Source organism: Scyliorhinus torazame, chromosome 18 (genome assembly GCF_047496885.1).
Source record: "Scyliorhinus torazame isolate Kashiwa2021f chromosome 18, sScyTor2.1, whole genome shotgun sequence".
NCBI classification, from domain to species: domain Eukaryota; kingdom Metazoa; phylum Chordata; class Chondrichthyes; order Carcharhiniformes; family Scyliorhinidae; genus Scyliorhinus; species Scyliorhinus torazame.
Window position 1 is genome coordinate 60367853 of NC_092724.1, and position 144179 is coordinate 60512031.

The 144179-nt window shown below is 51.2% G+C and overlaps 1 protein-coding gene across 2 annotated transcripts; it reads right to left on the reverse strand.

Moving 5' to 3' along the window:
* Positions 1-26266: 26266 nt before the first annotated feature.
* On the reverse strand, positions 26267-84515 carry LOC140395241 (procathepsin L-like). Of its 2 annotated transcripts, none has more exons than XM_072482792.1 (8): positions 84478-84515; positions 73322-73463; positions 70373-70495; positions 66199-66402; positions 55531-55755; positions 38973-39132; positions 28093-28198; positions 26267-26641 (listed from the first exon to the last, which is right to left on the reverse strand). In XM_072482792.1, the coding sequence occupies exons 1-8, from the start codon at positions 84498-84500 to the stop codon at positions 26542-26544; spliced, it is 1083 nt and encodes a 360-aa protein (XP_072338893.1). In that variant the 5' UTR covers positions 84501-84515; the 3' UTR covers positions 26267-26541. The 2 variants fall into 2 exon arrangements, with proteins under 2 accessions (XP_072338893.1, XP_072338892.1); XM_072482791.1 differs by lacking the exon at positions 84478-84515 and adding an exon at positions 76114-76220.
* Positions 84516-144179: the final 59664 nt, after the last annotated feature.

The following is a 144179-nucleotide window of genomic DNA, read 5'->3' on the forward strand; positions in this document are numbered from 1 at the left end:
ACCCCGCATACGTCCACAGCGACAGGGGGTCCTCTTTCATGAGTGCCGAGCTGCGCCAGTTCCTGCTCAGCAAGGGCATAGCTTCAAGCAGGACGACCAGCTACAACCCCCGGGGAACGGGCAAGTAGAAAGGGAGAACGGCACGGTCTGGAAGGCCGTCCTACTGGCCCTACGGTCCAGGGATCTCCCAGTTTCACGGTGGCAGGAGGTCCTCCCGGACGCTCTCCATTCCATCCGGTCGTTATTATGTACAAGCACTAATCAAACGCCTCACGAGCGTCTCCTTGTCTTCCCTAGGAGGTCCTCCTCTGGAACGTCGCTGTCGACCTGGCTGGCGGCCCCAGGACCCATCCTGCTCCGAAAGCACGTGCGGGCACATAAGGCGGACCCGTTGGTCGAAAGGGTTCACCTCCTCCACGCAAACCCCCAGTACGCCTACGTGGAGTACCCCGACGGCCGACAGGACACGGTCTCCCTGCGGGATCTGGCGCCCGCCGGCACCACGCACACCCCCCCGACACCATCAACCCAACTGCCCCCCTTCCTGCCACCGCCGCACCCCGCGACCGCCCCCTTCCCAGGAGGATCAGTCCCCCTCCCCTTTGCACCGACAGCTGAAACCGTGCGGCTCCCGGAGGCAACAACGCTGGTACAAGCACCACCACCACCGCCGGGGCCGAGGCGATCGACACGGACGACCAGACCGCCCGACCGACTCATGGCGTCGATGTAAAACAAAGATGGACTGTCCAATGAACATTTTGTTTTTCCTATACCCTCTGTAAATAGTTGTAACAGGACGATACTGTCCAATACTGTACTACCATGTAACTGTTCTATCCTCCCAGGACCAGCCCTGTAATCCCTTACCACCATACGAAGCATCACCCCGCCGGGTTCATTTTTGACAAGGGGTGAATGTGGTAGTATGTATTGGGGGTCATGTGGGACTGGAAGCCCTAATGTCATTGGCTGACAGATCCCGGGTCCAGGTTGGCCGTTGACCTCATGCTCCGCCCTGAAGGCGAAGTATAAGAAGCCGGTGCCTTCCCCCGCAGGCCAGTTTACTATCGGGCTGCTGGGGAACAGACACGCTTAATAAAGCCTCATCGACTTCACTCTATTCATCTCACGGAGTCTTTGTGCGCTACAGGTATCAAATCGCGCCCGCCGTGATTCCAGCGTTGGAACCTATTTTCCGCCCAATCGTGTTTCCCGATGTCAGCCATCGGAGAATCCCACCCCTCACCTTCCAATAGATCACTCATTGCTGCAACGGTGTCTTTTTCACAACCTTCTTCAGGAAAGAGCCGCCCGAGATCCAGATGCCCTCTTGGGAATAGTCATTGTCTACTTCAGTTCATCTACCACTTTATCTTAAATGTGTGGTTGAAACCAGCTTTGGATTAAGAAATAGATCCGTTGTCCAATCTGCACTTTCTGCCACTGTTTTGTGTAGCCGTTTCCCATAACCGGATAGAAATACAGATTGAAAATCCGCACAACAATTGCAGCAAAATATATTGAGCACTTATTGAGTTATCTGCACAATTATTGACTGTTTCTTGGTAATACAGCATTCCTACGCTGAAAATTGATCAAAATTGTCTTGTTCATCCAATTACACAATTGGTTATTGCCGGTCGTGATTGACTCTGAAGGTTAACCAGTCCTGGAACTTCAGTAACTGAGCAGAGTTGGAGATGATCTGGTTCAATTTACCAAATTAACTATTTTATTCACATTTTCAGCAGAGGATTTTCTGAGACACTGGGGAATAGAAAATAGGAGAAAGAGGAGGCTCTTTGAGCCTGCTCCTATATTCATTATGATCATGGCTGATCATCCAACTCAGTAACCTGTTCCCGTGTTCTCCCCCCATACCCTTGGATCCCTTTAGCCCCGGAAACTATTTCCAGGATTCTCCGAGCCTGCGCCGGGTCGGAGAAGCGCCATTGACGCTGAAAATTCCCGCCACGTCGCTCCGATGCCGGGACGCGATTCTCTGGCGACTGGAGATTCGGCGCCAGTCATGCGCACGCGGTCGACCCGCCGCCGGTCGGGGGCCATTGAAAGAGGCCACCGTGCTGGCCCCCTGTGGGCCGGCCACTGAATCGCTGGGCCAAGAGTCCCGTTGATGCCGCCGTGAAACACTTAGCCGGGGTTTTGGAGAATCCCAGCCTATATCTAATTCGCACATCCAGGGGAGAGGTTTTGGGGAATCTGGAGTTTCCCAAGGTGGGGGAGGAGCTGCAGGAGGGGATGGAGGCCCCGCTTTGGTTGGAGGAGTTCCAGGGTATATTGAAGCAGATGCAATCAGGGAAGGCACCGGGCCCGGGTGGGTTCTTGGTGGAGTTCTATGAAACATTCATTGATTAGTTGGGTCTATTGTTGCGGGCATGTTTAGGGACTCCTTGCAGCGGTGAGCTCTTCCGGGGACATTGGGGCAGACGTCCATCTCGCTGATTTTGAAAAAAGACAAAGACCCCAAGGAGTGGTATTTGGGCTGAGCCTGGGATTTGTGCCCTGGTTATGACTGCTGTATGTGGCCTGTTTGTAGTGTTTGTACTAATATTATGACCTCTGAGACCATTCGGTTAGATCGGGGCACGAAGCAAGGATAGCCACTATCTCCTTTGCTGTTTGGAATGGCATCTGAGCCATTGGCCATGGCGTTGAGTGCCTCAAAGGAATGGAATGGGAGGGGGGTTTGGAGCACAGGGTATCATTATATGATAACGATTTGATGTTATATGTAAGGGATCCAAAGACACCTATTGGGAACATCTTGGCAATTTGGAGCTTTCTCTGGGTATAAGCAGAGTAAAGGGAAAAGTAACTATTTTGTATTGGGGCAGGTGTAGAGGGAACTAAAGTGAGGGGGTTGCCGTTTCGATTGGCAGGATGGGGACGGCTACAGAAGCTGAATTATGTGATCTTGGCGGGGTGGGTCAAGGCAGGCCTGTAGAGGTGGGACAATCTCCCGCTATCGCTGGCAGGCCGAGTTCAGTCGGTTGCAATGAATATATTGCCTAGATTCCTATTCCTATTCCAGTGCCTCCTGGTATTTCTGCCCAAATCATGTTTTAAAGAGGTGGACCGGCTTACTGCTAGATTTATCTGGGTGGGCAAGGTCCCGAGGATTGAAAGGGGAGTGCTTCAGAGAGAGAGACAGGTGGGGAGGGGGCCTCATGCTGCCAAATTTGTTATATTACCATTGGCCGGCTAACGCGGAGAAGGTGCTGGGGTGGTGCGGGGTCCCAATGGCCCACTGGGTACGGAAGGAATCCAAATCAGTTTAGGAGCCGAGCTTGGGAGCTTTGGTAACGGCATCACTTCTGGCGTCGCTGACGAAATATTCACCAAATCCAGGGGTGGCAGCCACGCTAAAAAATTTGGAGGCAGCTCTGCCAACATTTCAAATTGGGGCAGCCTTGCAGCTGGCTCCCAACTGTGCCAATCACATAATGGAACTGGCAAGGCTGAATGCGACCACCACATGAAGATAATGCATGTGTGTGCATGCTTCCCCACGAGTGTGCATGGCAACTACATCCTGGGGCAGTGGGAGGTCGACAGCGTCTTTGAGGTGCAGCCCAGGATGACCAGTTGGCTCTTGGGGGATAGGGGGCAGCCACTTTGATCCTGGGTCATGACTCCAGTGTGGAGGTCGAAGACCAATGCAGAGACCCAATATAACGAGGTTCATGTGGCCACCCGGGCTGTTATTGAGTGTTGCATCGGACTGCTGAAAATGCGGTTCCGATGCCTCAACCGTTCTGGTGCACACCGCAGTACACCCCCCAGAGAGTCGCCAGATTTGTTATGGTCTGCTGTGCCCTCTACAACCTGACACAGAATCGGGGCAATGTGCTGGAGGCGGAGGAGGAGGAACATGCTGCTCGCCAGAGGAGGAGGACAAGGAGCATCTGGACCAGGAGGGGTAGGAAGACAAGCCCGGGGAAGACCCGTGGGAGCAGCCAGAGAATGTAGGATAGGGGGCGGTGAGGATCCAACATGCCTGGAGGGCTAGGGGAGGCCTTCATCCTCACCGGTTTCTCATAGGATGGGGCTCCGTCCATCATCTCACCCTCCCCTCCCCACCCACCGTCCCGCCCCACCCACTTCCCCCTCCCCAGCCTTCCAGTCCACCTCTCAAAGAACAAAGAACAAAGAAAAGTACAGCACAGGAACAGGCCCTTCGGCCCTCCAAGCCTGTGCCGACCATGCTGCCCGTCTAAACTAAAATCTTCTACACTTCCGGGGTCTGTATCCCTCTATTCCCATCCTATTCATGTGTTTGTCAAGATGCCCCTTAAATGTCACTATCGTCCCTGCTTCCACCACCTCCTCCGGCAGCGAATTCCAGGTACCCACTACCCTCTGTGTAAAAAACTTGCCTTGTACATCTCCTCTAAACCTTGACCCTCGCACCTTAAACCCCTAGTAATTGACCCCTCTACCCTGGGAAAAAGTCTCTGACTATCCACCCTATCTATGCCCCTCATAATTTTGTAGGCCTCTGTCAGGTCGCCCCTCAACCTTCGTCGTTCCAGTGAGAACAAACAAAGTTTATTCAACCTCTCCTCATAGCTAATGCCCTCCATACCAGGCAACATTCTAGTAAATCTCTTCTGCAGCCTCTCTAAAGCCTCCACATCCTTCTGGTAATATGGCGACCAGAATTGAACACTATACTCCAAGTGTGGCCTAACTAAGGTTCTATACAGCTGCAACATGACTTGCCAATTTTTATGCTCATTGCCCCGGCCAATGAAGGCAAGCATGCCATATGCCTTCTTGACTGCCTTCTCCACCTGTGTTGCCCCTTTCAGTGACCTGTGGACCTGTACACCTAGATCTCTCTGACTGTCAATATTCTTGAGGGTTCTACCATTCACTGTATATTTCCTACGTGTATTAGACCTTCCAAAATGCATTACCTCACATTTGTCCGGATTAAACTCCATCTGCCATCTCTCCGCCCAAGCCTCCAAACGATCTAAATCCTGCTGTATCCTCTGACAGTCCTCATGATTATCCGCAATTCCACCAACCTTTGTGTCATCCGCAAACTTACTAATCAGACCAGTTACATTTTCCTCCAAATCATTGCTATATACTACGAACAGCAAAGGTCCCAGCACTGATCCCTGCGGAACACCACTAGTCACAGCCCTCCAATCAGAAAAGCACCCTTCCATTGCTACTCTCGGCCTTCTGTGACCAAGCCAGTTCTGTATCCATCTTGCCAGCTCACCTCTGATCCCGTGTGACTTCACCTTTTGTACCAGTCTGCCATGAGGGACCTTGTCAAAGGCCTTACTGAAGTCCGTACAGACAACATCCACTGCCCTACCTGCATCAATCATCTTTGTGACCTCCTCGAAAAACTCTTTCAAGTTAGTGAGACACAACCTCCCCTTCACAAAACCGTGCTGCCTCTCGCTAATACGTCCATTTGCTTCCAAATGGGAGTAGATCCTATCTCGAAGAATTCTCTCCAGTAATTTTCCCACCACTGACGTAAGGCTCACCGGCCTGTAGCTCCCTGGACTATCCTTGCTAACCTTCTTAAACAGAGGAGCAACATTGGCTATTCTCCAGTCCCCCGGGACATTACCTAAAGACAGTAAGGATCCAAAGATTTCTTTCAAGGCCTCAGCAATTTCCACTCTTGCCTCCTTCAATATTCTGGGGTAGATCCCATCAGGCCCTGGGGACTTATATACCTTAATATTTTTCAAGACACTCAGCACCTCGTCTTTTTGGATCTCAATGTGACCCAGGCTATCTACACACCCTTCTCCAGACTCAACATCCACTAATTCTTTCTCTTTGGTGAATACCTCGCCCATTTCCTCTGGCTCCACACATAGATTCCCTCCCCTGTCCTTCAGTGGACCAACACTTTCCCTGGCTACCCTCTTGCTTTTTATGTACATGTAAAAAGCCTTGGGATTTTCCTTAACCCTATTTGCCAATGACTTTTCATGACCCCTTTTAGCCCTCCTGACTCCTTGCTTAAGTTTTTTCCTACTTTCCTTATATTCCACACAGGCTTTGTCTGTTCCCAGCCTTTTAGCCCTGACAAATGCCTCCTTTTTCTTTTTGACGAGGCCTACAATATCTCTCGTTATCCAAGGTTCCCGAAATTTGCCGTATTTATCCTTCTTCCTCACAGGAACATACCGGTCCTGAATTCCTTTCAACTGACATTTGAAAGTCTCCCATATGTCAGATGTTGATTTACTCTCAAACATCCGCCCCCAATTTAGGTTCTTCAATTCCTGCCTAATATTGTTACAGTTAGCCTTCCCCCAATTTAGCACATTTACCCTTGGACCACTCTTATCCTTGTCCACCAGCACTTTAAAACTTACTGAATTGTGGTCACTGTTCCCGAAATGCTCTCCGACTGAAACTTCTACCACTTGGCCGGGATCATTCTCCAATACCAGGTCCAGTACAGCTCCTTCCCTAGTTGGACTATCTACATATTGTTTCAAGAAGCCCTCCTGGATGCTCCTTACAAACTCTGCCCCGTCCAAGCCCCTAGCACTAAGTGAGTCCCAATCAATATTGGGGAAGTTAAAGTCTCCCATCACAACAACCCTGTTGCTTTTACTCCTTTCCAAAATCTGTCTACCTATCTGCTCCTCTATCTCCCGCTGGCTGTTGGGAGGCCTGTAGTAAACCCCCAACATTGTGACTGCACCCTTCTTATTCCTGATCTTTACCCATATAGCCTCGCTGCCCTCTGAGATGTCCTCCCGCAGTACGGCTGTGATATTCTCCCTAACCATTAGCGCAACTCCTCCACCCCTTTTACATCCCCCGCTGTCCCGCCTGAAATATCTAAATTCTGGAACGTTTAGCTGCCAATCCTGTCCTTCCCTCAACCAGGTCTCTGTAATGGCAACAACATCATAGTACTAAGTACTAATCCAAGCTCTCAGTTCATCTGCCTTACCCGTTATACTTGCATTAAAACATATGCACTTCAGGCCACCAGTCCCGCTGTTTTCAGCAACATCTCCCTGCCGGCTCTTCCTCAGAGCCATACTGGCCCTATTCCCTCGTTCTCCCTCAATTTTTTCACCTTCTGACCTATTGTTCCGGTACCCACCCCCCTGCCATACTAGTTTAAACCCTCCCGTGTGACACTAGCAAACCTCGCGGCCAGAATATTTATGCCTCTCCAGTTTAGATGCAGCCCGTCCTTCTTATACGGGTCACACCTGCCCCGGAAGAGCTCCCAGTGGTCCAGATAACTGAAACCCTCCCTCCTACACCAGCTGTTTAGCGACGTGTTTAGCTGCTCTATCTTCCTATTTCTAGCCTCACTGGCATGTGGCACAGGGTGTAATCCCGAGATTACAACCCTAGAGGTCCTGTCTTTTAACTTTCTGCCTAGCTCCCTGAACTCCTGCTGCAGGATCTCATCCCCCTTCCTGTCTATGTCGTTAGTACCAATATGTACCACGACCCCTGGTTTGCCCTCCCCCTTCAGGATGTCCGCTACCCGTCTGAGACATCCTGGACCCTGGCACCAGGGAGGCAACATACTATCCTGGAGTCTCTTTCACGTCCACAGAAGCACCTATCTGTGCCGCTGAATATAGAGTCCCCTGTGACTATTGCTCTCCTGCGCTTTGACCCTCCCTGCTGAACATCTGAGCCAGCCGTGGTGCCACTGCTCTGGCTGCTGCTGTTTTCCCCTGATAGGCTATTCCCCCCAACAGTATCCAAAGTGGTATACCTGTTTGAGAGTGGAACAAACACAGGGGATTCCTGCACTGGCTGCCTCTCCCTTCTGGTGGTCACCCATCTCTCTGCCTGCACCTTGGGTGTGACCACATCTCTATAACTCCTATCTATGACGCTTTCTGCCACCTGCATGCTCCTAAGTGCATCCAATTGCTGCTCCAAGCGAACCACGCGGTCTGTGAGGAGCTACCATTGGTTACACTTGCTGCAGATGTAGAACGCTGGAAGCGTCACAGATCTGCCACATCTCACAGTTGGAGCACTGCACCCCCCTGAGTGACATTTAAACACTAGTTAATTAATTTAAAATAAACACTTGAATTATTGTTAGATTGAGTTACAATTAACTATCTGACCCTGACGCTAAATTTTTACTGTAAAACTAAATGCTAAATCCCGATCTCTGCCCTCAGGTTTAGTTACTCCACTATCCAGTTCATCAATTGCAATATTATCCCACCTCTCACTGCCCCCCCCCCGAAAAAACATTTCCCCCCCCACCCCACCCAACTTCCGATCGCCTTGTTCAACCCTCCCAATGTCTGTACTACATCATTCGAGGGTGATGGGCCTGTGTTGGGACTGTCAGTTGGTCAATATTCAAGGCAGCAGGGTGACGATAACCTGCTGTGAGCTGAGCTCTGGTGCTCCTCAATCTGTGCCATTGTCTGACTCCAATGATGCCAGCACAGTCATACCAATCACCTACATGTGGTATGCCATGGCGGGGGGGTGGGGGGGGGGAGCAGATCAAGGGCCCTAGTGCCTGGGGGTGGGGGGGGGGGGGGACAGGGAGAGGGCAAAGGATGCAGGCTGGCCCACAGTGCAGAATTACGTGACAGAAGCTTCACACGTCTCGGATGTAACGTATTTTAATGGTGTACAATAGTGACCCTCACTATCTCCAGTGAGCGATGGTCCCCCCCCCCCCCCCCCCCCAAACCTCACAGTGATTCTCCATCCTCTTAGCCTTCTGTGCTTAGCCAAAATATCTAGGTATGTCCCCAGGATGCACATCAGAGGGGAGGCAGCCTGCTGCTTACCGCTGCCTCCTGTGGCCTTTTATGCCCCTGGCAACCGTCCTCTGGAGGGTCTGGGAACTGATGGACCAGGCCGACGTGCCGGTGGCACATGTCTCGCCATGCCACGCTGTCCCGTCCACTGACCCCAAGACACGCTGTTGGCACGAGTGGGGGGGACAGGGGACACACACTCAGGAGAGCTGGTGACCACCGGGTTGACTTCCAGTGCTCCGTCCTCCCGGTCAATGTCCGTAGGGTCCTGGGAGTCACCTTGGGATCATAAAATAATAGAACCATAGAATTTACAGTGCAGAAGGAGACCATTCAGCCAGTCAAGTCTTCACTGGTCCTTGGAAAGAGCACCCTACCTTAGCCTACAACTCCACCCATATCCCCATATCCCCATACCTCCGTAACCCCAATTAACCTTTTTTTTGGACACAAAGGGCAATTAGAATGGTCAATCCACCTAACCTGCAAATCTTTGGACTGTGGGAAGAAACTGGAGCACCTGGACAAAACGCACGCAGACACGGAGAGAACGTGCAGTCTCGGCACATACAGTGACCCAAGCGGGAATCGAACATGGGACCCTGGCTCTGTGAAGCAACAATGCTAACCACTATGCTACCGTGCCACCCGTTTGGATGGAAGGGCAGCTGGATTGAACTTCAGAGGCCCTTGCGTCATCTGGCTCTGCCAGGTCTGACGACTCCCCGTTGCCTGCACCATGGTGTTGATGCCCTCACTGATACCCTTCTGTGCCTGGGCCATGTTCTGCAGTGCCTCGCCAATCTGCATCTACACCTGGGACATGGTCCTCAAAAACTGGGACATGCCCTGGAGCATCTCAGCAAGGCCCACCTGTGTCTGGGACACGTCCCCCAGTGACAGGGACATGCTGTTGAGGCCCTCAAGCATGGCCGATACTGTCTGAGCAATGGCCTTGGACACCACAACTCATGGAACTGACATTGTGCTCCAGGCTCGCCATTGCGGTCGCCACTCTAACAGTGTTGGCCTCGGTGCCAAGCATTGCCTGCACCTTATATTGCACAAATAGCTTTTGGGACTTGTCCAATGAGCTATGGACCCACTTGTGTGTTGCTGACATCCCCCTCTGAATCTCATGCCATACCCCATCAGCATTGGGTAAACCTGGTCCAGAGGCTCAGCATCTGACTGGGCCCCAGACGTTCCTGCCTTGACTTGATGTGCATCAGCAACTGTGTGGTGCTCAGAAGATTGTGCCGTAGAAGCCTGTCGAATAACTTTATCCAGTAAGGTGTGTGTCTCAGCACTGGTGGATAGTGGGGTTGACAGCTGTGACGTATCAATGGTGGTCTCCTCGGAGCTCCCCTCACGAGAGGCAGGGGGAAGGACCACCCTGAATTGGCTGGCATCACCAAATGGAGATCTGCTGGATAATGGCCATGTTGTCAGTGGGAGGGATAGGTCGGTCTGTATGGCATTAACAACTCACGTGTGACAGGTGATATGGGGGTCAGTGGATCCTCACCTTTGCGCCATCCGCCAACCTCTACGTTGATGACCGATCTGTCCTTGGCCACCCTCGCGACCACCAGGGCCCATTCCTTACAGGGGTGAGGACTCTGATATCCGGCGCCCTGCCGCCTGTCTGGGCCCTTTCCCAGCTGCTGTGGGCCAACTTCTCCTGTGGGGACACGGAGAGGGCATTGTGGGCCACACACTTTGTGCATCGCTGGGGGTGGAGGGGGTGGAAATGGGGTTGGAGGCAGGCATGGGCAACACTGCTGGACTTGGGTGGGCTGGACACAGTATGGTACTGGGTGGGGCGGTGCCGGGGCATGGTTGTTGGGGGCGGGGAGGGCATGCAGAACAAGTGCCGGAGGCCGGTGCCAACTCTCCTGTGTGGCCCAGTGGAGGTGGTTGATCTTCTTATGGCATTGGGTGCCAGTCCTCCTGGTGACGCTCCCTGAGCTGACAGCCGCTGACACTTCCTCCCAGGTGACACTGGCTTCCCTGTGGCTGACCCTACAAGGCCCTCAGGGGAACTGGGCATCTGGTCTCGACCACGGCCAACAGGCTTGCCAGATCAGCATCCCTGAATCATGAGGCTGGTCTGCTCGGTGGCATGGCAGTGTGGGTTTAGCTTTGCGGGATCGGATTCAGGGAGCTGCCGGGCGTGGTCCCAGTGAATCAGCTGGCAAGTCAATCATTTGCGACGTGAAGACCATGGGGCCCCTTTAACGTTTAAATAGACATATCACCACAGAAAAGTCAAAAAATAAATTATGAGGTCATAAGATCCGAGAGAGTGTTCAAGACTGGTGCCCCAGCCTACATAGAGAAGTTTGGAGATGGTTCCAGTTTTGTCCCTGGAGTCATATTAGAGAAAACAGGGCCGTATCCTATCAGGTTATGGTCCAAGGCAAAGCTCTGAGGAAGCACCTGGACCACTCAGAAGTAGGGAACCTGCCCCCGTTGAGGCGTCGCTTCCATCTCCAGTAGTGGCCATTACTGGTGCAGGGTTACCGCACAAAGAGGACCCGATGTCTATCTCCCCGGATTGTGAAGACAGGTATTCCCCCAACAGCCAATGCCAAAGAAAAACCCACTTTGGTGACCCCAAGGCGCTCCCTGGAGACACGTACCGCACCTCCTGATCCGGCTCCACCTACTGCAGACTCAAGATGAGTGTGAAGGAATTGAAGAGGCCTCCTCGACATGGAAGCACCTGGAGGGGGGAGGGATGTTATGATGACAATGAAGGTCCCTGGGGAATGGTCGACAGGTCTCCCCGTGGGGTCTGTGGAATACGAGTTCCTCTATCGAGCAGGCGGAGGCTTGGCCAATAGGAACCATTCAGCAGGAGTTTAAAAACTGCAGCCTACACCCGGACTGGCATTACTGATGGTCCTCGGGCTGGTATTCAAGCACTGAACACTGCGGCAGCAGTTCTTTTCATTGGTCGAATAAACAACATGAAGATTGACAGATTTGGTTGAGGTGGTATCAGTTTTGGAACATGTGGTAGAATGTTTGGATAAGATGGATTACATCGGTGTTTATTGGGGCGGCAGGATAGTTTAGTGAGGTGGGTTGTGTAAGCATTGGATGGGGCAGTAATATTTGGAAGTAATTTGCACACTCAATCACCCCACCCTCTGCAGTCACACAATCTCCTGTGCGAGGCTTCAGAATGATTACGGAGATGTTGGTATGTTCAAACAATTGTTTATTTTCTACAAGTGAAGAACGTAAAGCTCTCCATGACCGGGGGTTCACACTGCTGAAACCGTGAACATTCTCTCTCTCCTCTCCCCATCATGCATTCTCTTACATCATCATTATTCACACAGTCCCACGTATGAACTCCGATAAACCCGAATACTACATCTCCCTCCAAGTCTTCTTCCAGTTATACTTTTACATTCATATTTTTACATTCATATTTACGCATACTGCGTCTCCAGCCAAATCTCTCACCCCACAGCTTCAATCTGTCACGACACAGAAGGAAAATACAGTTCAGACCAGCATTCTCATTATCCCGTTTTAACTGTTTTACTGTTTTTCCTTCCGGGGAGTGTGGTAAACCACTGTTGCACCTATATTAGGTGATGGATGGTAGGACCAGTACTACAGGTACGGCGGTAGTCCCTGCCTGCTGGCTCCGCCCAGTAGGCGGAGTATAAATATGCGTGTCCTCCATGCAGCAGCCATTTTGCCAGCTGCTGTGGGAGGCCACACATCCTAGAGCAATAAAGCCTCAGTTGTATTCAACTCTCATCTTTGTGCAATTGATCGTGCATCAGGGAGGCTTCACGACTCTCCACGATCGTATTCCTGTCAGATTTGGAAGATCAGCCGTCGGATTCTCCGTTCCTGAGAGTGTTGATGCCGGGCAGGATTCGTGGGATTCTACGACAGCAAACCCGGCGTCTCATTAGGCTGATTCAGCGACCGCTGAGGGGTTAGCACCGGCGCCACGTGGAACACTATCAATTTGAATGAGAAACGGTGCGGGAGTCGCCGGGTCCATGATTGACACTCATGATTGAGGAGGCTGACAAGCTGCAGCTGCATGTACACACTTCACTCCACACACACACCATCCCAGCCAACAAGATGGCAGCAAGATAACTGGCACCTAGATTCACAGATGCGAACTGGAGACCCTGTTGAACACCGCGGGGAGAGGCAGGCGACCCTGTACCCCGGGGTGGGAAGGAGGCTGCCAGCCATTGCCATTCGCCAGGCTAGGATGCAGGTGAGGTGGCATAGATGGTCAGCGCCATGCGCAACGTCCAGACCAGCCTGCAGCGCCAGGCAAAACTGCACATCCTCCACAGGGTGGCCAGGGTGAGTAGGCAGCATTGTGCCCCTGGCACCAACCTCTGTCCCGCACACTTGTTACCTACCACCCTCCCCCCTCCCCCCCCCCCCCCACCCTGCACCACATGCCAGCACCCATACCGGCCACCATGGCTGGGTGCACCGGCCACTGAAGCCACCAGCTCCCCACCTCAGGGCGTCATGCGTCGGACTGTCTAACACTGTGCATTTTCTAATTTCCCTCCCCTCACGGAGAAGGCCACTCATTACTGCCGGGAATGGGAAAAGACTTGAGGGGGACCGCCGGGCCTGTGGCAGCAAGATAACTGGCACCTAGATTCACACCTCACCACAGCAGAGCAGAGGACCGTGGACGTAGTCGGCGGGCCCAAAGAAAGGGCAATCACCGGGGTGAAGGCTGGCATTGGGTGAGGCAGTGAGACCCCACTGAGTTGCAGTTCCCAATGGCAGTGTGTCACCCTGCCCCCAACCCCCACCCCCACACCAGCCTCACCCCCACCACCACAACACTCTCACATCCACACCACCCTCACACCCACCACCACAACACCCTCACATCCATACAACCCCTACACCACCCTCACACCCACACCACCCTCACACCAACACCACCCCCGTGCTCCTGCTCCACCACCACCACCAGCCCTACACACCCCTCCCCCCTCCCCAACACACTCCACCATTCCCCCCCCCTCCCCCACTGTCCCGCGATGCAAACAACGCCTTGTCTTGTGCCTTGCAAGAGCTGCTGCTGTTGGAGCGAGCCCTTCAGGTGTCCCCCGGCTCCAGCCACAGCCAGAGCCAGAACCCCAGGTGTCAACCAGGGACGAAAACGACACTGACAAGCAGGAGCCCTCATCCTGAATCCCAGGACACCCCAGAACCCGAGTCCGGGAATGACACAGAATTCCCGTCATAGCTGTCTCCAATACCCTCCAGCATCCCAGAGACACTCACCTCAGTTGGACATGCTGCAGTACAGCAGGTGGAGGTCGGAACTCCCGAGGGGGTGGATGGCCGGAGGGCGAGCCGACCCCAGGGACTAGCTGCCACCCAGACAGAGTTCGGGCTTCTGGAATGGACAGTTCCATCTGAGATGCAGTCGCAGAGCCAAGGGCTACATGAGGGCTTGTCGGCGAGCATCCAGCACCTGCAGGCGCAGTTGGAGGAGTTCAGCTGTGTGTTACAGAAGGAGGTGGTGCCGACCATGCAATTATTTTACTCTTTCTAAGGGTTGTTGACCAATTCGGTGATGATGCTGGGCTCACCCACTCAAAGCCTACGATCACTGGATCAGGATTTTATTCACAGACCACCACGCACTGTGATGCTGAATAACCTTGAAAGATGATTTTCTGATTCTACAGCCATCACTGTTTCTACAGAGAAGCTTTGGAGCTCTTTAACCGCGTCTTACAGAGTTCTGCAGCTTTGGTGCCACATTCAACATTTACATGTCCGATGTTTAATCTTCTTTAAAGTTTTCAGGGGTCCGTCCCCATTGCCACCATGTCGTATTCTGGTTGGTCTAGCTTCAGAATGATTACTGAGATGTTGACTCAATGTTACACTACTGACGCCATGAACATTCTCCCCCTCCTCTCCTAGTCATGTGTTCTCTTACATCATCAGTTTGGAAGATGTTATTTACACAGCCCCACACATTAACCCTTCCAAACCCTAATACTCAACATGCAGGCGATCTGCAGGAGGCAACAGTAGCTGATCTCACTATCTGTGCTATCCATCTACCTACGATAGCTGGAGATCTCTCCACTCACAGGATCTCCACTAAATCCATTTTGACGTTTTCAGTGAATCCACACTCAACGTCCAGACTGGCAACTTATGTCAGAGGTCACAGTGAAGTACTTCCTGGCACCTTATCTAACTTTATGGGGGAAATATAAACAGACACCACCAGCGGGTTTGAAGATAGTGGGGATCATAAAAATGTAGTCTGTGTCGGTTCATCATCTACCCACCAATCCCCGACCTATCTCCCATGTTATGGGGAATGGTGGAAGAGTCAGGCAGCCCACTCACCTTTGCACCTATTGAGGCCCAAATTGGCCACCTATGTGGCTCATCCCATTCTCCCCACTGTTTTACACAACGTGATCCTTAGGTGAGCAATTAGCCTGGATGCTGTAGTTGAAGGGGAAGATGCTGGGTAAGAGCTGTGGGGGAGATGGCGTAACTATTAAACATCCTCTGCCCCCCCCCCCCCCCCCCCCACCCCTGCCAGGCCCAGTCAGTACCCCAGATTTACTGCCAGCCTTGACTCCATTAGTACCCCTTCTTCAGTTTCTGGCTGTTATGTTAGCAATGACCTCTGTTTGAACTTGACTGTTATAACCCTGCATGGGAGTCATCCAGCTGGGGATAATTGTTCCCTAATGGTGACTGGACTGTGCGTTAACCAGCACTGGGTATAAGAGGTCAGTTACTATTTCTAGGGCTGCTGATTCATTCTACGCCATTGAGACAATGGGCTGCATGTACTGGTAATGTCAATCAATATAATAAACACTGTCAGCAATCCCTTTGAGAGTCTTTGTATTGCAAATATCCTGGTTTCCTGAATGAAGACTATTAAACTCACTATTATGCTAATGTCATCTTTAATTAACAGAATCATCCCTCCACCTTTTTCTAACTTCCTGTCCTTCCTAAAGGTCACATACATAGAACATAGAACAGTACAGCACAGAACTGGCCCTTCGGCCCTCGATGTTGTGCCGAGCATTGTCCGAAACCAAGATCAAGCTATCCCACTCCCTGTCATTCTGGTGTGCTCCATGTGCCTATCCAATAACTGCTTGAAAGTTCCTAAAGTGTCCGACTCCACTATCACAGCAGGCAGTCCATTCCACACCCTAACCACTCTCTGAGTAAAGAACCTACCTCGGACATCCCTCCTATATCTCCCACCCTGAACCTTATGCCCCCTTGTAACAGCTACATCCACCCGAGGAAATAGTCTCTGAACGTCCACTCTATCTATCCCCCTCATCATCTTATAAACCTCTATTAAGTCGCCTCTCATCCTCCTCCGCTCCAAAGAGAAAATCCCTAGCTCCCTCAACATTTCCTCAACCTGTCAATATTTAAGTCCCAATCTCTGTCATTGTGTTGCCGTGTCTCTGTAATGGCTGTTAGATCAGGAATCATCATATGGTAGTCAATACTTTAATCCTTACAAGTTTAGCTCCTTTGAATATTTACATCATGCTTTGATGATCTTTATTATTAGTGTCACAAGTAGGCTTACATGAACACTGCAATGAACTCACTGTAAAAACCCCCCAGTTGCCACACTCCAGTGCTTGTTCGGGTACACAGAGGGAGAATTCAGATTGGCAAATTCACCTAACAAGCACATCTTTCGGGACTTTTGGGAGGAAACCGGAGCACCCGGAGGAAACCCACGCAGACATGGGGAGAACATGCAGACTCCGCACAGACAATGACCCAAGCCTGGAATCGAACCCGGGTCCCCGACGCTGTGAAGCAACAGTGCTAACCTGTGCTACCGTGCCGCCCTTATTTGAATTTTCCGGGATTCATCTGGAGGGAATAGGGGCTAGATTTCAGGCACCAGCAGTCTGCCAAAAGGGTGCTGGCTTCCTTCAGGGAACTGACATACAATCTTTCATCATGGTAGACTGGTGCCCACCGCAAGGACAGAGAGGTGGAATGAGGGAAAAGTGGCAAGGGACATCATGTAGAGAAGGGAGACAGGATGGAGGCAAGAGCAGGTCAGGGATTTTATCATCTTAAATAGTCACTGTGCAGCTACAGCACAACTGAGGAACTCTATGGTAACATAGGGACAGGAATAACCTATTCAACTCTTCAAGTACTTTGTTATTCTTTCAAGGATTTGAGACTCACTGATGAGGACTGGCTTTGTTACTCATCCCTATTTGCCTTTGAGAACCAGTTGAATGCGATACTTTTCACAGAACAAAAGCACTCGTTGTGTGCAACATGAAGTCTGCTGCAAGAAGGAAACCAGTTTAATTTAATTTGGCTGTTATACACAGTTTGGTTGATATACATAGATATACACAGTTGGTTGGAGGTCAATCATACCAGCTCCAGGACATCACTGCAGGGGTTCCTCAGGGTAGTGTCCTAGGTCCAACCACCTCCAGCTGCTTCATCAATGACTTCCCTTCCATCATTAGGTCAGAAGTGGGGTTGTTTGCGGATGACTGCATAATGTTCAGCACCATTCACGACTCCTCAGTAAATGAACCGTCCATGTCCAAATGCACCAAGATCTGGACAACATCCAGGCTTGGGCTGACAAGTGGCAGGTTACATTCACGCCACATAAGTACCAGGCAATGACCATCTCCTACAAGAGAGGATCTAACCATCTCCTCTTGACATTCAATGGCATTACCATCAGTGAATCTCCCACAATCAACATCCTGGGGATTACCATTAATCAGAAATTGAACTGGACTAGCCATATAAATACTATGGCTACCAGGGCAGGTCAAAGGCTAGGAATCCGACAGCGAGTAACTCATATCGTGACGTCCCCCCGTCAAAGCCTGTCCACCATCTACAAGCCACAAGTGTCTGGGTGAGTGCAGCTCCAACAACACTGTCTGAAAACCCCCGTCTGGCTGAACCCAATCACTGTCTGTCGCTGGGCAGAATGTGGTCTTTGGCCAATCCATTGGCCACCAGCCAACCAATCGAACCGTATCCTTCTGATCTCTCAGGTGCCAGAAAGTCTGAGTTCTTCTGTTAAAAATCTAAATCTCTATAGCACAGTGTACTATTTTCAACTTTTGAGTTCCACACTTCCTCTGCTCAATTCAAAGGTACATGACCACTAAACATCCATGGATCAAAATTGATAAGGACAAAGTAAAATAAATGGGAAATAAGGGAATCAAAAGGAAGGCCCTTACACAAGGGGCGGGATTCTCCCCTACCCAGCGGGGCAGGGGGTTGTAGAATACCGCCCCAGGTATGTCAAAAGTCAACTTTGGCAATGACAGAAATTTACTGCAAAAGCGCCCATTTCTTAAGCCACAAATAAATCTGTCACACAATGCACTCTCTTGAAATTCCCCAACATTGTGATGAATGACAGCTTTTTCAAAGCCACAATAGGTTCCCCAATGTTCTATGTACAGCTAATTCCTTGATCCAAACAATAGCTTTCTGCAATCTCTAAGGGTTTGAGACTTCAGTGTTACATCGAACATAGAACATAGAACGATACAGCGCAGTACAGGCCCTTCGGCCCACGATGTTGCACCGAAACGAAAGCCATCTAACCTACACTATGCCATTATCATCCATATGTTTATCCAATAAACTTTTAAATGCCCTCAATGTTGGCGAGTTCACTACTGTAGCAGGTAGGGCATTCCACGGCCTCACTACTCTTTGCGTAAAGAACCTACCTCTGACCTCTGTCCTATATCTATTACCCCTCAGTTTAAAGCTATGTCCCCTCGTGCCAGCCATTTCCATCCGCGGGAGAAGACTTTCACTGTCCACCCTATCTAACCCCCTGATCATTTTGTATGCCTCTATTAAGTCTCCTCTTAACCTTCTTCTCTCCAACGAAAACAACCTCAAGTCCATCAGCCTTTCCTCATAAGATTTTCCCTCCATCCAGGCAACATCCTGGTAAATCTCCTCTGTACCCGCTCCAAAGCCTCCACGTCCTTCCGATAATGCGGTGACCAGAACTGTACGCAATACTCCAAATGCGGCCGCACCAGAGTTTTGTACAGCTGCAACATGACCTCCCGACTCTGGAACTCAATCCCTCTACCCATAAAGGCCAACACTCCATAGGCCTTCTTCACAACCCTATCAACCTGGGTGGCAACTTTCAGGGATCTATGTACATGGACACCTAGATCCCTCTGCTCATCCACACTTCCAAGAACTTTACCATTAGCCAAATATTCCGCATTCCTGTTATTCCTTCCAAAGTGAATCACCTCACACTTCTCTACATTAAACTCCATTTGCCACCTCTCAGCCCAGCTCTGCAGCTTATCTATATCCCTCTGTAACCTGCTACATCTTTCCACACTGTCGACAACACCACCGACTTTAGTGTCGTCTGCAAATTTACTCACCCACCCCTCTGCGCCTTCCTCTAGGTCATTGATAAACATGACAAACAGCAACAGCCCCAGAACAGATCCTTGTGGTACGCCACTTATAACTGAACTCCATTCTGAACATTTCCCATCAACCACCACCCTCTGTCTTCTTTCAGCTAGCCAATTTCTGATCCACATCTCTAAATCTCCCTCAATCCCCAGCCTCCGTATTTTCTGCAATAGCCTACCGTGGGGAACCTTATCAAACGCTTTACTGAAATCCATATACACCACATCAACTGCTCTACCCTCGTCTACCTGTTCAGTCACCTTCTCAAAGAACTCGATAAGGTTTGTGAGGCATGACCTCCCCTTCACAAAGCCATGCTGACTATCCCTGATCATATTATTCCTATCTAGATGATCATAAATCTTGTCTCTTATAATCAAAATGTCCTCCATTGGCGTGTCCTCTTGCTTTGCTGGGCTGAGCAATTTGTTTGAACATCTCATTCGCATGCAGACCAGCTTCAGTCAAAAATGTCAGCCTTTCCCTCTCCCACACTATCTGGTTTGACAGCTGGATTCTCAGAATCTTTGAGCACTGTGAATGAAATATATCTTCTATATCCACCGTCCCTCTGTTTGTATGTACCGACAGACCTGCGATCACGGTACCCGTCCAGTCACTTGATCAGTTCTGTAGCTGCAGCCACTTATTGTCAGTCAATCCACCTCTCTGACCTGGATTTTAAACCATTTTCTCAACGAACAGTAACTCACAAGTCCCTCAGTTTAGCTGGAAGCTCTTTCAATCTAAAATGTTTCTCGTTACCAGAACTGTTCAGCTTTCCTGACGGTCCATTGAAGCCTACTTGTGACAATAAGCGATTATTATTATTAAAATCACATCTGCACACCATAGCAGTCTGTTAGAGGAAACCAGTGGATTCTGGAATTTTCCATAAATGAATATGTGCAAATGGCCACGAGATGGCGATATTACGCTTATCTTTACCCCTCTGACTTCTCCAATTTGCAGCTACTGTTTTCTAAGCTATTCCTCCAACACTTTTACTCTCTCATTTAATTTATTAGGTCGAAATTACGGCACAAATTCAGACAATCTCCTTGCTGACTGAACTTTTATTTTTCCCATCTGCCCCTTCATTCCATACTGCTCCATTATTTTTACTGTTGGACATTGCCACTATTCCCTCTTTTCCTGCTGTCATAATAGCTTCTTTCCAAAGGCTATTGTCCACGTGTGGTCAGCTGAATTGGAGGCTTGGGTCTCCCATCCCAGTGGGTACATCACAGATGACCTATCTCTGGTTGCTCCCGCAAAGCAACCAACCAATCAAGATCCTTGTACCTCTGTGTATCATTTTTCAACATTCTATCCATAGCACAGTCTTCTCCCGGCTGTACTTACCACATTAAGAGATTCCGAAGGAGATCAAACCAATAGGTTGTGCAGCAATCCATGATCACAGTCATGGCTGCTCCAGTGTTAACCAGCACCGTCTTCTCCATGGGGATGAGAACATACAGTCATGTCTGTCCCCTGCCAGTTACATGTTGCTGAGTGTGATTATTCACCAACTTCACCTGAAAGAGAGAAAGCCGTGTGTCTGTGAGTATGCTGCCATGTGTTTGGGTGATGTACCTGTCATAGTTGAATAGTAGCAGTCTGTGAATGCTGAGAGAGGTGGTGATAAGAGTTGCAGCTCTGCTACGTGTGTGAGGGTGAGGAGGCATGGTGGCACAGTGGTTAGCACTGTTGTCTCACAGCACAAGGGACCAGGGTTCAACTCCGGCCTTGGGTGACTGTGTGGTGTTTGCACTTTCTCCCCGTGTCTCTATGGGTTTCCTCCGGGCTGTCCGGTTTCCTCCCACAGTCCTAAGACGTGCAGGTTTGGTGGATTGGCCATTTTAAAGGGCAGCACGGTAGCATTGTGGATAGCACAATTGCTTCACAGCTCCAGGGTCCCAGGTTCGAATCCGGCTTGAGTCACTGTCTGTGCGGAGTCTGCACGTCCTCCCCGTGTGTGCGTGGGTTTCCTCCGGGTGCTCCGGTTTCCTCCCACAGTCCAAAGATGTGCAGGTTAGGTGGATTGGCCATGATAAATTGCCCTTAGTGTCCAAAATCGCCCTTAGTGTTGGGTGGGGTTACTGGGTTATAGGGATAGGGTGGAGGTGTTGACCTTGGGTGGGATGCTCTTTCCAAGAGCCGGTGCAGACACTATGGGCCAAATGGCCTCCTTCTGCACTGTAAATTCTATGATAAAATAGACCCTTTTGTCCAAAAATGTATAGGTTAGGTGAGATTATGAGGCCAGGGCGAGGGAGTGGGCCTAGGTAGGGTGCTCTTTCAGAGGGTCGGTGCCGTATATATGGTCAAATGGCCTCCTTCTGCACTTCGGGGATTGCATGGATTCTAGTCATTAAAATTCTTTCTGCGTTTTATCAAAACTGCTCGCATTGAGAGTGAGCAATCAGCATCTTCAGTATTTGTCTGAGGACATTTGCCCCTGTCACGGACAAAGGAGGGAGGCAAAACTGAACTCCTTTATTTTTCTCCCCATCTGTCCACAAGCAGATGTGTTTAATTTTTGGAATAGGCTGTGCTGTCTTTTCCACGTCCTCTGTTTGTGATATCATTTTTGAAGGAACTCACAACAAACTCTCATTAGGGTTACATCAGAAGCATAGTTTATTCATACATTCAAACCCTGGCCCAGGTTACAACTGCATACACACAAACAAGCATGCAATAAGAAGAAAGGAATAAAGAGAGTTTTTACAAATATGAATGAATTCCTTAAAAGAAAAAGACCCACCATAGACATGGGCGGTATTCTCCGACCCTGCGCCGGCTCACACGCAGGCCCGCCGATTCTCCGGCGCCGATTCTCGTGCGCCCGTGGGATCGCCGCCGCGCCAGTCGGGGGCCGTTGAAAGCGCCTCCCACCCCCGGTGATTCTCTGGGCCTCAACATTCCGAGTGCCCGCCGAGTTCGGCCGAGTCCAGCTGGCGTAGGTTACATATGGTCCTACACGGCGGGACCTCGGAGTTCTGGCTGCGGGGGCCGTCCTGGTGGGGGGACGGGGGGGGATCCTACACCGGGAGGGGGGGTCCTACCGATCGGCAGGTGGGCTAGTTCTGTGGGCGGCCTATTTTCCTCCGCGCCGGGCCCCTATAGGGCTCCGCCATATTGCCCGGGGGCCGGCGCAGAGACGGGAACCCACACGCAGGCGCAAACTCGTGCCAGTCGTGGCGCGCCAGGTTTCGGGCGCCGGAGCAGCGGGGACCACTCCGGCGCCATAGTAGCCCCCTAGGAAGGGGTGAATACCTCACACTTGGGGCCTGTTGACACTGGAGTGGCTCGCACCGCTTTTCACGGCGGCGTCAGAACTTGGCCGTGAGATTGGAGAATCCCGGCCATGGATAGCAGTTCACATGATTTCCGAAGCCCAGAAAGTCAGAGTCCAGAGAGGTTTCCTTCAGGGAGGAGTTACAGTTCAGGGTGATCCGATAGCTGAAGCAGGATTTGCAGAATTCCTTTAAAGTTGATGGTGGCACGGCAAGATGATGTGTGGGTCTGTTTGGCAGGTAATGGTAGGAATCACACACACACAAGACAAGCAAACACAGAGTCCGTTTCGCTGACTGGGCAGCACCAATTGTACCTGTAATGAAGCCAGACGCCACAGTTCACTTGTGCGGCGACTATAAACTTACAGTGAATACGGCTTCCCGACTCGACCGATATCCAATGCCTCGCATAGAGGATCTCGATGCAAAGCTTGCAGGTGGACTCTCATTCACAAAATTAGATATGAGTCATGCCTACCTACAGTTGGAGCTGGACCCTACCTCCCGACCATATGTAACGATTAATACACACCGGGGCCTGTATGAATATATACGTTTGTTCTTTGGAGTATCCTCTGCCTGCGCTATTTTTCAACGCGTTATGGAGGGCATTTTGAGAGGTTTACCGCGTGTCGCTGTCTACTCAGATGACGTTTCGATCACAGGGACGCGGAGCAGGAACATTTGGAAAATCTGGAGGCTGTCCTTAGACGCTTTTCGGAGGCTGGAGTCCGTTTACGTCGCACAAAGTGCGTCTTTCAGGGGAAGGAATTAGTCTATCTGGGTTATTGTGTTGACCGGGAAGGTTTGCACCCCGTCGCATAGAAGGTGCGCGCGATTCAACATGCCCCCGCCCCGACTGACACTTCGCATCTTCGTTCTTTTCTTGGCCTCGTAAACTATTACGGGAAGTTCCTCCCCAATCTGGCAACTACGCTGGCCCCATTGCATCTTCTGCTAAAGAAAAATCACACCTGGGTTTGGGGTCAGCCGCAAGAAACCGCTTTCCGGCGGGTAAAACAACAATTGTCGTCATCTGGGTTACTAACCCACTATGATCCTGGAAAGCCTTTGCTCGTCACATGTGATGCATCTTCGTATGGTATTGGGGCCGTCCTGTCCCACAAGATGGAGAACAGGGCCGAGTGGCCGATAGCTTTCGCCTCCCGCACATTGACTGCAGCGGAAAAAAAAGTACGCGCAGATCGAGAAGGAGGGCCTGGCAGTGGTCTTTGCGGTGAAACGTTTCCACCAGTACGTGTACGGCCGCCACTTCACTATCGTGATTGATCATAAGCCCCTGCTGGGACTTTTCAGAGAGGATAAGCCAATACCGCCCATTGCTTCCGCACGGATCCAGCGCTGGGCTATGTTGCTCGCTGCATACGAGTATTCTCTGGAGCACAAACCAGGTACGCAGATAGCGAATGCCGACGCACTGAGCCGATTGCCTTTATCGACCGGCCCCATGTTGACCCTCACGACCGGTGAGGTGGTTGCAACCCTAAATTTTATGGACATCTTGCCTGTCACGGCATCACTGATCCGTGAGTGGACCCAGACGGAGCCAGTCCTGTCAAAGGTTCGGCACATAGTCCTGTATGGTGGGCAGCATAGAGAGCTCCCAGGCGAGTTGCGGGCATTTTCCTCCAAGCTGTCAGAATTCAGCGTGGAAGACGGCATCCTCTTGTGGGCGACGCGTGTGATTGTCCCGGAAAAAGGACAGGAGCTAATACTAACAGACTTGCACAATGGGCATCCAGGCGTGACCAAAGTGAAAATGTTGGCCCAGAGTTATGTTTGGTGGCCAGGCCTCGACGCCGACATTGAGAAGGTGGCCCAATGCTGCTCCATTTGTCAGGAGCATCAGAAGCTTCCGCCGGCTGTGCCCCTACATCACTGGGAATGATGATCACTTGGGTGCGCTTGCATGCGGATTTCGCCAGCCCTTTTCAAGGATCCATGTTCCTTTTATTAATCGACGCCCAGTCTAAATGGCTAGAAGTGCATAAGATGCTAGGCACAACGTCCTGCGCAACAATTGAGAAGATGCATTTGTCTTTTAGTACACATGGCCTCCCTGAGGTGCTGGTCACGGATAACGGCACTCCATTCACCAGTGAGGAGTTTGCGAGGTTCATGAAGATGAACGGCATACGCCATATCCGCACTGCCCCTTACCACGCGGCTTCAAATGGGTTGGCGGAGCGCACAGTGCAGACATTCAAACGAGGCCTAAAAAAGCAGTCTTCCGGGTCAATGGACACGAGACTGGCTCGCTTTTTGTTTTCGTATAGAACCACCCCCCACTGGGGTAGCTCCCGCGGAACTCCTAATGGGCCGGAGACTTCGCACCCGCTTTAGTATGGTTTTCCCGGACATTGGCGCAAAATTACGCCGCATACAAGAATGGCAGGGACAGGGTTTTTCTCGGCATCGGCCAGTTCGGCAGTTTGCACCCGGTGACCCAGTGTTCGTTCAAAATTTTGCTGGGGGTGCCCAGTGGGTCCCTGGCGTAATCTTCCGCCAAACGGGCCCTATATCTTACCAGGTGCAAACCCAGGGTCATCTGCAGCACAAACATGTAGACCACGTTCGGTCCAAAGGCTATTCCTTCCAAAGATTCCCTGCCCCCGGAGATCATTTCTACAGCCACAGAGACCAGAGACAAGAGAAGGTAGTCCTCACAATCTTCCTCTGGTGCCTCACTCAAAGCCTGCGCAGGTCGTTACAGAACCGCGCGGAGATAGAGACGCTGCCATGACGGAGGCAGCAGACTCTGACTCCGAGATGGAGACACAGGTCGCATCAGAGGGGGAATCCTCGGGCCCACGGGCCGTGGATGTACAACCGTTACGCCGTTCATCATGGAAGCGCCGGTCTCCGTCTCGTTACACGCCACCCGATCCAGCGCCTCATGCAAATGGTGTCCGGTCTGCGGCAAAACGAGTCCGACGCCCTCCTTTGCCAGGGTCTTCGGTGGATTCCTTGGACTTCTGGGTGGGGGAAGGGATGTTATAACCTACCTGCTTACCATTGGCTGGGGACTAATGACAATCCCACAATCCTGTGTGAGTATGAGCTTCCCCAATGAGGGGGGGGCGGAGAAATCATTAGCAGACTCCCAGTATAAATAAAGCTGGCCAGTTTGGAACTAGCAGGAAGGAATAAGCAGCAAGTGAGGTTGCTGCTGTTGTGTATATATATATATATGTTATTGTAAATAAATGTTATTTCTTGTATCCTTGAAACTCGTGCTGGATTCTTCATGGCCCTCACAAAACACAGGTTCCCCTTTATCTAAAACACAGGTTACTCCTTCAGATAACTCCTTTTTGCAAATAATTTCCTTTTTGCAAAACCATGCTGATTCTTCCTGATTACCTTGAGTTTCTCGAAGTACCCAACTATATCATCTTTAATGATGGACTTGAATGCCATCCCCATGACAGACGTCAAGCTAAGAGGCCTGTAGTTTACTGTTTTCTGCTCACTTTCTTCTTCAATAGAGGAGTTATCAGTCAGATGGAAATGTTCCAGGATCGAGGGAAGTTTGGAAAATTAACACCAATGCATTTACTACCTCACGAGCCACCTCATGTAAAACCCTAGACACTTTTTCATCAATCTAAATTGTTCATTTGGAATAAAAAGATTCTCAAAGTGATTGCAATGTTTATTATTTTGCTCGACATCACCAGTACATGCAGCCCATTGTCTCTACACAAGTTGGATGATATGGTTACATACATTAAATACACAATGGGTTTGGTCTTTAAGTGAAGCTATAAAAATATGTAGAAGCTGTTATTATTCCACTTTTTAAACTTGCAGCAGGAAGTTAAAGCAATGGCGTAGAATGAATAAGCAGCAGCAGAAATGTCTCCGTCATTCTTTCAGGGGGAGTTCCATGAAGCTCTGGATTAACATGTGGCTCCTCACACGGTTGGAACGATTGCATGTCTTGTAATTCCACAGTTAGTCCGCACACCCTTCGCCATTTTGATGTAACCTCCATTCCCCCAGCGTGTTCCCCAACTGGAAAATAAGAAAGAAAGTATATTAACATCACGGTTCTATTGAAGTGACAGATTTGGAAAACTGAGGCACTTCACACTGGAAATACATCAAATTTGATGGCTGGTTGTGCAGTCCTTAAACCGATACCAAAGCATCCACTCTCCCCCAACCTCACAGTTGTCCAGTGCCATCAGCAATAGACCCCCAGTACCCCTGTCAGCACTCAAAAAATGTATTTCCATTGAAGTTGTTACCCAACTCTACCATTAACCCTTCGCATCTACATAAACATATTGGGGGAGATTTCCCCCACCCAGCGGTGAGTATTCCACCAATGGAAGCAGCCTGCCATTGGTCAGCGGTGAGATCTTCCTGTCCTTTAATTGTCAATGGGGTTTCCCGCCACTGGTGATTCCGAGAGCGAGGGGTCACCGACGGCGGGGTTGCAAGATCTGCCAGTGGGAAGGGCCGGGTAATCTCACCCATCATTTAGCGTTGCTGACATAGACACATGGACTGCAACACGGAAATGGGAAATTCAATCCAACTGCTCTGTGCTGTTATTCCTTGTCCACATGAGCCTCCTCCTATCCCTCTTCATCAAGCCCTATCAACATATCCTTCCGTTCCTTTCACCCTCATGTTCTTATCTTCCCCGTCAATGTATCTGTGTTATTCAGCTCAAACTCCTCGTGGTAACATTTCCCAAATTCAACCACTCTGGATAAAGAGATTTCTCCTGAATTTCTGATTGGATTTATTCATACAATCATAGAATCATGACAGTGCAGGAGGCCATTCGGCATATCGAGGCTGCACCAACCATCTGAAAGAGCACCCCATCTAGGTCCAAGCCCCACCCACCCCCATCCCATCATGCAGTAGCCACACCTAATCTTTTGGACACTAAGGGGCAATTTAACTTGGCCAATCCACCTAACCTGCCCATCTTTGGACTGTGGGAGGAAACCGGAGCACCCGGAGGAAACCCATGCAGAGATGAGGAGAAAGTGCAAACTCCACACAGTCACCCAAGGCCCGAATTGAACCCAGGTCCCTAACACTATGAGGCAGCAGTGCTAACCACTGTGCAACCATGCCACCCATATTGTGACTATCTTATATTGATCGCCCCTAGTTTCAAACGCCCCCACAAGTGGAAACATTTTCTCCATTCCGACAGCATCAAATCTTTTCATAATCTTAAAGACCTCGATCAGGTCACCTCTCAACCTTCCCTTTTCTGAAGAGATGAGCTCCGGCCTGTTCAGCTTTTTCTGAGAAATTTCTCCTCAGTTCCAGTTTCATCCTTGTGAATTTTTTCTGCACCTCCCCTTTGGATAGTAATCAGCAGGGGGAATTTTGGTGGATGCTTCCCTCCCTATCCCAGGAAGACTGAGAGTAAATCCAGTTCTCCTGTCACTGCTTCAGCTGTGACCAGTTATTTGTTGTTTTTATAAAGTACATACCTGTTTTTAACCAGCCAATAGTTCCCTCCTCTCTCACGTCCATATCCAACCACCAAGACTGCGTGGTTTACTCCGTGGTTCCTGCACCGACTATACTTGTAGATTCCTGTAGATAGATTGTAAAATATATAATTATTTTTCCCTTTCTAAAGAGATTTACTTTTCATCATCTTTTCCGTCTAATTATCTTCTGGAATACAATCCACTCTACAAAACTCAACTCCTTTTGTCACATTATTTTGTCACTTTTATTGGCTTTTCACATTATAAATCCCAATCTCCTCACGTCTGCCATTCCCACCTCCTCTGGACACAGCTTTAGTTTCTTTATTTCTTCCAGTACCACTCCTTTGGCCTTCCACCTATAGATCTGTTTGTCATTTAATCTTCAACCTTCAGCCTATTTACAACTTTTACCCCATTTTTAGCCAAATTCAGCATTTGTATTGACTGGAATGTTATTACAAATCATGCCTGCATTGCACATTTCCAATTGCCGTAAGTTTGTTCATGTTTTTGTGTCAATGTTTACCATTGCTCACATTTTCCATTCAGTTTTCCTGTCACACATCACAATTAGCCTGGGTTCTGGGCCCTGATCACTCAGAGTTCTGTGGAGTGCCTTTTCTTAATCTCGCAACTCCATTGTGCACATTATATTCATCAACTGACCATAGACAGCACTGGGGCAATTTACTGGGGACCTATTAAAAGTCCTTGCAAACAGCAGTCCCGGTAAATTTATGAAATAATCAACAAACATTTGTTTACTTTTGGATAATCTATTTTGTTTTTAGTTTCAATATTGGTTTCTGTAAGCTCCACCACACCCTGGAATGAAAAAGGATCACAATGAATATGCCAATTGGGTTGGGAGGTACTGACCCCGATAGAAAAGTTGTGGGATATGTGAATTCTGGGATAGAGTTGTCAGCCTCAAAGTTGGCTTCCAAAGTGTCTGGACTTTCAGTGTTATGAGTGGTGTGCAACATGCTGAGCACATCATGCTGGTGAATGTCCGTTACCCTGACAGCGATCGTGGTGCTTTCATTCTGCACCCACCCACTGTCCCCTCAGTATTCGAGTCACATGTCAAACCAGAGAATGGTTGCTAGGCGACAAGGGTTAACCTCTCTACACCATGACTTTGTTCCACATCCCAAACACATGTGAGCAGTGTGTGCACAGTGAGAGCCATGCTGCCCTCTGATAGATCACAGAGCTGATCATTGAGGTGCTGCCCGGACTGTTCGAGAAGATCAGCCAGTTCCTGCTGGAGCCTGTGTCCCAATTCATGGTGATCTGCTGGATCCTCCACAACCTGAACATCATGAGGGCAGAGACTTTCCATCAGGGATACGGGGAGAAGCAAGAAGAGGAGGAGATAGCTGACACATCCCTGGTGCAGCCGAGCTTTCTGTGATTGGCTCATTTGACTCTGGTTCCTGTGAACACAACCCCAATTCCCCATTGTTCAACCATCTCACACCTCACCATCCCTCTGTTAATAACCATCCTGCTGGTTACAATGCTCAAATAAAACACCAGCATCTCCACATCACAAATAAAAATCACCAGTAAATAACCATCCCATTCCATCAAACCCTCTATATCAGACCAAGCTAGAGTCACAGACTAGTGTTACAGACTCTCGGCGGTTGTGGCAAGGCCTAAACAACATAACGGGCTACGAAGCGAAGCAGAGCAGTATCTCCAGCAGCAGCGCACCCCTCCCCAATGAACTCAATGTATTCTGTGCTTGGTTCGAGCAGGAAACCAATGATCCACTGTCAAGTGCCCCAGCAGCCCAGAACACACCCAGACCCACCATCACAGCTTCCAAAGTCAGATCGGTTTTCCTGAAAGTGAACCCTCAGAAGGCGACGGGCCCAGACGGGATCCCTGGTCAGGCACTCAGAGCCTGCATGGATCAGCTGGCAGATGTGTTCGTTGACATCTTTAACCTGTCCCTACTCTGCTCTGAGGTCCCAACCTGCTTCAAGAAGACCACCATCATACCTTCCCCAAAGAATAACCAGGCAACGTGCCTCAATGACTACCGTCCGGTGGCCCTGACTTCAGTCGTAACAAAGTGCTGTGAGAGGTTGGTCATGAAGCGCAAGACGTCCATACTCCCAGAACGCCTTGATCCACTGCAATTCGCATACCGCCGCAACCGGTCCACAACAGACGCCATCTCCCTGGCCCTACACTCATGCCTAGAGCATCTCGACAACAAGGACTCTTACATCTGACTCCTATTTATTGACTACAGCTCCGCCTTCAACACCATCATCCCAGACAAGCTCATATCAAAGCTCCAAAACTTAGGACTTGCCTCCTCACTCTGCAACTGGATCCTCGACTTTCTAACCCACAGACCACAATCAGTAAGAATAAACAACAACACCTCCTCCACAATAGTCCTCAATACCGGGGCCCCGCAAGGCTGCGTACTTAACCCCCTACTATCCTCCCTGTACACACATGACTGCATGGCAAGGTTTGGTTCCAACTCCATCTACAAGTTTGCTAATGATACGACCATAGTGGGCCTCATCTCGAATAACGACGAGTCAGAATACAGGAGGAAGATTGAGAACCTAGTGGAGTGGTGAAGCGACAACAATCTATCCCTCAATGCCAGCAAAACTAAAGAGCTGGTCATTGACTTCAGAAAGCAAAGTACTGTACACACCTCTGTGAGCATCAATGGGGCCGAGGTGGTGATGGTTTGCAGTTTTAAATTCCGAGGGGTACACATCTCCAAAAATCAGTCCTGGTCCACCCACGTCGATGCTACCACCAAGAAAGCACAACAGCGCCTATGCTTCCTCAGGAAACTAAAGAAATTCAGCATTGTAGCCATCTAAAATGGCCACCTGCAAAGGACCATGGGAATTGTGGTCAGCTTGGACACAGACAAGTACACAGCCTCTGTGTATTGTGCAAAGAAGCCAGACCTGACTGAAACTTGTATTCATTAAGAGTCAATTGCCATTTCCCCCAGGACAATAGAGTTTGAATCAAGGACTTAGAACAGTAGCAGACTAACCGATGCCACTACCCCTGATTTGGAAAGGCCTATGTGCCTAGGACAATGATAGCTGGGACCCGCCCAGCCAACGAGGTATTCATCCCCTAATTGGCCAGGATCAATGAGGGCGATCAAAACTCTATCGATCCATTGGAGCGTGAGATAGGACCGCCCAAAAGTGTGCGAAATAGATAAGATAAGAAGCCCTGCACATTAGGGATCAGCCTCTTTTGGACCGGCCTGTGTGCGACCAATTGCAGCTTATCAACCAGCCAAGTTCATACCCCTGTATGCTTCACCCGATGCCGGTGTTATGTAGTTACATTGTGTACCCTGTGTTGCCCTATTTTCTTTTATTTCATTTTTTTCCATGTACTTAATGATCTGTTGAGCTGCTCGCAGAAAAATACTTTTCACTGTACCTCGGTCCAAATCCAATCCATACGAAGGGTGAATTCCCTGACTGCCCGCCTTACTATTTCCCTGGACTGTCAGAGCTCTCCTCCTCATTGCGATCCCAGTGGTTGCAGCGTGGCTGCTGGGAGGATACAGTCTTTCACTGGGGAAGACAGCGCTGACCTTGCACAGCAACAAGCTGAGATGCCATGACATCAGTCTGAGCTTCCACGGCAGCGCTCAGATACTCGGCAGTACCTTGTACCCTCCCTGAGGTGCGTTTACAAGAAGGGATGGCATTTAAATCAGAGGGGAGGGGTGGGGAACCTGCCCACTTCCCACCTCCACTCTGAACAACTCTGAGGTAGGAAAGCTGGTGGACAAACTTCCCATCCCCCTGCCCATTCGGGCCCCTAACTGGGTTACAGATGCCAACTGATGGGTCTCATTCTGCTGTCGCTGGTATTAATCCAGACGCAAGTGGACCTGTCACCAAGCGGGGAGCACGATGAGCAAACCTGTGCCGGCTTCTTGTGGTCTCCCATGGGGAATTCCTCATTCAGAGGCACTCAGTGCTTGATCGAGTGACCCAGCATCAGGACGGGCACGTGGGGCAAGACCGCTGAAAGCCAACGACCTGCTCTTGTTCCTTACTCCACAAACTCCCCCCACAACCCCTTCCTGTGACTTCCGTGAGTCGCTCTGAGACACTGCTGCCTTCTAGGGGGTACTGAGGGGAAAAATAATGTTTACGACTGATTGGCTGGCAGATGTTGGTGGGAGGGGCTTCCTGAGCTTGGAGTCCTCTGGAGCGCCCACCAGTGGCCTGATTGGTCCATTATTCGGCACGCTTTCCTCAAAGGGAACAACGTGGGTCTCTGCAGCAAACAGCCAAGACCCCTGTCACCTGCATAAAATACCCTCCAATGTGCATTGGCCTCTGACTATTCAGCAATCACCAGCGATCAGAGCCTGTATCATGGTCAGGCACACAGGGGTTCTCATGGGGTTGGTCAGCAATTCCATGCTGGAAAGGTTGGGCACCATGTTTTGTGTAGAGTCCTGTCCGAGGATGGAATTGGACCACATCCATGTCCATTCACACTGACAGCAGACCAGGTCTGACAATGCACCAAGTATCCTGATGCACATGCCTGTCAACTTTTTCTTCTTTGTTTCCTGGTTGAGTCTAAGTTCTCCGTAGCAGAAACCACCTGAAACCGCAGGTGAGCTGGCACCCACACTGTCCTTTCCCACTGTCCTGGCTACAGCCCAGTGACTCACCCCATGCAGATCCTGTCCCTGTGCCACCCTCTATCGTTCACTCAGTGCCAGTATCTGAGCTGTTGCCTGTGAGTGTGAGATTGAATGGTAGTGTTCCTTCTTCATCTCTTGTTCCTCTTGCACTTCAGGATCCTGCACCAGTTCTTGACCAGGGGGCAGTTCTTGTCTATCTGACAGGATAGAGGGGCAGGGATAGGGTTCGGGTGAAGCAAGTGGAGGAAAGCAAGAGGTTCACAAATATACCATCTGCAGCTTGTAAACCACCAGAGGTTGTGGGATGAGGGGGAAATGGGATGTGAGGAGGTGGATTTGGGAGGAAGAAGCCATCATCCTCTATTGTTTCACCCCCACCACTGGCCACAGCCTCAGTTGTGGCTGCACCAATTATTTCCGGTATCGAGCCCCCATACTGCCAGGCTAGTCTCTGCCGGTTTGGTGCTGTTGCCTCTGGTTATGGGCCACCTTGTCCTGCAAGACAGAGGGAGGTGTGTCACTGAGTTTGTTGCAATCTGTTTGGGTGATGTGGCTTTCATGGTTGAATACCTGGCAGTGTGTGCAAGCTGTGAGATGTGGGTGTGATGTTTGCATTGGTGTTAACTGTGTGCGGGTGAGGTGGAGACATGTGAGCTATGATTGTGTTGGATGTTTTTAGGAGGTGAGTGAAGTGGGTGTGGTGAGTGGGGCAGTGTGTGAGGCTAGTGGTGCTTTTGTATGTGTACAGCAAGTAACAAATTCACTCACCTTGACCACTCGTGTGGGGTCATTGAACATTTTGTGCCTCTGCCTCCAGGTCCTCGGAACTAGATTGCCGGCATTGACTGTGACACTGCCTGCTCCCACTGCCTTCTCAATGTCCGTCTGGAGGGTCTCCTGGTGCCCTGAAGGACGGGGACCTCTCTTCTCCTGTCCACCTCCTGTACCAAGGCCTCCAGTGCTGTATCAGAGAACCTAGGGGCTGCTGCCTGGCCTGTTGCACCATTTCCACTTCTCTTTGTGCTCAGAGTCTCTGCCTGAGTTCCAGCACCTGCTCCTTTCAGAGCTGCAGGTTGGGTTTAAGTCGTCCAAACTCACTTTAAATGATACCTGGGCCTCTGCTGAGGGTTGCAGACATTCAGCAACATGTCAGCACTGAGCTGGTCATCTGTTATAACCTGCCTACTTACGATTGGCTGGGGACTAATGACTATCCCACAATCCTATGGGAGTATGAACTTCCCCAATGAGGGGGGGCGGAGAAACTCTTAGTATAAATAAGCTGGCCAGTTCAGGAACCAGCAGGAAGGAGAAGGTAGCAAGGAAAGTTACTGCTACTGTTATGTATATATTGTTGTCGTAAATAAACGTTATTATTTTGTATCCTTAAGACTCGTGCTGGATTCTTTGTGGCCCTTACAAAACTGGCGACGAAGGTAAAAGTGAATAGCTGTCTACACTGCTGAAGCCACCTCCCTGGATTTTTGTTGGATACAGGTTGGAAGTTGTTTTCTATTATACCATGCCTCTGTACGGACGTTTGAATGTTTTTGATGCTGCACTGGAAAGCTGGAACCAGTACACACAACGGATGCGTTACTATTTCCGGGCAAACAATATCACTGAAAATGAGCGCCAGGTGGTCATATTGCTCACCGCCTGCGGGCCACATACGTTTGGGGTGATTAGGAGCCTTACATACCCAGCTGCGCCGGACACCAAAATGTTTGACGAACTTGTGAATATAGTGGGGCAACACTTTAACCCAACCCCGTCCACGATAGTCCAGCGTTACCGGTTTAATACCGCTGAGAGGACCCCTGGAGAATCCCTTGCCGATTTTTTATCCAGGCTACGCGGGATTGCGGAATACTGTGACTGTGGTGAGACCTTGTCAGAAATGTTACGCGACCGTTTGGTTTGCGGTATTAACAATGCAGCAACCCAGAGAAAGTTGTTAGCGGAGCCAACATTGACTTTTCAACAGGCAATACAAATAGTCTTGTCCCGAGAGAGCGAGGAGTACAGGAGCTACAGGGAATGGAAGTGCATGCCTTGGGGCGCAACCCTTTCTGCCCAAAAACGTCCCCCCGCACTCCTGCGGTACCTTGGGCGAGGCAATGACCGGGCCGACGCCAGTGGCCATCGGACATTCCTCCCCGAAGGGAGCCTTCTCCAGAGCCAATGGATGAGGAGCCATGTCCGTGTCAGACTTGTAGGCGCCGACCCCGTCGCGGACGGCGGTCCTGGGGACGCCAGAGGCGCCGTCGTTCCGACCGAAACTGGGACCAGCCCAGGGGCCGTAACTGGGACCAGCCCAGAGGCCGTACCTTCCATGTGGATGAACCTGCGGTGACCACTCCTGAGGACGTGGAGACGGAGGACGACTGCCTGCAGCTGCATTGTGTGGCAGCTCCCCGTGTGGCCCCCATTAAGGTGACAGTACGGGTCAATGGCCACCCGCTGGAGATGGAGTTGGATACTGGCGCAGCGGTCTCCGTGATCGCCCAGAGGACATTCGACCGCATCAAGCAGGGTATACAGACCCTTACATTAACTGACTCACAGGCCAGGTTGGCCACCTACACGGGGGAACCACTGGACATTGCAGGAACTACAATGACCCCTGTTGTCTATGGACGCCAGGAGGGGCGTTTCCCACTTATCGTAGTGCGTGGCCATGGGCCCAGCCTGTTGGGTCGGGACTGGTTGCGCCATTTGCGATTGCAATGGCAGCACATCCTCCAAACAGTTTCTGGAGAGTTGACTGAGGGGCTAGGACGATACCCAGATGTATTCCAGCCTGGTTTGGGGAAAATAAAAGGGGCCGTAGCCCATATCCAAGTTGAACCAGGAGCCACGCCGTGCTGTTTCCGGGTGCGCCCAGTGCCTTACGCTTTGCTCGAGAAGGTAGAAGGGGAGCTCACTCGTTTGGAGAGTTTGGGTATTATCAGGCCCGTCCATTTTGCTGACTGGGCAGCACCAATTGTACCAGTAATGAAGCCAGATGCCACAGTTCGCTTGTGTGGCAACTATAAACTTACAGTGAATACAGTTTCCCGACTCGACCGATACCCAATGCCTCGCATAGAGGATCTCTACGCGAAACTTGCAGGTGGACTCTCATTCACAAAATTAGATATGAGTCACGCCTACCTGCAGTTGGAGCTGGACCCTGCCTCCCGACCATATGTAACAATTAACACACACCGGGGCCTGTATGAATATACACGGTTGCCCTTTGGAGTATCCTCTGCCTGCGCAATTTTTCAACGTGTTATGGAAGGCATTTTGAGAGGTTTACCACGTGTGGCTGTCTACCTAGATGACGTGTTGATTACAGGGACGTCGGAGCAAGAGCATTTGGAAAATCTGGAGGCTGTCCTTAGACACCTTTCGGAGGCTGGAGTCTGTTTACGTCGCACAAAGTGCGTATTTCAGGCAAAAGAAGTAGTCTACCTAGGTTATCGGGTGGACCGCGAGGGTCTGCACCCCGTCGCAGAGAAGGTGCGTGCAATTCAACATGCCCCCACCCCGACTGACACTTCGCATCTTCGTTCTTTTCTCGGTCTCGAAAACTATTACGGGAAGTTCCTCCCTCCCCAATCTGGCACCCACGCTGGCCCCCTTGCACCTGCTGCTAAAGAAAAATCACACCTGGGTTTGGGGTCAGCCGCAAGAAACCGCTTTCCGGCGGGTAAAGCAACAATTGTCGTTGTCTGGGTTACTAACCCACGATGATCCGGGAAAGCCTTTGCTCGTCACATGTGATGCATCCCCGTATGGTATTGGGGCTGTCCTGTCCCACAAGATGGAGAACGGGGCCGAGCGACCGATAGCTTTCGCCTCCCGCACATTGACTGACTGCAGCGGAGAAAACGTACGCGCAGATCGAGAAGGAGGGCCTGGCAGTGGTTTTCGCGGTGAAACGCTTCCACCAGTACGTGTATGGCCGCCATTTCACTATCGTGACCGATCATAAGCCCCTGCTGGGACTCTTCAGAGAGGATAAGCCAATACCGCCCATTGCTTCTGCACGGATCCAGCGCTGGGCTTTGTTTCTTGCTGCATATGAGTATTCTCTGGAGCACAAACCAGGTACGCAAATAGCAAATGCCGACGCACTGAGCCGATTGCCTTTATCGACCGGCCCCATGTCGACCCCCACGACCGGTGAGGTGGTTGCAACCCTAAATTTTATGGACACCTTGCCTGTCACGGCATCACAGATCCGTGAGTGGACCCAGACGGAGCCAGTCTTGTCAAAGGTTCGGCACATAGTCCTGTATGGTGGGCAGCATAGACAGCTCCCAGGCGAGTTGCGGGCATTTTCCTCCAAGCTGTCAGAGTTCAGCGTGGAAGACGGCATCCTCTTGTGGGGGACGCGTGTGATTGTCCCGGAAAAAGGCCAGGAGCTGATATTATCAGACTTGCACAATGGGCATCCGGGCGTGACCAAGATGAAAATGTTGGCCCGGAGTTATGTCTGGTGGCCAGGCCTCGACACCGACATTGAGAAGGTGGCCCAAAACTGCTCCATTTGCCAGGAGCATCAGAAGCTTCTGCCGGCCGCGCCCCTACATCACTGGGAATGGCCAGGGCGGCCTTGGGCACGCTTACATGCAGATTTCGCAGGCCCTTTTCAGGGATCCATGTTCCTTCTATTAATTGACGCCCAGTCCAAATGGCTGGAGGTGCATAGGATGCAGGGGACAACGTCCTGCGCAACAATTGAAAAGATGCGTTTATCATTTAGTACGCATGGCCTCCCCGAGGTGCTGGTCACGGATAATGGCACTCCATTCACGAGTGAGGAGTTTGCTAGGTTTACAAAGGTGAACGGCATCCGCCATATCCGCACTGCCCCTTACCACCCGGCTTCAAATGGGTTGGCAGAGCGTGCAGTGCAAACATTTAAAAGAGGCCTAAAGAAGCAGTCTTCCGGATCAATGGACACGAGACTGGCTCGCTTTTTGTTTACGTACAGGACCACACCCCATGCAGTGACTGGGGTAGCTCCCGCAGAACTCCTAATGAGCCGAAGACTTCGCACCCGCCTTAGTATGGTCTTCCCGGACATTGGCGCAAAAGTACGCCGCACACAAGAACGGCAGGGACAGGGATTGTCTCGGCATCGTCCGATTCGGCAGTTTGCGCCCGGTGACCCAGTATTCGTGCGGAATTTTGCTGGTGGTGCCCAATGGGTTCCTGGTGTAATCTTTCGCCAAACGGGCCCTATATCTTACCAAGTGCAAGCCCAGGGTCGTCTCCAGCGAAAACATGTAGACCACATCCGGTCCAGAAGATCATCCCCTCAAAAGATTCCCCGCCCCCGGAGCTCATTTCAACAGCCGCAAAGACCAGAGACAAGGGAAGATAGTCCTCAAAATCTTCCACTGGTGCCTCACTCGAAGCCTGCGCAGGTCGTTACGGGACCGAATGGAGATAGAGACGCTGACATGACGGAGGCAGCAGACTCTGACTCCGAGATGGAGACACAGGATGAATCAGAGGGGGAATCCTCGGGTCCACAGGCCGTGGATGTACAACCGCGCCGTTCATCATGGAAGCGCCGGTCTCCGTCTCGTTACACGCCGCCTGATCCAGCGCCGCGTGCAAATGGCGTCCGTCCTGCGGCCAAACGAGTTCGACGCCTTCCTTCGCCAGGGTCTTCGGTGGATTCCTTGGACTTTGGGGGGGAGGGATGTTATAACCTGCCTACTTACGATTGACTGGGGACTAATGACTATCCCACAATCCTATGGGAGTATGAACTTCCCCAATGAGGGGGGCGGAGAAACTCCGAGTATAAATAAGCTGGCCAGTTCAGGAACCAGCAGGAAGGAGAAGGTAGCAAGGGAAGTTACTGCTACTGTTATGTATATATTGTTATAGTAAATAAACGTTATTATTTTGTATCCTTAAAACTCGTGCTGGATTCTTCGTGGCCCTTACAAAATCATCACTATCAGTTAAATTGGCAGCAGCACCAAGTTTCTGAGCTGCCTGTATCACTGCGAATGGGTGCAGATAAATTGTCCATCCCGATAATTTTTACCCCATGGTGTTTGACAGCACTGGAGAGTATGGAGAACTGGAGGTGGAAAACATGAACGAGGTGAAGGGGTGCGGTCATTTCCATTCTGAATATTGAGAAATAATTAACAATAAAAAAGTTTCTGCCTCTTACCTCGTTTGTACCAGCGGAAAGGTCCACTTGCATCAATTGCAACAGCTATTGGTCCAGTCTTTTTCACTGCTTTCTGCAAATGCCGTGCGCTTCGTCTGATTTTTCTGAAGCCTCTGATTGTGACAACAAACTTATCTCTCTGAAATCTGCATTGTCCGTCCTAAGAGTTAAACAAATTGTGAAAAAATTTGCAGAGTGTGACAGTGAGTGGGGAGGGTGACATTGCAACAGTGGCTTTCACCGCTGTATTGCTCAGGAGATTTAAGAAGACCCACAACATCACTTGGCAGTGCCATGTGGGCTTTTTGTCCTGGGAACTCCATTGGGGGATTCCCATGTCCACAGGATGGCATTCTCTCTCCATGCTGGGCGTTACCATGGTGTGGGTGTTCCTGTGTGCATAGGGTGGGGGTGGGGGGATTCCTCTTTTTCTTAACTGGGGCTATCGTAACTCGGACTTATTGGCTTTTTCAGGTCCCCCTCCCCCTTAGCATGGGAAGCGGATGCAGTATTTATTTCTTCTGAAGTGCGGGACAATAGGGTGAGAAAGGCCAGCTGCACTGCCAGTGAGCTGCACGCCTCTTTGTCCATCTGAGCCAGCATTTCGAAGAGAAAATGGAAAATTTGGCCAGGTGTTCAAAGCCTGTTGTTAGAATAAGCGTTAGACGGCTCCCAATGTATAAAACAGACCCGAGTGTGTTACGTTGCCCTGTATTAGAATGAGCAGCTCTTGTAATACCCTCACACTGACTCCATTTCAATGGGAAACAGTGACACTTGTAAATGATCCGTTCAGTGCCCAGAACCAGAAACTGCAGTGCGATTTTATCCTTGGGAACGAAACTGCTCAACTCCCCAATCCAAAATTCAAGAAACAATTAGCAGCAATTCCATTTTAAAAAAAATTAACAAATCTGAGAAACAATTTTCATAATGATACTCTCAAACTTCTCAGCTTTGTTTTGGGTGGCATGGTGGCACAGTGATTAGCACTGCTGCCTCACAGTGGCAGAGCCCCGGGTTCGATTCTGACCTTGGGCAACTGTCTGTGTGGAGTTTGCAGATTCTCCCCGTGTCTGCGTGGGTTTCCTTTACGTTCGCCGGTTTCCTCCCACAGACCAAAGAATGTGCAGGTTAGGTGGGTTGGCTATGCTGAATTGCCCCTAGGAGGGGTTGCGGGGATAAGGTGGGGGATCGGGCTTGGGTAGGGTGCTCTTTCAGATGATCAGTACAGACTCGATGGGCCGAATGGCCTGCTTTGCAATATAGGGATCCTATGATACTATACTGAGCACAGGATTTTCTGTATCTCTCTCTCTCTCGAGACCCTCATCACCCCTCTCTACAATTCTTAGCACAGGATGGTGAGGATGGATTGCTACATTTTGCATCGTCCTCACAGCCACTCTGCATTTCCTTGCTGCTCAATGCCACTTTAGATAAAGGAGAGTTAGCATTTCCCCCAGCACGTCCCAAGTGCGGAACGACTGCTCACGCACACACGTACACTGGCGCATTGTCTCAGTGTAACAGTGAGAACAGTGACTGCGAGAGAAACAACACCAGCACGAAAGGCAGTTTACACAAATATTCACAGGGAACTGTTTCAAACCAAATTGTTTCTTAATTACCGCCCAATATTCAAATCAAGTTGCAGCTTCAATTACATTCCTAAAGAGTAAACACCTCTCTGACCAAATGACCAGATTGATACAGAGGCCGATCTTTCAAATAGCTTTCACACCAACTTTGAAATGGCCCATGAAACATTAATAACTGTGAATAGGTCACACCCCAAACTGAAACTGTTCTAACAGGGGACAGACACACAGGGGACAGACACACAGGAGACCACGACCCAGGGGACAGACACACAGGGGACAGACACACAGGAGACCACGACCCAGGAGACAGACACGCAGGGGTCAGACACACAGGGGACCATGACCCAGGGGACAGACACACAGGAGACCATGACCCAGGTGACAGACACACAGGAGACAGACACACACAGGGCACAGACACACAGGGGGCAGACACACAGGGGGCAGACACCTCAGGGGACAGACACACAGGAGACAGACACACAGGGGACAGACACACAGGGGACCACACCTCAGTGGACAGACACACAGGAGACAGACACACAGGGGGCAGACACACAGGGGACAGACACACAGGGGACCACACCTCAGTGGACAGACACACAGGAGACAGACACACAGGGGACAGACACACAGGGGACCACACCTCAGTGGACAGACACACAGGGGACAGACACACAGGGGGCAGACACACAGGAGACAGACGCACAGGGGACAGACACACAGGGGACAGACACACAGGAGACAGACACACAGGAGACAGACACACAGGGGACAAACACACAGGAGACAGACACACAGGGGACAGACACACAGGAGACAGACACACAGGGGACAGACACACAGGGGACAGACACACAGGAGACAGACACACAGGGGACAAACACACAGGGGACAGACACACAGGAGACAGACACACAGGAGACAGACACACAGGGGACAGACACACAGGAGACAGACACACAGGGGACAGACACACAGGGGACAGACACACAGGAGACAGACACACAGGGGACAAACACACAGGGGACAGACACACAGGAGACAGACACACAGGAGACAGACACACAGGGGACAGACACACAGGGGACAAACACACAGGGGACAGACACACAGGAGACAGACACACAGGAGACAGACACACAGGGGACAGACACACAGGAGACAGACACACAGGAGACAGACACACAGGGGACAAACACACAGGGGACAGACACACAGGAGACAGACACACAGGAGACAGACACACAGGGGACAGACACACAGGAGACAGACACACAGGGGACAAACACACAGGAGACAGACACACAGGAGACAGACACACAGGGGACAGACACACAGGAGACAGACACACAGGGGACAAACACACAGGAGACAGACACACAGGGGACAGACACACAGGAGACAGACACACAGGGGACAGACACACAGGGGACAGACACACAGGAGACAGACACACAGGGGACAGACACACAGGGGACAGACACACAGGAGACAGACACACAGGGGACAGACACACAGGGGACAGACACACAGGAGACAGACACACAGGGGACAGACACACCCAGATGGGTCCCGGGCACCTGGATGATCAATTACCACCTGCAGTGCAGGTGCAGGCAGAGACCAAGGGACTAGAGGAGGGGATGGCGGCCAACGTCCAGCACCTGCTGGTGTAGGTGGAGGAGTCCAACTGCCTGCAGGAGCAGGGAGTGGTGCCGGTCATGCGTGTGTGGTGGTATGTATTAGGGGTAATATGGTACACCACGAATGCGGAGGAGCTATTGGAGGACAGATGCTGGGTCCTGATTGGATCTCCTGCCTACTGGGCTCCACCCAGATAGGCGGGGTATAAGAACCCGGTTTACTCCCCGCAGCTGCATTCTGTGACTGAGCTGCTGGGAAACAAGTCTGAACAAGTCTGCTCAATAAAGCCTCGATTAAAGTTCTCTACGTCTCGCCTCGTGTGTGATCGATGGTGCTACAATTTATTGAGCAGACTTAAAAAGTGCCTGCGAATCGGCCCCCAAGCAGCTAACGCAACATCGACGTTTCAGCACTGGCTGGCGTGCTTGGAGGGATACCTCCGAACGGCCCCCGGCAGACCAACAAAAGACCAGAAGATGCAGGTCCTGCATTCCAGGGTGAGTCCCGAAATCTACTCCCTCATCGAGGACGCGGAAGAATTCCCAGCGGCGATCAACTTGCTGAAGGAGATCTACATTAGGCCCGTCAACCAGGTCTACGCACGCTACCAGCTCGCGACGAGACGACAAATCCCCGGGGAATCGCTAGACAAATTCTTCAATGCTCTAACAATCCTGGAAAGAAACTGCAACTGCCCAGCGGTTACGGCGAACAAACATACGGACCTCCTGATCAGAGACGCTTACGTAGCAGGTTTGGCATCGTCGCAAATTCGCCAGAGACTTTTAGAGAAAGTCTCTCTCGGACTCACAGAGGTACGGGCCCTTGCAGCCTCCCTCGACGTGGTCTCCCAAAACGCCTGCGCCTCTGCCCCCGACCGCGCTGCAGCCCCTTGGGCTCCGTGGACCCCTGCCTGTGACCGACCCCCTGGCACCCCCCACTCCTCCGCAAGCGTGCGCAGCCAGAATCCCAGACCACCCGGGGGGGCCCCGCTGCTATTTTTGTGGCAGCCAAAACACCCCCGCCAGCGCTGCCCGGCCCGCTCGGCCACCTGCAAAAGCTGCGGTAAAAAGGGGCACTACGCAGCGGTGTGCCAGTCCCATGGGGTCGCCGCTATCTCCGGGGAAGAAATGGGACCACGGACTCAACCCGCCCAGCGACCCACGGGCGGCCAATGGGCGCCGCCATTTTGGGCCCCGGACACCACCAGGGGGGGACGGGCACCACCATCTTACTACCCATGGGCCGCGTGCGATCCATGGGAGCGGCCATTTTGTCCACCCCCGACCGTGTGCGATCCATGGACGCCGCCATCTTGGCTGACAGGCAAGGACCCCAGCGTGGACGGCTCCACACTGCCTGAAGACAACGATCTGATGCACCAACCACGTTTGGCATCAGTGACCCTTGACCAGTCGCGGCCCCGGACGCTCCAGACGACAACGACAAAGCTGCTGGTGAACGGGCACGAAACGCCGTGTTTGATCGACTCGGGGAGCACGGAGAGTTTTATTCACCCGGACATGGTAAGACGCTGTTCCCTTGTAATTCGGCCAAGCACCCAAAACATTTTCCTGGCGGCGGGGTCCCACTCCGTTGCAATCAAAGCGTTCTGCATCGCAAACCTAACGGTGCAGGGGAGAGGGTTTAAAAATTACCGGCTGTATGTCCTTCCCCACCTCTGCGCTCCCACCCTCCTGGGGTTGGACTTCCAATGCAACCTCCAGAGCTTAACATTCAAATTTGGCGGCCCTATACCCCCATTGACTATCTGCGGCCTCGCGACACTCAAGGTCGATACGCCCTCCTTGTTTGCGAACCTCACCCCGGATTGCTACCCGTCGCCACTAGGAGCAGACAGTACAGCACCCAGGACCGGACGTTTATCAGGTCCGAAGTCCAGCGGCTGCTGAAGGAAGGCATAATCCAGGCCAGCAATAGTCCCTGGAGAGCCCAGGTGGTAGTAGTGAAGACAGGGGAGAAGCAAAGGATGGTCGTAGACTACAGTCAAACCATCAACAGGTACACGCAGCTAGATGCGTACCCTCTTCCCCGCATATCCGACATGGTCAATCGGATTGCACAGTACAAGGTCTTCTCCACCGTGGACCTTAAGTCCGCCTACCACCAGCTCCCCATTCGCCCCAGTGACCGCAAGTACACTGCCTTCGAAGCAGACGGGCGGCGATACCACTTCTTAAGGGTTCCATTCGGCATCACGAACGGAGTCTCGGTCTTCCAACGGGAGATGGACCGAATGGTTGACCAGCACGGTTTACGGGCCACGTTCCCGTACCTCGACAACGTCACCATCTGTGGCCACGACCAGCAGGACCACGACGCCACCCTCCACAAATTCCTCCAGACCGCTAACGCCCTCAACCTCACCTACAACAAGGAAAAATGCGTGTTTAGCACCGACCGTCTAGCCATCCTTGGCTACGTAGTGCGTAATGGAGTGATAGGCCCCGAACCCGAACGCATGCGCCCCCTCATGGAGTTCCCTCTCCTCCACTGTGCCAAAGCCCTGAAACGCTGCCTGGGCTTCTTTTCTTATTACGCCCAGTGGGTTCCTCAATACGCAGACAAGGCCCGCCCACTAATCCAGTCCACTACCTTTCCCCTGTCTTCAGCCGCATCAAAGCGGATATCGCAAAGGCCACGATGCGCGCCATCGACAAGTCCCTCCCATTCCAAGTCGAGAGCGACGCGTCCGACGTATCTCAGGTGGCCACGCTCAACCAAGCGGGCAGACCCGTGGCTTTTTTCTCCCGGACCCTCCACGCTTCAGAAATTCGCCACTCATCAGTAGAAAAGGAGGCCCAAGCCACAGTGGAAGCTGTGCGACATTGGAGGCATTACCTGGCCGGTAGGAGATTCACTCTCCTCACTGACCAACGGTCGGTAGCCTTCATGTTCGATAATGCACAGCGGGGCAAGATAAAAAACGACAAGATCCTGCGGTGGAGGATCGAACTCTCCACCTACAATTATGAGATCTTGTATCGTCCCGGAAAGCTGAACAAAGAACAACAAAGAACAAAGAAATGTACAGCACAGGAACAGGAACAGGCCCTTCGGCCCTCCAAGCCCGTGCCGACCATACTGCCCTATCGAGCCGCCCGATGCCCTATCTCGCGGCACTTGTGCCAACGCACAAGTGGACCGTCTCCAAGCCCTCCACGAGGACCTCTGCCACCCGGGGGTCACTCGTTTCTACCACTTTATAAAGGCCCGCAACCTCCCGTACTCCATCGAGGACCTCCGAACAGTCACCAGGAACTGCCAAATCTGCGCAGAATGCAAACCGCATTTTTTCAGGCCAGATAGAGTGCACCTGATAAAGGCTTCCCGTCCCTTTGAACGCCTCAGTTTGGACTTCAAAGGCCCCCTCCCCTCCACCGATCGCAATGCGTACTTTCTTAACGTCGTTGACGAATACTCCCGTTTCCCCTTCGCCATCCCCTGCCCCGACATGACCGCGGCCACGGTCATTGAAGCCCTATGCACCATCTTTACCTTGTTCGGTTTCCCCTCCTACACCCATAGCGATAGGGGGTCCTCCTCCATGAGTGAAGAGCTGTGTCAATTCCTGCTCAGTAAGGGCATAGCCTCGAACAGGACAACCAGCTACAACCCCAGGGGAACGGGCAGGTAAAGCGGGAGAATGGAACGGTCTGGAAGACCGTCCTACTGGCCCTACGGTCTAGGAGTCTCCCAACTTCCCGCTGGCAGGAAGTACTCCTGGATGCCCTTCATTCTATCCGGTCCCTGCTGTGTACCACCACTAACCAAACGCCTCACAAGCGCCTCCTTGTCTTCCCTAGGATGTCCGCTTCTGTAACGTCACTTCCGGCCTGGCTGGCAGCCCTGGGACCCATCCTGCTCCGGAAACATGTGCGGGCGCACAAATCAGACCCACTGGTGGAGAAGATACATCTACTCCACGCAAACCCGCAGTACGCCTACGTGGCGTACCCAGACAGCCGACAGGACACGGTCTCTCTGCGGGACCTGACGCCCGCCGGAGCTCTCCACACACCCCCAACACCAATCACCTCCCCCTCACTCCCGCCGGTGCACCCCACAGCCACCCCCTTCCCGGGGGGATCAGTTCTCCTCCCAGGCCCGTCCAGGAGTAAGGAAACAGAGGGGGACAGCGCAATGCACCCAGAGTCGACTGGACCCGAGCCTGCACCACCACCACCACCCGGGCTGAGGCAATTGGAAAGGGCGACCAGAGCACCATCTCGACTCATCAAATCGACTTAAGATGTATATAATTCAGTGGCCCAGTAAAGCGGCATTGTTGTAAATAGTTAACGCTGCAAATCGGGTAAAATGTGAATAATTTGGTGGCCCAGTAAAAGCGGCATGATTGTATATAGTTCAATGGTTAAGGCACTGACCCTGTAAACCCCGACCACCATACCACCCACCACCCCGCCGGGTTCCTTTTTAACAAGGGGAGAATGTGGTGGTATGTATTAGGGGTAATACGGTACACCACGAATGCCGAGGAGCTATTGGAGGACAGATGCTGGGTCCCGATTGGATCTCCTGCCTACTGGGCTCCACCCAGATAGGCGGGGTATAAGAACCAGGTTTACTCCCCGCGGCTGCATTCTGTGACTGAGCTGCTGGGAAACAAGTCTGAACAAGTCTGCTCAATAAAGCCTCGATTGAAGTTCTCTACGTCTCGCCTCGTGTGTGATCGATGGTGCTACAGCGTGCCACCCAAACCAAAACTGCACGGGTGGCATCCGCGGTGGAGGCAATGGAGGTGGCAATATCAGACATGGGTCAGATTTTGCAAGGCCTGGGGCATTCCGTGCAGGCTGGGGCCGTGGCCCAGGACAAGGCCGCCCTCTCACATGCAACCATGTATCAGAGCCAGCTGCAGGTTGAAGTGGTGCTCCTCAGTGTGGCCCAGTCACAGCAGGCCATGGCTGAGAGCATCGGCGCCATCGCCCAGGTGCTGGCCGGCATCGCACAGACCCAGAGGGAGGTGGCGCAGTCCCAGACGGACATGGCCCAGTCCCAGACGGACATGGCCCACTCCATGCTCCATGGCTGCTAACGTGCAGACCCCTGTTGATACCAGAATGGGCATCCAGGGCTGGCAGCACCAGGTGTCGAGGGGGCCTCGTGGGTTGGCTCCTCTCACACCCCTGTCCCATGCAGAAGCCCGGGGGCCATCGGGCACCCCGAGGGAGGAGGAGGTGCTGGTGCCGGTGACACCTGCAGGGGAGGCCCCGGACACTGCAGCACCTCGGACTCCCCCCCTCCCTACTATTCCTAGTACATCTAGTGGGCAACGCGCAGAACAGGGCAGCATCATGCCTCCTGGCACTTCCGAGGAGCAGCCGAGCCCATCCAGGCCAGGCCGCCCCAGGAGACGAGCACCAACGGGGACTCTCGCCGCAGGGCAGGAGTCCAAGCAGTCCACCTTCACTCCTGCTGTACCGTCTGGGGAACCACCTTGGTGTAGTGTTAGGGTCCGTAAGGCCAGAAAGCTAGACACCAGTTAAGTTGGCACGGGTGTCGGGCACAGTTTAGTTACAGGGGCTAGGGCACAGACTGTATATACCTCCGTGGTAGTACTATGTATTGCGGTACATAAGAGGTGGATGACCATTGGTTAGAACCAGGAGTCTACCATTGGCTATTGTACATAGCTCTGCCCTGAGAGGCGGAGTATAAGAGCCGGTGCCGTCCCAGCAGCCTTCACTTCCTGTATCGAAGTTGCTGGGGAAGAGTTCTAGCAGATTAAAGCCTTCAGTTATGAATCACTTTGTCTTGAGAGTAATTGATTGCGCATCAACCTCTTCACATTAAACACCTGTTACCACGTTCAAACCTACTCTGTCTGATGGGTGTGGGGGTGGGGCAGTCAGTGATGGCCACTGTGGGTGAGGGGTGGTGGACGAGTGAAGCCCATTGGGTGGACCATGCAGCCCCCCCCTTCCCCGACCGTTCCCATCACCCCGTCCCCAGTATTCAACAGGACCGTGCGATGGACGGGCCATCTCACACGCAGTGATCATCCAGGTGGAAGGTGCTACTGTGGGAATGAGTCAGACATTGTCTAACGATGTGGAGCATGGAGCTCATCACAGAGCGGGCTGTCATCATCCTCCATCCCATGGACCAGACCCGCCTTCACTGACAACCCAGTGCTCCCAGCTCATTGTACCGCAGGTATACATAACGAAGGGAGATGTGCATGCGGGTGGTTCGGTGGTGTGGGAGGTGAGGATGGTGGGTGGTGTGGGAGGTGAGGATGGTGGGTGGTGTGGGAGGTGAGGGTGTTCGATGGTATGGGAGGTGAGGATGGTGGGTGGTGTGGGAGGTGAGGGTGTTCGATGGTATGGGAGGTGAGGATGGTGGGTGGTGTGGGAGGTGAGGATGGTGGGTGGTGTGGGGGGTGAGGATGGTGGGTGGTGTGGGGGGTGAGGATGGTGGGTGGTGTGGGAGGTGAGGGTGGTGGGTGGTGTGGGAGGTGATGGTGGTGGGTGGTGTGGGAGATGAGGGTGTTCGGTGGTGTGGGAGGTGAGGCTGGTGGGGGAGGTGAGGATGGTGGGTGGTGTGGGAGGTGAGGATGGTGGGTGGTGTGGGAGATGAGGGTGGTGGGTGGTGTGGGAGGTGATGATGGTGGGTGGTGTGGGAGATGAGGGTGTTCGGTGGTGTGGGAGGTGAGGCTGGTGGGGGAGGTGAGGATGGTGGGTGGTTTGGGAGGTGAGGATGGTGGGTGGTGTGGGAGGGGAGGGTGTTCGATGGTATGGGAGGTGAGGATGGTGGGTGGTGTGGGAGGTGACGGGGGTCAGTGGTGTGTGAGGTGAGGGTGGTCGGTGGTGTGGGAGGTGAGGATGTTCGGTGGTGTGGGAGGTGAGGATGGTGGGTGGTGTGGGAGGTGAGGATGGTGGTTGGTGTGGGAGGTGAGGATGGTGGGTGGTGTGGGAGGTGAGGGTGGTGTGGGAGGTGAGGATGGAGGGTGGTGTGGGAGGTGAGGGTGTTCGGTGGTGTGGCAGGTGAGGGTGTTCGGTGGTGTGGGAGGTGAGGGTGTTCGGTGGTGTGGGAGGTGAGGGTGGTGGGTAGTGTGGGAGGTAAGGGTAGAAGGTGGTGTGGGAGGTGAGGGTGGTGGGTGGTGTGGGAGGTGAGGGTGTTCGGTGGTGTGGGAGGTGAGGGTGGTGGGTGGTGTGGGAGGTGAGGATGGTGGGTGGTGTGGGAGGTGAGGGTGGTGTGGGAGGTGAGGATGGTGTGGGAGGAGAGGATGGAGGGTGGTGTGGGAGGTGAGGGTGTTCGGTGGTGTGGAAGGTGAGGGTGGTGTGGGGGGTGAGGATGGTGGGTGGTGTGGGAGGTGAGGATGAAGGGTGGTGGGGGAGGTGTGGGTGTTCGCTGGTGTGGGAGGTGAGGGTGGTGGGAGGTGAGGGTGTTCGGTGGTGTGAGAAGTGAGGGTGTTCGGTGGTGGTGGAGGTGAGGATGGTGGGTGTTGTGGGAGGTGAGGGTGATCGGTGGTGGGGGAGGTGAGGGTGTTCGGTGGTGTGGGAGGTGAGGGTGATCGGTGGTGTGGGAGCTGAGGGTGGTGGGTGGTGTGGGAGGTGAGGATGGTGGATGGTGTGAGAGGTGAGGGTGATGGGTGGTGTGGGAGGTGAGATTGTTCGGTGGTGTGTGAGGTGAGGGTGTTCGGTGGTGTGAGAATTGAGGGTGTTCGGTGATGTGGGAAGTGAGGATGGTGGGTGGTGTGGGAGGTGAGGGTGGTGGGTGGTGTGGGAGGTGAGGTTGGTGGGTGGTGTGGGAGGTGGGGGTGTTCGGTGGTGTGGGAGGTGAGGGTGTTCGGTGGTGTGGGAGGTGAGGGTGGTGGGTGGTGTGGGAGGTGAGGATGGTGGGTGGTGCGGGAGGTGAGGGTGTTCGGTGATGTGGGAAGTGAGGATGGTGGGTGGTGTGGGAGGTGAGGGTGGTGGGTGGTGTGGGAGGTGAGGTTGGTGGGTGGTGTGGGAGGTGGGGGTGTTCGGTGGTGTGGGAGGTGAGGGTGTTCGGTGGTGTGGGAGGTGAGGGTGGTGGGTGGTGTGGGAGGTGAGGGTGGTGGGTGGTGTGGGTGTTGAGGATGGTGGGTGGTGTGGGAGGTGAGGGTGGTGGGTGGTGTGGGTGTTGAGGATGGTGGGTGGTGTGGGAGGTGAGGATGGTGGGTGTTGTGGGAGGTGAGGGTGGTCGGTGGTGTGGGAGGCGAGGATCGTGGGTGGTGTGGGAGGTGAGGGTGTTCGGTGGTGTGGAAGGTGAGGGTGGTCGGTGGTGGGGGAAGTGAGAGTGTTCGGTGGTGTGGGAGGTGAGGGTGGTCGGTGGTGTGGGAGGTGAGGGTGTTCGGTGGTGTAGGAGGCGAGGATGGTGGGTGGTGTGGGAGGTGAGGGTGTTCGGTGATGTGGGAAATGAGGATGGTGGGTGGTGTGGGAGGTGAGGGTGGTGGGTGGTGTGGGAGGTGAGGTTGGTGGGTGGTGTGGGAGGTGGGGGTGTTCGGTGGTGTGGGAGGTGAGGGTGTTCAGTGGTGTGGGAGGTGAGGGTGGTGGGTGGTGTGGGAGGTGAGGGTGGTGGGTGGTGTGGGTGTTGAGGATGGTGGGTGGTGTGGGAGGTGAGGGTGGTGGGTGGTGTGGGTGTTGAGGATGGTGGGTGGTGTGGGAGGTGAGGATGGTGGGTGTTGTGGGAGGTGAGGGTGGTCGGTGGTGTGGGAGGCGAGGATCGTGGGTGGTGTGGGAGGTGAGGGTGTTCGGTGGTGTGGAAGGTGAGGGTGGTCGGTGGTGTGGGAGGTGAGGGTGGTCGGTGGTGTGCGAGGTGAGGGTGGTCGGTGGTGTGCGAGGTGAGGGTGGTCGGTGGTGTGGAAGGTGAGGGTGGTCGGTGGTGTGGGAGGTGAGGGTGGTGGGTGGTGTGCGAGGTGAGGGTGGTGTGGGAGGTGAGGGTGTTCAGTGGTGTGGGAGGTGAGGATGGAGGGTGGTGTGGGAGGTGAGGGTGGTGTGGGAGGTGAGGGTGGTCGGTGGTGTGGGAGGTGAGGGTGTTCGGTGGTGTGGGAGGTGAGGGTGGTGGGTGGTGTGCGAGGTGAGGGTGGTGTGGGAGGTGAGGGTGTTCGGTGGTGTGCGAGGTGAGGGTGTTCGGTGGTGTAGGAGGCGAGGATGGAGGGTGGTGTGGGAGGTGAGGGTGGTGTGGGAGGTGAGGGTGTTCGGTGGTGTGGGAGGTGAGGGTGTTCGGTGGTGTGGGAGGTGAGGGTGGTGTGCGAGGTGAGGGTGTTCGGTGGTGTGCGAGGTGAGGGTGGTGTGGGAGATGAGGATGGTGTGGGAGGTGAGGGTGTTCAGTGGTGTGGGAGGTGAGGGTGGTGTGGGAGGTGAGGGTGTTCGGTGGTGTGGGAGGTGAAGGTATTCGGTGTTGTGGGAGGTGAGGGTGTTCGGTGGTGTGGGAGGTGAAGGTATTCGGTGGTGTGGGGGGTGAGGGTGTTCGGTGGGAGGTGAAGGTATTCGGTGTTGTGGGAGGTGAGGGTGGTGGGTGGTGTGTGAGGTGAGGATGGTGGGTGGTGCGGGAGGCGAGGGTTGTCGGTGGTGCGGGAGGCGAGGGTGGTCGGTGGTGAGGGGGTGCGGTATTGTGATGTCCGGGCCCCTGCCGAGTAACTCACCCACCCCCCAGTTGGTGAAACGCCTGTCGACTAAAGCATCCCGTGCTCGCTGACCCTGCCGATAGTGTCGTGCAACCTTCCGTGCATGGCTAGCCCCCATGTCCCGCTCATTGTCCCCCTCACTCCCCTCATCCTCCTCGTCTGACAAGGCCTGCCCTTGATCCTCATCCTCCTCCAGCACATCGCCCCTCTGCTAGGATATATTGTGGAGGTTTGCAGCAGACCACAACGATGCGGCCAACCCTCCTGCAAAGGGTGCGGCAAGAAGGGCCATTTTGTGGGGGTTTGCCAGGCACGAGCGGTGACTCCGGGCTGCCACAGCGAACTTCCCCTCGGGCCCCAGGCGGCCAGCAGTCACCAGCACCCCCGTATCCTCGGGCCACGTGCGGCCCCTGGGCGCCGCCATCTTGTTCCCCGGACACCGCACTGGACGGATCGGCGCCGCCATTTTGTCCATCTCCGACCACCATGTGCGACCCATGGGAGACGTCATCTTGGATGGGGCCCAGGACCCCAGCCCGGCCGACTATACACTGTCCGATCAAAATTTACTGCGTCTGGCCTCGGTAACTCTGGACCAAACTTGACATCGAACACTCTCAACAGCAACGACAACGGTCTTCATCAATGGCCACGAGACTCCCTGCCTGATCGACTCTGGGAGCACGGAGAGCTTTATACACCCCGACACGGTAAGGCGCTGTTCACTTTTTACCCACCCTATAAATCAAAGACTCTCCCTGGCCTCCAGTTCCTACTCAGTGGAGATAAAGGGGTCCTGCCTAGCAAACCTTCCCCCCCCCCCTCCCCCCTTACTGCCTGCGGCTTCTCGACACTTAAGGTCGACCCGCCTTCCCTGTTTGTGAACCTCACCCCGGATTGCAAACCCGTCGCCACCAGGAGCAGACGGTACAGTGCCCAGGACCGGACCTTCATTAGGTCGGAGGTCCAAAGGCTACTAAGGGAAGGGGTCATTGAAGCTAGCAACAGTCCGTGGAGAGCCCAAGTAGTGGTGGTAAAGACTGGGTAGAAACATAGGATGGTCATTGATTACAGTCAGACCATCAACAGGTTTACGCAGCTGGACACGTACCCTCTCCCCCGCATATCCGACCTGGTAAACAGGATCGTGCATTATAAGGTCTTCTCCATGGTGGATCTCAAGTCTGCCTACCACCAGCTACCCCTCCGCACGAGCGACCGCAAATACACTGCCTTCGAGGCAGATGGGCGGCTCTATCATTTTTTAAGTGTTCCCTTCGGTGTCACTAACGGGGTCTCGGTCTTCCAACGCGTGATGGACCGAATGGTTGACCGGTACGGCTTGCGCGCAACGTTCCCGTATCTCGATAACGTCACCATCTGCGGCCATGACCAGCAGGACCACAACTCCAACCTCCGAAAATCCTTAACTTAACGTACAATAAGGATAAATGCGTATTTAGCACCGACCGTCTAGCCATTCTCGGCTACGTAGTGCGAAATGGAGTTATAGGCCCCGACCCTGAACGCATGCACCCCTCATGGATTTCCCCCTCCCTCACTGCCCCAAGGCCCTGAAGCGCTGCCTTGGGTTTTTTAGTTACTACGCCCAGTGGGTCCCTAACTATGCAGACAAAGCCCGTCCCATGATCCAGTCCACAACCTTCCCCCTGTCGATGGAGGCCCGCCAGGCCTTCAGCCGCATCAAAGCAGACATTGCAAAGGCCACGATGCACGCCATCGACGAGTCCCTCCCCTTCCAGGTCGAGAGCGATGCGTCCGATGTAGCTCTGACGGCAACCCTCAACCAAGCGGGCAGACCCGTGGCCTTCTTCTCCCGTACCCTCCATGCTTCCGAAATCCACCACTCCTCAGTCGAAAAGGAGGCCCAAGCCATAGTAGAAGCTGTGCGACACTGGAGGCATTACCTGGCTGGCAGGAGATTCACTCTCCTCACTGACCAACGGTCGGTGGCGTTCATGTTCGATAGTGCACAGCGGGGCAAGATAAAAAAACAACAAGATCTTGCGGTGGAGGATAGAACTCTCCACCTACAACTGCGAGATCTTGTATCGTCCCGGGAAGCTAAACGAGCCTCCTGACGCCCTGTCCCACGGCACATGTGCCACCGCACAAGTGGACTGCCTCCGAGCCCTCCACGAGGACCTCTGCCACCCTTCGCCATCCCCTGCCCCGACATGACCGCCACCACCGTCATCAAGGCCCTCCATGGTATCTTTGCACTGTTTGGTTTCCCCGCTTACATACACAGTGATAGGGGTCCTCCTTTATGAGCGACAAGCTGCGTCAATTCCTGCTCAGCAAGGGCATCGCCTCAAGCAGGACGACCAGTTACAACCCCCGGGGAAACGGGCAAGTAGAGAGGGAGAACGGAACGGTCTGGAAGACCGTCCTACTGGCCCTATGGTCCAGGAACCACCCAGTCTCCCACTGGCAAGAAGTCCTCCAGGAGGCCCTCCACTCCATCCGGTCACTGCTCTGTACGACCACCAATCAGACACCTCATGAACGTCTCCTTGTCTTCCCCAGGACGTCCTCCTCCGGTACCGCGCTCCCAACCTGGACCCATCCTGCTCTGAAAACACGTGCGGGCGCACAAGTCGGACCCGTTGGTCGAGAGGGTCCACTTGCTGCACGCTAACCCCCAGTACGCCTACGTGGCGTTCCCTGACGGCCGACAAGATACGGTCTCCCTACGGAAACTGGCGCCCGTCGGATCCCCATACGCACCCCAACCACCACCCGCACCCCACCACTCTGCAGCACTTCAAAAGGGGGGTCAGTCCTCCCGCCGCTCCTGCCTGGGCCCTCCCACCCACCCACTACAGGCAACACCCTCCCAGGTCAACCGCTCTCCCCACCAGCGCCGTCTAGGGGTGACGAAACTGCCATGGAGGCCGAAGCCACGCTCCCGAAGTCGCAGGCGCCTGGATCCCCACCGGAATCACAACCGAGGCCCAGACGATCCCAGAGGACGACCAGGGCACCCGACCGACTGATTGCTTCATCGTAACCGATCTGTAACTGTAAATAATAAACACTGACTGTATATATCTGCCATGACTGTAAATACCCTCTAAGCACTGTAAGGAGGTATCACGGTACCTCCATATCTGATCATACCATGTTGAATACAGTTGTAGCCACTGGCCACCACCCACACCGGACTTTTTAACAGGGGGTGAATGTGGTATTATCAGGTATTGCAGCACCCGAGAGGCTGAAGTTCCATTGGTCAAACCTGGGGGTTTACCATTGGCTGTATAGTATGTAGCTCCGCCCAGATAGGTGGGGTATTAAGAGTCGGTGCCGTCCCAGCAGTCCTCATTCTGTACCTGAGCTGCTGGGGAACAGTTCTAATCTATTAAAGCCTTCAGTTATGCAGTAATTGATCGTGTATCAATTACAAGATAAGGGGAGAAATGAAAGAGAGAACTAGTCCCTTCCTGAAAAGTGATATTCCCTCACCCTCCCTCATGTTGGTTAGACAGTGACATTGGTGGAAACCTGGGAGCAGCTTCTCAGGGAAGAATTGATCCAAAGCTGGATGTCAGCTTCCATTCTATTTGGACTGGGCTCTGCAGTCTACCATGAATATTGTAAACATTTTGTAACTGGAGAATTGGAAAAGCAATTAAAAGAGATTTACCCGAGCAGTATATGGATAATCTGCAGCCGTGTTGATGCCTTTATTTTTGACCACATAGCGAAAGGCACGATTCATCCATCCACCTCGGCATCCATAGTTATGATATAGTTTGGTACAATCAACCAGGTTCTGTTCACTCAGGAGAATCAGTTTTCCATGTTTCCGAGCCCACTGCCCTTCGATGGCACCGGTCGCACTGAAAGCCCAGCAAGAACCACAGCTTCCCTGGTCATGACAGAAATAAAATAACATTCTGATTAAAAATTCCGGGTGTGATCTAACCGATTTGCAACAGAGCCCCGTGTCGAGCGCGTTTAGCCGGGTGTTTCCCTGCACTCACAGCGCCGAGAATCATCATTCTATCTAACTGGACTTTGTTTCAATCCGGGGCCTCAGCGGTGAACACCCCACCGAGGCCGCAGTTAGTCCCATTTCCTGCACTGAGGAACTCTGCTCGCCAGAACTCCTCAGTGCAGGAGGAGATTGACCCCCCCCCCCCCACCCGGCCCGACCCATCCCTGGATCTCACCCCCCCAAAGTACTAGGTCACAAATATGGGGGTTCTTGAGCCCCTGCACCCTACCCAGACATGCAGGGCATCCCCAGCCCGATACCTAGTGTGGGAAAAATGCCATCCCTGTCAGTGCCCCTGCCAACTAGCAGTGCAATGTGGGCAGTGCCAGGCTGGCACCCAGGTCACACTGCCAGGTTGCCAGGCTGGCACTGCCAAGGTGGCACCAGTAGTGCCAGGGTATCGGCCTGTCTCGAGGGCAACCACCTGTCGGATCCCCTGGGAGATCCCCTGCCTCAACTGCCATTCCTCCTTGTTCCCATTTGTGGGAACCAACAGTGAACAGCTCTCGCCTGAGTTCTCCAAGGTGAAGAGGTCAGAACCCAAGGCCTTGGCAGATCAGGCGAGCTGCATATTAGAGTGAGTCCAGCTGTCTCACTCTAATACACAGATGTGCCGAATACTGATCCTGTCTACAATGGGCAGGATTCAGATTGCAACATTTTGCAAGATCCCCTGTTCTGGCGCACCACCCGGTCAGCAGATCGCGCCCAAAATCTTTGCATTGGCAGGTGCAATACAGATTTACACCAAGGAAGTTAGTTCATCTTTTTGATGAGATTTCTAGAAGACACATGGGATCAGTGAGTGTCTGTGTGGCAGGTTTGAGACGGTATGGATTTCACTCTTACTCTTTAGTGCTGATTCTGATTAAGCGGGGAATAATTAGAGAAGAAAGATTGGGGATGGAATCATGGGTAAAGTAAGTCAGCCCGCTGCTTGTGACCCAGGTTTCAATCCACGTGTGGAGGAAGTGTTTCCAGCTGTTTCAGCTGGAGCTCAGGGTTGCCGAGCTGGAGGGGAAGCTTAACATCAGGGAGGACGGGAGTTTCCTGTGTTCCAGCACATGGTCACTCTCCAGCCAAGGAGAGTTAAGGATGGGAGGTGGGTGCCTATCTGGAGAAGTAGGAAGAAGCAGAAAGTACAAGTATTTTCGGGGAGTCACTCTCAAACAGATACACAGCTTTGGTGATGGCTGGGAGCGACAACACCTCAAAGGGATGCAGACCAGATTATGGCATCATTGGGCAAGGGACTCCAGAGAGGAAGAACACTATGGAATAGAAATGTAATTGATACAGGAGATTCCATAGTTAGGTGTTTCTGTAAATGTTGTCGGGAGTCCTGCGAGGTAAGTTGCCTCACTGATGTCAGGGTAAAGGATATCATTAAGAATATTCTGCAGGATGAAGGGGGTGAGCCAGAAATTGAGTCAGTATCAATGACATCGAGTGGATAGGGATTGTGGGCCAATGGTCAGAGTTTCAGGAATCATGGAGAATGGTAACAGCTCCGGATTACTCTCCCGACTAGCGAGAGTAGAAATAGGAAAATCGGGAGGATCAACGTGTGGCTTGAAGTGCAGTAAATGAGGGCTTCAGGGCATTGGGACCAGCTCTGGTACAGGAGGCAGCTACTCGAAAAGAACAGGTCACATCCCATTCGGTCTGGGACCAATTTCCTCAAACAAAAGTTCACCACTCTGGTTGGGGAGGGTTTCAATTTAATTGACAGTGGGGTAGGCACCAGAAAGTAGTAAAGTGGAACAAGGTACTTCAAGTGAGAGTGTTGGATACTCCTCGGGAGCCTGAGCTCACTTGGTTAGACAGCTGGTTCATGATGCAGAGCAAGGTGAGCAACGTGGGTTCAATTCCTGTACTAGCTGAGGTTATTCATGAAGGCCCTGCATTCTCAATCTTGACCCTCGCCTGAGGTGTGGTGACCCTCAGGTTAAATCACCATTAGTCAGCTCTCCCCCTCAAAGGGAAAGCAGCCTATGGTCATCTTTGGTCTATGGTGACTTTACCTTAATCCTAGAAGGAAATAGTACCACATTCGACAGGAGTCGACTAAGCATGGCTGCAAAGCCAGGTTAAGAATACATGTGTGTTAACACATAGAGTAGTGAATAAAATTGGTGAGTTACAAGCACAAAGATCAAAGTGGAAATATGGTGTAGTAGCAATAATAGAAATGTGGTTAATGGTGCGGACAAGGCTGCGAATATTCAATTATACAAAATGTTCAGAAAAAAATGGGGATAGGAAGGGGGAGGTAGGATGGCAGCAATTAGGGAACATACATACAGCATACAGTGCAGAAGGAGGCCATTCAGCCCATTGAGACTGCACGTAAGCCCTCACTGCCACCCAATAACCCCTCGTAACCTTTTTGGACACAGGGCAATTTAGAATGGCCAATCCACCTAAACTGCATGTCTTTGGACTGTGAGAGGAAACCGGAGCACCCGGAAGAAACCAATGCAGACACGGGGAGAACATGCAGACTCCGCACAGACAGTGACCCAGTGGTGATTCGAATTTGGGACCCTGGTGCTGTGAACCCACAGTGCTAGCCACTGTGCTACCAGGTTGATGTTGTGTTGCAAAGGTAGGATGTCCTGGAGGTAACAAGGACAGAATCTACTCATTAGACATGGAGGCAAAACGTGTATGATTACACAACTGGGGGTGGGGGGGTGGGGGGGGATTTTCTAGGAGAGAGGGGTATTATCTAAGTTTCCAGATATTGAATGTGAGACAGAGGGGAAAATATGCAGGGAAATCACAAAGAAGTGCAATAGTAGGGAGTGATGATATTGGGGGATGTTACTGAGTTAAGCATCAATTGGGAAAGTGTTATAGTAAAGGGAAACGGAAGGAGGCATTTCTGAAATGTGTTCATGAGAATTTCCTTTCCCAGAATGCTCCTGGTCCAATGAGGGAGGAGGCTTTGCTGGATCTGGTGCTGCGAAATGAGATTGTTGTACCCTCAATAACGACGCTTAGAGAGTAAACGGTAAAGAAGGCTTTAATAAGCTAAGAACTAGCTTGGTGCCGAGACGGGTGCTTACTAGGTGCCGTCCACAAGGCGGCCCCTTATATACGGCTCCCAGGTGGGCGGAGCCAGAGGCAGAGTCCCCCAGGGTTCCAAGCCCGGTTTTAAAAGGGACATCACCTTACATGATGATAAGGGTACAGTAATACAGTAACCGTTCATCACAGAGATGGATCAAGTGAATGAAGTGTTAATGGGGCAACCAAACCGAACCAAAAACTGACAAGAAAAGCTAGAAGAGATAATGGGTGACCATTAATGCATTGATGTTTCAGATACAGGCGAGGGACATTACAACCAGAGGGAAAGATAGGATCCAAAGCCAGGGCTCCTCGGATGAAGGGGAGATGGGAGATTATGATGAAACAATTAAAGAGATTGTATGATGCATGTCAGGTGAGAAAATGGATATGGGGGCAATAATTGTTGGGCAGGCTGTATGGGAAAGGCTGGTTATGTTTAGAATAGATAATTGCCATGTCTGACAGCTTTCGGTCTGAATTCTAAAGGGAATGGGAGTGAAGAGAATTATCCAATCTTCCCCAAATGTCGGGGACGTTCCAAAAGACTAGAGTGATAAATGTGACACCCTTGCCCAAGAAAAGATGAAAGAATGGCAGCAAGTTAGTTACTGGTGTCGGCTCACTCAGCTGGTGTCGGGGCTGAGAAACAATGAACTGAAGGCCAATTAACTGCATTGGAGAGTTAATTAAGGAGAGCCAGCCTTGGAAAAAAAAGATGCTGGATTAATCTAATTGAGTTTTAGAATGAAACACCCTCTGGAGTCTGTGTAACAGATCAGGCATTAAATGAGATTGCAGTAATTTAGAATATAAGAACTCGGCGCAGAAGTTGTCAATTCAGCTCCTCAAGCTCGATCTGCCATTCAATACGATCATGGCTCATCTCGGCCTCAACTCCACTTTCCTGCCTGTTCTCCACAACCCTTCACCCCATTACTAATTAAAAATCTGCCCATCTCCTCCTTAAATTTATTCAATATCCCAGCATCCACCACACTCTGGGGTAGTGAATATCACAGACTCACGACCCTTTGACAGATGTATTTTCTCCTCACCTCTTTTAAATCTGCCACTCCTTATCCTAAAACTATGACCTCTCGTTCTCGATTGTCCCACAAGAGGAAACATTTGTTCTACGTCTATTCGGTCAATACCTCTTACCATCTTATATACCTCAATTAGATCTCCTCTCATTCTTCGAAACTCGAGAGATTAAAGGCCTAAACTGCTCGATCGCGCCACATCGGTGCAGACTCAATGGGCCAAATGGCCTCCTTCTGCACTATAATGTTCTATGTTCATGATGCCACGGCAACACATTCATAAATGCACATTGACATCCCGTGCTGTCCTTTAGGGGTATCATGGTGACACAGTGGTTATCACTGCAGCCTCACAGCACCAGGGGCCAGGGGCCCGGGCTCCATTCCGGCCTTGAGTCACTGTCTGTGTGGAGTTTGCACGTTCTCCCCATGTCTGCGTGGGTTTCTGCCGGATGCTCCGGTTTCCTCCCACAGTCCAAGGATGTGCAGGTTAGGTGGATTAACCTTACTAAATTGCCAATTAGTGTCTAAAGGTTGGCTGGGATTATGGAGATAGGGCAGGGGAGTGGGCCTGTGTAATGTGCTCTTTCAGAGGGTTGGTGCGGACTCTTTCGGCTGAATAGCCTCCTTCTGCACTGTAGGAATTCTATGGTTCTATTCTTCCATTCTACCTGTATAACTGGACAGGTCGAACTATCTTTATTAGGTTATAAACAGGTGTTTTATTCTGTTTAATTATTTTTGCCCAACTGTCGTGATTTTAATGCTTTTATATACTCATGTTCTATTTAATATGTGCTCAGACTCACAGAACTTCAAAGTTAAACAGGCAACTGACAGTGATCGAATGGCTTCAGTATATCCCCCACACAATCGAGGAACTTGTGCTGAGGCGTGCAGGCATTACAGGGCAAGTGTTGAGAGTATTTTACACCGGGTGCCCACAAAGGATTTCCAGCCCGGGCTCAAGAACCAATTCCCCAGTTGTACTATTATTCCTCCAAGAAAATCGGTTCAAACTTATGACTATTCGAGTTACAACCTGGATTTCAGGAACCAATTGTGTCAAGTGCCCAAGCAGTGCCTGTAACACCCCTTTGATATCCCAATAGAGGAGAATATCAAGGATTGTGTAGGAGGTAAAAGGTTTGAGTGAGAACATGAATTCCGAATTCAAGCTGGAATGTCCTTTTTATTTCTCTATCTATTTCAAGTCAGAATGTGTGTTTAACTGTGAGACTAATATTTTCTTCAGTTATACTGAGTATTTTTGCAGTCATTTCAAAAGGTACCTGAAGAATAAAATTATTTAATTCAATGGCTTCTTGTAAGCAAGCGTGGTTTTGATAAATTTACGTCTGCTCCTTTTACCAGTTTAAAATATTATGGAATGGAATCAGGGTTATTGAAGTTAACCAAATTATTAAATTGTGAAAACTAGACTTTGATGTTAACCACAGTGAAATTCTTGTGATTATAAATGAGGTGAAAATCATTATTTGATATGAGTTTATTAAAAATTGAATGTTGAGAGTAATTGGTGTTTGTGGAATTCTGTTGAATAATTGGATAAACATTCTTTATTGCTATTGGTTCTACTGGAATGCGATAGCCATTAGCAAACTGTCAGCATCTTTCTAACTTAGGATTGATGGAAGTTAAAAGGGTCCTGTGTGCAATAAATATCTGGCAGATCTTTTGTTTCTTTATAGCAATAACGTTGAGAAATCCTCTGATTGGTCTGTTCACTCTTTAAGAGCTAATGAACCTTGAACAGTGCTTAAATAATGGAGAAATTATTGAACGGTTTAATCTGAATTGTAAATAAAGAACTGGGAAAACCATCTTTAAAAATGAGATAAACTAAAATACTGTCAGGACCCTGCTACAGAGGCAGAGGCAGCAGGGGGGGGGTTGGCGTTGCCGAACTTGCTTCATTATAATTGGACGGCGAATGTGGGCAAGGTGGGGCGGTGGTGGGAAGGACAAGGGGTAGAGTGGGTTAGAATGGAGGAGGAATCTTGTAAGGGGTCTAGTTTGAAGGCTATGGTGACGGCAGCATTGCCAATGGCTCCGAGTAGGTATTCGGGGATCCAAGTGGTGCAGTCCACGGTGAAGATGTGGAATCAGCTGAGGAGGCATTTTCGGATGGAAGGGATGTTGGTACAACGCCGCTGTGCGAGAATCATGGGTTTGAGCCGGGGGGGATGGATAGTGTATCCAGGAGGTGGAGGGAAGTGGATTTGTATTTGGAGGAAGGGTTCGCCTGTCTGGAGGAGCAAAGGGAGAGGGTAGAGCTGCCGAGGGGCAGTGAGTTCAGGTATTTGCAAGTTAGGGACTTTGTGCGAAAGGTTTGGAGAGGGTTCCCTAGATTGCCGGGATACACCCTGCTGGAGCGACTGCTGCTTCCAGAAGTGGAAGGGGAGACAAGAATTAGGATATATATAAGTGGCTGGGGGAGCAGTGGGGTGAGCGGGTGGTGAAGATCAAGGAGAAATGGCAAGCGGAGTTGGGAGGGGAGATCAATTGGGGAATATGGAGTGAGGCACTCCGAAGGGTAAACGGGACCTCCTCTTGTGCAAGGATGAGCCTGATACAGTTTAAGGTGGTGCACAGGGTGCATATGACTCCGGCGAGAATGAGGGTTCTTTCAGGGGGTAGCGGGTGAGTGTGAGAAGTGTAGGACGGGGGCCAGTGAACCACATGCACATGTTTCGGGGTTGCGAAAAATTGGGAAGAGTCTGGGCGAGAGTGTTCACAGTCTTAGCCAGGATAATGGAGGAGGAGGTGGACCGGACCCTTAGGTGGTGATATTTGGAGCAACCGGAGGAAACCAAACACTGGGAGAAGGTGCAAACTTCACACAGTCATCCAAGGCTGGAATCGAACCCTTGTCCCTGGCACTGTGAGGCAGCAGTGGTAACCACTGTGCCACCATCTTCTGTGAGAACACTGAAATAATTCATAATTCAGATTGTATTCATATTATGAACATTGAGCAATTTCTAAATGCAATATTGACTGAATCCAAGTAACGTCTGACTCATGGGCGGGATTCTCCCCCACCTGGCGGGGCGGGGGGTCCCAGCGGGATGGAGTGGCGTGAACCACTCCGGCATCAGGCCGCCCCAAAGGTGCGGTCTCTGCACCTTTAGGGGCCAAGCCCTCACCTTGAGGGGCTAGCCCCGCGCCGGAGAGGTTGACGCGCCGCCAGCTGGCAGGAAAGGCCTTTGGCGCCACTCCAGCCGGGGCTGAAAGGACTTCGCCGATCGGTGGAAGTCCGCGCATGCGCGGGAGCGTCAGCGGCTGCTGACATCATCCCCGCGCATGCGCAGGGGGTGGGTCACTTCCGCATCGGCCATGGTGAAGTCTGTGGCCGAGGCGGAGGGAAAAGAGTGCCCCCACGGCACAGGCCCGCCCGCGGATTGGTGGGCCCCGATCGCGGTGGCCAGGCCACCGTGGGGGCACCCCCCGGGGCCAGATCGTCCCCCCCCCAGGACCCCGGAGCCCCCCGCGCCGCCTAGTCCCGCCGGGAAGAGAGGTGGTTTGATCCTCGCCGGCTCAGGCATTCCAGCAGCGGGACTTCGGCCCATCGCGGGCCGGAGAATCGCCGGGGGGGGGGGCTCGCCGACCGGCGCGGCACAATTCCCGCCCTCGCTGAATATCCGGTGCCAGAGAATTCGGCAACCGACGGGGGTGGGATTCACGCCAGCCCCCGGTGATTCTCCGACCTGGCGGGGGGTCGGAGAATCCCACCCATGTTATCTATTAAAGAACAAACTTTCATCAGGATTATAAAATTAATTGACCAGTCCTGATATTCCAACAATACTGGGGCGAAATTCTCCCGAAACGGCGCGATGTCCGCCGACTGGCGCCCAAAACGGCGCCAATCAGACAGGCATCGCGCCGCCCCAAAGGTGCGGAATGCTCCGCATCTTTGGGGGCCGAGCCCCAACATTGAGGGGCTAGGCCGACGCCGGAGGAATTTCCGCCCCACCAGCTGGCGGAAAAGGCCTTTGGTGCCCCGCCAGCTGGCGCGGAAATGACATCTCCGGGCGGCGCATGCGCAGGAGCGTCAGCGGACGCTGACAGTTTCCCACGCATGCGCAGTGGAGGGAGTCTCTTCCGCCTCCGCCATGGTGGAGACCGTGGCGGAGGCGGAAGGGAAAGAGTGCCCCCACGGCACAGGCCTGCCCGCGGATCGGTGGGCCCCGATCGCGGGCCAGGCCACCGTGGGGGCACCCCCCGGGGCCAGATCACCCCGCGCCCCCCCAGCACCCCATTTTGAAATAATAATTGGACACAAGTACAACATTGATTGCTGTTGTGGAAAATAAAAGACTTCAGAAGAGGTTAAGAAATATATACAAAATTGTGCTGAGAATTTGGACTGATTTGTGGATGTTCAGTGTATGTTTTAAGGTTTGATGACAGTGTATTGGGTGTCAAAGTTTGTCCTGGGATTAGAATGGAGATTAAATGATATTTAATGGGATGTGGAGAATTAAATGACAGGGAGTGATTGAGGCTACGAAAGAGAAACTGCAAAAATACATCATCAAATGGGCACTACGTTAATTGCTTCATTGATTATGAATGCCATTCAGGGCATGTGCCAAATGAGTTGGAGAAAACTAAGTGATTGGACCCAATAGTTTGCAGAATCACAGAATCAAAGAATCATACAATGCAGAAGAGGCCCTTCGGCCAATCGAGTCGACATTGACACTTGAAAAACAGCTGACCTGCCTGACTAATCCCATTTGCCAACACTTGGCCCATAGCTTTGAATGTTATGACGTGCCAAGTGCTCATCCAGGTACATTTTAAAGGATGAGAGGCAACCCACCTCTACCACCCTCTCAGGCAGTGCATTCCAGACCGTCACCCCCCTCTGGGTAAAAACGTTTTCCCTCATATCCCCCTTAAACTTCCTACCCCTCACCTTGAACTTGTGTCCCGTTGTAACTGACCCTTCAACTGGGGGAAACAGCTGCTCCCATCCACCTTGTCCATGCCTCTCATAATCTTGTACACCTTGATCAGGTCACCTCTCAGTCTTCTCTGCTCAAGCGAAAACAATCCAAGCCAATCTGACCTCTCTTCATAAATCAAATCTTCCATCCCAGGCAACATCCCAGTGAATCGCCTCTGCACCCCCACCAGTGCAATCACATCCTTCCTATAATGTGGTGACCAGAATTGCACACAGTGGCCTCACCAAAGTTCTATACAAGTTGAGTTGAAAGACCAGTCATTGTCATATTGAATGATGGAACAGGCTTGAAGGGCTGAGTGGGTGACCCCTGCTTCCATTTCTTACGTTCTAATATCATGTATATGAAGCAATGCAATGCTGTATTTAAAAGGGGACATCTCACATGATGAGAGACAATTTAGTGATGGGGTCATCGACCAAGGGTTAGAATAATATCAATGGATTTTGTCATTATCCAGATAATTATCCTGATAATTCTAATTGGTACAATGTGTCGGTTTAAATGATTCAGACACTATCATAGAAAAGCCACAACATGGAATTGGCTGCTTTGATCAAAAGATGAGGGGGACAGGAACTCATTCCTCCAACCTACACAACTTATATCTAGGTTGATTGGTGCTTTCTATATAAATTATGTATCCCATTCACTTTTCATTAGGCATCTGAATAATTAAACAATGCATAATTGGAGTATACAATGCAATGCTCATGAAGTGAGACTGGACATAATCTGATAAGGAGCTTGGAGAGCGCATCTCAGAAACTTGTCCGGTTTGAGTTTTGCCAGGTTAGGTCTGAAATTCCTATTTAGCATGGAACAATTGTACTTCTACACTTCAATTTTAAATCTATTTTAACATCTTAAAAAAAAAACTTTTATACTTTGGAATCCAACATTTAACAGCCTTTTTATGCAAAAAAAATGGATTTAACTTCGACAAATCCCACCATGATTCCATGCCTGACCATAACCAATGCACATAAACAGCTGCTGTGAGTAAGCAGCAGCGGCATTTTCAGGCAAAAAGGACCGAAACTCAAAGCCAATTAGAACCTCACACTTGTGGTGGGATTTTCCCGCCCTGACACTGGTGGGCATCGTCATGAGCGGGACGAGAAATTTGGAGAGCAGCTGACTATTAAAATCCCACCCCAATAATGACTAGATTGGCTGCTCCTGATTTTTACCTGGTTCTTCACTGGAGTTACAATGCCATGTTTACGCCAATCGACGATTACACGTGTCACATCTCCATCACTTTCTTCATCAAGTTCATCATCTCCATCACTTTCTTCATCTTCATCAAATTCGTCTCCTTCAAATTCTTCAGTCGAGTTATCAGCTTCGATTGGGAGGAATCCATTCATGCGTTCATTGAACTCTTTATCAGTCTAGAAAGGAAAACACATCAGGCATTCATTAATGAATTGATGGATTTTTAATGGAGAAGGTTCAGGAGGAGAGTAGATAACCGCACAGGGCCACATTCTCACCCATTCACTGAGTTTAGCAAAAAGAGCGATTAAAGTATCAAGCAGCACTGACACTCCATACTCATGTCTAATGTTTGACTAAAATGAAGAACTGCAGGAAAATGGTTCATCCATTTCACCACACTCCAGGATAAAGGTGGGTGGAGATCCTGAAGGTGATAAAGAATCTCTCTGGTCTAGGGTACAAGAAACAAAATGGCAGCACTGATGCCTGATTTTGTGTGAAATAATTTGAGAATCTTCTGGTCATTAGAAACGTCCAGAGCACTTTCACAGTGAGGAGAGTGGGTAAAGTCCCCCATTATGGATGAGTTTATTGGTGTTTAACTGAACCATCCCGATCAAGAGGCTCTCAGATTCCATCACCAGCTTGGTCTTAATTCCCTTACTCCGAGCTAATGTCCAATCTCTAGAAAACAAGCTAGACGAACTTAAAGCCAGACTCACTTTTCAAAGAGAACTAAGGGAATGCTGTGTGCTCTGTTTCACAGAGACATGGCTCACTCCTGCTTCACCGAACTGTGCCCTACAACCAGAGGGTTTCTCAATCTACTGAATGGACCGTATGGCGGCCTCAGGTAAGACAAGGGGTGGTGGGTTCTGCCTCCAAATCAACACCTCCTGGTGCCTAGATGTAGCAACACTGGAGAGTTTCTGCTCCCCGGACCTAGAATACCTGACGCTAAAATGCCGCCCCTACTACCTTCCGCGGGAATTCAGCTCCGTTATCCTGACGGCAGTTTACATCCCACCCCATGCAAACATGAAAGTTGCACTGGACGAAATATTCACCACCACAAATAGCCTTGAAACGAAACATCCCGAGGCCTTGTTTATTGTAGCTGGGGACTTCAATCAGGCCAAGCTCAAGAGCGTACCACCAAGTTACCACCAACACGTCACCTGCTCCACCAGAGGCCCAAACATCCTGGCCCACTGCGACACAAATATCAAACATGCCTACTGCTCTATCGCCCACCCACACTTTGGCAAATCTGACCACAAGGCTGTGCTCCTGCTCCCAGCTTATCAGCAAGAACTGAAGCGGGAGAATCCGTCAAAGAAAGTCATGCATTGTTGGTCTGACGAATCGGATGATCTCCGACGGGACTGCTTAGAGTCAGTGGACTGGTTAGTATTTAAAAATTCTCCGACCAGCCTGAGCGAGTACGTCACTACAGTAACTGACTTCATTAGTCAGTGTGTAGAAGACTGTGTGCCAAAGAAGCAAATCCGCGTGTTTCCCAACCGGAAATCCTGGATGAACAGGGATATCCACTGCTTGTTGAAGTCCAGGTAGGAAGCGTTTAAGTCAGGTGACCCTGACCTCTACAAGAAAGCCAAATATGATCTAAAGAAATCCATCAAAGATGCCAAAAGACAGTACCGGACGAAGCTCGAGTCCCAGGCTAGCCACACAGATCCCTGCCGACTATGGCAGGTCTGCAAGACATAACGGGCTCCAAGATGAAGGAATGTAAAATTTGCTGATGACAACACCGTAGTGGATCGGATTTCAAACAATGACGAGACAGAGTACAGGAATGAGATAGAGAATCTGGTGAAATGGTGCGACGACAATAATCTCTCCCTCAATGTCAACAAAACGAAGGAGATTGTCATCGACTTCAGGAAGCGTAGTGGAGAACATGCCCCTGTCTACATCAATGGGAATGAAGTCGAAAGGGTCGAGAGCTTCAAGTTTTTAGGTGTACAGATCGCCAACAGCCTGTTCTGGTCCCCCCATGCCGACACTATAGTTAAGAAAGCCCACCAACAACTCTACTTTCTCAGAAGACTAAGGAAATTTGGCATGTCAGCTACAACCCTCACCAACTTCTACAGATGCACCATAGAAAGCATTCTTTCTGGTTGTATCACAGCTTGGTATGGAACCTGCTCTGCCCAAGACCGCAGGAAACTACAAAGGTCGTGAAAGTAGCCCAGTCCATCACGCAAACCAGCCTCCCATCCATTGACTCTATCTATAATTCCCGCTGCCTCAGAATGGCAGCCAGCATAATTAAGGACCTCACGCACCCTGGACATACTCTCTTCCACTTTCTTCCGTCAGGAAAAAGATACCAAAGTTTAAGGTCACGTACCAACCGACTCAAGAACAGCTTCTTCCCTACTGCCATCAGACTTTTGAATGGACCTACCTCGTATTAAGTTGATCTTTTCTCTACACCTTTCTATAACTGTTAACATTATATTCTGCAGTCTCTCCTTCCTTTCCTATGTACGGTGTGCATTGTTTGCACAGCATGCAAGAAACAATACTTTTCACTCTATACTAATACATGTGACAATAATAAATCAAATCAAAATCACAGCTCAGGGTGCAGTTGGTCTAGAATTGACGGCAGAGTCCTGGGATTTAGAGGAGAAAGTCAGTAAGCATTCCCATTTCTGATCACAATGGAAAGTAGTTGTTACACAAAGATCAAGTTTGGTTTTGATGCTGCCCATGGTCGAATATCCTGCCCACATGAATTGTGGAGGTTCACACATCAAAAGTTGAAATTGCCATTGGTCCCAGTGTTCGGTTTTAGTCCATCACTGCGGGGAGATTAGGGCCATGGAGAGTTAATGCAGCTGGTGTGTTGAACACTGTCAACACTGTCCAATCATTTTTAAATTGTCACTTGGTTTAGTGCCGGTGAGCCCATCCCATGCTTTTTATTCAGAAAGTACAACAGACACACAAGCCCATGGTGCTGGCTGACTGACAAGAGCAAACATAACACACTTAGATATCAAAAGGAGAGAAGAATCTATTTTGACAGAAACAGGAACGAACAGTGAATTCTTTGTTATAATGAGGTGCTGTGATACTACTAATCAAGTTGGTTATTTTGGAAGGGAGAATAAAAGCACAGGGTATTATTGAAATGAAGAAAGCAATTGTACTAAGGGATTGGGGGTACTTGTGCAAGAAACAAAGAAAGTTGGCACACAGGTGCAGCAGGTAATCTGGAGGGCTAATGGAATGTTGGCCCTTATTCCAAGGGGGCTGGAGTATAAGAGCCGGGAAGTCTTGCTGCAACTGTACAAGCTGCTGGTGAGACCACGTCTGGATTACTGTGAGCAGTTCTGGTCTCCTTATTTAAGGAAAGATATTGGCTGGAATTCTCCAGCTGTTGGGATTCTTTCTTCCCGCTGGCAGTGCACCCCCATCCGTGGGTTTTCTATGGCTTCAATGGGAAATCCCATTGACAAGTGGAGGGAAGAAAGAATCCGACCACCAGTGAATGGAGCGCCACCGAAAAACATGCTGCTGGGGGGCCGCAGAATCCAGCCCCGTTATTTCATTGGACTCAGTTCAGAACAGGTTCACTAGGATAATCCGGGCCCGGTGTGGAAGGATTGCCTCATGAGCAAAGTTTAAACAGGTTGGGACTCTACTCATTGGAATTTAAAAGAATGACAAGTGATCTCATTAAAACATATAGGATTCTTAAAGAGCTTTTGACAGGGTAAATGCTGAGAGGATGTTTCCCCTCATTGGAGAGTCTAGGACCAGCAGGCATAGTCTCAGAATCAAGTGGTGCCAATTCAAGACTTAAAATGAGGAGGAATTTCTTCTCTCAGAGGTTTGCGAATCTTCAGAACACCTTGCCACAGAAAGCTTTGAGGGCAGAGTCCTTGTGTGTTGTGAATCAAGAGATATGGGGAAAGGGCAGGAAAGTGGATGTGTGGAATGTCGGATCAGCCATGATCCTATTGAATGCTGGAGCAGGATCGAGGGGCTGAATGGCCTACTCCTGTTCCTATTTTATATGGTCTTATATCAAACCTCATTCAGTAATAGTACCCACAATAACGTGGATCTAATTGATCCGCCTTCTAGACAGCTTGTACACACCAAGTCTCCAAACTCGTTCATTCCCACAGTAAACGTGTGTTTCCCCATTGAGTTCTCCAGGTTATGCTGTTCGATGTATCTCACATTGTCCTCCCATATCTTTCTCCTGTAGGTCTCTTCTTCCTGAATAAAGACATTAAGGCAGTCAGGCTGTAACATTTTCATTTTGTAAAATTATTTAAAACCCTGATGCAAAAACTGAAGTTACATTTTGCAGTCAAGTTTCTATCCTCTCATTCATATTGTAGAAGATACACTCATTCCTCTTCCCATAGACACAGAAAGGTAAAGCAGATTGAACCCGCGCTCTGAGAGATCAAAGCTTTAGGCAGTCTTTTTTCTGGGGTGCGCAGTCCTGATGACAGAGCTGGAAGTCAGCTGCATTTTTGTTTACGTGTCAGGAGCCGGCTCCTGCAGTCACACGAGATCCTCGTGTACCGCTGACCTTGTCATAATGATAGAAGCAATTTTAAAAGTTTTAATATGATGAGTATTCATGGCATACTAATGTATGACCAGCAGGAACTTGCCAAGGGACGGAAAGGCTCGACTCCTGTCATGTCTTGAGCCTGAATCTCTCTCTGCATCTCAACCTGACTGAGTCACCCCATCCAGCACGTTTCCCACCCTGAAAGTGGAGTAGGAATAATCTGTTGAATAAGGTCAACATCTTTATCCCCGGACATAATGTTTTGTGACGAACAACAGAAAATTGGAAATCGAGAGGAAAGATGGATCATGCATTTCCCAGGTTAGAATTTGTCTCCTCTGGGCGGTACGGTGGCTCTGTGGTTAGTACTGCTGCCTCACAGCGCCCAGGACCCAGGTTCGATCCCAGCCCCGTGTCTGTGTGGGTCTCACCTGCACAACCAAAGGTGTGCAGGGTTGGGGGATTGGCCCCTTAATTTAAAAAAAACAATTGGGCACTTTTAAGTTAAAAAAAGATTTTGCCGCCCCATTCCATTAATTTTGTGGAGTGTTCTGATTGGTGAGTGTGATGACAATGTCGATATGTTTACAAAGAGAATGGCCATGAAGCTACTCCAGGTGTATTTATGGTTTCTATGGTAACTTCAACAGAGGCCCAGTGGAATCCAGTAAACTGATTTACACCAAAGACTGAATTTATTTCCCTTCCTTCCCTGAGGTGAGTTTGTGTTGAGGGGGAGGAGCATTTAAATGGGCAGGAGGCTGTAAGGTGGGAATACCACCTCCCCCCCCCCCCTTTGTTCCTCTTATCCAATGAAGTTCAGGGAGTGAAGGCTCATGGGTAGCTACCCCACCACTGGCAACTGAGGTTCTAATGTGGACAATGAATGCCCGATTAGGGGCCTCCCACCACCCCTGTTGAAATCAACCCGGGCGGAGCATTTATCATGTGCCAAGCCTGAAAAGCAAACCCTGTTGGATTTTCTTTCGGGCTTCCAAGTTGGGGTCCTTCAGTACTTGACTGAGGGACCATGTGTTGCAAAGTGTGGGGGTCCAGTGAGAGCCTCAGCCATGCCCTTGCTGCCGGGTCACCACCAACTGCAGCTCAAGGCCAGCCATCACTCACTGATGGATTAGGCCTCAGGTGGGTATTTTACTGGAAACAACACCACCCCCTGGTGACTCTGCCAAGCAATGTACACCTGACAGCCTTAGGCTGACCAGCCGCTCTTGGGAGTTGGGACTTCTACCCTCGGAGTTCTTGATCCGCTGGGAGCCCTTCCACTGCCCACTAAAGTCTTGATTGGCACTTAATTCAGTGGGCCTTCCCAATAGTAGGTGATGCAGGGCACTCACTGGCTCTCCAGCCAGTGGGCGAGACCCGTGTCAGCTGCATTAAATTCTGCCCCAATCTTTGCTGTTTTATTGTGAATTCTGTCGGTCCTCTTATTAGAATCTGAGATTTAGAGAACTCCCTTAAGAACTTTAGGCTCAATATATTTTCAATTACATTCCACATACCCATTCCCCCCAACAGAGAACTCGGGCGGGATTCTCACAGCCCGGGGCGGGCCGGAGAATCCCCGCGCCACCCCGACTCCGGCACGTGATTCTCCGCAGAGTGGAGAATAGGCACCATTGGCACCGGCGTGGTTGGCGCAGCACCGGTCGGAGGCCGCTTTATGCGGCTGGCCCGCCGATTCTCGGCCCGGGATGGGCCGAGCGGCCATCGTGAAAACGCCGAGTCCCGCCGGCGTCGTTCACACCTGCTCTCAGCCAGCGGGAACTCGGTGTGTAAGGGTCAGGGGGGGGCGACCTGTTGGGGGGTCCGACCCAGGGGGGGCCTCCGATGTGGCCTGGCCCGCGATCGGGGTCCACCGATCGACGGGCTGGCCTCTCTGGCTGGGGGCCTCCTTTCCTACACGCCGGCCCCTGTAGTCCTGCGCCATGTTGCGTCGGGGCCGGCTCGTTGAAGGAAGCCACTGCGCATGCGCGCATTGGCACTGGTGCCACTGCGCATGTGCTCATTGGCGCCGGCACCACTGCGCATTCGCAGATCCCGCGATGCCCAGTTCGCACCGGGATCAGCAGCTGGAGCGGCGTGAACCACTCCAGTGCCGTGCGGCCCTTAGTCGTGGGGTCGGCCCGTTCACGCCATCGTAAAACACGACGGCATTTACAACGGTGTGGACACTCTGCAGCGGGATTAGAGAATCCCGCCCCTCACCTCTAAACTCCAAGTGAGAATTCACAATAATTTACCAAGTGTGTGGAATCTCTTCCCCCTTCACAGTGAGCTGAATGTTTGGGTAATAATAATATCTTTTAATGTCACAAGTATGAAGTTACTATGAAACGCCCCTAGTCGCCACATTCTGGCACCTGTTCGGATAAGCTGGTTTACCGCACAGCTGGAATTGAACCCGCGCTGCTGGCCTTGTTCTGCATTACAAACTAGCTGTCCAGCCCATTGAACTAAACCAGCCCTGGGCTCCACACTAGAACAAATTCCCCTTTTACCTCGGTGTACTGCTTCTCATTTTGTGATTTCCAGCTCTTCCAGTCTTCATCCAGTTTGGAATCAAATGTGTGGCCTGAGGCTGCAACCAGAATCGACAGCAGCACACAGCCCAGAAACAGAGAGAGCTTCATGATGGACAATCTAATGGAGAAAAACCAATGGCATCAGACATGGAGCGGACAATATTCACAGATTACTGGGTAATGACGTTTTGGTAAAAATATTCTGCAAATGTACAAATATTATCTTTCTCAATCAATTGCTGTCACCTTTTTGCATTTTAGGTTCATTGAACAGATTAAAATACTTCATGGTCAGTGGACTGGAATCTTTCTGCCATTAGGTCTACTTAATTAATGTTGTTCAATTATTTTAAACTAATTATTGAAAAGAAAAGGTTCTAAAGAAAGCCTGTGAAATTAATTTAAGTTATACTGATCTGAAGAATGATCCTCATTCAGTGATAGCATTCAAGCCTCAGAGTCACTAACCTAATGGCTCAAGTAATACAGTGGTTATGTTGCGGGGTTAGTACCATCCAGAAAATGTGTCAACTTCCACTGAATGTTTGCAAATAAAAGAAGCTGCTTTCAGTAAAATAGTGGGCTCTGAATGTGATTGATGAGGGAATTAGCCAATTAAATTAATTCTGGTCAATAAGACTGGTGTGACTTCCGGGTGCGGCGATGACCAGCTAAGTCGCACGTTTCGGCAGCTCCCGTTGGAACGGACTTTTGGGCTCTTAATAGGAGCCCCAACGGCAATTTAAACGGCCAAAAACACTGTGCGGTAAACCAGAAGGGAATCCCCCCCGGACACGCATGGATAAGAGAGAGGATAGCGGCCGGATTGCGGAGGATCCTCTGGAGCAGCGGCAAGGAAGGGAAGCTCAAAGTAAGATGGCGTCGGAAGGTGGCCGTTTGTTATGGGGCCCGGACCAACAAGAGTTCCTGCGGCGCTGTGTGGAAGAGCTGAAAAAGGAGTTGAAGAAGGAGCTGTTGGCCCCGATACTACAAGCGATTGAAGGGCTGAAGGAGGAGCAGAAGACCCAAGAGCTGGAGCTTCGGGTCGTGAAGGCAAAGGCTGCTGAAAATAAAGACGAAATACAGGGCCTGGTGGTGAAGGCAGAGATGCACGAGGCACAGCACAAAAGGTGTGTGGAGAGGTTGGAAGTACTGGAGAATAATTCGAGGAGGAAGAATTTAAGAGTTCTGGGTCTTCCCGAAGGCGCAGAAGGGGCGGACGTCGGGACATATGTGAGCATGATGCTTCACTCGCTAATGGGATCGGAGGCCCCGACGGGCCCCTTGGAGGTGGAGGGAGCTTATCGAGTTTTGGCGCGAAGACCGAAGGCTGGAGAAATACCCCGAGCTATAGTGTTGAGGTTTCTCCGCTACAATGACAGAGAGACGGTCCTCAGATGGACAAAGAAAACTCGGAGCTGTAGGTGGGACAACGCGGTGATCCGCGTATACCAGGATTGGAGTGCGGAGGTGGCGAGAAGGAGGGCAAGTTTTAATCGGGCTAAGCCGGTGCTTCACAAAAAGAAGATCCAGTTTGGAATGTTGCAACCGGCGAGATTGTGGGTCACACACCAAGGGAAGCACCACTACTTTGAGACGGCAGAAGAGGCGTGGACATTCATTGTGGACGAGAAGCTGGAATAATCTGGCGAGAGAAAGAACTTTTGGGACAAAGTGGTGGGGTGATTATGTGGGGCGAGGAAAAGGGGGGGGGATGATTTTTCAATTTGATTAATTTTGCGATCCTGTAACTTTTCTCTCTTCCCATGTTGGGGGGGGGGGGAGTATGAGGAGCTGTGGGGGCCGGCCATTAGGGGCGGGGCCGAGTGGGAAATGCGGGCTTTGTTCCCGCGCGATGGTAATTATGGCGGGAACAGGGACGCAGGAAGGAGGGGGCCGAGGACAAGGGGGGAAGCCGAGGTCAGCCAGAGTTCGCTGACTTCTGGGAGCAAAATGGGGGGTGCAATTACGCTAGAGGGGGATCTAGTGGAGGGGGGGGAGGGGGGGTTAACTGGGTTGCTGCTGCTAAGGAGAAGGGGGAGCTGTTATGGGATGGGGTGGCTGAGGTGGGAGGGCGCCGTCGGGGGGATACACGGGTACGTGGGAACCGGGAGAGGAGCTGGGTTAAAAAAGGGGATGGCTAGTCGACAGGTGGGGGGGGGGGGTAAAGAGCCTCCCAACCCAGCTGATCACGTGGAACGTGAGAGGGCTGAATGGGCCGATTAAAAGGGCACGGGTACTCGCACACCTAAAGAAATTAAAGGCAGATGTGGTTATGTTGCAGGAGACGCATCTGAAACTGATAGACCAGGTCAGACTACGTAAAGGATGGGTGGGGCAGGCGTTTCATTCGGGTTTAGATGCGAAGAACAGGGGGGTGGCTATCTTAGTGGGGAAACGGGTACTGTTTGAGGCAAAGACCATAGTGGCGGATAGTGGGGGTAGATATGTGATGGTGAGATTGCAAGGGGAGGCGGTGGTTCTGGTGAACGTATACGCCCCGAACTGGGATGATGCAAATTTTATGAGGTGTATGTTGGGACGTATCCCGGAACTGGAGGCGGGAAAGATGGTAATGGGGGGAGACTTCAATACGGTGCTTGATCCAGGGCTGGACCGGTCGAGGTCCAGGACCGGGAGGAGGCCGGCAGCGGCCAGGGTGCTCAAGGACTTCATGGAGCAGATGGGAGGGGTAGACCCCTGGAGATTTAGTAGGCCTAGGAGTAAGGAGTTTTCATTTTTCTCCCATGTTCACAAAGTATACTCACGGATAGACTTTTTTGTCTTGGGAAGGGCACTGATTCCGAAGGTGACAGGGACGGAATATACGGCCATAGCTATTTCGGACCACGCTCCACATTGGGTAGACCTGGAGGTAGGAGAGGAAAAAGAACAGCACCCACTCTGGAGAATGGATATGGGCTTATTGGCGGATGAGGGGGTATGTTTAAGAGTGAGGGGGTGCATCGAAAGGTACTTGGAGCTTAATGACAATGGAGAGGTTCAGATGGGAGTGGTCTGGGAGGCGTAGAAGGCGGTGGTTAGAGGGGAACTGATATCCATAAGGGCGCATAATGGGAAGCAAGAGGGTAAAGAAAGGGAGCGATTGCTGAAAGAACTTTTGAGGGTGGACAGGCAATATGCGGAGGCACCGGAGGAGGGACTGTACAGGGAAAGACAAAGGCTACATGTGGAATTTGACCTGCTGACCACGGGTAAGACAGAGGCACAGTGGAGGAGGGCACAGGGGGTACAGTACGAGTATGGAGAGAAGGCGAGTCGGCTACTGGCCCACCAATTGAGGAAGAGGGGAGCAGCGAGGGAGATAGGTGGGGTGAGAGTTGAGGAGGGAGAGATGGAACGGGGAGCGGAGAGAGTGAACGGGGTGTTCAAGGCATTTTATGAGAGGTTATATAAGGCTCAACCCCCGGAAGGGAAGGAGGGAATGATGTGTTTCTTGGATCAGCTGGAATTCCCTAAGGTGGAGGAGCAGGAGAGGGTGGGACTGGGAGCACAGATTGAGATGGAGGAGGTGGTAAAAGGGATTGGGAGCATGCAGGCGGGGAAGGCCCCGGGACCGGACGGATTCCCGGTGGAATTTTATAGGAAGTATATGGGCCTACTGGCCCCGCTTTTGACGAGAACCTTTAATGAGGCCAGGGAAAGGGGGCAGCTGCCCCCGACTATGTCGGAGGCAACGATATCGCTCCTTTTGAAGAAGGAAAAAGACCCGCTGCAGTGTGGGTCCTACAGGCCCACTTCCCGAATGTAGATGCTAAGCTCCTGGCCAAGGTGATGGCGACGAGGATAGAGGACTGTGTCCCGGGGGTGGTACACGAGGATCAAACTGGGTTCGTTAAGGGGAGACAGCTGAACACGAACATACGGAGGTTGCTAGGGGTAATGATGATGCCCCCACCAGAGGGGGAGGCGGAGATAGTGGTGGCGATGGACGCCGAGAAAGCATTCGACAGAGTGGAGTGGGATTATCTGTGGGAGGTGCTGAGGAGATTTGGTTTTGGAGAAGGGTTTATTGGATGGGTACAGCTGCTGTATAGGGCCCCGGTGGCGAGCGTGGTCACGAACAGGCAGAGGTCTGACTACTCCCGAATTCATAGAGGGACGAGGCATGGGTGTCCCCTGTCTCCGTTACTGTTTGCATTGGCGATTGAGCCCCTGGCCATAGCACTGAGGGGCTCCAGAAAGTGGAGGGGAGTACTCAGGGGAGGAGAAGAACACCGGGTATCCTTGTATGCAGATGATTTATTGCTGTATGTTGCGGACCAAGTAGAGGGGATGCCTGAGATAATGCAGACACTCAGGGAGTTTGGGGAATTTTCGGGGTACAAATTGAATATGGGTAAGAGTGAGTTGTTTGTGGTGCATCCGGGGGAGCAGAGCAGGGGAATAGATGACTTACCGCTGAGGAAGGTAACAAGAGATTTCCGGTACTTAGGGATTCAGATAGCCAGGAGTTGGGGAACCTTACATAGGCTTAATTTAACAAGATTGGTGGAACAGATGGAGGAGGATTTTAAGAGATGGGACATGGTGCCCCTGTCACTGGTGGGTAGGGTGCAGGCGGTCAAAATGGTAGTCCTCCCGAGATTCCTCTTTGTGTTTCAGTGCCTTCCGGTGATGGTCACGAAGGCTTTTTTCAAGAGAATTGAGAAAAGTGTCATGAGTTTTGTGTGGGCCGGGAAGACCCCGAGAGTGAGGAGGGGGTTCCTGCAGCGTAGCAGGAATAGGGGGGTGCTGGCACTACCAAGCCTAAGTGAATACTACTGGGCCGCCAATATCTCAATGGTGTGTAAGTGGATGGGAGAAGGGGAGGGGGCGGCGTGGAAGAGATTGGAGATGGCGTCCTGCAAGGGAACCAGCCTACAAGCAATGGTGACGGCGCCGTTGCCGTTCTCCCCGAAGAAATACACCACAAGTCCAGTGGTGGTGGCAACACTAAAAATTTGGGGGCAGTGGAGACGACATAGGGGAAGGACGGGAGCCTCGGTGCGGTCCCCGATAAGAAATAACCATAGGTTTGTCCCGGGGAGAATGGATGGGGGATTTGGAGCATGGCAGAGAGCTGGGGTTATGTAACTGAGAGATCTGTTCGTAGACGGGACGTTTGCGAGTCTGGGAGCGCTGACGGAAAAATATGGGTTGCCCCAAGGGAATGAATTTCGATACATGCAACTGAGGGCTTTTGCGAGGCAGCAGGTGAGGGAATTCCCGCAGCTCCCGATGCAGGAGATTCAAGATAGAGTGATCTCAGGGACATGGGTGGGGGATGGTAGGGTGTCGGATATATACAGGGAAATGAGGGACGAGGGGGGGATCATGGTGGATGAGCTGAAGGGGAAATGGGAAGAAGAGCTGGGGGAAGAGATTGAGGAAGGGCTGTGGGCTGATGCCCTACGTAGGGTAAACTCGTCGTCCTCGTGCGCCAGGCTAAACCTGATACATTCAAGGTTTTACACAGGGCGCATATGACCGGAGCAAGGCTCAGTAAATTTTTTGGGGTAGAGGATAGGTGTGGGAGATGCTCGAGAAGCCCAGCAAACCACACCCACATGTTGTGGTCATGTCCGGCACTGCAGGGGTTCTGGGTGGTGGTGGCAAAGGTGCTTTCGAAGGTGGTGGGGGTCCGGGTCGAGCCAGGCTGGGGGTTGGCTATATTCGGGGTTGCAGAAGAGCCGGGAGTGCAGGAGGCGAAAGAGGCTGATGTCTTGGCCTTTGCGTCCCTAGCAGCCCGGCGAAGGATATTGCTTATGTGGAAGGAAGCCAAACCCCCGGGCGTGGAGACCTGGATAAATGACATGGCAGGGTTTATAAAATTAGAACGGATAAAGTTCGCACTAAGGGGTTCGGCTCAAGGGTTCACCAGGCGGTGGCAACCATTCATTGACTACCTCGCAGAACGATAAAGGAAATGGGAAGGTAACAGCAGCAACCCAGGGGGGAGGGGGGGGGCCCGGGCGGGTCCTCAGGGATGTTTGTGTGTAGATATTTGTACTAGGTTATGTATATTGGATTGTTTGATTTTATTTTTGGAGAGTTATTATTTTTGATATGGCAGTTGCCATTTAGTTTATATATTATTTATTTATTTGTTAAAACGGCCACTGTTATTTATACTGCTTTATTGTTGTAAAAACCTTTGTATTGTTTTGTTTGGCCAAAAAATTTTGAATAAAATATATATTTTTTAAAAAATAAGACTGGTGTCACTATATGCAGCCATTAAAGTGCCAAAAAAACTGTTGGATTGTTATAATAATCCAACTGGTTCACTTGTTACTGAAATGTTCTTTATTCCCTAAGTGGCCGTCTTTACCTGGTCTCCATGTGACTCCAGTTCCACATTCATGTGGTTACTTGTCATCTGAACTGCCCCAGTGAGCTACTCTGCTGAATCAGAGAAACTGGGGCTGAACAATAAATGGTGTCCTTGTCAGAAATACCCACCATTCCGAGAATGCATTTTAAAAGCCCCACAACAGATCAGAGCGAAGAATTGGTGTTCTCTGAAAATGGTGCTACCATGCAAATTACCATCCTGATAATTACTGGGAACAGAGTCCTCCTGTCCCTCCCATCATAGCTTCACTGAGCAGAGAATGGAACACCAGTCTCTGACAAATGATATTTTACGGCAAATAAATGACAATTAGACTAGAATGATGATATATACACAAGTTGATATGCACACATTATATACAATGTAAATGCTTACATACAAATATTTAACATATTGTAATATTATGATCAGTTTCTTCTGGACCTTCCCATCTTGTTCTTGCTAAACTCTAAATACACTACACGACACACAGCCCCTCCTCTCTCCCTTTGCCCTCATTGTCTGATGTCAGTGGATAGAAAGCACTGTTTGAACATTATTGTATGGATAGTTTGTTAAATTTTTTATGGGATGTGGACATTGGTGGAAAAGCCAGCATTTGTTGCCCATCCTTAATTGCCCTTTAACTGTGTGTCTTACTGGATCATTGCAGAAGGCAGTTAAGAGTCAACCAAATTGCTGCATAAGCCAGACCAGGCAAGGCAGATTTCCTTCCCTGCAGGACATCGGTGAACCAGGTCTTCAACAATCAAAAAAAGGATAAGTGTCAGGGTCATCACGACTGACACTATGGGCGGGATTCTCCAGCCGTGCCCGCTAGACGACCAGAAATTCCCACCTGAGGTCAATGCGCCGTTACATGGTCTGCATCTCGCCCGTGGCGATCTTGCGGCAGGGCAAAAGAATCCAGCCCAATCTTTATATTCCAGATTTAATGTTTGAACTTCAATTCCACAAGGGATTAGGGAGGCACTTGAACCCAAGACCCCAGAGCAATTGCCTGGGCCTCAGGATTAGTGTAATTATATCACCATTTCACAACCATGGCTACATAATGCCTCGATACCCAATACCTTCCTCTAGTGCTGTGTAATAAATTACCGAAATGGCGGAATTTAGTCGGCCTGTTTGCTGCATGCACAAATCCCGTTATGACTGCAAAGGGCCAGAACGGGATTTGCACCAGCAGGATCCCAGTTTGAGATCTTTCCCAACTTATGCTGTGATCAGATTCAAGCCCAAAAATGTCACAGGAGAAGGTGCAAAAAAGATTGATTAGAATTATGCCAAAACTGAGAGGTTACTCATATCAAGAAATATCGAATAAGCTGGGGCTATTTTCTCTAGAGAAGAGAAGACAGATGGGTAACCTGATAGATGTCCTCCAGATTATGAAAGAGTTTGTTAGCGTAGGGATAAATATGAGATATTCACTCATATGGAGAATTCAGAGGAGATGTCTCTATCCACAGAATGGTTAGAATGAGGACCTCGCCATTAGAACAGGAAGTGGGAATCTTAAGGGAAAAGTCGACAAGCAGATGAGGAAAAGAGGAACAGAATGAAAAGCTGATCGGGTGAGATAATGAGGGGTGGGAGGAGCCTCATGTGGAGCATAGAGATGAGCATGGACCTGTTGAGCTGAATGACCTGTTTCTGTACTTTCAATACATTGTAATACTTGCGAGTTTGACATTTCCAAGCCCTCCTAGATTTAGTTCCCCTTTCCTCTTTTTTTTACAAACTTGTCATTCTGTTTGATGGCCATTGACCTCACCTTAGTTTCTCCATTGAAAAATAAACCCCCTTTGTGCTCTCACTCTGCCAATTTCTAGAGTACGCCATTGAGCAGAATCCGGACTGGAGCAGCCGTATCAACACTCTGGCTGTACATGCAGGGCAGAGGCTGGGTATTCCGAGACAAGTGTCTCACCGTCTGACCATTCAGAGTTTCGGCAAAATCTCCAAGTCAGGAGTGTGATGGAATCATCACCACTCGCCTGGAAGGTGCAGCCACAACAACACACCATCCAGGACGGAGCATTTCACTTGATTGGTGCTCCTGCTACGAGACTCAGTTTCTCCTGCACCGTGTACCACAAACTACAGCTACAGTACGTACTATCTACAGGATGTACTGCAGCAAATTAACAAGGCTATTTCTTCCTTTACAACCTCTAACACCAAGAACAAGAGCAGCAATGTCTTGGGTACAACCCCAGCTCCACATTCCTCTCCAAGTCACGCACCATCCGGACTTGGACATATATTGCTGCTCTCTCGTCATTGTCATGGGAATTTCTATTGAAGGAGATTTTTGGAGCACCTTCACTACAAGGATTGCAACAGTTTAAACAGAAGGTTCCCCGCCAGCTTCTCAAGGCAGCTTGGGATGGGCAATAAATACCGGTCTTACCAATATCCTGGAAACAAATACAAAAAGTAACATGGAGGAGAAGGAGTTAACTAACCTGGTGATTAACCTGAAAAATGTTGAACTACTTTCCCAGAATACTGAAACCGGTGAATTTATCCCCCATTCCATCTGGACGTACACACAGAATGGGAACTGAACCCATCCCATTCCACCCAATTAATCAATGAACACTGTCTGTGCGGAGTCTGCACGTCCTCCCCGTGTCTGCGTGGGTTTCCTCCGGGTGCTCCGGTTTCCTCCCACAGTCCAAAGATGTGCAGGTTAGGTGGATTGGCCATGATAAATTGCCCTTAGTGTCCAAAATTGCCCTTGGTGTTGGGTGGAGGTGTTGAGTTTGGGTAGGGTGCTCTTTCCAAGAGCCGGTGCAGACTCAGGGGGCCGAATGGCCTCCTTCTGCACTGTAAATTCAATGATAATCTATGATTAATCTAGGACAAAGGTTCGGCACAACATCGTGGGCCAATGGGCCTGTTCTGTGCTGTATTTTCTATGTTCTATGGAAGGAATGAGACAGAAACTTTGTATTAACAAACTCACCTTGGAGAGATCCTCCGAGCAGCTCGACTGAACGGCGGGTGTCCTCCCACATTATATACACACACAGCCTCCCAGAACCCATCTTTCATATCTATGGACACATCATTGATTGGGAAATGGAGGACAGTAACGAACAAATGATGTAGGATTGTCTCATGACTCTCAGAATGTTGCTCAAGAATCAAATTCCTCTTTTCAAAGGGAATATGGTAATAATACTTTGAAATGTAATATTTGGATGACCACCTCTTTTTAATTTTTGATTAGTTTCTATTTATCTCAACCACTGGGTGTCTGTAAAGCTGCACTTAGATCCCATTAAGGGTGGCCCAGACTTTTTTAAGAGCCGCTGATGCCAAATAACCTGTCCATTGGCCTTGCTGTGTTCCAGGCACATCAAGCAGTGTAATCAGCATGAGTGAACTGACCCTGTGTTCCAGCTCTGACCAGCTCACTACACTACAGGTATACACAGTGTCCACCTTTCCAGGAACACAGGCCTAAAATTTAATTGTTACATTGGATCCTATTTCTATATTTTTTTATTGATGAATTATAAATTATCAGTAGAAACAGTGTCAGCACTGGGAAGGAAAGATTTTGTGGACTGTTTTAACCCCCCCTGCCAGCATCAAACAGGTTAATCATGGGCCAGGTAATGAGATATCTTCCTCTTCTCCTTTTCAACCTCAGCAAAACACCACTAGTGGGAAAATAGGAGGTGGATTAGTCTGTGCAACCCCTCAAGCCTACCCACACAAAATTTCTGACAGTGTTCATTTGCACTCATTTGACATCAGTGGTACTCAAAACAATCATTTGGCTATCATTTGTCATTTATTGCACTTAGAAGCAGTCATTTAACGATCAATTCACATTGCAAGTAACATAACTGGCCTCAATGTCATCAATTACCTCAAACCACAATGCTCAAACATTTGCAATTGGCAATACTATTTTAGCATTTGGACACCAAAATCACAAAGTTCATTTTCCATAGTTATGAACTTCCATACCTTCAAACATTCTGAAATGAAATGAAATGAAAATCACTTATTGTCACACGTAGGCTTCACATGAAGTTACTGTGAAAAGGCCCTAGTCGCCACATTCTGGCTCCTGTTCGGGCAGGCTGGTACAGGAATTGTACCGTGCTGCTGGCTTGCCTTGGGCTGCTTTAAAAACCAGCTATTTAGCGCTGTGCTAAACCAGCCCCTGGAGTTGACAAGTTGACAAGGGGGAGTCAGTCGATGTGGTATATTTGGACTTTCAGAAGCGTGTGTGTGAGGTTATTCACTTTAGAAGCAAAAGCAAGAAGGATAGCTTTGAGCACATTGGATTGCTTTGTGTGCTTTGGATAACTTTGAGCACATCGGATAGCTTTGAGCACATTGGACAGCTTTGAGCACATTGGATAGATTTGAATGTATTGGTTTCAGTGCGAATTGGCAAACATTCAGACCCCTGAGCACACAGAGGGACATGTGTATAAATGCTCTGGCGACCCGAGAAGGTAAATTAAACAACATTTAATTCATAAAAATAAAGTAAAGGCCGCAACACAGCTTACAGTTCACAGTCCCAATCGGAACTACCGAAGTGCGGGTCCCAGTGCAGGCCGGCTTTTAAAGAGTGAATCTCGACCCCCAGCTGGATGGGCCTCCGCCACTAGCCGGCAAGCTCATATTCTACGTGTTCCACAGGGAGATCAATCGATGTGTCCCCTTGGGTCTCATGAATGTTATTATAATGTGCCCAACTACATATCTCTGCACAGATCCATGCCATATCTCCACTTACCCTTGCCATTTGCAGCAAATCATTGAATCCCTTGCTGCATTGAAGCAACGCGCAGTGCTCCACATTGTGCCCAATGACCTAGATGATGATTTTTGACCAGGCCGTTTTGGTCAGCTGGGATAGCCTTCCTCTGCCATCCCTGGGAATGAAAATGCTCCTCCTGGCACTGACCTCCTGAGCCAGGATACTCAGACACCTACTTGTGAAACTGGCACACATTGCACATCCGACTTGCCGCCTGCCTTTCCTGACCACTGGCCATTTCTGCACAACAGGGATTTTATAATAAAAGAAAAATCTGCAGATGCTGGAAATCTGAAATAAAAACAGAAAATGTTAAATAAGCTCAGCAGGTCTGGCAGCACCTTTGGAGAGAGAAACAGTATTAACGCTTTGAGTCTGTATACCCCTACTACAGGAAAGTTATGATAATGATTACAGGTAACTCCCTCAGTCTGCCCCAAAATGTGTGGCAGTCTTCAGGGATCTGCCTCCTCCAAGCGCCCCTCCCCCCTCCCCCCGCCTCCTCTCCCTATTCCCAATGGGTCCCCATTAGACCCATCACCCAACGCATCCCCAGCCTCCGTGCAGTGCGTGCCAGTCCAGCTGACATGTTTTACATCGGGTGGGCCTTAATTGGCCACCCAGCGGAATGTCGTCTTAACAATTGGATCGAGGCTAGGAGCGGATTATAAATCCACTTCCAGCCATGCAGATCTTGGGAGCACCCAGAGGGTAAAATTCAAGCCTCAATTAACAAAGTGAGTCTTAAATTAAATTAACTAAATAACATAAGTTACAATGGCAGGACAGATGATATATTGCAGCTGTAGCATGTGGGTGATTTTGAATGCCAGTTCGATCCATGACAAAGGCTGTTGCAGAAAGTGTAAGCAGCTTGGGGAAGTCCGCAGCAGGATTATTTATCGAGAGGCCAAACGGTAAACGCTGCGCAACATAAGGGAAGAAGGGAGATAAATATCTGGACACTTTGTTCCAGAAGATGGCCACTCCTCTGAGAAGAGGGTCTTCTGTTTTGGTCAGCAGTGAGGGACTGAAAGATGCGATTGTGCGTGAAGAAGGTAACGGGACTGTAGTGGAGGATCAAGAAATCATTTTGTTTTCTCAGAGGGAATGAGAAAGTTTGGCCAGACTGGACTCATTTCCACTGGAGTTCAGAAGACTCGGGTGACTTGTTTGAAGTGTATAAGATGCTGAACGGTCTTAACAAGGTGGATGTGGAAAGGACGTTTGCTCTTGTTGGTGAGCTCAGATCCAGGGAGCACTGTTTAAATTTAGGGATCGCCCTTTTAGGACACCGATGAGGAGAGTTTTCTTCTCTGAGTGTTGTGTGCCTTTGGAACTCTCTGCCTCAGGAGGCGGTGGAGGAGGGCGGGGGTTGGGGAAGGGGTCACTGAACATTTTTAAGGCGGGGTGGATCGATTCTTGCTCGGTAGGAGGATCGAAGATTATTATGGGTAAATCAGAACGTACAGCTGGCTGATCTTATCAAATGGCGGGTCAGGTTTGAGGGGCCAAATGGCCTTCTTCTGCTCTAGTTTGCTATGTTCATCATTGGGCCAATGTGCAATACAAAGCGCCACATGGCAGAATGGAACTGGAATGTTGCTGAACAAAAGAAACACACTGTTGAAACATATCACTATTTTTTAGCAATACGCAGTGTGTAATAATCAGATGAACGAAACAATATAGCTTAATTTGGTCAAGTTTCAAAAGAGGAATGATCTGTTACCAAGTAACAGTAAATAATAGCAAAGGAGAGATTGATTTAAGAGGGAAAATGAGAGTAAACATGCAAGTAACTGTAAAAGCTTCTATCTCTCTCTCAACCTTTCCACACCCTGATGGTGCTTAGGTCAGACTTCCATCTGTAGCTAATTATTCCTGGGACAGGTCGCTAGTCTGTCGCCAGGAAACACGACACCTCCTGGGCAGTCCATCTGGAGACGGCACAGGGCCAGGACCACAAAGCAAGACACTCACACAGTCACCACGTGCTGAGTACCAAGTTTGATGTATAAATAGTTTAATGGAATAAAACTGCGTTGTACCAATCGCAACCGTGTTGGTTCGTCTGTACCTCAGAGCACCCAACACTTCACATACATCTCTCTGTCTGTGAACAGAGGTAGCACAAGGTTAAGTCATCTGTGATAGTGACTCGAGTAACAAGATATTAATGTAGCCTTTGAAAGTCTCATTGAGAAACAGCGAGATGGAGAGAAAGTGAGAGCAGGAAAAGAGGAAAGGAATGTCAGAAAAAGGTGTGATATCTCTGAGTGCCACAATGAGTATTGTGGTGCCACACGCTTAGATTTTTAACAAACACGGTGAGAGGTTTATTAGATGTTGCTCATTCACGGTTAAGATGGAGAACATGCAAAACACTGCTAATGTCACTACAGAACTTGTGATGTTGCACCAGCAGGAATGTATTCTCTGACACATAACATCCCTCCCTCTTTATTTCTTTAGTGACAACAAATATTTCAACATTATTACAACAGACTAACTTATGTATTATCTCTATGCACATATACAACTTAATGAGACAGTCCCTCAGGTGGATGTCTATGCGTTTTGGGTTAGAACATAGAACATTACAGCGCCGTACAGGCCCTTCGGCCCTCGATGTTGCGCCGACCTGTGAAACCACTCTCAAGCCCATCTACACTATTCCCTTATCGTCCATATGTCTATCCAATGACCATTTGAATGCCCTTAGTGTTGGCGAGTCCACTACTGTTGCAGGCACGGCATTCCACGCCCTTACTACTCTCTGAGTAAAGAACCTACCTCTGACATCTGTCTTATATCTATCTCCCCTCAATTTATAGCTATGTCCCCTCGTGCTAGACCTCACCATCCGAGGAAAAAGGCTCTCACTGTTCACCCTATCCAATCCTCTGATCATCTTGTGTGCCTAAATTAAGTCACCTCTTAACCTTCTTCTCTATCACGAAAACAGCCTCAAGTCCCTCAGCCTTTCCTCATAAGATCTTCCCTCCATACCAGGCAACATTCTGGTAAATCTCCTCTGCACCCTTTCCAATGCTTCCACATCCTTCCTATAATGCGGCGACCAGAATTGCACGCAATACTCCAAATGCGGCCGCACCAGAGTTTTGTACAGCTGCAACATGACCTCATGGCTCCAAAACTCAACCCCTCTACCAATAAAAGCTAACACACCGTACGCCTTCTTAACAACCCTCTCAACCTGGGTGGCAACTTTCAGGGATCTATGTACATGGACACCGAGATCTCTCTGCTCATCCACACTGCCAAGAATCTTACCATTAGTCCAGTACTCTATCTTCCTGTTATTCCTTCCAAAATAAATCACCTCACACTTTTCTGCATTAAACTCCATTTGCCACCTCTCAGCCCAGCGCTGCAGCTTATCTATGTCCCTCTGTAACTTATAACATCCTTCCGCACTGTCCACAACTCCACCGACTTTAGTGTCGTCTGCAAATTTACTCACCCATCCTTCTACGCCCTCCTCCAGGTCATTTATAAAAATGACAAACAGCAGTGGCCCCAAAAAGATCCTTGGGTACACCACTGGACTCCAGTCGGAACATTTTCCATCAATCACCACCCTTTGTCTTCCAGCTAGCCAATTTCTGATCCAAACTGCTAAATCACCCTGAATCTCATGCCTCCGTATTTTCTGCAGTAGCCTACCATGGGGAACCTTATCATACGCTTTACTGAAATCCATATACACCGCATCAACTGCTTTACCCTCATCCACCTGTTTGGTCACCTTCTCAAAGAACTCAATAAGATTTGTGAGGCACGACCTACCCTTTACAAAACCGTGTTGACTATCGCTAATCAAATTATTCCTTTCCAGATGATTATACATCCTGGGCGAAATTCTCCGTTATCGGCGGAAAGTCCGCCGATCGGCGCAAAAAACGGCGCAAATCCGACTTGCGTCACGTCGGAAAAATGGGTCGATAGTCTCCGGCCCGAAATGGGCCAGCAGCGACATAACGGGATTCGCGCTTGCGCAGTGGTTCACGCCGTGCAGCGTCATACGCGCTGCACGGCGTGACGGCTCATAAGGCCATGCTGCTCCCCCCCACCCGACCGGAACACCCGACCTCAACACCCGACTGGATGGCTGGCCGTCGCTCAGCCCCGAGGTTCGAGTCACGCGATGTGGAGGCGCTCCTGGACGCGGTGGAGCAGAGGAGGGACGCCCTGTATCCCGGGCACGGCCGCAGAGTTGCCCCATGCCACAGCCGGCGTCTGTGGAGAGAAGTGGCAGAGGCCGTCACCGCTGTGGCCCTGACACCACGGACAGGCACCCAGTGCCACAAGAAGGTGAACGACCTCGTCAGAGCAGGCAGGGTTAGCCTCCCCATATCCCCCCCCCCCCATATCCCCCCTCCCCATATCCCCCATATCCCACCTCCCCCATATCCCCCCCAGCCCCATATGCCCCCTCCCCCATATCCCCCCTCCCCCATATCCCCCATATCCCCCCCTCCCCCATATCCCCCATATCACCCCTCCCCCATATCCCCCATATCCCCCCCTCCCCATATCCCCCCTCCCCATATCCCCCTCCCCCATATCCGCCCCTCCCCCATATCCCCCTCCCCATATCCCCCATATTCCCCCTCCCCCATATCCCCCCTCCCCCATACCCCCCTCCCCAATATCCCCCATATCCCACCTCCCCCATATCCCCCCTCCCCCATATCCCCCCTCCCCCATATCCCCCATATCCCCCCTCCCCATATCCCCCATATCCCCCCTCCCACATATCCCCCATATCCCCGCTCCCCCATATCCCCCCTCCCCATATCCCCCTCCCCATATCCCCCCTCCCCCATATCCCCCCTCCCCCATATCCCCCATATCCCCCCTCCCCATATCCCCCCTCCCCCATATCCCCCCTCCCCCATACCCCCCTCCCCCATATCCCCCCATCCCCATATCCCCCCTCCCCCATATCCCCCCTCCCCCATATCCCCCATATCCCCCCTCCCCCATATGCCCCATATCCCCCCTCCCCCATATCCCCCATATCCCCCATCCCCCTTATCCCCCCTCCCCCATATCCCCCTCCCCCATATCCCCCTCCCCATATCCCCCCTCCCCCATATCCCCCTCCCTCATATCCCCCCTCCCCCATATCCCCCCTCCCCCATATCCCCTATATCCCCCTCCCCCATATCCCCCCTCCCCATATCCCCCCTCCCCCATATCCCCCCTCCCCATATCCCCCATATCCCCCCTCCCCAATATCCCCCATATCCCCCCTCCCCATATCCCCCCTCCCCATATCCCCCCTCCCCCATATCCCCCCTCCCCCATATCCCCCATATCCCCCATCCCCCATATCCCCCCTCCCCCATATTCCCACTGCCCCATATCCCCCTCCCCATATCCCCCATATCCCCCCTCCCCCATATCCCCCCTCCCCCATATCCCCCCTCCCCCATATCCCCCCTCCCCATATCCCCCCTCCCCCATATCCCCCATATCCCCCTCCCCCATATCCCCCCTCCCCCATATCCCCCCTCCCCCATATCCCCCCTCCCCCATATCCCCCCTCCCCATATCCCCCCTCCCCCATATCCCCCATATCCCCCTCCCCCATATCCCCCCTCCCCCATATCCCCCTCTCCCATATCCCCCATATCCCCCCTCCCCCATATCCCCCCTCCCCATATCCCCCCCTCCCCATATCCCCCCTCCCCCATATCCCCCCTCCCCCATATCCCCCCTCCCCATATCCCCCCTCCCCCATATCCCCCATGTCCCCCCTCCCCCATATCCCCCCTCCCCCATATCCCCCATGTCCCCCCTCCCCCATATCCCCCCTCCCCCATATCCCCCCTCCCCCATATCCCCCCTCCCCCATATCCCCATATCCCCCCTCCCCCATATCCCCCCTCCCCCATATCCCCCCTCCCCCATATACCCCCTCCCCATATCCCCCCCTCCCCCATATCCCCAAGTGAATCCAGCCCTAACCTTAACCTCTGCAATGCACGCGCAACCGATGGCGTGCATTCATATACCTGCCTAACACTGTTGCCTTTTACCCCTGCCCCCCCCACCCACAGGAGAAGTGCGCACACAACAATAGGGAGCATGTGAGGACTGGAGGAAGGCCCGCTGATGAGAGGCCACTGACCGTACACGAGGAAAGGGCCCTGGAACTGGCTGGCGGACCTGAGGACCGGGAGGTTGCTGATGCAGAGGTCGGGAGCGTACTAGCGAGTGAGCCACCGACAGCCCGTCCCCATATCCCCCCTCTCCTATATCCCCCTCCCCCGTATCACCTGATCACTGCCTGATGTCTAACCATGCATGCTTCATTGTGTATCGCAGGACCAAACGTCCAGGCACCCATCCCCGCAGATGCAGACCTCCCGCAGGATGCCCCTCGGAGACCACGGGAGACGGAGAGACCCGGACCCTCCAGCATGCGACGTCCGCAGGATGCCCCTCGGAGACCATGGGAGACGGAGAGACCCGCACCCTCCAGCATGCGACGCCCGCAGGATGCCCCTCGCACACCACGGGAGACGGAGAGACCCGGACCCTCCAGCATGCGATGCCCGCAGGATGCCCCTCGGAGACCACGGGAGACGGAGAGACCCGCACCCTCCAGCATGCGACGCCCGCAGGATGCCCCTCGGAGACCATGGGAGACAGAGAGACCTGGAGCAACAGGGAGACGACACCCCCGTCACGTGCGGGAGCGACCACCCAGCGACGAGGAGGGCAGCCACAGGCCCCCGTCACATCCGAGCCAGGACACCACTACCCAGGACACCACTACCCAGGACACCCCTACCCAGGACACCCCTACCCGGGACACCCCTACCCGGGACAGCACTACCCAGGACACCCCTACCCGGGACAGCACTACCAAGGAAGACGAAATACCGGACAGTGACTCAGAGTGGATGGGTGGAGACGAACCCCCACCCCCAAAGTGCCATGGACTCAGAGTGGGACGAAGAGCACGACACAACGCCACTGCTGTCACCAACACCCTCCACCATCGCAGAAACACTCACCACGGTTGGGCACTTTAGTGATGAGGCGTCTGGTACACTCACTGGTGCGCACAACACAGCCGTCCCGGTACAGCAGGTGGAGGTAGGAGCAGCAGAGGGACCGGGCGGTCGGAGGGCAGCCCAGCCCAAGCGAACATCTGCCGCCCAGATGGATCCCGGGTTCCTGCAGTTACCACACCCACACATAGATCCGATGCAACCACCGACCCGGAGACGAGCGAAGAGGGTGATGGGCGGCTTGCGGCGGCTGCGGTCGCAGGTGGAGGAGTCCACCCGCGTCCAGGAGCTGGGAGTGGTGCCGATCATGCGTGCCACCCAGGCTGACACCGCACGGGTGGCATCCGCGGTGGAGGCAATGGGTGCGACGGTGTCAGACATGGGGAACGGTTTGCGAGGCCTGGGGCCTTCCGTGCAGGCGGCGTCTGTGGCCCAGGAAATGGCTGCCCTCTCACAGGAGGCCATGAGCCAGTGCCAGCGCCAGATGGCAGAGGCGCTCAACGCCATAGCCCAGTCTCAGCAGGCCATGGCCCAGTCTCTGCAGGCCATGGCCCAGTCTCAGCAGGCCATGGCCCAGTCTCAGCAGGCCATAGCCCAGTCTCTGCAGGCCATCGCTGAGGGCATCGGCGCCAGTGGCCATGTGCGAGCTGGCGTCGCACTGTCACAGACAGGGTTTGCCAACCCCCTGGGCTCCATGGCTGCAAACCTGCAGACCCCTGTCGATACCAGCACGGGCCTCCAGGACTGGCAGCGCCAGATGTCGGGGGGCGTCGGATGGCCAGTCCGTTCGCATCCCCCTCCCATGTAGAGGCCTGGGGGCCATCGGGCACCTCTGTAGGGGAGGTCCCGGTACACCGCGACACCTCGGACTCCCCCCCTTCCGTCCCAGGTGCATCGGGTGGGCAACGGGCAGGACAGGCTGGCAGCTCGCCATCCCAGTCGCCCGGGCCGCAGCCTGGCCCATCTAGGCCAGGACGCCCCAGGAAACGGCCGCCAAAGGGATCCAGTGTCAGAGGGCAGGAATCACAGGAGTCCACCTCCAGTTCTGCTGTACCGTCTGGGGAACCACGTAGACGTAGTCAAAGGGCCCGTAAGGCCAAACAATTAGACACTGAGTAAGTTGGCACGGGTGCAGGGCACAGATGAGTTTTAGGGGCTAGGGCACGTGCATGAACTCCTTTGGTTATTAAAGTCAATGTAACACCTACCAAAGCTGCCTTTGTGCTCTGTCCAAAGTGTGCGGGGGTGTCATGTACGTTGAGCGCAAGTGTGTGTGTGAGGGGTGGTCTTACCTCAGCCCCAGGTGAGTCTGCCCCCTTCCCCCTGGGCCGCCATCAACATCCCCCGGGCAGAGGACGGGACCGTGCGCTGCAGTGTCACAGCCGCATGCAGGGATGGTCCGGGTGGATGGTGGTACTGTGGCCATGGGTCAGACATAGTCCAACGATGTAGAGCCAGGAGCTCATCGCAGGGCGGGTTGTCATCATCCTCCATGGCCTGCGATAGACATGCGTCCACCCGCAACTGTGTGAGCCCGGCCCGTTGTGCCGCAGGTGGATCGGCAATGGGGGGGGGGCGGTGTTGTGCATGCGGGTGGGGTGGGTGGGGTTGGGGAGGGGGGTGAGGGTGCTGGGTGGGTGGATGGGTGGGGGGTGTGGGTGGTCGGCTGTTGCCATGGTGTGCGGTCTGTGGTCATACTACCCGATTCCCACGCCCATCTAGTCAGTGAAGCGGGCGTCTATCAGTCTGTCCCGTGCCCGCTGGGCCAGCCGGTAACGGTGGACAGCCACCCGCCTGTGTCTACCCCGTCTGCCCTGACCATTGCCCCCATCCCCCTCATCTGGGGAGGACTGCGCCTCTTCCTGCTGCTCCTCCACTCCGCCCTCCTCTGCCTGCGGCACATCGCCCCTCTGCTGGGCTATGTTGTGCAGGACGCAGCACACCACTATGATGCGGCCGACCCTATCTGACCGATACTGGAGGGCGCCCCCAGAGAGGTCCAGGCACCTGAAACACATCTTCAGCACGCCAAAGCACCTCGCGATCACTCCCCTTGTCGCTACATGGGCATCATTGTAGCGGTTCTCCGCCTCATTGCGTGGCCTCCGTATAGGCGTCATCAGCCACGATCGCAATGGGTAGCCCCTGTCGCCCAGCAACCAGCCCCTCAGCCGGGGATGGCGTCCCTCGTACATGCCGGGGATGGATGACCGCGACAACACGAATGAGTCGTGTACACTGCCTGGGTGACTGGCGCAGACGTGCAGGATCATCATGCGGTGGTCGCAGACCACCTGTACGTTCATCGAATAGGTCCCCTTCCTATTAGTGAACACGGCCCTGTTATCTGCAGGTGGCCGCACGGCGACGTGCATCCCATCGATCACGCCCTGGACCATGGGGAACCCGGCCACGGCAGAGAAGCCCATGGCCCGGGCATCTTGGCTGGCCCGGTCCACGGGGAAGCGGATGTAGCGGTGCGCCATGGCATATAGGGCATCTGTCACTGCCCGGATGCACCGATGCACCGATGTCTGCGATATGCCGGACAGGTCCCCACTCGGTGCCTGGAATGACCCCGTTGCATAAAAGTTCAGGGCCACCGTAACCTTGACGGACACGGGGAGAGGGTGTCCCCCGCCAGTGCCACCACGCGGTGACAGGTGTGCCAGCAGGTGGCAGATGTGTGCCACGGTTTCCCGGCCCATCTGGAGTCTCCTCCTGCATTCCCGGTCCGTGAGGTCCTGGTATGACTGCCGGGGCCGGTACACACGGGGCGCCCTCGGGTGCCTCCGTTGTCGTGGGGCCGCGACGTCCTCCTCCCCCTCCTCGTCCTGTCGGTCAGGTGTCCCTCCAGCCTGGGAGGCTGCCGCCTGCCCCTCTGCGGCAGCCTGCGCCGCCTCTCTGGCACGCTCCTCCTCCTCCTCCTCCTCATCCAGGGCAACATAGACATGAGCGGCTGCCACCACGGCGGCCAACATCGCTGGATGGTCTGAAAACATGACGGCCTGGTGGGGGGGAGGGGAACGACGACATGTCATCATTGCCCATATCCCCTCCTCCCCCCAGCCAGGTGGCATGGACCGCATGGGTCCAACTGTTGGACGCTGGCACCTGGCCAGGTGGACCAACTCACTTGCCCTCCCATCCCCCTCCTCGGCACAGACCCCCCCCCTAACCCCCAACCTCCACCCCGCACGGACCCCCCCCCAACCTCCACCCCAGCACGGACCCCCCCCAACCTCCACCCCAGCACGGACCCCCCCCAACCTCCACCCCAGCACGGACCCCCCCTCCAACCTCCACCCCAGCACGGACCCCCCCCCCCCAACCACTACCCCGGCACGGCACGGACCCCCCCCAACTTCCACCCCAGCACGGACCGCCCCCCCCAACCTCCACCCCAGCACGGACCACCCCCCCCAACCTCCACCCCGGCACGGCACGGACCCCCCCCCCCAACCTCCACCCCAGCACGGACCCCCCCCCCAACCTCCACCCCGGCACGGACCCCCCCCCCAACCTCCACCCCAGCACGGACCCCCCCCCAACCTCAACCCCGGCACGGCACGGACCCCCCCCCAACCTCCACCCCAGCACGGACCCCCCCCAACCTCCACCCCAGCACGGACCCCCCCCCAACCTCCACCCCGGCACGGCACGGACCCCCCCCAACCTCCACCCCAGCACGGACCCCCCCCCAACCTCCACCCCGGCACGGACCCCCCCCCCAACCTCCACCCCAGCACGGACCTCCCCCAACCTCCACCCCGGCATGGCACGGACCCCCCCCCCAACCTCCACCCCAGCACGGACCCCCCCCCCAACCTCCACCCCGGCACAGACCCCCCCCAACCTCCACCCTGGCACAGACCCCCTCCCGGCACTCCCCCGGAGCCCAGCCTACTCTAACCACCCCCCCCCCCCCCCCCCCCGCCGCACACACACACACACAACCCGAGACACACCTCTCCTCACGCATTCAGACTGCGGCCACGCCATCGCCTGCCCAGAGCCAACCCCCCAGTCCGTCACTCACCTCCACGCTGGTCGGCGTGAGCCTGGAGCACCGGATCACGCCGATGAAAAGGAGGTTTGATTCACGTCGACGTGAACGGTCATCACGTCGACGGGACTTGGCCCATCCGGAAGGGAGAATATCGGCAGGCCGAAAATCGGCTGCCTTGCGCAGACCCGTGACATTCTCCGCGGCAGCGGCGCCATTAGCGCCCCGCCGACTTTTCTCCCTTCGGAGACTTCGGCAACCAGCGGGGGCGGGATTCACGGCGGCCAACGGCCATTCTCCGACCCTCTGGGGGGTCAGAGAATGACGCCCCCTATCTCTTATAAACCTTTCCAAGATTTTGCCCACAACAGAAGTTGGTCTATAGTTACCGGGGTTGTCTCTACTCCCCTTCTTGAACAAGGGGACAACATTTGATATCCTCCAGTCTTCTGGCACTATTCCTGTAGACAAAGATGACTTAAAGATCAAAGCCAAAGGCTCAGCAATCTCCTCCCTAGCTTCCCAGAGAATCCTAGGATAAATCCCATCCGGCCCAGGGGACTTATCTATTTTCACACTTTCCAGAATTGCTAACACCTCCTCCTTATGAACCTCAAGCCCTTCTAGTCTAGTAGCCTGAATCTCAGTATTCTCCTCGACAACATTGTCTTTTTCCTGTGTGAATACTGATGAAAAATATTCATTTAGCACCTCTCCTATCTCCTCGGACTCCAAGCACCACTTCCCACTCCTGTCCTTGACTGGCCCTACTCTTACCCTAGTCATTCGTTTATTCCTGACATATCTATAGAGAACTTTAGGGTTATCCTTGAACCTACCTGCCAAAGATTTCTCATGTCCCCTCCTGGCTCTTCTTAGCTCTCTCGTTAGGTCCTTCCTAGCTAACTTGTAACTTTTGAGCGCCCTAACTGAACCTTCATGTCTCATCTTTACATAAGCCTCCTTCTTCCTCTTGACAGGTGTTTCGACTGCTTTAGTAAACCACGGTTCTTTGCTCGACCACTTCCTCCCTGCCTGACAGGTACATACTTATCAAGGACACGCAGTAGCTGTTCCTTGAACAAGCTCCACATTTCCATTGTGCCCATCCCCTGCAGTTTTCCTCTCCGTTAGATGCATCCTAAGTCATGCCTCATCGCATCATAATTGCCTTTCCCCCAGATATAACTCTTGCCCTGCGGTATATACCTATCCCTTTCCATCACTAAAGTAAAGGTAATCGAATTGTGGTCACTATCACCAAAGTGCTCCTTATGAACCTTTCCAGATGATTATACATCCATAGTGTAGGTTAGATGGCTTTTGTTTCGGTGCAACATCGTGGGTCGAAGGGCCTGTACTGCGCTGTATTGTTCTATGTTCTATGTTCTATGCTCACCTACCTCCAAATCTAACACCTGTCCTGGTTCATTACCCAGTACCAAATCCAATATGGCCTCGCCTATCGTTGGCCTATCTACATACTGTGTCAGGAAACCCTCCTGCACACATTGGACAAAAACGGACCCATCTAAAGTACTCGAACTATAGCGTTTTCAGTCAATATTTGGAAAGTTAAAGTCCCCCATAACAACTACACTGTTGCTTTCGCTCCTATCCAGAATCATCTTTGCAATCCTTTCCTCTACATCTCTGGAAATTTTCAGAGGCCTATAGAAAACCCCTAACAGGGTGACCTCTCCTTTCCTGTTTCTAACCTCAGCCCAGACTACCTCAGCAGGCGAGTCCTCATCAAACGTCCTTTCTGCCACCATAATACTGTCCTTGACTAACAATGCCACGCCTCCTCCTCTTTTACCAGCTTCCCTGAGCTTACTGAAATATCTAAACCCCGGCACCTGCAACAACCATTCCTGTCCCTGCTCTATCCATGTGTCCGAAATGGCCACAACATCGAAGTCCCAGGTACCAACCCATGCCGCAAGTTCACCCACTTTATTCCGGATGCTCCTGGCATTGAAGAGGACACACTTTAAACCACCTTCCTGCCTGCCGGTACACTCCTGCAACTTTGAAACCTTACTCTTGACCTCACTACTCTCATCCTCCTGTATACTGGAGCTACAATTCAGGTTCCCAAGCCCCTGCTGAACTAGTTTAAACCCTCCCAAAGAGCATTAGCAAATTTCCCCTCCAGGATATTGGTACCCCTCTGGTCCAGGTGTAGACCATCCCGTTTGTAGAGGTCCCACCGACCCCAGAATGAGCTCCAATTATCCAGAAATCTGAATCCCTCCCTCCTGCACCATCCCTGTAGCCACGTGTTCAACTCCTCTCTCTCCCTATTCCTCGTCTCGCTATCACGTGGCACAGGTAACAACCCAGAGAGAATAACTCTGTTTGTCCAAGATCTAAATTTTCACCCTAGCTCCCTGAATTCCTGCCTTACATCCCTATCCCTTTTCCAACCTATTTTGTTGGTACCTATGTGGACCACGACTTGGGGCTGCTCCCCCTCCCCCTTAAGGATCCCGAAAACACAATCCGAGACATCACGCACCCTGGCACCTGGGAGGCAACACACCAACCGCAAGTCTCTCTCGTTCCCACAGAATCTCCTATCTATCCCCCTAACTATGGACTCTCCAATGACTAATACTCTACTCCTCTCCCCTCTACCCTTCTGAGCAACAGGGACAGATTCTGTGCCAGAGACATGTACCCCATGGCTTACCCCTGGTAAGTCCCCCCCCCCAACAGTATCCAAAGCTGTATACTTGTTACTAAGGGGAACAACCACAGGAGATCCCTGTACTGACTGCTTTCTCCCAGCCCCTCTCACCGTCCCCCATCTATCTTTATTCTTCAGAGTAACTACATCCTTGAAGCTTCTATCTATGACCACCTCTGCCTCCCGAATGATTCGGAGTTCATCCAGCTCCAGCTCCAGTTCCCTAACGTGGTTTCTGAGGAGCTGGAGATGGGTGCACTTCCCACAGATGAAATCAGCAGGGCCACTGATGGCGTCCCTCACCTCAAACATTCTGCAGGAGGAACATTGCACTACCTTCCCTCCCATCCCCTCTAGATAACAAAAGAAAAAAAGAGCTTACCTGTTATTCACTCCCCTTCTCAGCAAGCACTCACTCAGCAACTTCTGTGCCTCACACGATAACACCTGAGGGAAAATAAAAGAAAAACTACTTACCAGTCACCAGCCAATCCCTTACCTGCAGGCTGGACGTCACGGTTCAACTTCTTTCTACTTCTACCTCCCCTCGAACCTTCCTTTTGATCTTTATAGCGGTTGGTTTTTTTTGGTTAGAGCAGGGGGTAGGGAGGGAAACACTGAAGAAGTGTTTCGGGTTTAAGTGTCACTTGACAACAGCTCCTCCACAAACCACCTTCAAGTTAGGGTGAGCACACGGACGTATGCAAATTTCCCCCTCGATGTTCTGGAACCTGGTGACTCGAGACCTTGGAAGCGTCCTCTTTTTATTCAGTGGGTGGTATTTTACGGGAAGTTACTCCAGTGTCCGTCTCGATAGGTATTGGAAAGTCCTCAGAAACAGGATCTGAACTCATCTCTGTGTTCAGGCTCTGCTCAGCAGATTTTCCAATGCAAATACGAATTGGGAAGTTTCAGTGATTTCACTTTGTGAAACCAGTAATTGGTCAGTATGATGTCGCCAAATTCTTTCTTCTGTCTTCATGGGCCAATATGGTGTATGCTATGGACTTGTCTTTGCTGGGTTCACAGCAGGTACCCATTTCTCATTGTTCTTGTTAACTTCTTGTCAGCACTCGCTCTCCCTGAGTGAATAATCTATGTTTAGTTCCCTCCTAGCAATCTGTGCTTGTTGTTGTGGTTTGAAAATCGCTGAAGTACCAGGTGGTATCAAAAGGTCAAACTTTGCTTTCTTTTGAAAAGCAGCATTGTTGGTGAACTTTGTGTTGTTCCGTGTGTGGTGTTTCAATATGACATCAAGAAGTTATTTGCTCGTCTTGAAAAATTACCTTGGTCCTTTGATGTCTTGATTGAGTGTTTAAGTAACTCTGCAAATCATTCAGCCAATACATTTTTTCCAGGCTGGTCGGAAGCTGACTAGATGTATGCCAGTGTTTTTCAAACTTTTGTTCCTGGGATTCACTTTTGGCAACCGGTCAACCTTCGGGACCCATGGCGGCAAAACTTCGTGACACATGCTGATCGGCCTTCGCAACACACACTGATCGGCCTTCACAACACACGCTGATCGGCCTTCGCAACACACGCTGATCGGCCTTCGCAACACACGCTGATCGGCCTTCGCAACACACGCTGATCGGCCTTCGCAACACACGCTGATCGGCCTTCGCAACACACGCTGATCGGCCTTCGCAACACACGCTGATCGGCCTTCGCAACACACGCTGATCGGCCTTCGCAACACACGCTGATCGGCCTTCGCAACACACGCTGATCGGCCTTCGCAACACACGCTGATCGGCCTTCGCAACACACGCTGATCGGCCTTCGCAACACACGCTGATCGGCCTTCGCAACACACGCTGATCGGCCTTCGCAACACACGCTGATCGGCCTTCGCAACACACGCTGATCGGCCTTCGCAACACACGCTGATCGGCCTTCGCAACACACGCTGATCGGCCTTCGCAACACACGCTGATCGGCCTTCGCAACACACGCTGATCGGCCTTCGCAACACACGCTGATCGGCCTTCGCAACACACGCTGATCGGCCTTCGCAACACACGCTGATCGGCCTTCGCAACACACGCTGATCGGCCTTCGCAACACACGCTGATCGGCCTTCGCAACACACGCTGATCGGCCTTCGCAACACACGCTGATCGGCCTTCGCAACACACGCTGATCGGCCTTCGCAACACACGCTGATCGGCCTTCGCAACACACGCTTATCGGCCTTCGCAACACACGCTGATCGGTCTTCGCAACACATGCCATGTTCGCTTGTTTTTTAATGCGAAAAGGGAGTCTGCTTTGTCCTCACGATATCACTTGAATCAGGTTCAAAGGAGCAGAGGACAATGCGCACATCAGGTGCAGACTCCAGCCAGTTCCTTTGTGTCGTCTTCATCTTTATGAAAACGGAAAATCCAACCTCACACATGTAGCTCATTGTGAATGGCAATAGCATCAAAATGCTTGTTTTACTCAGCTCTGGATACTCCTGCGAAATGCTACACCAGGATGCTGACAGCTTCATGGGCTTTTGGCATGTTTTAAATGTGTTATTACAGGTCAGCTGCAGCAGCATAGTCTTTTAATTTGGAGTCAGCTCTAAGTTAATAAATGATTGCAGTTTCAACCTGGAAAGGTATTTTTCACCCACCACTTCTTTTTCAAATTCTGAAACTTCTCTCATTTGCCAGGACTTCCCTGCATTAAACACACATGGGCATTGCCTCCTTGTTTGCATTGTCACAATTGACAAAACTATACCTCAAGAAATCATCTTTATACTTGTTTGTTCCGAATTAAGTTTCTTTTTTCAGGGCCATTAACCAGAGGCCCTGAAGCTCTAACACTACCACTGCTCTGTCCTTCCCTGGGTTCTCCTGAGCAGCTCTCTCAAGCAGATTCTTTTGTGCGATCCTGTCCAACAGGTAACCTGCCTATTTGAGTCTCTGGCCATCTCTTACCTTTAAGAAAACCACATTGATCTTCACAGTTCTCTTGCCTTGCTTGCCAGCAGGTGCAAAATCGAAGCAACTCTGCTCTCCGCCAAAAGCACATACCTGGACTGGGCTTCACATCAATTCTACGTGCAGGGTGCATGACCTGCTCTCTGCTGCTGCTTCTGGCTGGAAGACTCCACACAACCTAATGTATCACCATTTAAAAGGCGGCAGTGGCGCAATTCTCAATGAAAAAGCCACTAGCAGCTGTATGTTGCTGCTCCCGCCATCAGAACCACTGTGGGAATGGTGGGACCGATCGTCCCACACCCTCCCGACACCCACCAATGACCCACCCTGCTGTTTACCATTTCCTTTTGAGTAATCTTTGAACTCCTTGGATGTGAACTGGTGTTACATTGTCACTTACAACCTGCTCCGGTCCGGCAAATCTCACAAATATTTCATCCTTAGATTTCGTTCTTACTCAGGTTAAGTTAGCAACTTCAGAAGATTCCGAAGTTTCATCATTCTTTCCATTCTGGCCAGGGGGTCCGAGATGTAGAGAAGCAGGTCATCTGCATAGAGTGAGACTCTGTGCTCTCTGTCTCCCCTTTGGATACATCTCCATCCCTTCGCCGCTCTGAGAGTGATTGGCAAGGCAGGCAGTAGCGGGGGATAAATGACATCCCTGTCTCCTGCCTCTGTGCAGCCGAAGGTACTCAGAGCTGGTGGTGTTTGTCCGTACACTCGCCATGGGAGCATTGTACAGCAGTTTCACCCAGGAGGTGAAACCTGGCCCAAAGCCAAACCGCTCCAGTACCTCTGTGAGGTAATTCCATTTGACTCTGTCAAAGGCCTTTTCTGCGTCTAGGGCGTTTGCTCCACTTCAGGTGCCTGCTCCCCAGATGGGATCATGATCACGTTCAGCATCACTTGGCAGAAGGTCACAAAGGCTTTATTAATCTCCTCTGGTGCGGTGACTAGTCTGCCATTCCTATCCTTCACTTCAGCTATTTTCCTCGTGGCTGCCTGCTTCCTCAGCTGGTGAGCCAGTAGGCGACTGACCTTGTCTCCATGCTCGTAAAATGTCCCCCAGTGTCTGTCAGAGTACTGCTTTCCCAGTGGAGAGCAGGCCAAAGTCCATTTGTAGTTTTTTCCTCTCCGCCAGTAGTTCCTTGGTCGGGACCATGGAGTATCGTTGATCCACCTCCAGTATGGAGTCGATCAGCTATTGCCTAGCTGCCCTCTCTGTCCCGTCTTTAAGTGTCCTGTCTTTAAATCGCCCCTCTTATCACCTGCTCCTAAAGACGTTTAGTTACTTGCCATGCTTCACTGTTCACCATTTGGGTGGTGGATCTGTCTGTCCGTGGGTCCTGTACGCAGTTAAAATCCACCCCCATAATCAGTCAGTGGGAGTCTATGTTGGGGATTTCTGCCATGGTTTTCTTTATAAAGTCTCCACCGTCCCAGTTGGGAACATGCACCTTTACCGGCACCACTGTTGCCAATTCCAGGACACCGCTAACTATGACATGCCATCTTCCTGGGTCCATAACTATCTTTTTCGCTGTGAATGCTTTCCTTATTGAGCAGTGGGACTATCCCCCTAGCCCTCGTTCCATAGTACGATTGGCCTGACTGTCCTTCCCATGTGCATGACTGTGTGCTTCATGCTCAGTTCAGGATCCGTTCTCTACCTTGGAACCTGTGTACCTTGGCAATGAGAACCCATGGCTGCTCTCCTGTTTTTGGCCTTGGTCGGAGTGACCTGTGGGCCCTGTCTATTTGTGGGGGCTTGTGGAAGTTTCCACCCCCCGCCCCCTCCGACCAGCTTGTCTAGCATCCGAGCCATGTGCTCCATGGGATCTCTGCCCTCGATGCCCTCTGGCAGGCCCACAATGAGGAGGTTCTGGCAGCGCGATCGATTCTCCTGGTCCTCCACTTTTCCTTTGAGCATTCCCTACGTTGCCACCAAACTACTAATGAGGCGATTCGGTCCCTTAGTCGGTCGCCGCCCTTTCGAGTTCCTGCCCTGTCGCTTCCTGCGCCTTCAATCAACGCTCCATTATTTCCAGTGCCTCCTTGAAGGGGGCCAGGATATCTGCGACCGCCACTTTCACCGTCACTATCATTTCCAGTTTGATTGCGTCCATGTGCTTCAGGAGCTCCTAGGTTAGGAACTCCATCCGGAACTGACCCGGCTGGGTCAGCCATGTCTCGGTCAGCTCCGAGTGTCTGCCACTCCAGCTTTCCTCTCCTGGATCCTGCCCGTTTTACCATCTCTTTGGCCCTTTGGAGGTTTGAGGGCATCTCCGTATATCTATCATGATCTTGGAGGAGGGTGGGGGAGGGGGGTGTTTAGCTGCCTTAGTGCCTATTTTGGGCCAAATGGGTTAAATACCAAATTCCCAGAGGGACAGCAACCTTTCCTGAACCTGCTCAGCACATCCCCACCACCAGAAGTGAGGCCCATCACCTTCTACATCACTGGATCAGTTCTTGTGTATCTATGAACTTGAGACAAAGTCACAAGTACATTATTCACGAGTGAGAAATATTGGATGTTGACAAAATCTTCTTCAGGTTCTTGTTTGATTTGTAGCAGCAATCTTGACAAAGCATCAGCATTTGCATGTTGCTCCGACTTACGATATTGGATATCATAAGTGAGTGGCGGTAATATCAACGATCATCTCAGTAACATATTAGCTGCTAAAGAAGAAATACTTTTATACGGCTCAAAGATTGTCATCAAGGGTCGGTGATCTGCCAAAAAAGTAAAATGACGTCCAAAAAAGGTAGTGGTGAAACCTTCTTAGCCCGAAAATGATGCTCAAAGCTTTCTTTTCTAGCTGAGCGTTATGAATATCTGAGCCAGTAAGAGTTCATGAAGGAATGCGATCGATTATTTCTCACCTGAAGGCAAAATATGTGAGACATCTGCACCAACCCTATACGGTGACACAGAGCAAGGAAGTTGGGACTGTGGTGAACCAATAGCTCTGACTTATTTTTTAATTTGTTGGGGGACATTTTCTGATACTGGACTATGATATAAATTATAGGTGGCCCTGTAACTACATGTTTGCTCCAAGATTACTTTTGAATAGTTCTGCTGAGCCAAAAGGTACTCATTGGCTTAGATGCCTGTTTAGAAGAGGCAATTTGTAGGGATAGATAGTGTACACACAATGCTTGTTAATATCAGAAAGGACACAAAATGGCTGTTAGCTATTATAGCAATACTAAAGACACAAAATGTCGCAACTAGCCACATTCCTGAACAATAAGTTACAAACTGTGTAAACTACTTCATGAGAACCAGGTGTGGGTATGTATAGGGAGTATTTTAACAGCCGCTGATAACAGCTTCACAGAACAAGGAATGCAATGTATCCTTTTTTAAAAAATATATATTTTATTCAAGACTTTTTGGCCAAACATAACAGTATATAGTGTTTCTTTTCAACAACAATAAAGCAATATAAATAACAGTGGCCAGTTTTAAACAAATAAATAAATAATATCTGAACAGAAACAAAAACCAAACTAAATGGCAACTGCCTTGTCAAAAATAAATACTCTCCAAAGATACAATCCAACAGTCCAAAATACATTACCTAAAACAAGTGCCTATACATATACAATAACATCCCTGAGAGTCCGTCCGATTCCTCTCCCCCCCCTCCCTCCCCCCCCCCCCCACCCCCCCTCCCCCCTGGGTTGCTGCTGTTGTCTTCTTCTTTTCCATTCCCTCTATCTTTATGTGAGGTAGTCGATGAACGGTTGCCACCGCCTGGTGAACCCTTGAGCCGAACACCTTAGTACGAACTTAATCCGTTCTAACTTTATAAACCCTGCCATGTCATTTATCCAGGTCTCCACACCCGGGGGTTTGGCTTCCTTCCACATTAACAATATCCTGCGCCGGGCTACTAGGGACGCAAAGGCCAAAACATCAGCCTCTCTCGTCTCCTGCACTCCCGGCTCTTCTGCAACCCCAAATATAGCCAACCCCAGCTTGGTTCGACCTGGACCCCCACCACCTTCGAAAGCACCTTTGCCACCCCCACCCAAAACCCCTGTAGTGCCGGGCATGACCAGAACATGTGGATGTGATTCGCTGGGCTTCTCGAGCATCTCGCACACCTATCCTCTACCCCAAAAAATTTACTGAGCCGTGCTCCAGTCATATGCGCCCTGTGTAACACCTTAAATTGTATCAGACTTAGCCTGGCACACGAGGACGATGAGTTTACCCTACGTAGGGCATCAGCCCACAGCCCCTCCTCAATCTCTTCCCCCAGCTCTTCTTCCCATTTCCCTTTCAGCTCATCTACCATGATCTCCCCCTCATCCCTCATTTCCCTATATATGTCCGACACCTTACCATCCCCCACCCATGTCTCTGAGATCACTCTATCCTGCACCTCCTGTGTCGGGAGCTGCGGGAATTCCCTCACCTGTTGCCTCGCAAAAGCCCTCAGTTGCATATACCGAAATGCATTCACTTGGGGCAACCCATATTTTTCCGTCAGCGCTCCCAGACTCGCAATCGTCCCATCTACGAACAGATCTCTCAATTGTGCTACCCCTGCTCTTTGCCATGCTCCAAATCCCCCATCCATTCTCCCCGGAACAAACCTATGGTTATTTCTTATCGGGGACCGCACCGAGGCTCCCGTCTTTCCCCTATGCCGTCTCCACTGCCCCCAAATTTTCAATGTAGCCACCACCACCGGGCTTGTGGTGTATTTCTTCGGTGAGAACGGCAACGGTGCCGTCACCATAGCTTGTAGGCTAGTCCCCCTGCAGGACGCCCTCTCCAATCTCTTCCACGCCGCTCCCTCCTCTTCTCCCATCCACTTACACACCATTGAAATATTGGCGGCCCAGTAGTACTCACTTAGGCTCGGTAGTGCCAGCACCCCCCGTCCCTACCACGCTGCAAAAATCCCCTCCTCACTCTCGGGGTCTTCCCGGCCCATACAAAACTCATAATACTCTTCTCGATTCTTTTGAAAAAAGCCTTCGTGACCACCACCGGGAGGCACTGAAACACAAAAAGGAATCTCGGGAGGACCACCATTTTAACCGCCTGCACCCTACCTGCCAGTGACAGGGACACCATGTCCCATCTCTTAAAGTCCTCCTCCATCTGTTCCACCAACCGCGTTAAATTAAGCCGATGTATTGTACCCCAATTCTTGCCTATCTGGATCCCCAAGTACCGAAAGTCCCTTGTTACCTTCCTCAACGGTAAGTCCTCTATTTCTCTGCTCTGCTCCCCTGGATGCACCACAAACAACTCACTTTTCCCCATGTTCAATTTATACCCTGAAAACTCCCCAAGTATCCGCATTATCTCTGGCATCCCCTCCGCCGGGTCCGCCACATATAGCAACAAATCATCCGCATACAGAGATACCCGGTGTTCTTCTCCTCCCCTGAGTACTCCCCTCCACTTCCTGGAACCCCTCAATGCTATGGCCAGGGGCTCAATCGCCAGTGCAAACAATAACGGGGACAGAGGACATCCCTGCCTCGTCCCTCTATGGAGCCGAAAATAATCAGACCCCCATCCATTCGTGACCACGCTCGCCATCGGGGCCCTATACAGCAACTATACCCATCTGATATACCCATCCCCAAAGCCAAATCTCCTCAGCACCTCCCACAAATAATCCCACTCCGCTCTATCAAATGCTTTCTCGGCATCCATCGCCACCACTATCTCCGCTTCCCCTTCTGGTGGGGGCATCATCATTACCCCTAGCAGCCTCCGTATATTTGTATTCAGCTGTTTCCCCTTCACAAACCCAGTTTGGTCCTCATGAACCACCCCCGGGACACAATCCTCTATCCTCGTTGCCATTACCTTGGCCAGAATCTTAGCGTCCACATTCAGGAGGGAAATAGGCCTATAGGACCCGCATTGCAGCGGGTCTTTTTCCTTCTTTAGGAGGAGTGATATCGTTGCCTCTGACATAGTCGGGGGCAGCTGCCCCCTTTCTCTCGCCTCATTAAAGGTTCTCATCAGTAGCGGGGCCAGCAAGTCCATATATTTCCTATAGAATTCAACTGGGAATCCGTCTGGTCTTCCCTGCCTGCATGCTCCCAATCCCTTTCACTACTTCCTCCGTCTCAATCTGTGCTCCCAGTCCCGCCCTCTCCTGCTCCTCCACCTTAGGAAATTCCAGCTGATCCAGAAAGCACATCATTCTCTCCTTCCCATCCGGGGGCTGAGCTTCATATAATCTTTCATAAAATGCCTTGAACACTCCATTCACTCTCTCCGCTCCCCGCTCCATCTCTCCCTCCTCATCTCTCACCCCCCCTATCTCCCTCACTGCTCCCCTTTTCCTCAGTTGGTGGGCCAGCAACCTGCTCGCCTTCTCCCCATATTCGTACTGTACACCCTGTGCCTTCCTCCATTGTGCCTCTGCATTACCCGTAGTCAACAAGTCAAATTCTACATGTAGCCTTTGCCTTTCCCTGTACAGTCCCTCCTCCGGTGCCTCCGCATATTGCCTGTCCACACTCAGAAGTTCTTTCAACAACCGCTCCCTTTCCCTACCCTCCTGCTTTCCTTTATGTGCCCTAATAGATATCAGCTCCCCTCTAACCACTGCCTTCAGCGCCTCCCAGACCACTCCCACCTGAACCTCCCCATTATCATTGAGTTCCAAGTGCCTTTCAATACACCCCCTCACCCTTAAACACACCCCCTCATCTGCCAATAATCCCATGTCCATTCTCCAGGGTGGACGCTGTTCTTTTTCCTCCCCTATCTCCAGGTCCACCCAATGTGGAGCGTGATCCGAAATAGCTATAGCCGTGTACTCCATCCCCGTCACCTTCGGGATCAGTGCCCTTCCCAAAACAAAAATGTCTATCCGTGAATAAACTTTGTGGACATTGGAGAAAAACGAAAACTCCTTACTCCTAGGTCTACTAAATCTCCAGGGGTCTACTCCTCCCATCTGCTCCATAAAGTCCTTAAGCACCCTAGCTGCAGCCGGCCTCCTTCCGGTCCTGGACCTCGATCTGTCCAGCCCTGGGTCCAGCACCGTATTAAAATCTCCACCCATTACCAACTTCCCCACCTCTAGGTCCGGGATACGTCCTAACATACGCCTCATTATGTTGGCATCATCCCAGTTCGGGGCATATACGTTCACTAAGACCACCGCCTCCCCTTGCAATTTGCCACTCACCATCACGTATCTGCCCCCACTATCCGCCACTATGGTCTTTGCGTCAAACATTACCCGCTTCCCCACGAGTATAGCCACCCCCTGTTTTTTGCATCTAGCCCCGAATGAAACACCTGCCCCACCCATCCTTTGCGTAGTCTGACCTGGTCTATCAGTTTCAGATGCGTCTCCTGCAGCATAACCACATCTGCCTTAAGTTTCTTTAGGTGTGCGAGTACCCGTGCCCTCTTTATCGGCCCATTCAGCCCTCTCACATTCCACGTGATCAGCCGGGTTGGGGGGCTCTTTACCCCCCCCGCCCCCCCTTGACGATTAGCCATCTCCTTTTTCAATCCAGCTCCTCACCCGGTTCCCACGTAGCCGTATCTCCCCCCAACGGCGCCCTCCCGCCCCGACCACCCCACCCCATACCAGCTCCCCCTTCTCCCCAGCAGCAGCAAGCCAGTTAACCCCCCCCCCCACCTCCCCACCCCCCCCCGCTAGATCCCTCACTAGCATAATTGCACCCCCCATGTTGCTCCCAGAAGTCAGCAAACTCTGGCCGACCTCGGCTTCCCCCCGTGACCTCGGCCCCCACTGTGCGAGGCCCCCTCCTTCCTGCTTCCCTGTTCCCGCCATGATTACCATAGCGCGGGAACAAAGCCCGCGCTTCCCATTTGGCCCCGCCCCCAATGGCCGGCGCCCCCAGCTCCTCATCCTCCCTCCCCCCCTCCCCCACGACATGGGGAAGAGAGAAAAGTTACAGGGTCGCAGGAATAACAACTTGGGAAATCATCTCTTCCCCCTTTTCCCCTCTTCACCCCACATATTCGCCCCACCACTTTGTCCCAAACGTTCTTTTTCTAGCCCACTTATTCCAGTTTCTCCTCGACAATAAATGTCCACGCCTCTTCTGCCGTTTCAAAGTAGTGGTGGTTCCCTTGATGTGTGACCCACAGTCTTGCCGGCTGCAGCATTCCAAATTTAACCTTCCTTTAGTGCAGCACCGCCTTGGCCCAATTAAAGCTTGCCCTCCTTCTCGCCACCTCCGCACTCCAATCTTGATATACGCGGATCACCTCGTTCTCCCACCTACTGCTCCGAGTTTTCTTTGCCCATCTGAGGACCATCTCTCTGTCCTTGTATCGGAGAAATCTCACCACTATGGCTCGAGGAATTTCTCCAGCCCTCGGTCTTCGCGCCATAACTCGATAGGCTCCCTCCACCTCCAACGGGCCCGTTGGGGCCTCCGATCCCATTAACGAGTGCAGCATCGTGCTCACATATGCCCCAACGTTCGCCCCCTCTGCACCTTCGGGAAGACCAAGAATCCTTAAATTCTTCCTCCTCGCATTATTCTCCAGCACCTCCAGCCTTTCCACACACCTTTTGTGTTGTGCCTCGTGCATCTCTGTCTTCACCACCAGGCCCTGTATGTCGTCCTCATTCTCAGCAGCCTTTGCCTTCACGACCCGAAGCTCCTGCTCCTGGGTCTTTTGCTCTTCCTTTAGCCCTTCAATCGCCTGTAATATCAGGGCCAACATCTCCTTCTTCATCTCCCTTTTAAGTTCTTCCACGCAACGCCGCAGGAACTCTTGTTGGTCAGGGCCCCATATTAAACTGCCTCCTTCCGACGCCATCTTGCTTTGTGCCTGCCTTCCTGGCCGCTGCTCTAGAGGATCCACCGCAATCCGGCCACTTTCCTCTCCTTTTTCCATCCGTGTCCAGGGGGAATTCCCTTCTGGTTTACCGCACAGTGTTTTTAGCCGTTAAAATTGCCGTTGGGGCTCCTATTAAGAGCCCAAAAGTCCTTTCCACCGGGAGCTGCCGAAACGTGCGACTTAGCTGGTCATCGCCGCACCCGGAAGTCGAATGCAATGTATCCTTAATAAGCTCAAGGTCCCCAGCTGCAGACAGGACATATCCTTATGTTAGTCTTGAGTGACTTTTGCATGAGGTTAGGGGCGGGTAAGACAACACCCACTTTAACCATATATGTGATAACTGGGATGCTAAGAAAATTGATTGCCTGCATGTAATGAATTGTGACGCAAATATAGTTGATTGATTGTATGTAAATAAGAATATAACTAATTCCGCCCCTTGAATCTGTATATTAACCCAATGCAAACCTTAGCTCAAGTGAGAAAGAGTATTGTGAGACTGCGTAGTCTCCAAATCTTTCTCCCAGATCTGAAATAATAAACTGCTTCTTTACTTACTCAAACAGGCCTACGTGTGAATATTTTCACCTCTAACAAAGTCATTGAATGCACTTTCGCATTTTTCTGACAGTGTCATACCTATTTGCCACAGAACAGGATGTGTAATGGGTTCAATAGTGTTGCGAAATTTGGAACAAGTTAATTTTGAGGACTTGGGTCTTCTAAGATTACGGCCATATTCTTTGGTTCCTTATGCAAGCCATCTTTATCAATGAATATAGCTTCAAGTATCTTTGTGAACACTACGCTTTCCATCCTGAAGACAACCTCACAAAGATAATCAAAGGTGTCTGCTACGATGTTAGGGACAGCTCGCTGTTGACAAAATCTCCCTCTACCCCCTCCTCCACCTCACAGTGGCAGATTTGTGCCCACCAGGGTGACACACACTCAATCCCAATAAGGTTTTCAGGATCAGACATGATGATGTTTGACCTCCAAGATCTGGTCAATAACTGATCAGTCACAGGGACCTTCCAACTATTGGCAATATTAATGCAGCTGTTTAAAGGACTGTAACTGGTGTTTAAAAGACAGATCATTTTTTTTCAGGTAAACACTGGGAGCAAGTTTTAAAGAGATTTATAATGAAACATTATCATCATAGTGATTTCTGATTCTGCAATAGAACAACTGCTGCAAGCAGTGGGGAAATGAAGTGTTACAATTCAGGCAACTTCCCAATATTCTTAATGTTCGTTAATTTAGTTTGTTACAACCTCTAACCACAATTTCCAAACATTCCCCATTCCTATTGCTCGTTCTCTATTTGTATTGTTCTGATCTTTCTGTAATGTTACATCATTTCTGCCAGATCTTTATTGGGAATAACTGGTTCTTTGGTCATATTATAGAAAACTATCCAGGTATTAGGGCAGCACGGTAGCACAAGTGATTATCACCGTGGCTTCACAGCGCCAGGGTCCCAGGTTCGATTCCCCGCTGGGTCACTGTCTGTGCGGAGTTTGCACGTTCTCCCCATGTCCGCGTGGGTTTCCTCCGGGTGCTCCTGTTTCCTCCCACAGTCCAAAGACGTGCAGGTTAGGTGGATTGGCCATGCTAAATTACCCGTAGTGTCCATAAAGGTTAGGAGGAGTTATTGGGTTACGGGGATAGGGTGGAAGTGAGGGCTTAAGTGGGTCGGTGCAGACTCGATGGGCCGAATGGCCTCCTTCTGCACTGTATGTTCTATGTAATCTATGTAATCTATGTCTCACTCAAGAAATTCACTCCCTTCTCCACATCACCCTCCTGTAACACCTCCATGCGCCCCAGGCACACACACATGGACACATCAAAACCCCATTGAAACTATTCAATTTGTACCCTGCACTCTGTGTGTTCTTATATGAAATGTTTATTTGTCACAGTTTTGTTACTTTATTTTTTGTGTGCTTTTATTCTTGAGGTTATGAGAAGGGAGTGTATTTTGGGCACCCATTATCTTGTAGTGAAGATGAGTGGAGCCATGGCAGGGTGATGGGTGGTTGGCGTGGAGCTGGCTGGTAGGGTTACTTAAGTCTTCAGTGAGATTGAGGATAGTTGCCCAGTTAGAGCTAATTGTATCTGGTTTTTATTTTGCTTTTTGTTATTTTTAATTGAAGAATCTGTGCCGATTCTGTATCCTGGGGAGGACTGGGTTCTTTTTGACCTTTCCTTGAGGTTGGTTATTTTTGAGGTAATGAATAGCGGTACATACTGAGGTGGTCTCAGTTAATCCTTGCTTGTTCCTGGGTCAGCTTGGGTGTTTTTCTCTTAATGATTTTTTCCTCCTTCTCTTCATCTAGGAGAGCAGTGAGATGTTATAAATCCTGGTTTGGTTTGACAGTCCACAGGGGGGGGGGGGGGGGGGGGGGGGGGGGTTACCCTTATTGTAGGGAGGAAGGAGTCAGCGCACCCCCACCCCCCCACCCCCCCCACCCCCACTCCGCCACTCCTAGATGTCTTGACGTTTCTTCTTCCCTTTGGTGCTGAGGTCTCCCGGTTGAGGCTGGCCTAATCGTTTTTTTTCAGTATAATAATCTTTATTGTCACAAGTTGGCTTACATTAACGCTGCAATGAAGTTACTGTGAAAAGCCACCAGTCGCCACATTCTGGCGCCTGTTCAGGTATTCAGAGGGAGAATTCAGAATGTCCAAATTACCTAACAGCACTTCCTCCAGGACTTGTGGGAGAAAACCGAAGCGCCCGGAGGAAACCCATGCAGACACAGGGAGGACGTGCAGACTCCGCACAGTGACCCAAGCCGGGAATCGAACCTGGGACCCTGGCTCTGTGAAGCAACAGTGCTAACCACTGTGCTACCTGTGCTACCAATAACAGTGGGGAAGATGTATTGTCATGAGTGTGGTTGAGCAGGTGCAGGACCAGCTAGGCAATAGGCTTTGGGGTGTGCTGGAGGTCCATGAGATGCTGATTGTTGTGTGTGGGAGTGTGCTGGGATCAGCCAGGTTTGTGGTTGGTATCCTGTTTCCCCTGGAGCTCGGGATGCCCCTTCTCGAAGGCAGTTTTTGGGACATCCTGAGAGGACATCAGGAAGCTTTGTATTTGTTTGAGCAGTTTTTTCTTTCTCATCTATGATGGTGTGTGTGCACAGGGGGGATACAGACCCACAGTTGGACACTGACCTTTTGTTATCCTATGATCCACTCCTGGTAGTTTTCAGTTCCTTTTGTTGGGAGGCGTTGCTGGCACAGATCATCCGAATATATAGCTGCTGGTCCTCTGATTAATTGTCTGGAATCATGTTGGTTCTATACTGGGCCTAATGCTAGATTATCTGGTGTTGTGTGGTATGTATGTAGCCTTTTAGAACCGGGGTTCTCATTAATTTTCTTTGTTTTTTTGGGGTGATGTCATGATATTCATATAAACATATCATGGTGCAATCACACACACACGTTGATGGACAGATCAACGGACCAATCAACACACACACAACATCACAGCCAATCACCAGTGAGAGCATGCGCACTACAAAACAGGGAACACCACAGTTCCCGCTTATTCCAGCAGGAGACAGCTCAGAGCACAGAGCTCACAGCGTGCCACTCAGACATACACCATGTGCTGAGTGCCTCTCCAAGATAGTGTTAGGGCTGGATCCACAGGTTAACGGGTAAAGTACGAACCACAGCCATGAGTTAACAGATGTTGTTATCCAGAGTAATAAAACAGAGTTGTACCATCTACAACCGTGTTGGTTTGTTTGTATAGCGGAACAGCCAACACGACATAGTACCAGGATTGGAACCCTGGAACTGTGAGACCTACCTGCACATCTTCAGAGATCCGCCATCCTGCGCAATGGACACCATCAGCCCACCGCAGCCGCTCCAAATCGCTGGAAACCTCGGCGTCAACTGGAAGCTGTTTAAACAGCGCTTCCAGCTCTTCCTAGAAGCCACAGAAAGGGAGAATGCATCGGACACCAGGAAGATCGCCCTCCTCCTCTCCACGGCAGGGCAACACACCATCCACATCTACAACTCCCTGGTATTCGCGGAAGGTAAGGACATGACGAAGTACAAGACGGTCCTTCTAAAGTTTGAGGAACACTTCAGCGTCGAGGTGAACGAGAGCTTCGAGAGGTACCTCTTCCAGCAGCGCCTGCAGGGAAAGGATGAGCATTTTCAATCTTTTCTGACACACCTCCGTATCCTCGCACAGTCCTGCGGCTATGAGGATACCTCCGATTCCATGATTTGGGACCAGATAATTTTTGGGGTCACCTCAGGCGCCCTATGCCAGCAGCTCCTCAAAATCAAGAGCCTCACCCTAGCCACCGCCATCGAAACCTGCGCCCTCCACGAAACCGCGACCAGCCGGTACTCTCAATTCCAGGCGGCCGACTCGGCACGGCAGGGGCCCTACGAGGCCGAGCGGGTCCAGTCGATCCAGTTCCTCCTGGCCCGAGGCCCGGACGAGGGCGGCCATTTTGCGCGCTTTCCGCGGTCTCCCGCGCTTGTACGTGCCAAAAGAGACGTTGACGCAGAGGGACGTGATGCGCAGGCGTGCTCTACGCAGGACCGAACTGCACATGCGCGGTGGCGCATCGAACGCCACGACGTCACAACGTGCGGCAACTGTGGATCCGCACATTTAAAGCGGCAATGTCCAGCAGAAAATCGACAATGCCTCCGCTGTGGCAAGATGGGCCACTACGCTTCCTGCTGTCGAGCAGCTCAACCTGCCAACGCTCCCCAATTCCGCCAGCCTCGCAGGGACATGCGGGCCATTCAGCCTCCATACACCAAGTCATACCCTGACGACGTACAGACCGGTGATACCGACGACAGGGAAGCCTTCCGCGTTGTGGTAATTGACAGAAATCGGATGTCCCCAAGTAGGACCCACCAGCCGATGCCAGTGCACAGGGTTAATCCGGGTGATGAATGGTGTGTCACCCTAACGGTCAACCGATCACCAATCACATCCGTTTAGACACTGGTGCCTCCGCCAATCTCATTGCATGGTCAGCCTTCTACGCTTTGAAGGTGAAACCACCGATTCGGCCATCCCGCTGTCAGTTGGTCGATTACAACGGCAATGTTATCCCGGCCATGGGATCCTGCCAGCTCGAGGTTACACACAATGCATACACAGCCACACTGTCCTTTGAGATAGTTGAATCCTCGAAGGACTCCCTGCTAGGTGCACAGGCGTGCAAGGTTCTCCACCTCGTTCAGCGGGTACACACTCTGTCTCCGGAAGGCACGTCCGATTTCCCGGATGCAGACTTTAGGGCACAGCTCCACTCGCTCCTCGCCCACAACCAGGAGTCTTTCGTGGGCATGGGCGCACTGCCCTACACTTACAGAATACGGCTCAAACCGGACGCCACCCCGGTCATTCACGCACCTCGTAGAGTCCCAGCACCACTCAAGGACCACCTCAAGCAGCAGCTGCAGGATCTCCAGGACCAAGGAGTGCTTTCCCGGGTCACGGAGCCCACGCCATGGGTCAGCTCCATGGTGTGCGTTAAAAAGTCGTCGGGCGAACTCCGGATCTGCATCGAACCGAAAGACCTGAACAATAACATCATGAGGGAACACTACCCCATACCCAAACGGGAAGAGATCACGAGTGAGATGGCCCGGGCTAAAATTTTTACCAAGCTTGATGCCTCAAAGGGTTTTTGGCAGATTCAGCTGGATCAGTCCAGCAGGAAGCTGTGCACCTTCAACACTCCCTTTGGCAGGTACTGCTACAATAGGATGCCGTTTGGCATCATCTCGGCATCCGAGGTGTTTCATTGGATCATGGAACAGATGATGGAGGGCATCGAAGGGGTGCGCGTCTATGTTGACGACGTCATCATCAGGAGCACATCAGTCGTCTCCAGCGCGTCTTTGCACGGATACGAGAACACGGCCTGCGCCTCAACCGAGCCAAGTGTTCTTTTGGCCAAACTGAGCTAAAGTTTCTGGGGGATCACATATCCCGGTCAGGGGTGCGTCCCGATGCAGACAAAGTTAACCGGCATAGATAAATTCCATGACAATGTGTATGGCCTCCCTCAGTTCACTGTGGAGACCGACCATCGCCCCCTGGTCGGCATCATACAAAAGGACCTTAATGAGATGACACCTCGCCTCCAGCGCATTCTGCTCAAGCTCCGGAGGTACGACTTCCAACTGGTCTACACCCCGGGAAAGGACCTCATCATCGCAGATGCCCTGTCCAGAGCAGTAAGCACACCGCCCGAATCGGGGGGTTTCATCTGTCAGGTCGAAGCGCATGTGGCCTTCACATCAGCCAATCTGCCAGCTGATGATGTAAGTCTGGCCCATATTCGCCGTGAGACTGCGGCTGACTCCCTTCTACAACGTGTGATGCGCCACATGATGGAAGGGTGGCTCAAAGGACAGTGCCCACAATTCTTCAATGTCCGGGACGACTTGGCCATCATTGATGGTGTCCTCCTAAAGTTGGACCAGATTGTGATCTCACACAGCATGCACAGGCTGGTCCTCGAACAATTACACAAAGGCCATCTCGGGGTTGTGAAATGCAGACGGAGGGCCCGAGAAGCTGTGTACTGGCCGGGCATCAGCGACGACATCGCCAACATGGTGCTCAACTGCCCCACCTGCCAAAGGTTTCAGCCGGCGCAACCCCCTGAGACGCTTCAGCCCCATGAGTTGGTAACGTCCCCCTGGGCGAAGGTGGGTGTGGACCTTTTTCATGCGCTCGGCAGGGATTACGTCATCATAATTGATTATTTTTCTAATTATCCGGAGGTCATACGCCTGAACGACTTGACATCATCAGCTGTAATCAGAGCATGTAAGGAAACCTTCGCTCGCCATGGCATTCCGCTTACCGTCATGTCGGACAATGGGCCCTGTTTTGTGAGCCAAGAATGGTCTTCTTTTGCCGCTTCATATGGCTTCACACACGTGACGTCCAGTCCTTTGCATCCCCAGTCAAATGGCAAGGCGGAAAAGGTCGTCCATATCGTGAAGCGGCTCCTCTGCAAGGCTGCTGATGCCGGATCTGACTTCTGTTTAGCCCTGCTGGCCTATCGTTCGGCCCCACTGTCCATGGGCCTCTCACAAGCCCAGCTGTTGATGGGTCGCGCCCTCAGGACCACTGTGCCATCCATTCATGTTCCTACACCCGACCATGCTCCAGTACTGCAAAGGATGCGACAGCATCGTGCTCAGCAGAAGGTGGCACATGACACTCGGGCAACTGATCTTCCTGCCCTGGCGCTTGGAGACAACGTCCGCATAAACCTACCAGAGGGTGGCTGGTCGGCAACTGCCGAAGTTCACCGCCGCGTGGCTCCCCGCTCGTTCCTGGTTCGCATGCCTGATGGCTCCATTCGCCAGCGTAATCGGCGGGCCCTTCGGCTGCTTCCGCGCTCGCTACGTGATCATGCACCGGTGCCACGCCCTCCTGTTGTCCCTGATGTTGACTTCGTGGAGCTTCCTGCCACTATGCCTATTCCTCTATCGCCAGTGGCCAGGCCCATTCCTCAGCCGGTGGATCCTGACCCACCCTTGAGGTGGTCAACCCGAATCCGTCGCCCACCTACTAGGCTGGACTTACGAGCCTGTTTGCACATTTGACTCACTGAATTGTTATGCAACAATGTTAATGTATTTCTCTTTTTGTCGTTACAGGAGTTCTCTTTCGATATTTGATGATTGCACTTGTTTTGTTTGTGGTACAACCTCGTTGCTATGTTGCACCTGACACCTTCCTGTGTATATAGTTTAGCCTCATGTACATCTTGTAAATATTGCACACACATACTCAGATGCACTCAGTACACACTAATATTTATTACCATATAGGCACATATTCTTATTAAAAGGGGGGATGTCATGATATTCATATAAAAATATCATGGTGCAATCACACACGCACACTGATGGACAGATCAACGGACCAATCAACACACACGCAACATCACAGCCAATCACCAGTGAGAGCACACGCACTACAAAACAGGGAACACCACAGTTCCCGCTCATTCCAGCAGGAGACAGCTCAGAGCACAGAGCTCACAGCGTGTCACTCAGACATACACCATGTGCTGAGTGCCTCTCTAAGATAGTGTTAGGGCTGGGTCCACAGGTTAACGGGTAAAGTACGAACCACAGCCATGAGTTAACAGATGTTGTTATCAAGAGTAATAAAACAGAGTTGTACCATCTACAACCGTGTTGGTTTGTTTGTATAGCGGAACACCCAACACGACAGGTGAGTATAAATAATCCATGATTGGATCCTGCAGGGGTGCAGGCGGGTCTGGTATCCGAGGGAAGGAGGTGCCAGTGTGCCATTGGTGCCTCTGGTGCTGGTGGAGTTGAGGGAGATGTATATTAGTGGGTGAATGAACACGGGGGGCAAACAATATCCTGTATTCTCATGTTAATTGCGAGCAATCACCGCGTGAGAAGGTGTTCACCATTTTTTCATGGCTTTATCCTGTTCTCCCTTCTCTGGTGGGGCTTTTGGCGATATGAAGTTGTGTCTGATGATTGTCGTGACCCAGTTGTACTGCTGTTCTCCTGCCCCCCTCTGTATTCATGTACGTTGAGCCTTTACTTTCTCTGGTGCTGCTGGGCCATTCCTGTGGCTTTGTTGTGTTTGTTAAAAATGCAAAACCTCAATAAACACAAGTTTAAGATAAAGAAATGCTTATTCAGCCCATGACCATAATTCAATGCTTTGCGCACATACTTTTTTATTTCCCTCTCCTGGTTTTCCTGGTTTCCACACGTGTCCCATAGAATCAAAGAATCCCACTTCCAGTGACGGGGATGTGCTGAGCGGACGCACAAAACATGGTTTCCCTCCTGGAAACTTGAAATTAGGCACCTTTAACCAAAAATACCTCACTCAACCAGGACAAAAACAGAAACCTCCCCTCCTCCAACACCACTACAAGAAAGAAACATGCCCAGCAACAGCAACCCGCGGAGCCAAAGAGACAGCAGGGGCAGTAAAAGCTGGGAGTAAAAGCCTCCCCGAACAGGCGCCGGAATTTGGCAACTAGGGGCTTTTCACAGGAACTTAATTTGACGCCTACTTGTGACAATCAGCGATTTTCATTTCATTTCATTTTTTCAGAAAGACCAAGGTGATGGCGAATACATGGGGAGACAAGGCCCCGGCCACACCTCCCAATGAACGAATGGAGGGAATTCATGACACAGGAACTCCAAGAGTTCAAGGTTGCCACCAAACTGTAAATGATGGCAACAGTGAAAGTGGAGGTAGCGGAGGTGCTGGTCACCCTGCAAGCAGTGCTGGAAAAGACGGATCAGTGGCTAGAGACACAGCAGGCGATGATCAGAGAGCTGTAGAAGGCCCCAATTGACCAGAGCCACCGATTACCTCGCTGGAGACAAAGATGGTCATTTTGGTGGTGACACAAGGGACACAAAGGGGGAAGGTCAAAGACAAAGAAAATTGATCGCGCCACCAGAAACTCCGCATTGTGGTCCTACCGGAGTGTGCCAAGGGCAGAAACCCTACCGAGTACGTGTCCCAGATGCTGGGCAAACGGGTTGGAGGGGAAAGTTTCCTCAAACCCCTAGAAGTGGACACAGTCTTCAGTTCAAAACGGCCCAAGGCCTGGGAGCAGCCATAGGCCGTCATTGCAAAACTGCACTGGTACCAAGACTAGGAAAAGATCCTAAACTGGGCGAGACAGACAAGGTCCTGTAAATGGGAGAGACACTCGATCCGGGTACACCAGGACATTGGGGCAGACCTGGCCAAGCGCCGGGCGCAATTTAACAAAGCCAATGTGACCCTTTATAGAAACAATGTACGGTTCGGAATGCTGTACCCCGCCAAGCTCTGGGTGATGTTCCAGGGCAGGGAATACTATTTCACCCCACCGACAGAAGCAGATGAAGTCATGCACAAGCATGGGCTGGGGAGGACAACAAAACCAGCAGTGAACCAGGCACTTCACCATATTGGTCAACAAAAAATGTAGTGACTATTTGCGCAGGACTGAACTGCCTCGTCCTCAAATCTGACGTTGAGTCTCGGGAAGGAGGGGGTGAGAGCAGGAAGATGGTCCGGGTGACTATTCTGATGGGGGGTTTCCTGTCCCTCCCTCCTGCAGGATCAACTATAATTACTTGTGGATGCGCCCCGGGTTTCCATTTGTTAGGTGTTGTACACCTCAGAGGGGGGTTCAGGAATGAAGCAGTTCCTCGATAGACTGGACATGCTGGTTGTGGAAGAGAAGAGATGGGTCTGGAAGCAACATTAGAACTGGGAGAATTCATGGAGAGCATCAACTTCATGCAAGCGGGGAAGGCGCTGGGGCCAGATGGATTCCTGGCTAACTTCTGCAAAGCATTCACACCAGCATTGGCCCCGCACCTGTGAGAGAAGTTTGCAGACTCGCTAGTAATGGCAACCTGCCACCGGCACTGGCACAAACCTCAATATCGCGGATACCCAGAAAGAACAAAGACCCAACTGAGTGCGGGGTCCTACAGGCCCATCTTACTGCTCAAAGCAGACGCAAAGATTCTGTCAAAATCCCTGGCAAACTGGCAGGAGAGCTTTTGCTAGAGGAAGTTTCGGAGGACCAGACGTGCTTTGTCAAGGGCAGGCAACTAACATCGAACACCAGGCACCTGCTGAACATGATAATGAACCCATCCAGGAAGAGAACACCAGAAAGTGAGCATCTCCCTGGACGCAGAAAAGGCCTTGGACAAAGTCGAATGGAAGTAGCTCATAGAGGTCCTGGAATGGTTTGAGTTAGGGCCAGGTTTCTTCTCCTGGGTGGAACTACTGTACAGTACTCCCATGGCGAGTGTAGGGACAAACATCACAAGCTCTGAATACTTCCAGCTCACAGAGGTACCAGGCAGGGATGCCCACTCCCCCTGCTGCTGTTTGCTCTGGCAATCGAGCCACTGGCGATCATTCTCATAACGACAAAGAGGTGGGGAGTTATCCAGAGGGTGGACAGACAGCAGTCTGACTCTATGTGGATGATCTGCTCCTCTAATCTCGAACCCCCGGCCCAGCATGGAAGGGGTAATGAAACTCCTAAAGGAGTTCAGTGCCTTCTCAGGTTACAAACTTAACCTGAGCAATGTGAGATATTCCCAGTGGACCCGCAGAGGGGAGGAAGACCTTCCGGGCCCCAGTCACCACAGCACTCCCATCCCCCCCGACCTAGCACTCGAGAAGCCCAGTAGTGCCAGATGAGACAACACTTCTGCCGAGCCAAAATGTCCACCAGGGCCCTCATCTGCAACAACCACAAGTTTTCTCCCACAATAATGGACACCACCTTCAGAAGGTGGAGACAGGGCGAGGGCACACTGATGGTTAGGGACATGTACACGAATGACAGAGTAGCGACCCTTGGGGAGCTCACTGAGAGGTTCCAATTGTCAAAAGGAAATGAGCTATGACACATACAGGTCACAAACGTCCTCCATAAGAAAACAACAATGTACTCCCAGATACCAGGACATTCGTTAATCGAAGACCTGCTGGATGCGGGCGACCGAGGGAGGGGAAACTGTGGGGACTTTGGGCAACTGTGAGAGGAGATACACTCCCACCTGGATGAGACAAGGGAAAAATGGAGGGTGGAACGAGGCATAGAAATAGAGGGGAGGACTCTGATTCGAAGCACTGCACAGGACAAACTCCACCTCACATGCGCAGGGCTTAGCCAAATGCAGCTAAAGATGGTGCATAGAGAGCATCTAATCAGAACCCGAATGGGTAGGTCATTCCCGGAGGTGGAGGACAAATATGAACGGTACCAGGGAGGCCCGGTCAACCACATCCACATGCTCTGGGCATGTTCCAAACTTGTTGTGGTAATACCAGGTATTGCAGTACCTGAGAGGTGGATGCCCATTGGCTAGACCTAGGAGTCTACCATTGGCCAACGTACGTAGCTCCGCCCTGAGAGGCGGGGTATAAGAACCAATGCCGTCCCAGCAGCCTTCACTTTCTGTATCGAAGCTGCTGGGTACAGTTCTAGCTGATTAAAGCCGATTAGTATGACTCTCCTTGTCTCACAAGTAATTGATTGTGCATCACTTGTCAGGTACTGGACGGACATTTTTCAGGCCACTTGTAGGGTTGTTGGCGTGAGGGTGGAGCCATGCCCCCAAAATGGCAGTCTTCGAGGCCTCAAACGAGCCCGAACTCTTCATGGGGAGGGGACTGGCGTCCTAGCCTTTGTCTTGCTGATTGGCTACCGGGGAATCCTGCTCGGCTGGTGATCGGCAGCACCATTCAAGGCTGCAGACTGGCAGTCCGATCTGACGGAATTTCTGAAGTTGGAATAAATAAAATTTGCCATCCGACGGTTGGAAGAGGGCTTTCACAGGACGTGGAAGCCATTCACACACTTGTTCCAGGATCTGTTCGTAGTCAACACCCAATAGAACAAGAGGGGGCGAGGGTGGGGCGAGGGGGGGTGGGGAGGAGGAGATACAAGCGAGTCACAGGATAAAAATGGAAAGGAAAGAGAGTGGGTGGGGGGGGAAGGAGGTGGGCGCGGTGGGCTGTGCGGGAGGGAGGATATGACGATATTGAGAGGGACAAGGGACCTAAACTGTAGCTAGACATACGCGCCTGGGCCAAAGTGGGGACGGCAACAAAGGAGGGACACGGCCACAACAGGAGGGAAAGCAATTGTATGTAAATATCTGCACTGACATCCACCTATCTTTTCACCTCCATTTATTTCTTGCTCCGTGTTTTTGTTATGTTGTTTTGTATGTTTTTTTTCTCTGCTTGACGCACTTACGTAAAGTATAACATAACATATGAATTGTGAAATACAAAACGTGTAAACCGAATAAAAACACTTTTTAAAAAAACTAGCGTCTCTAAAGTGTAAAAGGAGGCCATTCGGCCCATCGAGTCTGCATCACGCTCTGAAAGAGCACCGCACCCAGGCTCAATCCCCCACCCCATAACCCCACCTAACCTTTGAACACTAAGGGGCAATTTAGCATGGCTAATCCACCTAATCTGCTCATCTTTGAACTGTGGGTGGAAAACGGAGCACCCGGAGTAAACCCACGCAGACACTGGGAGAGAACATGTAAATTCCACACATGTAAATTCACCTGAGATCACAATCAAACCGAGGTCCCTGTTGCTGTGAGGCGGCAGTGCTAACCATTGTGCCACTGTGCCGACCACTTTCTGATGTTCTGTCTGATGCCGTGGCTCCGACATACGAGTGCCTCCAGGTCACCATGGGAAGGCTGGTGACCATCACGGAGGCCTTGGTCCAGCAGATGTTTCTGGATATGCAGCAGAAGGATGTAGCCGAAATGGGGACAAGGCACCTTGACCTCTCTCCAGGTGCCCCATTTCCCGCAGGAGTCAGGCCAGGGACCTCTGCTTCCCACAGGGAGGATGAGTGTTAGCCGAGCACCCCATGACCCTCCACTCAGGATACTCCAAGGGTGTGCAGCCACTCACAGTCACCTTTGCCTGTGCCCCTACCCATTCCAGCTGCTCAAACCACCAAGGGCGCTTCTGCCCCTGAGCAGGAGACCCTGATCAAGCAGATAACCGCCAGGCCTCAGGCCATCAGAGGTAAAACACCAAATCATCACAGGCATCAGGATGTGACGGTGAGCGAGCTGCCTCCACCTCTATTGCCGGTTCGGTGATGCATCCAGACGTAGCGATCACTTTAGGAAAGTTATGTATACTGATGTCACTTATAGGTCACGGCTGTGCTATCACAGTAAAGAAATTGCACTTCTGTGAATAAATTTGGTGGTTGTGTAAATGTTTTGGTCAACTGAAGGCATTATGTATTTGTACATTTGGAATCCTCATGTGACGTTTTAGCCAACCTTCCAGTCAGTGATAGTGTCCCACTGTGAGATTAACATTCATGTCATGTTGACCTCAGTTGAACGACTCTTCACACCCCCATGTGATGTCACGGAGATGTGTTACATCTTTATTTGCAGTGTGTGGATATAAACGTTTCTGACCCTCCTTCGAGGAACCCCATTGAGTGAGGACTGTTGTGTTATGCTACTTCGTGCAGCATTAGCTGCTTCCTTGATGTATGCTTTGACAAAGGAAGCTCCAGACTATGAAATGAGATCAACTTGTTTATTGAACTATTAACACGGTTCTTAAATGAGTTTGACTCTCTGCTAATCTAGCTGTGGTAACTCAGTCTATCTTTACCAGCCGGCTCTAAGCCATGTGCTGGATGTGATGTTGTTGATCAAACCTGATGTACTCTGTCGTGTTGGGTGTTCCGATACACAAATGAACCAACATTGTTGTAGATGGTACAACTCTGTTTTATTATTCTGTACAATAATAACTATTAACTTCTGGCTGTGGTTCGTACTTCACCAGCTAACCTGTGGACCCAGCCCTAGCACTATCTTAGTGAGGCACTCAGCACATGGTGTATGTCTGAGTGGCACGCTGTGAGCTCTGTGCTCTGAGCTATCTCCTGTTAGCATGAGCGGGAACTGTGGTGTTCCCTGTTTTATAGTGCGTGTGCTCTCACTGGTGATTGGCTGCGATGTTGTGTGTGTGTTGGTTGGTCCATCTACCTGTCCATCAGTGTGTGTGTGTGATTGTACCATGATATGTTAATGTGGATATCATGACATCCCCCCTTTTCACAAGGATATGTGCCTATATGGTAATAAATATTAGTGTGTACTGAGTGCATCTGAGTATGTGTGTGCAATATTTACAACATGTACATGAGGCTAAACCATATACAGAGGAAGGTGTCAGGTGCAACAGAGCAACGAGGTTGTACCACGAACAAAACAAGTGCAATCATCAAATAGCGAAACATCTGGAACGACAAGAAAGAAACATGTTAACAGTATTAACATTGTTGCATAACAATTCAGTGAGTCCAATGTGCAGACAGGCTCATAAGTCAAGTCTATCAGGTGAGCGACGAATTCGGGTTGACCGCCTCAAGGGTGGGTCAGGATCCACCGGCTGAGGAATGGGCCTGGCCACGGGCGATAGAGGAATAGGCAGAGTGGCAGGAAGCTCCACGAAGTCAACATCAGGGACAACAGGAGGGCGTGGCACCGGTGCATGATCACATAGCGAGCGCGGAAGCAGCCGAAGGGCCCGCCGATTAAGCCGGCGAATGGAGCCATCAGGCAGGCGAACCAGGAACGAGCGGGGAGCCACGCGGCAGAGAACCTCGGCGGTTGCTGACCAGCCACCCTCCGGTAGGTGTATGCGGACGTTGTCTCCAGGCGCCAAGGCAGGAAGATCAGTTGCCCGAGCGTCATGTGCCACCTTCTGCTGAGCACGCTGCTGTCGCATCCTTTGCAGTACTAGAGCATGGTCGGGTTTAGGAACATGAATGGACGGCACAGTGGACCTGAGGGTGCGACCCATCAACAGCTGGGCTGGCGAGAGGCCCGTGGACAGTGGGGCCGAGCGATAGGCCTGCAGGGCTAAACAGAAGTCAGATCCGGCATCAGCAGCCTTGCAGAGGAGCCGCTTCACAATTTGGACGCCCTTTTCCGCCTTGCCATTCGACTGGGGATGCAAAGGGCTGGTCGTCAGGTGTGTGAAGTTGTATGAAGCAGCAAAAGAAGACTATTCTTGGCTCGCAAAACAGAGCCCGTTGTCAGACATGACGGTGAGCGGAATTCCATGGCAAGCGGTTTCTTTGCATGCTCTGATGACAGCTGATGATGTCAAGTCGTGCAGGCGTATGACCTCCGGATAATTGGAAAAATAGTCAATTATAATGACGTAGTCCCTGCCGAGCGCATGAAAGAGGTCCACACCCACCTTTGCCCAGGGGGACGTGACCAACTCATGGGGCTGAAGTGTCTCAGGGGGTTGCGCCAGCTGAAATCTTTGGCAGGTGGGGCAGTTGAGCACCATGTTAGCGATGTCGTCGCTGATGCCCGGCCAGTATACAGCTTCTCGGGCCCTCCGCCTGCACTTTTCAACCCCGAGATGACCTTCGCGCAGTTGTTCGAGGACAAGCCGATGCATGCTGTGTGGGATCACAATCCGGTCCAACTTTAGGAGGACACCATCAATGACGGTCAAGTCGTCCCTGACATTGTAGAATTGTGGGCACTGCACCTTGAGCCACTCTTCCGTCATGTGGCGCATCACACGTTGTAGAAGGGGGTCAGCCGCAGTCTCACAGCGAATGTGCATCAGTAGCCGGCAGATTGGCCGACGTGAAGGCTACTTGTGCATCGACCTGACAAACAAACCTCTCCGATTCGGGCGGTGTGTTCACTGCTCTGGACAGGGCATCCGCGATGATGAGGTCCTTTCCCGGGGTGTAGACAAGTTGGAAGTCGTACCTCCGGAGCTTGAGCAGAATGCGCTGGAGGCGAGGGGTCATATCGTTGAGGTCCTTCTGAATGATAGCGACCAGGGGGCGATGGTCGGTCTCCACAGTGAACTGCGGAAGACCATACACATAGTCGTAGAATTTATCTTTGCCGGTTAACAAACCCAGGCACTCCTTCTCAATCTGCGCATAGCGCTGTTCTGTGGGGGTCATGGCCCGCGAGGCATAGGCGACCGGGGCCCATGATGCAGTATCGTCCCGTTGCAGGAGTACCGCCCCAATGCCGGACTGGCTGGCATCAGTCGAGATCTTTGTGTCCCGAGTGGTGTCGAAGAACGCCAATACCGGGGCGGTGGTGAGCTTGATCTTGAGCTCCTCCCACTCCTTCTGGTGTGCGGGCAGCCACTGGAATTCCGTTGTCTTCTTGACCAGGTGGCGAAGAGCCGTTGTGTGCGAGGCAAGGTTGGGAATAAACTTCCCCAGGAAGTTGACCATCCCGAGGAAGCGTAACACTGCCTTCTTGACTGCCGGCTGCGGCATGGCTGCAATAGCTGCCACTTTGTCGGCATCCGGCCGCACCCCTGGCCGGGATATGTGGTCCCCCAGAAACTTTAGCTCAGTTTGGCCAAAAGAGCACTTGGCCGGTTGAGGCGCAGGCCCTGATCTCGTATCCATGCAAAGACACGCTGGAGACGACTGATGTGCTCCTGTGGTGTGATGGACCAGATGATGACGTCGTCAACATAGACGCGCACCCCTTCGATGCCCCCCATCATCTGTTCCATGATGCGATGAAACACCTCGGATGCCGAGATGATGCCAAACGGCATCCTATTGTAGCAATATCTGCCAAAGGGAGTGTTGAAAGTGCACAGCTTCCTGCTGGACTGATCCAGTTGAATCTGCCAAAAACCCTTTGAGGCATCAGGCTTTGTGAAAATTTTAGCCCGAGCCATTTCGCTCGTGATTTCTTCCAATTTGGGTATGGGGTAGTGTTTCCTCATGATGTTGTTGTTTAGATCTTTCGGGTCGATGCAGATCCAGAGCTCGCTGGAGGGCTTATTTATACGCACACCATGGAGCTGACCCATGGCGTTGGCTCCGTGACCCAGGACTCCTTGGTCCTGCAGGTCCTGCAGCTGCTGCTTGAGGCGGTCCTTGAGTGGTGCTGGGACTCTATGAGGTGCGTGGATGACAGGGGTGGCGTCCGGTTTGAGCCGTATTCTGTAAGTGTATGGCAGTGTGCCCATGCCCTCGAAAACCTCCTGGTTGTGGGCAAGGAGCGAGTTGAGCTGCGCCCTAAAGTCTGCATCCTGGAAATCGGACGTGCCTTCTGGAGACAAAGTGTGTACCCGCTGAACGAGGTGGAGGATCTTGCACACCTATGCGCCTAGCAGAGAGTCCTTTGAGGATCCAACTATCTCAAAAGACAGTGTGGCTGTATGTGAATTGTGTGCAACCTCGAGCTGGCAGGACCCCATGGCCGGGATAACGTTTCCGTTATAATCAACCAGCTGACAGTGGGATGGCAGAATCGGTCGTTTAACCTTCAAGGTGTGGAAGGCTGACAATGCATGAGATTGGCGGAGGCACCAGCGTCTAAGCAGATTTTGATTGGTGATCGGTTGACCGTTAGGGTGGCACACCATTCATCGCCCGGATTAATGCTGTGCACAGGCATCGGCTGGTGGGTCCGACTTGGGGACATCCGGTTCTTGTTTATTACCGCAACGCGGAAGGGTTCCCGGTCGTCAGTATCACCGGTCTGCACGTCGTCAGGATATGACTCGGTGTATGGGGGCTGAATGGCCCGCACGTCCCTGCGAGGCTGGCGGAATTGCGGAGAGTTGGCAGGTTGAACTGCTCGACAGCAGGCAGCGTAGTGACCCATCCTGCCACAGCGGAGGCATTGTCGCGCTTTGGCCGCACATTGCCGCTTTAAGTGTGCGGATCCACAGTTGCCGCACGTCGTGACATCATGGCGTTTGTTGTGCCACCGTGCATGCGCGGTGCGGTCCTGCGTAGAGCACGCCTGCGCATCCCGTCCCTCTGCGTCGACGTCCCCTCTTTTGGTGCGTACAAGCGCGGGAGGCCTCGGAAAGCGCGCAAAATGGCCGCCCTCGTCCGGGCCGCTGGCCGGGAGGAACTCGATCGACTGGACCCGCTCGGCTTCGTAGGACTCCTGCCGTGCCAAGTCGGCCGCCTGGAATTGGGAGTACCGGCTGGTCGCGTTTTTGTGGAGGACGCAGGCCTCGATGGCGGTGGCTAGGATAAGGCTTTATTTTGAGGAGCTGCTGGCGTAGGGTGTCCGAGGTGACACCAAAAACTATCTGATCCTGTTATCATGTCGTGTTGGGTGTTCCGATACACAAACGAACCAACACGGTTGTAGATGGTAAAACTCTGTTTTATTATTCTGTGCAATAATAACTATTAACTTCTGGCTGTGGTTCGTACTTCACCAGCTAACCTGTGGACCCAGCCCTAGCACTACCTTAGTGAGGCACTCAGCACATGGTGTATGTCTGAGTGGCCGCTGTGAGCTCTGTGCTCTGAGCTATCTCCTGGTAGAATGAACGGGAACTGTGGTGTTCCCTGTTTTATAGTGCGTGTGCTCTCACTGGTGATTGGCTGTGATGTTGTGTGTGTATTGATTGGTCCGTCTACCTGTCCATCAGTGTGTGTGTGTGATTGCACCATGATATGTTAATGTGGATATCATGACACTCTCTAGATGTCTGTCTGTGGAAAGAGGCAGAGCATGTGTGCCCTGTCCTTTTATATGGGTTGTGAAGTGCCCCCTTGTGGTAATGCCACCTCTGGGTGTCCTGATTACCCATTGGTTGTGTCCTGTTGGAATGACCCACTGGCTGTATGTCTGCATGTCGTGACATCTCTGGTGCTCCCTCTAGTGGTTACTTAGTTGTAGTGTATTTACATTAACCCCTTGTGTATATACAGTGATGCATATCACCACAAGGACAGCTCTTCAGCGTTGATATTCTAGCGGCAGTGGTAGTGGCAGACGTTAAGACAAACAGTGGAGGAGGTGCTCCCGAGGCAGGTCCTCATGTCAGTCGCGGCAGTGTTTGCATCATTAGATGGCAGTGAAAGTGTCAAGTCTTCCCTCACGCTGCTTTTGTCCTCAGTGGCTCTCAGCTCCCAGAGTGAGCGCATTCACAGGATGTTACAGATCAAAGCAGAGATCATGACCTAGCAATTCAGAAAACCAGAACGCGTAAGTGTGAATGCAGGACTTGTTCACGCTGTGAGTAGTTGGATATCCCCTGAGATAAAAGTGAATGGCATTGAGGGCGAAAAGAGATGTGACCTTATGACCTCGCTTAACATTGCTCTTCCTGGAACCTGCTGGCAATAAAAGTATCTCAGACACATCTTCCTTCCTCCATGGTGTCATCGCACTCGTACTGACCCTCAGCAGCCTCCTGAGATTCCTCAGCCTCCAGATCTTCATCCTCAGGTAAGCTCTCACCTGCCTCCAGTTCACCCTCTGGCACCGGCTCACCTCTTTGCACAGCCGGATTGTTAAGGGCACAGCAAACTGTCATCATGCGGGAAACCCTCTCCATGGCACATTGCAGAGAGGCATCTGAGCGGTCCAGGCATCTGAACTGCATCTTCATCAGCCCTGTGGTCCGCTCTAAAGGGCGTGAGTGGATCTATGAGAAGCATTGTACCCCTCCACGGCATGATTCTGAGTGCAACACTTTGGAGTCACCAGCCACTGTTTCACTGGGTACTCCTTATCCCCAAGCAACCATTCTTGCAGATGTTCTGGCCACCTGAATATCTTAGACATCTGGGAGTGACTCAGGATGTGGGAGTCATGACAACTCCCAGGGTAACATGTACAGTATGTTTTTACAATGATCACGCGCCAGTTGCACATTGACGGAATGGTATTGATTGCAGTTTATAAACATTTGGGCAACTGCCAGGAAGCCTATATAGGCATGCGGGTGCAGCTTATTGCACCCTGCACTCTTGGAAAGCATGAAATGGCGGTGAAGCCATTAAAATGCTTGTTTGCTAAAGTTGAGTTCTGTCCAGATCACTGTGGTGTCCTTATGAACATTGGTATCAGCCACCGGGTAGAAAACTCCTGCACTTCACAACCCCAGCCACAGGAATGGTCAGTGTCTGAAAGTGGAGGCCTGCATGCATACCACAGCACAGTGCAGTTTTTCTGGACAATGATGGCAAAGAACAGGGGCAGACTAACCTTACAGCCCCAGCACTGTGGTTTTCCCCACTGCAAGAGTGGTGCAGGGCTACAGCAGGTTGCTTTTACACCAGTGGCTTTCCAAATTTCTATCTCCCACTAGATTATCTGCTCCCGCCCACCAAGAAACCAACCGTGGATGGGATTGGAGAATTCCACCAGATTTCCTTTTGATTAAAAGTGAACTGTGATCGAAGTACAATAACTTCATAATTGCGCACATGAACAATGTTCCCTTTAATTTCATTTTGTGTGGTGAGGACTGAAGTGTTGGGTACTCTGAGACACAGACGAACCAACACGGTTGTGATTGGTACAACGCAGTTTTATTTCTTTTAACTATTTATATAACAAACTTGGTACTCAGCGCATGGTGACTGTCTGAGTGTCTGGCTTGGAGGTCCTTGCCCTGAGCCGTCTCCTGTTGGACTGCCCAGGAAGTGTCGTGTTCCTTGTTTTGTACTGTGTATGCTCTTGTCTGTGATTGGCTGTCGTGTTGTGTGTGCTAATTGGTCCGTTGATCTGTCTATCATTATGTATGTGTGTATGTGCTGTGATGTTCACTTGAATATCATGATAATACCCCTTTTTTACAAGATTATGTGCCTACGTGGTTATAAACAGAGATGTGTACTGAGTGCAGCTAAATGTGTGTGTGTGTAATATTTACAGCATTTACATGGGGCTTAATTATATACAAGGGGCGATATCGGGTGTGACATAATAACGGGGTTGTACCATAACAAAGAACGTGGAAATGTGGAACGATAAACAAATTCCTGTAACGATAAGAACATAAACATGTTAAAACAGTGGTTGCATGAGTTCAACGTGTAAACAGTCTCATAAGTCCAGTCTAGTAGATGGGCGACGAATTTGGGTTGACCGCCTCAAGGGTGGGTCCGGAACCACCGGCTGAGGTGCGGGCCTGGCCACGGACGCGACGGAAGGGGCATGGTAGCAGGCAGCTCCACTAAGTCGCTATCAGGAACCACAGGAGGACACGGTGTCAGTGTAAGGTCTCGTTGCGAGCGTGGAAGTAGACGAAGAGCCCGGCGATTGCGCCTATGCACGGCTCCATCAGGCATGCGAACCAGGAACGAGCGGGGAGCCACACATCGGAGAACTTCGGCAGGTGCTGACCAGCCACCTTCTGGTAGGTGGATGCGGACTTCGTCTCCAGGGGCCAGGGCGGGAAGATCAGTTGCCCGTGTGTCATATGACCTCTTCTGGCGACCGCGCTGCAGTTGCATCCTGTGCAGTACCGGAGCATTGTCTATTGTGGGTGCCAGAATGGAAGGCACAGTGGTCCTGAGGGCGCGACCCAACAGCAGCTGTGCTGGTGAGAGACCAGTGGCTAGTGGGGCCGGGCGATAGGCCAGCAGGGCGAGGCAGAAGTCCGACCCGGCAGCAGCAGCCTTGCAGAGGAGCCGCTTGACAATGTGAAAGCCCTTCTCCGCCTTTCCATTTCACTGGGGGTGCAGAGGGCTGGACGTCACGTGTGTGAAGCCATACGAGGCAGCAAGCGATGACCATTCCTGGCTGGCGAAACAGGGCCCATTGTCCGACACGACAGTCATCGGAATGCCGTGGCGAGCAAAAGTGTCTTTGCAGGCCCTTAGACAGCAGACGACGTCAAATCGTGCAGGCGTATGACTTCTGGGTTGTTGGAGAAGAAGCCAACGATGATGACATAGTCCCTGCCGAGCGCGTGAAATAGGTCCACACCCACCTTCGCCCAGGGGGATGTCACCAGCTCATGAGGCAGAAGCGTCTCAGGAGGTTGCGCCGGCTGAAACCTTTGGCAGGTGGGACAGTTGAGCACCATATTGGCAATATCGTCACTGATGCCCGGCCAGTATACCGCCCCTCGGGCCCTCCATCTGCACTTTTCGACCCCCAAGTGGCCTTCGTGTAGTTGGTCGAGAACCAAACTTGTGCATGCTGTGCTGAATCACAATCCGGTCCAACTTCAGAAGGACACCATCAATGACGGCCAGGTCGTATCGGACATTGTAGAACTGAGGGCACTGCCCTTTGAGCCATCCTCCCGTCATGTGGCGCATCACACGTCGTAGAAGGGGGTGGCCGCAGTCTCTCGGCGAATACGGGCAAGACTGGAGTCATCAGCTGGCAGATTTGCCGATGTGAAGGCCACCTGCGCCTCGACCTGACATACGAACTCCTCCGAATCTGGCGGCGTGCTCACTGCTCTGGATAGGGCATCCGCAACGATGAGTTCCTTCCCTGGGGTGTAGACTAGTTGGAAGTCGTACCTCCTGAGTTTAAGTAGGATGCGCTGGAGGCAAGGGGTCATCTCGTTCAGGTCCTTGTTTATGATGCTGACCAGGGGGCGGTGGTCAGTTTCGACAGTGAACCGGGGAAGACCATATACATAATCATGGAACTTGTCTCGACCGGTTAGCAAGCCCAGGCACTCCTTTTCGATCTGCGCGTAGCACTGCTCTGGGGGGTGATGGCTCGCGATGCATAGGCAACTGGGGCCCATGATGACGTGTCATCCCGCTGCAGGAGCACTGCTCCAATGCCGGATTGGCTGGCATCAGTCGAGATTTTGGTGGCACGAGACGTGTCAAAAAACGCCAATACCGGTGCAGTGGTGAGTTTGAGTTTGAGCTCCTCCCATTCCAGCTGGTGTGTGTGTTGCCACTGGAACTCTGTGGACTTTTTGACGAGGTGGCGCAGAGCCGTCGTGTGGGAGGCAAGGTTGGGATGAACTTCCCCAGGAAGTTGACCATGGCTAGGAAGCGTAGCACTGCTTTCTTGTCTGCCGGCTGCGGCATGGCTGTGATGGCGCTCACCTTGTCTGCATCCGGACAGACCCCTGACCGGGAGATATGGTCCCCCAGGAACTTCAGCTCGGTTTGGCCAAAGGAACACTTGGCTCGGTTGAGGCGCAGGCCGTTTTCCCATATGCGGGCAAAAACACGTTGGAGACGATATATGTGCTCCTGTGGTGTGGTGGACCAGATGATGACATCGTCCACGTATACGCGCACCCCTTCGATGCCTTCCATCATCTGCTCCATGATCCTATGAAAGACCTCGGATGCCGAGATGATGCCAAATGGCATCCGGTTGTAGCAGAACCTGCCGAAAATGGGTGTTGAAGGTGCACAGCTTTCGGCTGGACGGATCGAGTTGGATCTGCCAAAACCCCATAGAGGCATCCAGTTTCGTAAATATTTTCGCCTGAGCCATTTCACTGGTGATCTCCTCCCATTTGGGTATGGGATAATGTTCCCTCATGATATTGTTATTGAGATCTTTTGGGTCAATACATATGCGGAGCCCACCGGAGGGCTTCTTGACACACACCATGGAGCTGACCCATGGCGTGGGCTCTGTGACCCTGGATAGGACCCCTTGGTCCTGGAGATCCTGCAGCTGCTGCTTGAGGCGGTCTTTGAGTGGCGCAGGGACTCTGTAAGGTGCGTGAATGACCGGGATGGCGTCTGGTTTGAGGTGAATTCGGTAGGTGTATGGCAGTGTTCCCATGCCCTCGAATGCCTCCTGGTTGTGGGCGAGGAGCGATTGGAGCTGTGCGTTGAACTCTGCATCCAGGAAGTCAGATGTGCCGTCTGGAGAGAGAGAGTGGACTCGTGCACGAGGTGGAGAGTCTTGCATGCCTGTGCGCCCAGCAGGGAGTCCTTCGATGAGCCGACTATCTCGAACGAGAGTGTGGCCGTGTGTGTGTTGTGTGTCACCTGGAGTTGGCAGGATCCCATAGCCGGGATAACGTTCCCGTTGTAGTCGACCATCCTGCACCGGGACGGCCGGATTGGTGGTCTGACCTTCATGGCGTAGAAGGCTGACCATGCTATGAGGTTGGCGGAGGCGCCAGTGTCCAGGCGAAAAGTGATCGGCGATCGGCTGACCATCAGGGTGGCACACCATTCATCTACCAGATTGATTGTGTTGACCCGGTTCCCATCAATGACCGCAACCCGGAAGGCGTCTCGGTCATCTGTGTCATCGGTCTGGATGTCGTAATGTGGAGGCTGAATGGTCCGCACGTTCCTGCGAGGTTGTCGGAGATGTGAAAGATCGACAGGTTGAGCCGCTCGACAGTAAGCAGCGTAGTGGCCCACCTTGCCACAGCATAGGCATTGTCGGGTTTTTGCGGGACATTGCCCTTTTAAATGTGCAGCTCCACAGTTGCCACACGTCGTGACGTCATGGCGTGTTGGTCGAGCTTGAGGAGGACCGTGTCGTGTTTAGATTTGTCCTCGCCTTCCGCGAACACCAGGGAGTTGTAGACATGGATGGCGTGCTGACCTGCGGTGCTGAGGAGGATGGCGATCTTTCTTTTGTCCGAGGTTTTTCGTTGGCTTCCAAAAAGAGTTTGAAGCGTTGTTTGAACAGCGTCCAATTTACGCCAAGGTTCCCAGCGACTTGCAACGGCTGCGGTATGTTGACGGTGTCCATGGTGCAGGATGGCAGATTTGTGGGTCGGTTTTGATTCACTTCTGGTACCATGAAGTGTTGGGTACTCTGAGACACAGACGAACCAACACGGTTGTGATTGGTACAATGCAGTTTTATTTCTTTTAACTATTTATATAACAAACTTGGTACTCAGCACATGGTGACTGTCTGAGTGTCTGGCTTGGAGGTCCTTGCCCTGAGCCGTCTCCTGTTGGACTGCCCAGGAAGTGTTGTGTTCCTTGTTTTGTACTGTGTATGCTCTTGTCTGTGATTGGCTGTCGTGTTGTGTGCGCTAATTGGTCCATTGATCTGTCTATCATTATGTATGCGTGTATGTGCTGGGATGTTCACTTGAATATCATGACAGGGACATTTATTTAAATGTGTGGTACTTTTAAATCCTTTTCCATGGCTGTGCTCACAAGGTAATTTAAAGGTGCCATTTTAAGTACAGCTTTTGGGTTTCTGGCACACAGCTCATAGGGAACGGTCATCATGACTCACTGGCGTACATTTTTCAACTTTCTGCTGAGTCTGAAACTGGCTCTAATAATGGCATAATTGTTGTGTTATGACATGAATGAAAGGTGGAATTGTGGATGGCTGAGATCAGTACAGGAAGAGTTCGGGACTCTATTTAAAACGCCGCCCTGATCTCTCAACCCTGCATCGCGGCCTCCATTGAGAGTCAGTAACATGTCTGAAGACTGTGAGAAACTGGAGTGAACAATATTCAGATCAGGGGTTAAGTACAGGACCCCGCTGATGTTAAATGCGAGGGGATCTCAAAACCCAGAAGAGTAACTTGGAACACCGTTTCTTAGTGGTGTATATTTTCAATTTGGTATCATGTGAGGAAAGATATGCAAACCAGGGAGGAACAGTCCAGTTTTATTGCAACCAATAATAAAGAATATTTATTAACGTAAAAGAAAGCACATGACAAGAACAACCACGGGTCCAATTGAAGGGCCTTGTTGTGCCCGACTCGGAGCCTTTAAATCTCTCAAGAGGCCTCTCATCTGATTTGGGACACTTGGGATGCCTTGCGGGATCAAACAATATCTCACGAGACATCGCAACCTGCACCTCGCCCTCTCTGGGCGGGATTTGCATATTTAAGTGAGCATTTAGCCTCACATAAATATGTCTGCGCCGGAATATCCCAAGGCCTAGGATCGAATGCCCATGCCTGGGAGACCTCGCTGTCGCACTGTTTAGAACTGGTACACACAAACGTGGACCAGGCGCAACGGCACCTAGGAGGGGGAGCCTCACAGGCCATCGGAGGCCCCTTGGTGTTCGGCTCTGGGCAGGGTGGGACCGTAGCACTCCCACTGCCACTTGGACACCTTGGCAATGCCACCCTGACACTAAGGGTCTCAAAGACCCCCTAACAGGTAAGTTGGGGCATTGGGAGGGGGTCCAGAGGTCGTGGTGAACAGTAAAGAAATCCGGGCGGCATTTAAAATAGCATCCCAAACCCTTCCTTTATTTTTTATAAATTTAGAATACCAAATTATTTTTTCCAATTAATGGGCAATTTATCATGGCCAATCCACATATCCTGCACATCTTTGGGTTGTGGGGTGAAACACACGCAGGAACGGGGAGAATATTCAAACTCCACACGGACAGTGACCCAGGGCCGGGATTCTAACCCAGATCCTCAGCGACGTAGGCAGCAATGCTAACCACTGTGCTACCGTGCTGCCCCGTCCTGAACCCTTCATGTTCTGACAAGCTGAGCTGAGGACTGTGAGAGCTGCACTTGTCAGTGCAGGAAATGTAGGTAAGTGCGGCCTCGGCGGGGCATTCCTCACTGAAGCCAGGCAAAAAAGAGTCCTGTTTGACAGTGGTATCACTGTCAGCATTGCAGGTGCCAATAAACAACCTGCTAAACGTGTCCAAAATGGGACACTTTTTCCCCATTAAATGCTGCCTGATAATACTGCAACTGTAGAGTTAACTACACTAATGGCTATACACACACCCTATCTCATGATGTTCGCTCTTTTCTCCTAATTTCCTATGTTTACCGAACTCTGTGAAATGCCCGTGTTCCCACACAACATCCAATATTATATAACTCTATGAGGTAAATCCGGCATATAGTTACCTCAGGTTATTTTCCAGGTTTGTGAAAGCCATCTTCAGTTTCAGCGTGGAAATTCTTCACTGTTAGAGTTTTGATTTTAAACAGCAGCCTTTTAAGCAACAAACTGTTTTGGGAGAGCCTGCTTTCTACATTTGGATGTGGCTATGATGGTAGCTGCTTCTCTGCCCTTTTCTCCAGATATCTTACTCTGGATGTATTGTTTTATTCCCTTCGATGTTACCCACCCCGTGGATAGGGTTTTTAGAAAATAGGTGCAAACCTTCCCCTTATCTCTCGATTTTGAAGTCACCTCATCTATACACGATTGGTTCCCTGAGTCACTTACCTAAACACTTGTTTTCCTGCTGCAAAACTAATTTGCAAATCAAAAACACCCTTTCAGACTGCTATACTTAGCAATTCCACTTTTATCCCATTTCTTTACATAATTTTAGTCCAATTTCATTTTTGATTTTCTTCAAGTTTTAACAGATTAGGTTGAATACACTTTGTACTTGGTTGCAAAATGTACCCAACACCAACATGGCTGGATGTAAGCTGGAGTATTAGCAACCTATTAAACTCTGCAGGCAGGTAATTCCATTGTGCCTGAAACCAGGGGTAGAGTTTGTGATTCACACAAGCTGTTTGTCTGGTGGTCCCAGTCAAACTGACACAGGAATCGCACTATCAAGTTCTTATCTTTGGCCGACGCCGTCCACATCATTCAAATGCTGCACGAGTCGGAGCTGGGTACACAGATTTTAGCTTCATTGATGTCACGTAAAGGGGACTCTTAAACTGAATAATCAAAATACTGCCAATGCTAGAAATCTGAAATTAACACTGAAAGTGACGGAAATACGAAGCAGGTCAGGCAGCACCTTTGGAGAGAGAACCCAAATTTATGGCTTGGATTTAATAGCAGCAATTTAAACATTACAGAAAGATCAGAAAAATTCTAATAGAGAACTGGTATTCGAAATGGAGAATGTTTGGAAATTGTGGTTAGAGCTTATAACGAACTAAATTAACAAACGTTAAGAATATTGGGAAGTTGCCTGAATTGCAATATTTCATTTCCCCACTTCTTCCAGCAGCCGTTCTATTGCAGAATCTGAAATGCCGAGGACTCTGTCATGTTGATGTTCCATTGTGAATCTATAATCAATAAACAAATCATTAAATCTTCTCACCAATATTTGTCTGGAACAAACCTGCTCTTTAAATGACAATTGTCTCACTTTGAACAGTTACAACGACAAAGCACCACAGCAACATGGCAACATTGGAGCAGGAATAGACCATTCAGCCCCTCAAGCCTGTTCTGTCATTCAGTGAGATCATGGCTGATCTGCAGCCTAACTCTGCATTCCTTCCTTTGTCTCTTATCCCTCAAAATGTTTGATAACAAATTTCTCAAAATAGATTTAAAATTAACAATTGATCTAGCATCAACTGTTTGTGGAAAGGTGTTACAAACTTCTACTACCCTTTGATGTAGAAAGTTTTCCAAATGTCACACCTGAAAGCTGTGGTTCTAACTTTCAGACTCTGTCCTACTAAGCCTTGGCCTCCCTAACCAGTGGGAACAGTTTCTATGTCAACTCAATACGATTCTATACTGAATTCTAGGACACAAGCTCATCCCATCATTCGGTCTGAGCACCCTACATAAAATTAACAAAGAAAAACAAATACATATAGCTTGACGACAGTGATCTGAGAAGTTTGAATGATCACCACTGGTGCAAACTATCGACCTCCCTCACAATTAAGTCCATTGTGCTAAGGTAAAAAAGTATTAAAACAGTCAGCATTGTGGATTGAATTAGTGTAGTTTAACTTGCGATGTTGAAGGAAAGTCATCGATTTTGTAAGTTTAGAATTAAGTTCTGTAATTAACTCTTGTAATTCTTCAGTTCTTCAAATTACTGAATGTACTGTATTATATTTAGCCGACCAATCACTTTTGAATATTGATGGAGGGGGCTGGTTTAGCACAGTGGGCTAAACAGCTGGCTTCTAATGCAGAACAAGGCCAGCAGCGCGGGTTCAATTCCCGAACCAGCCTCTCCGAACAGGCGCCGAAATGTGCCAACTAGGGGCGTTTCACAGTAACTTCATTAAAGCTCACTTGTGACAATAAGCGATTATTATTAATTAATAATTTTAATAATAATCATTTTATTGTCACATGTAGGTTTACATCAATACTGCAATGAAGTTACTAGAAAAGCCCCTGGTCACCACATTCTGGCACCTGTTCAGGTACACAGAGGGAGAATTCAGAATTCTCAGCTGGTACGGGAATTGAACCCACGCTGCTGGCTTTGTTCTGCATCACAAACCAACTGTCTAGCCCACTGAGCCTTGGTCATGCACGAGGGTATCTTGCTGCCATCCCTCGGAAATACCACAGTCTCTGGACAACCTGGAGGAGAACTGCAGGGAGGCATTGCTACGCTGTGGAGTCACTCTCTGTGCTGAAGCATTTGCCCACTTTCATACTCAAACTGACAATAGTTTTGACATCTGTGTCATCCCAAAGCCGAGCTTCCAGCTCAAAAGCAATAACTTATATTTACACTAGTGTTCCGGTGTTAAGCCAAGGTAATTACATACACATGAGGTCAGATTTGGCCCTAGTGGACTGGCAAACAGGGCTAAAAGCTAGGACCGCTGATGAACAGTGACAGATATTTAAAGAGATATTCAATTCCTCGCATCTAAAATATATTGTAGCAAGGAAGAAAGATTGTAAGAGGGGAAAATGCATCTGTGGATAAGTACGGAGTTTTAAGATAACATAAAGGCAAAGACTTTTGCAACGTTCGGTGGCAGGCTGGAGAATTAGAATCATAGTATCACTGCAGTGCAAAAGGAGACCATTCGGCCCATCAAGTCTGCACCGACCCTCTGAAAGAGCACTCTGTCTAAGCACATATCCTATTCCGTAACCCAGTAAAGATACCTAACGTTTTGGACACAAAGGGACAATTTAGCATGACAAAACCACCTAATCTGTACATTGTTGGACAGTGGGAGGAAACCGAAGCAGTCAGTAGAAACCCACACAGACGTGGGGAGAAAGTGCAAACTCCACACAGGCAGTCACCCAAGGCTGGTATTGAACCCACGTCCCTGGTGCTTTGAGGGAGCAGTGCTAACCACTGTTCTACCATGCCGCCTCAATTAGGAAACTTTTAAAGACCAACAAAGGGTTATTGAAAAAGTAATAAAAAGGGCAAAGATGAATTATGAAAGAAATCTAACTCAAAATATAAAAATGTACAGAAAAGTATTCTATAAGTATATAAAAAGGAAGAGAGCAGCTAAAGTCAATGTTGGTCCCTTCGAGGATGAGACTGGGTAGTTAATGGGGAACGCAGAAGTGGCAAAGACACAGAATCAATATTTTGTCTCGGCTTTCACAGTGGAGGACACTAGAACCATCCCAATAGTAACAGGAAATGCAGAGGTTGGTGAAGAGGAGGGATGGAAAATAATAACCATCACTAGAGAAAAAGTACTGATCAAGCTATTGGAATTAAAGGCAGACAAGTTGCCAGGGTCTGATGGCATACATCTTCGAGTCTTAAAAAAAGTGGCAGCAGAGATAGTGGAGGCATTGGTTATAATATTCAAAACAATTCCTTGATTCTGAAAAGGTTCCAGCGAATGCCCAACAAGCGGAAACATCCACTTCATGTCTACCCTGTCAATCTGCATTAGCATCTTATATACCTCAATTTGATCTCCTCTCATTCTTCTAGACTCCAGCGAGTATAGGCCTCAACTGCTCAATCTCTCTTGTTATGGGTAAGGGCTGGAGAATCTCCCGGATCTACACAGGGAGATTTCCATTTACACATGAATAACTCTAGTCTGACTCATGCTGATTCCTTCAAAACTACTTTATTAACAGTAAGTACAGGAAAGGCTACAAAATAGGTGTATCTGTCTTGAGTCCATAGTATTCTTTCTGCTTTACAGTGTATCTATCATGCTGCTTGCATTGTTGCACCACAAGATGCAATACTAACTCATTACCATAACTATTAACCCATTATACTATACCTCCTCTAGTGGTGCAGTGGGTAGTGCCCTGCCTCTGAGACCGAAGCTCCAGGTTTGAGTCCCACCCAGACCTTGATGGCCAAACAAGGTGCTTTCAGAATGCAGTCAAACAGGTTGAGTGTGTCCATCTGAAAATCCTTCCAACCATATCAATGGCTGGCGGTAAGAGCATAAAAGACTCCTGGTCAGCCATGCTTGATGTGGAGTGGTGTCCTTCAAGGAGATTTTCTGATGAGATTGAAGGGTGGATGTCGACATACTTTCACCCAAGCTCGTTGGCTCTCCCAATGCTCAGGCAGTGTGATCCTCTATGGAATCAAGTGTTGTGTGCTCCATTTCCCAAACAACAAACATAACATATTATGACTACCGCACCGTACATCTCAAGTGACCACGGCTTGGGAATGGTCTTCGGTTTAGTGAAGGAAACAATCTTTTGCACAAATTGGCTTCTGCGTTCAGCATTTCATGTCTAGCTGAGCTGTTTCTTGCTGTTCCTTCTTCGACACTTCATCTGTGACTGACGACTGCTTTCTCGCTCACAGCCCTCTGACTACTAAATCTAATCATTTGCAAAGAACACCCTGTTCCCTGTGCTTTTCAGTTCCTTCCTTTCTCTTGGTTGCTGCCAAAACATCGTTTGCCAAGCAACTGGTGGTTTGATTTTACTTGTGCAAGAAAACAATACATTTATTTTAATAGCATCGAACCATTTGGGACAGTATCTAATTGGGCATTCTGGGAAAAGCAAAAGGGGAGCCTGCTTTGTTTCACAATCTCACTTGAATCAGGTTCAAAGGAGCAGAGGACAATGCGCACATCAGGTGCAGACTCCAGCCAGTTCCTTTGTGTCGTCTTCAATCTTTATGAAAACAGAAAATCCAACCTCGCACATGTAGCTCATTGTGAAGGGCAATTGCATCACAATGCTTGTTTTACTCAGCACTGGATACCCCTGCAAAATGCTACACCAGACTGCTGACAGCTTCATGGGCTTTTGGCAAGTTTTTAATGTGCTATTACAGGTCAGCTGCAGCAGCATAGTCTTTTAATTTGGAGTCAGCTCTTAAGATAATAAATGACTGCAGCTTAAACCTGAAAAGGTATTTTTCACCCACCACTTCTCTTTCAAATTCTGAAACTTCTCTCATTTGCCAGGACTTCCCTGCATTAAACACACATGGGCCATTAACCAGAGGCCCTGGACCTCTGACACTACCACTGCTCTGTCCTTCCCTGGGTTCTCCTGAGCAGCTCTCTCAAGCAGATTCTTTTGTGCGATCCTGTCCAACAGGAAAATTGCCTATTTGAGTCTCTGGCCAACTCTTACCTTTAAGAAAACCACATTGATCTTCACAGTTCTCTTGCCTTGCTTGCCAGCAGGTGCAAAATCGAAGCAATTCTGCTCTTCGCCAAAAGTACAAACCTGGATGGGGGCTTACATCAATTCTACGTGCAGGGTGCATGACCTGCTCTCTGCTGCTGCTTCTGGCTGGAAGACTCCACATAACCTAATGTATCTCCATTTAAAAGGCGGCAGTGGCGTAATTCTCAATGAAAAAGCCACTAGCAGCTGGGTGTTGCTGCTCCCGCCATCAGAATCACTGTGGGAATGGTGGGACCGATCGTCCCACACCCTCCCGACACCCACCAATGACCCACCCTGCTGTTTACCATTTCCTTTTGAGTAATCTTTGAACTCCTTGGATGTGAACTGGTGTTACATTGTCACTTACAACCTGCTCCGGTCCGGCAAATCTCACAAATATTTCATCCAACTTCGCAATTGTTTGTTCTGCCATCATGGATTTTAGAATCACTACTCCGGTCATTTAGAATGTGCATCTACAGTCACTAGGAACATGTGTCCTTCCACTGGACCAGCGTGGTCTGCGTGTTTTCTCTGCCATGGCTGTGTCAGCCATCCCACGGATGTAAGGGGTACAGTGGTGAAATGTACGTCAGTCATTGGTCCTCTTTGGTCCATGTCCATCACCTTCTGTTTTTTAAATGTTTTTGTTCGGGTCTTAGCATTTCATAACATACTTCACACAAGACAGGGTCAAGACATGTATTTACAAGAATTTTACAACCACTGTAGTTTTTACTATTCTACAGAGGGGCAGGATTATCCATTCTGCCGGTAGCGCTCTCACGCCTGTGGGATTCCCGGTGGTGTGAGGTGGCCACAGTGGGAAATCCCATAGTCAGGTGACCAGGATGGAGAATCCAGTGGACGGTGAGGCCGCGCCGAGGAATACACAGCTGGCGGACTGGAGAATCCTGCAGCGGGTGGATCATCTCGACGCATGAGGCGTGTCATATAATGTTCAGAAGTCAAGGTTGCAAGGTGATCAAGGGAGATACAGAAAGAAGTGGCTTGCACAAAGAGAAAACCTGTTTTTGAGTGCTGTCTGGGCCAGTCTATGGTCCAGAGTACGTCCATCCAGTAGGTGGGGGCTCGTAGCTGTCTGTGCTCCCCTGGGGGTGAGCCTCCATGCAGCTATGAGGGGAAAGCCCTATGTGAGAGCCCCCAGTGGGCAGCTGTCACCGCTGCACAGCCTGCCCCCACCCTGGTTGCCTCCTGCACCTAACCGAGCTGGGACGGGTTGGGGTGGGGGTGTCCGCCGAGTGGGCTATTGTTGCCCTTGTCCCTTGCGTTTCTCCCCTTTGCTACTTGCCCTGTGTTTTCTCTTAGGGTTTTATCCCCCTCCGCTCCTAACCCACCTTCCCTTCCAGTCCTTCTCCCCCGTACCCTTAACCACTCTTCCCCCCTCCCTTTCTCAAACTCATTTTGTGACCTGGTCTGTGTCTTCCCCCACTCCTTGCTTGACTGGGCGCTGGTTACAAACAGGTCTTGGAGCAATTTGGTGAACAGCCTCCATGTTTTGTGGAAACCTTCCTCAGATCCTC

What these genes read in the sequence shown, in the direction of transcription:
- LOC140395241 (XM_072482791.1), bottom strand. Translation starts at nt 76,205, where the DNA reads ATGTGGAGCGTGGTCCGAAATAGCTATGGCCGTATATTCCGTCCCTGT. An exon ending in TGAACGAGTTTGGAGACTTG is followed by an intron (nt 66,403 to 70,372) that starts GTGTGTACAAGC and finishes TTTCCTTTCTAG; the next exon opens with ACTGATAAAGAGTTCAATGA. An exon ending in TTTCCGCTGGTACAAACGAG is followed by an intron (nt 28,199 to 38,972) that starts GTAAGAGGCAGA and finishes ATCTATCTACAG; the next exon opens with GAATCTACAAGTATAGTCGG.